At 41.6% G+C, this 122,509-nt stretch overlaps 6 protein-coding genes across 12 annotated transcripts; 2 read left to right on the top strand and 4 right to left on the bottom strand.

Annotated features, from left to right (window-relative positions):
- Window positions 1-824: 824 nt before the first annotated feature.
- d2hgdh (D-2-hydroxyglutarate dehydrogenase) lies at window positions 825-4,919 on the top strand. Of its 4 annotated transcripts, none has more exons than XM_069710632.1 (11): window positions 825-978; window positions 1,338-1,396; window positions 1,541-1,891; window positions 2,002-2,059; window positions 2,145-2,284; window positions 2,404-2,597; window positions 2,738-2,906; window positions 3,021-3,164; window positions 3,262-3,404; window positions 4,254-4,419; window positions 4,547-4,919. In XM_069710632.1, exons 3-11 carry the CDS (start codon window positions 1,555-1,557, stop codon window positions 4,819-4,821), a joined length of 1,626 nt encoding a protein of 541 aa, XP_069566733.1. In that variant the 5' UTR covers window positions 825-978; window positions 1,338-1,396; window positions 1,541-1,554; the 3' UTR covers window positions 4,822-4,919. The 4 variants fall into 4 exon arrangements, with proteins under 4 accessions (XP_069566733.1, XP_069566729.1, XP_069566731.1 ...); XM_069710628.1 differs by having other exon boundaries at window positions 1,335-1,396; XM_069710630.1 differs by having other exon boundaries at window positions 1,335-1,404.
- A 664-nt stretch (window positions 4,920-5,583) lies between these two features.
- Window positions 5,584-12,910, bottom strand: acvr1l (activin A receptor, type 1 like). Its single transcript, XM_069710627.1, has 10 exons — window positions 12,757-12,910; window positions 12,002-12,085; window positions 11,101-11,352; window positions 10,775-10,986; window positions 10,406-10,505; window positions 9,482-9,628; window positions 8,803-9,078; window positions 7,933-8,130; window positions 7,548-7,678; window positions 5,584-7,041 (listed from the first exon to the last, which is right to left on the bottom strand). Exons 2-10 carry the CDS (start codon window positions 12,072-12,074, stop codon window positions 6,910-6,912), a joined length of 1,521 nt encoding a protein of 506 aa, XP_069566728.1. The 5' UTR covers window positions 12,075-12,085; window positions 12,757-12,910; the 3' UTR covers window positions 5,584-6,909.
- A 2,570-nt stretch (window positions 12,911-15,480) lies between these two features.
- Window positions 15,481-24,651, bottom strand: LOC138627948 (RNA polymerase II elongation factor ELL-like). Its single transcript, XM_069710602.1, has 12 exons — window positions 24,392-24,651; window positions 21,857-21,901; window positions 21,603-21,724; window positions 20,812-20,972; window positions 19,491-19,795; window positions 19,071-19,195; window positions 18,300-18,777; window positions 18,121-18,208; window positions 17,970-18,036; window positions 17,656-17,827; window positions 16,665-16,706; window positions 15,481-16,454 (listed from the first exon to the last, which is right to left on the bottom strand). Exons 1-12 carry the CDS (start codon window positions 24,524-24,526, stop codon window positions 16,326-16,328), a joined length of 1,869 nt encoding a protein of 622 aa, XP_069566703.1. The 5' UTR covers window positions 24,527-24,651; the 3' UTR covers window positions 15,481-16,325.
- Window positions 24,652-27,209: 2,558 nt separating this feature from the next.
- On the top strand, window positions 27,210-31,474 carry LOC138627946 (ankyrin repeat domain-containing protein 34B-like). Its single transcript, XM_069710601.1, has 6 exons — window positions 27,210-27,290; window positions 27,823-28,046; window positions 28,519-28,701; window positions 29,285-29,501; window positions 30,703-30,881; window positions 31,136-31,474. The coding sequence occupies exons 2-6, from the start codon at window positions 27,834-27,836 to the stop codon at window positions 31,472-31,474; spliced, it is 1,131 nt and encodes a 376-aa protein (XP_069566702.1). The 5' UTR covers window positions 27,210-27,290; window positions 27,823-27,833.
- Window positions 31,475-35,338: 3,864 nt separating this feature from the next.
- LOC138627995 (single-stranded DNA-binding protein 3) lies at window positions 35,339-71,639 on the bottom strand. Of its 3 annotated transcripts, none has more exons than XM_069710702.1 (18): window positions 71,358-71,639; window positions 63,634-63,706; window positions 62,732-62,793; window positions 59,259-59,343; window positions 46,570-46,659; window positions 42,530-42,613; window positions 41,056-41,115; window positions 40,868-40,934; window positions 40,217-40,281; window positions 39,890-39,951; window positions 39,394-39,439; window positions 38,861-38,896; window positions 38,688-38,742; window positions 38,384-38,454; window positions 37,896-37,974; window positions 37,760-37,788; window positions 37,493-37,594; window positions 35,339-35,898 (listed from the first exon to the last, which is right to left on the bottom strand). In XM_069710702.1, the coding sequence occupies exons 1-18, from the start codon at window positions 71,411-71,413 to the stop codon at window positions 35,869-35,871; spliced, it is 1,152 nt and encodes a 383-aa protein (XP_069566803.1). In that variant the 5' UTR covers window positions 71,414-71,639; the 3' UTR covers window positions 35,339-35,868. The 3 variants fall into 3 exon arrangements, with proteins under 3 accessions (XP_069566803.1, XP_069566805.1, XP_069566806.1); XM_069710704.1 differs by having other exon boundaries at window positions 38,691-38,742; XM_069710705.1 differs by lacking the exon at window positions 42,530-42,613.
- A 25,046-nt stretch (window positions 71,640-96,685) lies between these two features.
- Window positions 96,686-114,295, bottom strand: keap1a (kelch-like ECH-associated protein 1a). Of its 2 annotated transcripts, XM_069710596.1 has the most exons (12): window positions 113,681-114,290; window positions 106,547-107,433; window positions 105,545-105,744; window positions 105,240-105,396; window positions 104,309-104,401; window positions 103,724-103,870; window positions 103,396-103,502; window positions 102,433-102,562; window positions 101,524-101,720; window positions 98,936-99,141; window positions 98,296-98,472; window positions 96,686-97,441 (listed from the first exon to the last, which is right to left on the bottom strand). In XM_069710596.1, the coding sequence occupies exons 2-12, from the start codon at window positions 106,757-106,759 to the stop codon at window positions 97,260-97,262; spliced, it is 1,809 nt and encodes a 602-aa protein (XP_069566697.1). In that variant the 5' UTR covers window positions 106,760-107,433; window positions 113,681-114,290; the 3' UTR covers window positions 96,686-97,259. The 2 variants fall into 2 exon arrangements, with proteins under 2 accessions (XP_069566697.1, XP_069566698.1); XM_069710597.1 differs by lacking the exons at window positions 96,686-97,441; window positions 98,296-98,472 and having other exon boundaries at window positions 99,061-101,375; window positions 113,681-114,295.
- Window positions 114,296-122,509: the final 8,214 nt, after the last annotated feature.

The raw sequence follows: 122,509 nt of genomic DNA, 5'->3' as shown, positions 1-122,509 counted from the left end.
TTATCATATTTCGGACGACATGCTATAGTATGAGTTTTTGATCACTTTTCGGACGACATGTTATAGTATGACTTTTTTATCACTTTTTGGACGACATGCTATAGTATGACTTTTTTCAGTCATTTTCCGGACGACATGGTATAGCTTGTCATCAGCATGGCAAGTCATCTAAAATGTCAAAAAAAAATTCCAAAGCACGTAGTGAAATGTTTTAAAAATATTTCTAGTTCGCATTTGTGGTCCAAAATGTCAAAATATATACAGTACACATGCTGTACTGCGTTGTCTAACATGTGTACTGTAAGTTTCTTCATGTTACGCCACATACTAATATTGATTAGCATTAGCAAACACAAGTATTAAACTCCATCTCAAATTCATTTTGCATCTTTCTTTTTTTCATCAATTAGAGGTCACTTCCACGAGAGTCTTAAAAGTGTCAATCAGTGCACTTATTAAAAATACCTCACACTTATTAAACATCATAAGTTGAATTATTATTAAGTGTGCTGGTTTTCTGACGGAAACACTTCCAGCATCGCTGCATTATATGACGGGTCACATTTTTCCGTTCACTTTAAGAATTCTGTCCCAATTTAATGAACCATATTACAAGGGAACTTTCCAGTGGAAAAAAAAAAAAAATTTCAGTCAAAATCTACAGTCTGTGGTTTAAATCGTCATTTGAGTTTCATTCATTATTCATCAGTCACCATTGGCTGTTCAAAGATCAAGAACGGCCGATAGCCATCGGGTTGATCTGCAAGCAAGACTTCTGATTGGCCCGCCGTCCTCCCCGTGAACCTTTACCCCTTGACGTCATTAGCTTCCGGCACTAGCCGACAAGCTGTGGTAAACACGGAGGAGCGTGTTAAGTGTCCGAGCTGCCCTTGAACTTCGTGACAGACGTCGCGCTGAATTATGACACGAAAAAGCACACGTGGAACAGAGACACGCGTGACTTAGTGGACGTTCACGGTGAGTTAAAAAAAAAAAAAAAAAAAAAGATATACGTCCTGCTAAAATATGATACGTGGTAAACAGGGTAGCTGGGCTCACAGAAATTGCAGCTTCATCACGTGTTGCGGATTGTTTGGCCGTAAAACGGCTTTAAAACGAGTCTGTTCTTCCTTAATTGCAAGAAGATGTCGTGAGAATAATGAGCCGTATTGTGAAGGCGAGAGATACGTAAATATTCAGCTTTTAGAAAGTGAAAGAGTGTTTCGAGGTTTGTGCTTTATTCTAATTTTCTGGCATCCTTGTAATTTTCTTTACATAACTTTTCAGTATCTAATAAAATACATTTTCTATAAACTAATATTTTTACTTTATAGCAGGACTGGCTCATTTGAGACTACAGTGGCTCACACATAAACTACAGAGCTGACGGACAAGAGTTGAGATGTTGGACGTCACCCCCCCCCCCCCCCCCCCCCCCCCCCCCCCCCCACACACACACACACACTTTCCACATACTTCACTTGCAAATCCACTACCAGAAGGCATCTGACCTTTTTATGATCCCTCTTCTCTTCTGCAGCGACCTCTGCAGTCATGGTGGGAATATTCCTGAGGACACTCGGGCTGAGGGCGGCTCCGAGACGCCCGTGGCCCCGCGGCGCCCCGTCGTCCACGTCCAGACTTTCACCCGCGGGCTCCCGGAGCCCGTTTCTCGCCCGCCGCCCGGGGCCGTCGGTCGCCTCCGCTCGTAAGCTGCGCGCTGGGGCGGACGGGCCCAGGTCGTCCCCCGCCGGAGCCCCGGAGAGGCTGCCTTTCTCCAGAGTAACCGAGGACGATTTGGCCTTTTTCAGGAAGATCCTGCCAGGCAGAGCCATCACTGACCCCGACCTGATGGAGTCCAGTAACGTGGATTGGCTCAAGTCCGTAAGAGGTGAACGCCTCACTGGTGACTTAAAACACATTTTTTTTGCTAGATGTATTTCATTGCACTTACTTAGTTTCGCTTTTATCTCAATTCTTCTGTCCGCAAACCTCCTGCAGGTTCGAGTGAACTGTTGCTGAGGCCTCAGACAACGGGGGAAGTTTCTCAAATTCTCAGGTAAACAGCAAACGGTAAATAAACGGACACAAAGTGGTTTGTCCGGCCCTGCAGCTGCTGAAGTCGTTTCATCTTCCCCCTGTAGGTACTGTAACAGTCGTAACCTGGCCGTGAACCCTCAGGGAGGCAACACCGGGCTGGTTGGCGGCAGTGTGCCAGTTTATGATGAGATCATCCTCTCCACCTCTCTTATGAACAACATCATTAACTTTGATCATATTTCTGGTAAGTTTCATCCTAAACGAGTCGTTTCATAAAATGCTGCAAGACAAATTCCTTTTTTTTATCCAAAATGTGTGTACATCTTAGCTGAATTATTCTCAAAGACCCGGTCCTCTTCTCAGGTATTCTGACGTGTCAGGCAGGTTGTGTCTTGGAGAACTTGTCCCTCTACGCGGAGGAGCGGGACTACATCATGCCACTGGATCTCGGAGCGAAAGGCAGCTGCCAAATTGGGGGTAACGTAGCAACGAATGCAGGCGGACTGCGGCTGCTGCGATATGGATCCTTGCACGGGACTGTGCTGGGTCTGGAAGTGGTGAGTGGAGTCATAAATTGACCTCGGCCATCTTCGACAAGTTAAAAAAAAACATGGGAGGGATAGCTTTGCAACTCTTATGAGAAGAGTTCAAATCACTGACTTTGATACTCGTGTTTACGCGTGTGATGGGCGTATAGGTGTTGGCAGACGGAGAGGCGCTGGACTGCTTGGCCACCCTGCGGAAAGACAATACAGGATATGACCTCAAACAGCTCTTCATAGGTTCAGAGGGGACTTTAGGGGTCATTACTGCGGTGTCCATCCTTTGTCCACGGAAACCCAGCTCTGTGAACGTGGTTTTCCTGGGTAGGATTTTCTCCCATCCTTCTCACGTCTAGGGAGTGTAGAAACGTCAGTTGACAAAGTTGTATTTACCTCTACAACCCTTAATCGTTCACTCGCGCGCGTTTCTGCTCTCAGGCTGTGAGACTTTCGAGCAGCTGCTGAAGACGTTTCAGCTCTGCAAAGGCATGCTGGGAGAAATTCTGTCGGCCTTCGAGTTCCTGGACAGTGAATGCATGAGGCTGCTGAACACGCACCTAAAACTACCCAATCCCATCTCGGGTATATGTACACACACACACACACACGCAATTACTATATGAAACAGGTAAACACACTCTCTCACACACACTTGTACCCTCCTCCCTCTCCTCCGCAGATTGTCCGTTCTACATCGTCATAGAAACATCCGGATCCGACCTGACCCACGACGCAGAGAAACTCCACAACTTTCTGGAGGAGGCGATGACATCATCACTGGTCACTGATGGAACTGTGGCAACGGAGGACTCCAAAATAAAGGTAGCTTGGCATTGTTGTGCCTTATTGTCGTATAAAATCTTTGCTGAGAAAGAAAGTGTTTGCACAAACCAGATTCTGTAAAACATCAAAAATGGATGCGCTCCTCAGTTAAAATGCGAAGCCTTGAATGACTCAACCGAGACCAGCGGTCATGTCTCACAAAATCATAGTTCAGTAGTTTTGAAGATTTATTGAGCCTTTTTTTTTATATATATATTATAAAGTAAACATTTACAAGCATTTTTTTTATGCGACCTGAGAAGAGGACCAGGTTTTATGCTACATATCTCATATCTGTTCCATGTTGCATCGACGCGAAATCTTAGAAATGCCTCGAGAGGATTTCTTTAAATTTAACACAAACATTCATCGAACTTAGTAGTTTAAGTTAGAAGCCATAACTGAAGAAGTCATAAACTACTTATTTCACACAAATGTCTAATAGGATAAAATTATGAAGTGGTGTTATTTTATATCCAAAATATCAAAGCATATATTTACAACTCGTTTTTTTTTTTTTTTTTTTTTTTTAAGATTTACATCTTTCGTGGAAACAAATATGCTGCAGACAGATTAGGGACTTTGTAAAGTTTTGAGAGAGTACCGACATTGCTGGATTGTTTGGTATGTTTGACCACATAAAAAAAAAAATATATATATATATATATAGAACGTCACCAGACTCGTTCTTTTGAAATATTTCACTTAAACTTTGTTAAGTCTAAATTACGGTTTGTTAATGAACAATTCTGCATGGGATCATTTGTAACTCTCGTGCAGGTAGAGGGGGGAAAGTTCGCGCAAACAATAATGAAGCAAATCGACCTTTCCATTCCCACACCTCCTCAGGCTCTGTGGTCGATGCGCGAGCGCGTGACCGAGGCGCTGACTCATGATGGTTTTGTCTACAAGTACGACATCTCGCTTCCGGTGGAGCGGATCTACCGGCTGGTGACGGACATGAGGGAGCGCCTGGGGAACCGGGCCAAGAGCGTGGTGGGATACGGACACGTAGGTAAGACGCGGTGCTAAAAGCATCTGTATCAGGAGACTTGATTTCATAACACACTTCTAAACATTTTTTTTTTAATCAAGTGTTAAAATATGTCCACGTCGCTCTCCTTCCCGTCTTCGCCCCGGAGGCGACGGTAACCTCCACCTCAACATCACGTCCCCCGCTGAAGACCCCGCACTCCTGGCCGCCATCGAGCCTTTCGTCTACGAATGGACAGCCGGCTGTCAGGGCAGCATCAGCGCAGAGCACGGGCTGGGCCTGAAGAAGAGGAACTACATCTACTACAGCAAACCGAGCCGGGCTGTGGCCCTGATGGGCAACATCAAGGCCATGCTGGACCCCAAAGGCATCCTCAACCCGTACAAGACTTTACCAGATGATCTGAAAAGGCTGGCGAGGTAATGGACACGGATCCCGTGCAGGGGCTGCACTTTAGCTACAGCCTTGTCGCCACATGGCTCGCCCGGCAGCTTCGCGAGTCTTTTCCTGGCGTACCGTTTTCACACATTTTGGCGCAGAGCTGCTGGTTTCGCACGAGGAACACCGTTTTCCAGGCAACACGCGAACCCCCCGTGTGACATCTGTTGTGATTCCAGAACGGTGTGCACAAAGCATTAAACAAGCTGCTTGAGGCGAAGTTCCCATTTGAATATTTTCTCTACCTCTGCTACTTGCACCGACAGAGTAGCCTTCGTCTGACGCGGTCTGTATTCTTAAGAAAATTCAACAAATTCATTATGGACACTTTGAAAAGCACAAAACACATTTTTTTCAGCGTTACTCGAGAGAAAGCAAGAGAGTGATCATGACTATCCTCCGGAGGTATTATTGTACCTCCTGGTTGCCACTAGAGGGCAGACAGGAAATAAGCAAGTTATGTCTGGATTATACTGTGAAGATTTGTGCACTGAAATATTTGTGTCAATATTTCAAGCGACAACTTGTGATTGTTGGTCAGCCCTGTTTCTGTCGGAGTCCAGATGTTCTGCATTTAAATGCAGTAGAATTGTCATTTGAATACAAACAATATTGAATTAACGTCTGGAAAAAGGTAGCTCTACACAGCTGCATTGGAAACACATTTCATCAGCATCAAATTAAACCTTCAAAATTCAATTTGTATAAAATAATTAAAATCACAACACTCGCTGGCTAATCAGTAGGCAAGAGTGCAGTAAATGTTTTATTACATATAAAAAAAAAAAAAAAGACAAAGCAAAACATGTTTTCCAAAACAAAACCAGCATTTGTGAACAAATTCCTTTGTACAACTAGCCGAGTTTTTAGTTTCAAAACTAATCTTCAGTAAAACAGTTTCCAAACAAACGTGGAGTGTTTTTGTTTTTCATTATTCAGGCAACTCGTACAGTCAGTCATGACTGGAGACGAGAAGAGCAAAACGGAGGCAACGTTGCCACAAACAAGTCCTCCTCGATTCCTCTCTGCTTGGCCAAATCTTTTCAAAAATCGGCCACGGTGAGTTTATGACATATGCCAGACAGAGAGGATCAGTTAATTTCATATTCTTATTATAAGATACAGGCTAATTCCTATTGGCAGGTACTTGGTGTGTGTCTACTCCACAAACCAGCAGTTGAAACAGTCCTTAGTGTTTTATCCTGGGTTTCTTTTCATACAACAAACAAGCTCAGCGGGAACAGTTTTCCTACCTTTTCCCAATGTTTCTCAACAAATGATTTTTTTTTTTTTTTTCCTACTAGATCCAATAATGACAATAAGAGGTACAGAAAGTCCAGTAGAGTAAATTCCTATATATGTGTACAGTCAGTTTCACGCACCATCAGTCTTGCATATCCTCAGTAGTGTGGTAGCAGTGGAGATTCAATACATAAATATCAAGGATTGAAAAGAATTTTGATTCTATTGGCTCTTTTCCTTTTGTGAGTGAACGTATTGTGTGTTTGTGGCGATAGTTGGCATGTTAGAATAAAGCTAAATGAGTGAAATATTTCTTGATTGTCTCTGAGCAGAATGCCACAACCGCATGCCAAAAACACTGGCCGGAGATCAGAAACTGAATTGCAAGAGACACTCGTGATGTAGTATTTGGTGTGTGTGTGTGTGTGTGTGTGTGTGTGGGAAGGCCAAACCCAGAGCAGTCTTGGGCATTAAAGCATTGGGAGGGGGGGCACTGCAATATGTCAGCCACTCGCACTCAGTAACAGTTCATGTCAGTGGGAACACACTGGCAGAAGGGTTTGTGTCCCGTCGCAGAGGCTGACTTATTCAGACAGGACAGGTCCAAACGTCTGTGTGGGCTTCAAGTCAAACAGAGGGAAGTCAGTGGAAGGCGACCACAGAGAAAGGAAAGAGAAGGAGGAGGCTGGATGACAAGTTCTTCGAGCCCTCTGTCCGTCCCCCTAATCGCCCTCCCCTCTCGTTTTAACAACAACAACAACAAAAAAACTGGGCTCTTGTTGAAGCCAGTCGCTTGACGTCGGGCGGCTGCTTCTGAAACGTCTCACCTTCTCACGACTCCTTGCCCTTCTCCAGAGAGCTGTGAATCTTGTCCAGGGTCTTCTTGATGCGCAGCGCTGTGAGCCTGGCAGACGGGTTCTGGTACCAACACTCCTTCATCAGCTTCACCAAAGCAGAGAGAGTCTGAGGCGGAAAGAAACAGAATATTAAAAGAGGAGTCCTGCGGTGATGCACCCGCTGAGAAAGGGAACTCGGCAATCAATGTGACTGCAAGAGCTTTCAGATGTAGAAGGCCGTTCTACAAGCGGTGTTCGGCGAGCTCACGAGCATCGGTATCGATCTCTCGCGTGTTTATTATCGCAGTTTCTGCTGCAAATAAATACAAGGCTGAACTTAAGACACTTTTTTTTTTTTTTATCGAATACCTGAATATTTCAGTTGGCATGGATTGTTCTCCAGAGCATCAACAGCTTGCTCGAAAAGGTTTCCATTCCGAATATACTATGAACATTTTTATGTCAAAATGTTTTTTTGTTTTTGTAATACCGTCCCTTTAATCACCTTGTACCCACTACGTAGTCTTAAGGATCTTTTTGGAACACAGCTGGCCATGTTTCTGTAGCACATTTTGACATCACGAAGTGAAATGACTAAACGTACTCGATGACGAAATAAAGATTATTACTCACGGGATCAGAGAACCAGCGATTAGGAATGAAAGGCCTCTGCTGCTCCACACACACCACTTTCCTCATGTCCTCGAAGCTGGGGTCGTTTGGCACCTGATCGTAAAACGGAGGCTTGTACTCTTCGACGATACCTGCGGAGTGAAATTTGGATGACCGAAATCAGCGAAAAGAACGGAAGGAACTGTGTTAACCCTGGAAAGACCGCAACACCCTAATAAACCCAGGAGCCGCCACTGATCACCACAATGCAAAAAGTCCGGCTGACTCGTTCACGTTGACGCTTAGGTGTTTATCGCAAGACTATCCGGACGCGCGATACCGTTGGTGCGGCAACCGTCACACCGTCGCGCTCCGACGGCAATCCGCTACACGCGGTGGCACTCACCGTTGCTGTATGTGCGTCTCGCTATCTCCCACAGCACCAGTCCGAAGGCCCATATGTCCACCCTCTTGTAGGCGTCGAAGCAGTCCGTCTGAATGGTTTCGTCCAGCACCTCAGGTGCCATGTAGCGTTTGGTGCCGACCTTCGGATTGTTGCCCACGTCCAGCAGGTTGTCTGCCTGAGAGTGGGTCACAGCCAGCCCTGTAACACGCAGTCACGCAGCATTACGCAACCGTCCGTTCTGAAATGCAAACCGTGTCACGTGCAACCCCGAATATGCACCGGCTCGGAGGTCTGACGGGCGGCGACGCCATCGATTTGGGAGGTGTGACGAACACTGTAATCCATTACAAACAACGCGGGTTTCAAAGCATTTAAATTGGCCTTGAATACGTTTGCGAGACCTCAACAACAACAACAACGCAGTGCATTTTGGTGCTAAACAAAGATGTGCTTGTTTACGAAGAAATTCACACAGGACACATTTAAAAAAATTAAAAAAAAAAAAAAAAGTGCTAGAGTTTGGGAAAAACGCTCTTTAAGAAATAAATGATTACTAATTAATACTTATTATTAAGTGTTATTTACTGAAACACTAAATATTACTTGACACGAGTACCGATTCAAAATAACTTTTTAAAAAAACAGGACAAATGTAAATATACATTTCCCTGATGTTGCTTTAAAGTGCACCACTGAAGTGATGTTGGTGTGAAGCAGTGGTTTGAGCAGGCAGCACCTGTCCTTCATATGTTGGCCAACGTTGGTCTGAAAACCTGCAGAAAATGTTGAACGAAAGGACCTGAGGCACAACAACCCGAGAACAACGATAAATAGTTAAAAGGGAGACAAAGCAGCAGAAAAGTGACCGACCGAGGTCCGCAATGCAGCAGCGCAGCTCCTTAGTCACGAGGATATTTTTGCTCTTCAGGTCGCGGTGTGCGATTGCCGGTTTCCCCTCCGTGCCGAAGATCTCCGTGTGCAGGTGGACCAGGCCGCACGCTACCGACGCGGCCATCGCCAGGCCCTCCGACGTCTCCACGGCAACTCGCTGCAAGTAGTCATAGAGCGAACCGTTTTCGTGGTAATGGGTGATGAGCCACAGCTGAGTGCTGGAGTTTCGAGAAGTCATGTCAGAGGCCATGAACCCTGAGAGGAAAGACGGGATGAAATCACTTCTTCAGATGCTAGTCAAGTTTCTCTTGCATGGATAGTATTTATTACCGCCCGTTTTTGTTGTACTGCATTGAAATAAACTACACAAGCTGCTTTATTGTTATATTTTCTCTCTGTCAATGCTTTCTACCATAAATATGAGAAGAACTCGGGGGACATTAAAAAAAACGAGGTTAAAATAAATTGAAGACGCATTTAGCTGTGCAAAGAAATGATTTCGCAAATTTCAAACAGTAAAACTTGTTTGATGTTCGGATAACTTCATCCATGTTGTTGTTGTTTTGTTTTTTTCTTCTCCCAAGTGAAAAAAATAAATTCATTTTCTTTTCATTCTTTTCTTTTGCGCCCACCGGCCAACAAGACCCCACAGACTCACCCAGGATATTGTCATGTCTCAGCAGCACAGTATTGTAGATCTCTGTTTCTCTGAACCAGGACTTCTCATCCCTCGAGGAGAAGATTTTCACAGCCACGTTCTCCCCCTGCCACTGGCCTCGCCACACCTCTCCATACCTTCCCTTGCCTGGGAAAAAAAAAAAAAAAAAAAGAAGAAATGAGAGAGGAGAAATGAAACGGGAAGTCAGAAAAGGGAATGTACTGATAAAATGTGTTTTAAAAAGGTAATTGCCGTCTGTATTTTGAAATTCATGGGACTACTTTTTGAGAGCAGGTTCCCCTCTACTCGGCTGGAAGAAGTCTGATGTTTGCCCCACAAAGCCCCAAACTTCCAGTTCCAAACTGCCACCGACGGCACGGTTTGATACAAAACAAAAAAAAGGATCCCAGGATGTGTGACCGACACACTTTTATTTGAACGCTCAAATTGAATAGTAGCCATGACAACAAGTAAATTCACATCACCAACGGAAGATAAGTTGCCGAGTTGTTTAACATGATCAACAAACACGCAAGACCGGGTGGAAAAAAGAACCGATGACTTTCTTCAAATAAGTCAGAAAGGATGTGACCCGCACTGTTTCACACCGCTGTAAAGATTTGTATGATAAAAAAAAAGGATTACAGCCTAGAAGGCACACTTTACAGTCATCCAAGAAGTGAACCGCAAGCTGAAACTGAGCATGACGGACTGCAGTCTGCTGTATGGATGACTCAGGCTTTCTAACACAGCATCCATTTTACTGGGAAACAGATGTCTGAATCGACTTCCTTTTCTTTTGATTATTACGACAACAATGTTCCATTTGCTCAACTAACCTGTGACGTGCTTTTGGCAACTTTTTTTTTTTATCATCGAAGTAATACGAGTCCAACCTGCGCCCGCTCTGCGTGTTCCACCTACCGACACACTCCATCAGACTAATCTGCCTGGCCACGGTACGCTGGACGAGGAAGGGAAGACCTGAACCGCTGCCCGACGTGCAAGAGTGATCCAACAGGTCCTTGGAGACAGAGACGGATGCCGTTTTAGCCGTGGACGTCGTGATCATTTAAAGGAGCAAAGTTACACACAATAAACGCAGGTGGAAGGTTATTGGAATTTTTGTTATTTTTATACAAAAATGTGTGACTGCGCGACAGAAACTTGAGACCACGATAAAGCTAAAAACACTGAAAAATGCTTGCAAGTCTCTTCAATTAAATTCTCGGGCAATCGGACCCTGAGAATATCAATTGCGATGGTTCCGTCAGCTACGTCCCTTGTTCTTACCGCTAAAGTGCTGTCTCCCACATTGGAGGTGATGAGACCGTCTATGGCTCCCTGCTCGGTGTCAAACTCCTGCAGCCGCTGCAGCCGGCCGTGATGGAGCCTCCTGCAGGCCAACACCGACACCACGGACAGCAGCGCCAGAACCACCACGGGGCCGAGGACGAAGAGCGCCAACGTCTCCACACGATACCGAACGGGCTCGCCTTCTGGCGCTTTGGGCAAAGGAAGACATGGGTGAGGAGTTATTCTACTAAAAAAAAAAAAAAAAAAAAAAAAAAAAAGAATCCCCTTGCCGTCGTGAAGCACGTTTCCGAGCTGCTATCCACCTGATGGAAGCAGAGACATCAGAGAGATCCTGGTGGTGTTGCCGTTGCACCTGTCCTGGGAGCAGCAGAGGATGGCCTGGTGGAAGGACGGCGCCGTGGAGCACTGCAGTTGCATATTCTGCTGCCCCTCCAGGCAGCCGCGCTCAAACACAACCCCGCTGCTACCAACTTTGACAGAGGAGAAACACTGGGTGCCGTGGCACTGGGCGGCCTGGCATTTCGAGCCCTCGCACAGACACTCCAGCTGTCCATCTGTGAAAGACAGGTCGTGAGCTCACCGTACACACTGTGGATATATTTAAGGCGAGCCGATAAGAGAGACTTCTCCCTCTCGCATTGAAACCGGCAAGTTGCCCCTTCTGCTGGTTTCAACTTCTCAAATGTGCAAATTTTGCTGGCATTCGTGACGGGAAACCGAATTTGTTCACGCTTCGGGCTTTTAACTCAAATAAACACGCCTTTGACAACAACAACGCACATTGTCCTGTGATGTTTTTGCGCTGATACAGAGCAAATAATCAGTTAATCAAGAACACAACTCGAAACCCGCCCGATGACGTGAACCGTTTACTGCAGCCCTACTTTAGTATACATCGGTGGCAAGTTTATCCATTTCTGTGAAATGTTTTGTCCAATCTTCAGAGCTGCGCATTGCAAGGTAACAAAATATTGTATTGTCTTGACTACATTAGGAAACCCTGCTCATCTTCATCTCTTTTACTTTAGCGGCCCTGGGCATTGGTGACAGTTTCTCACTTAAAAAAAAAAAAAAAAAATGAACAGCAATATCCACTATGGTGCTCAAGATCTTTTTTTTTTTGGCTTGAGTTTACAAGAACAGACAAAAAGGTATCCTAATCCTGACCCAAACTTTTACAACAATAGGTGAGACGACAAGTACCTGAGCCCTCAGCTGATGTCCGCAGAGCCCGCAGCAAGAGCAACAGAAGGACGTGGACACCGCAAGGACCCATGTTTCAGCGCACTGATGGGAGGAAGGACAAGCAAGAGGACAGAGTTCAAATGAGTGCTCTCCTGAAAAGTGGATAATTACATTTACCCCCACCCCCTCCACCACCACCAGATCCCGACAAGTGAATTAACACATTACAACGAGCGAACGAGGTTCTCTTGTTTGTCACAATATTATTACGGATTAAACTGCGGCCATTACGAAAGATCTGGAGATATTTCTGAATTTTCTAAAAAAAAAATATATATATAAATAATAATAATAATTTTTTTTTTTAAAAAGGGTCTACGTCTTGACATAATATAATCATAAGACTAATTACGTTACTAATTAGGCCCGCTGCACGCTCGCAAGCTAACACCTTCGATATCAAAAGTCGCAGCCTTCCGGTTTTTGACGTTAAAAATCTCCGACGTGAAACACCCCGCCGACGACCTCCCCTCCCCCCCCCCCGAGGTTTGTTTGTTTGCCGTGGCTTTAACGGTCCATTAACAGGCGGGGTTGTTTTGTTTTTTTAATTATTATTTTTTTTTTATTGGCCGTTCACAGGGCGCCTCGGAGGCGCCAAGCCAGCTAAAAAAGCTAACTGCACAGCAAAGCCGGGCAGCAGGGCGAGGACCGCCGAGAGTGAACGATTAAAAAAAAAAAACACAAAACACACACACACACACACAAAGGCTTACCTGGCGCACAGGAAACTACAGCTTCTAACTCATTGCGTGAGGGGGCTCTGTGTATCCGTAGATTGGGTTAAAAAACAACCGTGTCGGCGGCGGTTTGCGATGTACAACAACAACCAAAAAAAAAAAAGCCGAAACCCAGCAGCCCACCCACCGCTGGACGCTTCCCCCCCCCCCACACTTCCAGCTACATGTGACGTCACCAAAACACGATGATTCCGAGGTGCATTGTGGGGCGGAAGGAGTCCTTCTCTCTCTCTCCCCCCCCCACCCCCCGACAGGTTGTTAAAAAAAAACAATCACCACGAGCGGCATCAAAGTGGAAATTACGCAGGGAGTAGCGTCAAGTCACCTTTTACGTGATGATTCAACGGGAAACAAAAACGTTTGTGGTTTTTTTTTTTTTCTGGGTGTTTACTCAACGTTGTGTTTTCTTTATATTCTTTATATATATATATATATATATAATTTTTTTTTATATCCCTAAACCACATTTACAACAGGATCAAGCACTTGTATATTATATGTATATTATATATATAGATATATACTGTACTGTATGTATATATATATATATATATGTTTATTGGTTTGTTGTATATAATATAGATATTTAATGTACTGTATATATACTGTATGTACTGTGCATTTTATATTTTTTATTTTATTGCTTTTCTATTATATTATTCTATTCTATTATTATTTTATTCTATTGTTTCTATTATTGCTCCTGTATGTATGCTGCTGTGGCGAAAAAATTTCCCCTCGGGGATTAATAAAGTATATACCTACCTACCTACCTACCTACCTAATACTAATAATCAGTAGAGATGCAACGTAAGTAAATAAAGGTACTCGATTATACACTGCTCAAAACGAAATAAAGGGAACGCTTAAACGACACAACGTAACTCCAGAGTCAAATCAAAACTTCTGGGAAATCAACCTGTCCAGTTAGGAAGCGACACTTGACTGTGAATCAATTTCGCCTGCTGTTGTACAACTGGAACAGACAACAGGTGGAAATGAGGCAATTATCAAGACAACCCCTATAAAGGAACGGTTCTGCAGGTGGTGACCACAGACCATTTTCTCTGTCCTCGTCCTTTCTGGATGATTTTTGGTCACTTTTGCATTTTGCCGGTGTCCTCACCACTAGAGGTAGTAGCATGAGGCGGCGTCTACAACCCACAGAGGTTGCTCAGGTAGTGCAGCTCGTCCAGGATGGCACATCAATGCACGCTGTGGCAAGAAGGTTTGCTGTGTCTGTCGGCACGGTGTCAAGAGCACGGAGGAGATACCAGGAGACAGGCCGGTCCACCAGGAGACGTGGAGGGGGGCCGTAGGAGGACAACAACCCAGCAGCAGGACCGCTATCTGCTCCTTTGTGCGAGGAGGAACAGGAGGAGCGCTGCCAGAGCCCTACAAAATGACCTCCAGCAGGCCACTGATGTGCATGTTTCTGCTCAAACTGTCAGAAACAGACTCCATGAGGGTGGTACGAGGGCCCCACGTCCACAGCCCTCCATGTGCTGGCCAGAGGTACCCTGACTGCCATTAGGTACCGGGATGAGATCCTCAGACCCATTGTAAGACCAGATGCTGGTGCAGTAGGCCCTGGGTTCCTTCTGATGCAGGACAATGCTCAGCCTCATGTGGCTGGAGTGTGTCAGCAGTTCCTGCACGATGAAGGCATTGATGCTATGGACCGGCCTGCCCGTTCCCCAGACCTGAATCCAATCCAGAACATCTGGGACATCGTGTCTCGTTCCGTCCACCGACGCCACGTCGCACCGCAGACTGTCCAGGAGTGGACTGATGCTTTGATCCAGGTCTGGGAGGAGATCCCTCAGGAGAACATCCGTGGTCTCATCAGGAGCATGCCCAGGCGTTGTAGGGAGTGCATACAGGCACGTGGAGGCCACACACACTACTGAGCCTCATTTTGACTTGTCTTGAGGAATCTCCACAGAAGTTGGATCAGCCTGTGATCTGATTTTTCCACTTTTATTTTGAGTATGATTCTGAATCCAGACCTCCATGGGATAATGATTTTGATTTCCATTGATCATTCTTATGTTATTTTGTTCTCAACACATTCCACTATGTAATGAATAAAGATTTCCAACTGGAATATTTCATTCATTGAGATCTGGGATGTGTTGTTTAAGTGTTCCCTTTTATTTTTTTGAGCAGTGTAGTTATGCACAATTGTGAGGCACTTGTTCTTTACTTGAGTATTTTAATTTTAGGCCACTTTATACTGCAGTAGGTACAAGTAAGAAGGAAATATATATTGGCCCTTTTATGACAAATTTCGGACGGTGCCCTTATGTCCTAAAAGCATGAAAAACGTAAGGAGGGACCCTTACCTCCGAAAAACATGAAGAATGTAAAGAAAAAAAAGTTATCAGAAGAAAGCCTTTCAAAATATATTTAAAAAAAAAAGGTCATACTATACCAGCTGGTCCTAAATACGGATAAGAATGTCATCCTAAAGGGTTTCGTCAAATGAGGAATGAAAAACGTCCGAAAATAAAGTCGTATCCAAAAAAAAAAAAATCGTTCGACGTATGGAGGCAGCTCCTCCAAAATATGAAAAAAAAAAAATAAGTCTCACCAAAGCAAGTCGTCAAATGAGGCATAAAACACATAACGTGTCCAAAAAAAACTTGTGAAACTTGTAAAATGAACAGCACTGAAAATAAGGATAATCATTCCACAAAATCAGTAGAAATGATATTTATTTGAAAGTCAGACAAATTTTCTTAATTTATTCATCATGCTTTCTGTAAAGTACACAGCATGCAACAAAATCTTTTCATTATTTTACCATCTCAGCCTATAGTAACAATACCTTCGTAACTTTCTACCTCCTCCTGACAATCAGAACCCATTTTAATTAACACTTTGACTGAAGTGCACACTGTACATTCCCTGAATACAACATGAAGTTAATGTAACGCTCAACATGACGGGAAAACCCAGAAGGACACATCCGTTTCCCGGCTGCTATCAGAGGGAGCCGTCACGTGCCTTTCATACGAGTTGTACGGCGTGCAGTTTTCTCATGCTTCCAGCTTAAAACGTGGACACTGACATGGCAAACAGAACACATTGGCAAATACTACAAATATTTAAGTCACAAAAAAAAAAAAAAAAAAAAAAAGTCTGATGGGGAATCTACATGTGTTTTTAGGCTTAGCACCTTATCTCTACATCCGTTTTCAGTTTTAAGAGCTTGGTCTTGACCTTGTGAGCTTTTGCTAAGCTACAGCAGCTCTTCGCGCCCGTGGCAGCGTCTTGACGCTGCAGTCCCTTTGGTCAAACCAGTTTCACAGAAAATGTCTCGTCTTGGTAGAAAAAGTCTCATAATACAGGGCTGCGTTGTCCCTCACCCTACCAACTGCTGGCCTGCAACAAAGGACTCACAACTTTGCTGACATTCACAGCAGCTCTGAGACGCTGTTTAGCCGTAGAGACCAAAGACTGCAGCTCGGTGGCGTCCAGGTCGGCAGCGTGAACCTCCCTTACCTCAGGATATTTTGTCACTCAACTCCAAGTCGGGCTCTTCAGTTTGGAGAGGAAAGGACGACGCTGAGCTGCTGTCGGTCGTACTCCGATATGAGCTTCTTGATGTGGGCCAGTTTGTTGTGTAGATATTCACAGCGAACCTTGTCCTGGTTGTAGTTTGGGTTGGACTGTACGAACACACACACACACACACACACACACACACACACACACACACACACACACACACACACACACACACACACACACACACACACACACACACACACACACACACACACACACACAAAATTATTGATGCAACTGCAAGAGAGAGGAGTGGTGTCGTCCCCAAAGGTCTTGGAACAAATATAGGAATGTTTTAAGAAGGTTGTTACCTTTTTAATTTTGCGGTACTCTTGGAGAATTTTATTACGGACCTGCAAGAGAAAATATATATATATATATGAGATATATATATATATATATATATATATATATATATATCATATTTGAATTTTGATCAAGTTTGTGCATTGTCTAATGGGACAACAATAATGAGGTGGTAGAAAACAAAAGCAAAATGTTTCGTTTAAATCTACTTTTATCACTACTGTGTAAAGCTTGAGAATGATAAAGAGGTCCTTACAGGATTTTACAGTGTTTTTTGGGGATTGTTGAGATAAAAATGCTTCATTTTGCAGGCGATTTTCTCAAAAATTGCGATGTAGTTTGCAGAGTTTCATGTGTTTTTTTTTTTGTGGTAACAGAAATGGGCAAAACATAGAAGTAGAGGAAGAAATATTCAAAAAAAATTTTTTAAACTACTATCTAATTAAGAGTCTACTACAATTATAATCTACTTCAACACGTACTGTACGAACGAGCTGATGCAGGGAAGCGAGACGACTGGTGCCATAATTCTCATAATAAGAAACTTCCCATAAAGACAAAACCAAAAAACAAACAAATTGAATCCATGACCTTAAAAATTGCCCCAGAATTTTGATAGTTATTGAACTGCGGACTTTGTTCACTGTTCCACCCCCACTCGGTATGTTTGAGAAGAGTCACTCTTCAAAAATATCACTGGGGGTTTCTACCTCTGAGGCAGCTTCAGAGCATCATGTAGGCTGATAGCACGAGTAAAAAATTTAAAATAAAAAAATCAGTTGAACAAAGATTCAATTCACAGCAGAGAAGCTGAGAGCGCAGACTATCAGAGTTTCCGATCCCCCATAGAAACCAATTATTATTGGAATATTTTATAAGTGGCGTGAACTCAAGCTGACTTACGAGGCTACGGGACGGGACGGGACGGGGGTCTGTTTAAAAGTGCTCTGTGACTAAGCAGTATGGCTGCTGGGTGCAGCACCGCTTGAAGTCTACCTTGTATTTATGGGACTCGTGGTGAAGCTGTTTGAGCTGCGCGTCCAGGTCCATGAACTGCCGCGTCACGCCGTCGATGCGAGCGTGTAAATCTCGGTACTCGCTGTACTCGTTGTTGAAGTCCTGTTTGTAGCTCTGTCTCCGTTTGTGGCTGCAAATCTCTGTGTACTTCCTGTGCAGACAAAATAAAGAAAAACTATTGGTCAGACGCATGACTTCCTAATTCTGTTCTCACTAAAAAAACAAACAAAAAAAACGGAAGTGGATCCTCTCAGCATTCCTTCTGCAGAATACAACTATAAATGATCACTCACGATAAATAGTCTGCCGTGTCGTTGTCCAGTTGAAGCACATTAGAGTCGAACAAAATTTCGCTCGGCTCTGAAAGAGAGAACGACGTCAATCCGCTGAAAAATACAGAAAAATGCGCCGCTTCAGAATCCGTCACCACCTGTCGGCCCTCACCTGCGCAGTCCAGGGAGACTTTTTTGTTTGAATCCTCCGAGCTGTGATCTTTTCTCTTTTCTTTCCGTTCTCTCCGCCGATCCTTCTCCTTCAAAAAAACACAAGCACAAATCCAAATTACCGACGCATCGCCTGAAATGTAAGAACCGTAAACCAAATAAGGACGCCGTTTTCCTCACGTGGTCCCGGTGTTTGTGTTTGTGTTTCCTCTTCGCCCTTTTGACTGCGTGTCTGGTCCTATCTGGCACGATCACAGAGGACGGAGGGCGATCAGCGTTAGGCCGAGGATGGTCTTCGGGCTCGTCCTGAGCAGCCCAAGTCGGCTCCAGCCTTTTAGCCACCTCTGCTTCCTGCCGACAGACCGCTGACAGGGAGTCAAAAAGTTTTTGAGGGTCAAGCGAGTTCATCAGCCCGTCATCCGCTCGCGCCTCGCGCCTCTGCGACGCTTGCTCGGATGGCCTCAACCTCGACTTGTCACCGGCTGCTTTGCCCGACAAGTGGGATATCCGGGGCTTCTTGCTGGACAGGGGGTCCGTGTATTCCTCTGGCAGGGGATGTTTTGGACGGTGTGCGGGTGAGGCGTTGGGGGTGTCTCGCAACGGGCTGACCTGGGCCTCAGGGACGGTGAGGAGGTTCTGTTGTGGTTGAAACAGTCTCCTGCAAAGAAAGCGCTGCATATTACCAAAAAAAAAAGAAGGTATTTCACCAGAATCTATATATTTCTTCTCGCGTATAGTGACTGGCAGAGGAGCCCTGCACATGAACACATACGGGAACAACCTAAGTTTTCTTTTTGCTTAACACAATAATCTAATTGTTGTCATTTACTCACAAAAAGTGTCAAAATAAAGAAATCCCTTAATGGGTTTTGTCCAAACTTTGAACCGCACCAGTACACAGACATTTTCACGATATGGATACGGTGGCCGGCACATCCTCATCTGTGTTACCTGACAAGGATGCGTTTAAGGAGCTGCTGGTCCCCTGAGGTGTAGCCCGGCCAGTCCTTCTGCAGATCCTTATACAGACCGTCCTGCAGGACAAAGGTGTTGTCTCTGCTGTTCTGCTGGCCAACCTGCACACGCACACACACAGGGGAGGAAAAATTTTTTTTATCTTCAGTGTTTAGAAACCTCATTTCAGCCGTTTTATTTTCTTTGGGGTGAATAAATGTTTGATCTACAAACTATCTGACATCCGTGTGTTTTAAGCGTGTAATTCTTTAGATTTAGACAAATATGTAACTTGAAATTGAGTCAACAAAAGTGCATGTGCAAAATGGACATTTTAACAGCCTCTCATGCTTCACAATCTTCTATCCTGTGTAGGTAAAGTGTGTGTGTGTGTGTATCCGAGTAAAACAGAATTACCTCCAGCAGCACAGAGTCCAGCACGTCTTTGTCCCCTGCTGTCAGTCCGTCTCTCTGCAGCCTCAGGATCAATTCGGGCCTTTTGTACGGCCGCAGAGCCAGCAGGTGCGAGACCCTCTCCCTGAGCGGCCTCTCCTGCACGTCAACCACACTCTTCCTGCTTGACGTACAGGCACTCTTCTTCAGCCTGGACAAGCTGACCCCCCTCTTCCCGTTGCCGAGGAGGGACGGGGGCGAGGGCGAGGGTTTGGGCTTGGTCAGGCTGGCCAGCGCAGGGGCCGGCGCTCGCACCGTTACCTTCTTGCCTGTAAGGGAGCAGGAGATGTCACATGAAAGAAAGGCCTTCCAAAATAAAACACAAAAAAACGTCTTCAGTAAGAGATCTTGTGAAGTTCAGAGGGGTTTTACTGAGGTTTCTATCATCAAAGCCGTGTGCTGTCGTCCTTGTTTTTTCTAAAATGTTGCTCATTAGGAAGTGACTGGGTTGGAAATGTGTTTTTAACTGTTGCTATTTCAGGCCAGATGAGGAGTTTCTCCCTCGACTGTCTTTACCAAAAGAAATGTTGATGCAAAGAGAAAAGACCTCATTTCACCCCTTCAGAAATCCGCATGTGGGTTATAAAGAGGCACACGCACACACTGGCACACACACACAGACGCCTCAGTGAGCAAAAGCTGCAGTCTAATTTAAGAAATAACCACAAAGTTGCACAAACCTGTCCTGAGTAGGGAAGTTGTTTTTTTACGGCTTCCTCTGAATTTACAGAATCATCAAAACGTACGTGTATAAGTGTGTGCGCTCACGGAGAGAAGATGACGGTGGCTGACATATCTGTTTAGAGGGAAGTGGTTTGGTGGTTGAAAGTAGAAAAACAGCGGTGGCACCAAAAAAAAAAAACGACGCTAAATCATAGGTTTTATCCAGCGTACGTACGTTTTGGTGAGTCGATGTGGAACCCAGTCTGTGTATGTTTGTGGATTATAGAGAAACAGAATCTTTTAAAAATGCCACATTACATACAGTTCGGATGTGTTCATTAACGTGTGCTGTTAGGTGTGTGTGGATGTACAGTTCCATTTCTTAAAACACAAGAAAACCACAAATGCAGGGGGAAAACAAGACACGCCATTACTGTGCCACTGGTCGCCACGCGCGTTGCCAAGGCAACCAGTGCAATATGGCTGACTGCGTTTTCTGGATATTATCAGCACAGTGCACATTTTTGTGATCAGGCCAGTCTTCATCCCGCAGCTGGAGCTATGCGTTGTGCGACCACGCAGACCCGGTGGACATGCGAGATGAGTTTTCGACTCTCCCTACCCTGGTAGCGCCCGCCGTGTTTGATGACAATGGCCCCCCGGCTGCGCGTCTCCTCCTCGGCTTGGGTCATGCTCTGACGGGCCTTATCGTACGAGTCATCAGTGGCGTTGACCGTCATCTTCTTCTGAATCACCCCGAGACATGACAGCTCCTCGGCAGCTCTGAGAGGAGGAAGGCAGAGCAGTGGGTACAGACGGCGACCCGACAGAGCTTCCAGGACTTCTTCTACACGTCGTACATTCAAATAAAAGATTGCTTTTCAGTACGTAGTTGCTCGACTGATTGTTGCGTTTTGGTCGTGTTCAGTTCGATGTGTTCTTATGTCAGCTGGACTACTTTGCTGCCGAGTGCGTCATCGTGTTTTGGCTATGAAGATTGCTTTTGTATGACTGTCAGGACTCAACAGCAGATTTGATCAATTATTACTAAACTTTTTCACAACTCCTGACATTTATCAAATTCACTTCTCTCTATTTCATCGATCTCCTCGATGTGTGCAGTCTGGACCACTGGGTTTCCTCTGGCATTTAAAGACGGAGGTGTTACGAGCAGGGTTACTTTCAAACAGACGGAGACATTTTAAAGTATTCAAACTCCATTTAATTCTGTATATAGAATTAAATATAGAAACATGTAATCACTGCGAATAAACAACACGCTTGTGGCATGAAAACTCGGATTTTCCTTGAAATCTTTACAGCTTTCTAGAAACTTTTGTAAAAACTTCAACCTACATTTAAAAAGTGCGGGATATTTGTGTGGTATAAATGAGTTTGTTTTTGTTTTTTTACCCAGTGCTGAGCTGTTTGACGCAGTCAAAACTTCCATTTGGATTATCACGGGCAACATTAGTCACGCCAAAGGTGAAAACCCTCAGTTCATCTTTATTCTCTGAACACGGGATGGTGATTTTCTGTAACGTGAGAGAGAGGGAAAAAACAGAATTACAAAATATTTATAACATCATCTTTAAAAAAAAAAAAAAAAAAGGAAAAGATGGTTTGAATGAATTTCTGTGTCAGCAGTTATGACTCATTTTTCTTACCCCTTGATTTCCACTAAAAGAGATGGTGGGATGGGATGACCAGCCCTGGATAAAAAAACAAAAAAAAACAAAAAAAACCATTTGATTTGCATCCGTTTTGGATTCCTACAGGCGCAGGCGTTCGCACACGCAAATCTGATAACAGAGCAGCACAGACGTATGTAAAACATTCAACAAAGAGGATGTTTTGTGGTCGGTGCTCTTTGTCTCCAACTTCATTGTGGTTTTGTGACTGCTACAGGGCTTTTTCTTTTCTTTTTTTCCGTTGTTCTTCATCTCTGTGCGCAGTGCATCGCAAGAGTTCACAACATTCACTTCTCCAAGAACCCCCCCCCCCTTCCGCCCCCATAGCCCACAGATGGAGTATTACTAGTGGTTATTGTGATAATTAGGGAGCCACTACCAAGTTCTCGTCCGATACCAGTAATATCCATTCACCATTATTTATTACTCAATCTATGAATCTATTTTTGGTCTTTAAAATGTTGACCAGTGTTTCCCAAAGCCCAAGATGCAGTCTAAATGTTTAGTCCTGATCAACAGTCCACAACCAAAAGATATTCAGCTTAATAGCACGGACAATTAAAGGCACCCGAACATTTTCACATTTAAGAAGCTGTACTTAGAGAACTGTAATGTTTTGTTTTGTTTTTTCATAAAAAGATGACTCAAAAAGAGTAATTGATTATTATACAGCTGATAATCCATTTTTTTGTCAATCAACTAATTGATTACTTTGTTGCACCTCTATAGCTCATGATCTCATCTTGAGACTAGTGAGTCAGGGAAACATTACTCAGCCTAATCTCAAAGCACAAGTTGCTATATGGGTAATGAAGGCGCCAGGATTTCATGAGGATTAATATTACAGTGAATAAAAAGATTAATATCTCTGGTTCTGCTGCATTAAATTTGGATTGGAGTGCAGTGTTAAATCAGCGGAGTACTATTTTATAAGTCAAACTGACCAAAAAAAACTGTGTCCACTGTGGATTGCTCACATTGTAATCAATACTGAACCCCCTGAATAACCTCAGTTTATCCACACACAATATCAGATTGGTGCATCCAAAGTGGCGATAAATACATCAGAGCTTCTCACAAATTTATGATCCCGCTGAAGTCCATTTTCCCTCCGGAAACACGTGTAATTTATGTTTTTTTTTTTTTTTCAAATTAATTGAGCTACTCTTACGATACATCTTTCCCCGTCTCCTATGACAACTGCAGAAGTGGGGGCACTTCAGGACACACGCCATCACATGCCCTTTAAATAAATTTAGCTCGATTTTAAAGAGGGCACCGGCTAAGGTCGTTACACCCCGCTGTTCAAACACAGCCGAGGTGTAACGACGGCGGCGGCATGGTCATCTCTCGCAGGGCCGAGCGAGCCCGCGGGAAAGCACACAAGCGACAGGCCGAAGTGACACGTCCGCAGCACGGACGGGAAGTACGGCACGACCGTGATCGAGCTGACCTTTTCGTGGAGAGGGTTTGTAAAGTCCACCTGTTGACCAGTGCAGTGTGGTGAGGTGGCTGCCAGCTCGGCTAAATGTGGAGGTGTTTTCTTTTCATGTGTCCGTGATCAGTCCAAGTAGGTTCTGAATAGCCACACTTAAAGCTAAATAAAGACACTTGGATGTGTACACAGAAACACCGGGTCAGGTGTTTTCCCCTTCTTCCTGTACCTCGTCAACGCTGAATGACTGAAAGTAGACATGACAGGAACAGTGTGGTTTTCACCTTTCATCGGAAACGAGGCCGCCGTAATTTCTTCAGTGAGGAGTTTCCTATCTATTTTACAAAGAACTACTGAATTGAGGAAGTGCACATGCTTGTTCTCCGCTTAGACTTCCTGCACCCGTCTTATTCATTTGTGACTAACGGGGTCAAAATGCTTGATTTTTCATTGTCCATCTGCCTGGCGCTCTCCATCTGTCTCACGAAAACAAACCGGTTGAAAGTCGGTGTCTCGTTTAGCAAAACTGATCAGCACTCCAGTTCTTTAAATTCAATCCAAAATATCCTCCTACTACCAGCCTTACCCCCCCCCCCCCACAAGCCTTTCCTTTCTTCTCTCCTCGACTCCGACACTGATTAGCATTCATAATACTTGCCAGCAGCTTGTAACGACTTGGCCAGGCAGCTTGTTCATCACACAGGGAAGCGTTTCCGCGTTGTTATTATGCAACATGTATTTCCATTTCACAGCTTTAAAAAAAAAAAAAAAAAAAAAAAAAAAAAAAAAAAAAAAAGGGGGGGGGGGGGGGCGTTGGAGACAACAGCCGGGGGAAGGTACTGGTGAACTTCGGCCAAAAAAAAAAAAAAAAAAAAAAGCAAAGCACAAACCCCTAAACCCTTCCAGTAGGCTTGTTTTTATCACTTCGTTTGTAAAGTAAAGCCCCCTTCCCTCTCCCCCCCCCCCTTATCAAAGTGGTACAACAAATTTGACTCTCAGTGTACGTATTTGGTAAATATTTCAGGAGAAATTACTGGAAAAAAAAAATAATAATAAAAAAAAAAAAAATGACCCACCTTGCCGTTTTGGAAGGTACCAATGGCTCTTGCCGCGCTGTCAGTGAGTTTGACATGAAAAACGGAGATGTTACCGCCGCGGCTCAGTTTACCGCCGGACAGTCCGTAACACTGGTTCTCCTTCAGCGCCGACATCCCGCCCAAAATTCGCCCCCCGCCAGCCTTATCGCGGACCAAACAAAACCGGACATAAATAAACAAAACATTTGGCGACACGACCCGGAGAAAGAGCTTCGGCGGTTCCGTGTGGCTGCTCCTCCGCCGCGCGCTATTCTGGAGTAGATCGCATTACGTCATCACGGCTGAACTCAGAGCAGATTTTTTATTGGCCCAGAGACATAAATAAACCCCTACGTAGGGGTTTACGTAACCACTTCCACTTTTTTCTTGTCTCCCCTCTCACTATGCTAATTTCCTTTCTCGTAGCAGGGGAATCACACTTTGGTGCGAGTGAACAGGTCCTCCAGTTTCCTCAGTGATTTCTCGGTGACTGAATGGAGGTCGTCTGAGGAACACTAATCCAACTTTTTGAACTAGATTTCTCCATGGAGAAATATTTTTTCATCCAGGGCCGTAGCCAGGATTTAGAACTCGACTCGAGTGCCCCCAATCAATCTCTAAAACAAAAAAAGTCTCGTTTTTTTTTAGTTTTTTTTTTTAGTTTATCTCGATTTTTCAAATATTAAATACCAAGAATGAAAAAAAAACACGAATAAAAAAAGCCTAGTCAATGTGGTTTGATTAAATCTAGACAGTCTGAACAAGATGTGAAGAAGTAGAAAAGAGTTTACCCAACATTTTTTTGTGAGGTGGAACCAGTCCAGGTTCACATGTTTTCTTAACCTGTAATGGATTGAGGACAATTCAGGGTGTGGTCAAAAAGGAAGTAAGACACATTGTTTTTAATGATACTATAATTCTAGCATTAATACCTGCTATTATACTCTGCTGCAACAATAACTGAACATTTTATTGCCACACACTAAAGCGTGGAAAAATCCAACGCCATTCAAATTAAACTAATTATGAAAAAATAATAAATGTATGCACATGTATGCGGTGGTGGAATAAGTTCTTAAATAAATTGATTTAATTTTTTCAGATCTCAACAGAGCACAAAAGACCTCTGAGGTTTGCTCAGGTTAAGCACGATACATTGCTCAGGTTGGTGTTTAAAAACAAAGTGTTTTGTTAACTTTAAAAGTCAGGCATTTAAAAAGTTACCTGAGTAAAAGCAGAAAAGTAAAAGCCTTAAAATATACTTAAAGTACCAAAAGTAAAAGTACTCATCATACCGAATAGGCCATTTCATATAAACGTACACCATTGAATTCTAATTATAGAAGTTTAATGTACATATCACTTTAATATTGGAGCTTGTAAAGTTGAAGCTAATTTAACTACTATAATACTGCTCGGTAGTTTAATCTACATATATGGACAAAAATGTATTGGTGGCAAATTAAAATTAAAATGTTCAGTATACGTCTTTAACAAACACACTGGTTAATGGACACTGTAAATAGTTTACTCATGATCTCTCTACTGTGTCTGATTCTAATTTGCAGGCTGTGCCCCCGATAGCTTTATTACGTTGCTTTTTTTTAATTTGGTTAATTTGAGTTGGGGTTTGGGGAAGGTCCTTTGGCATCCTATGAGACAGCTTAGTTTGGTCAGGTCTGGTTAGTCTATGCACATATTTATTAGATTCATTCCTGCTTTTGCCTCTTTGCTTGGAGACAGATATAATATGGTCCTAAAAATTCAGATCTTCATTTTGGATGTTAATGATTCATGAAAATATTACTAATTCTGCTTATTGTAGATCTGTACTTTTTGTTATGCTGTGTAAGATAGAAAATATATCACCTGCATTTTGCTTGAAAGGCTCTGTTGTGTTTTTTTTCTCATTTAATGTTGCTACCTGTTGGTCTGTCCATCTCATATCAATGTAATAAAAGCTCTTCAAAGTGTGACCCCTGGGTTAAATATTGTTAGAAATGACTGGAAATGAGTAACATGACTAGGTTACTAGAATATCATACTTTACTCCCCCTCATTCCTTTGCTGTTGTGGATGTAGAAATTATTTTTTGCTTGTTGCTAATGCCCATTACTAATTTTATAAATTCCAGTAACCTAATTGTAGGTCAGGTATTTTGGGTCTGTTGAAACATTTTTCTGATCTCAGACAGAGATTCTGAGTCTCTCTTACTCTCTCTCTCTCTCTCTTTTTCACTTTGAAATCATTGCAGTCAAATGTATTTACGTAACAGGACACCTGCTGAAGGCTTTGCAGAGAACAAAACACATAAAACTAGAAAAATACAAGAGACAGAACAATTGCATTTGAAATTTTCAAATACAAATGAGCTGCTGTGAGCAAATGTTTGTACATTTAAATTTCAGTGTGTCTCATCTGCCTCTCCGTGCCAGTGTTTGAACACAGATGGTGGTCACAAGGCAGATGAGAACTGTTCAAAGCTGACTCATATCAAAGGGCCTCTGGCTCTTTGTAGTCCAGTGTTTGCAACAGGTGACATTTTGGGCTCAAAATCGCTTAGAACTTTGAACGTTCACCGTGGGCCGAACCTTCCCTCGACTCAGCAGGTAAGTAGGGGACAGATCAGGGCAGACGAGGTGGAGAGGGAGACAGACAGGGAGAGTAGATGAAAGTTCAAACAGCTTCACTTTATGTTCTGCAGCTTGCTGCAGGCCAGCAACATGAGGATGCTTCATCAAAAAAACAAAGCTAAATGGTTTTAAGGATTCGGATAAATTCTGTGGCAAAAATTACGTTTTTTTTTCTTTGCAAGTCTGATTAAATTCAAGATGAGGGCTTTGTTCCTCTTTTTGTAGAAGAGGAATAGGTGGACAACCACTGCAAAGGGAACATCAAGGTGAGTTTTACGGTGTACTGTGGCCGGGTATCCGTTCCTAAATGACTTAATGGCTATTATATATAATGTTTATGTCTATTTCTAACAATTTTGAATGACATTAGCAGTCTGTCAAATGTATATGTAATTTAAATCAACTTGAATGTACAATGAGTGACAAAAGCTGAAATCTCTCCAATTTTGTCTTATTTTTTTATGAAATAAACATTTTAGTGAAAGTTTGAAAAGACATAAAATTTCAAATTTAGTTTCCAGTTTATTTGAGCATCTGAGGCTTCATTTAACCGAATGTATTTTAGTTGGTAGAATTTTGATCAACTTTATGAGCAATAATTACGAAAGGGAAAGTGCTTATTTAAAGGTATGACCATAAGCATAGAAAAAAGACTTTTATTAGGAGAATATCATTAATATCAGAAAGATACCAGCTAAAAGATGTTGAGAACAGGAAGTAAAGGTGTTCTGCTGATTAAACTGAAATATTGTAGCATAGTTGATGACTATAAGTGTAAATAAATGTGACTTTACTTAGCTCTCCAGGTGATGGGCGACCCTCTGTCAGACTGCAGCCCCCTCATCAGCGCAGTATCCTCGGGGAAGCTGCGTCTGGTCCGTCTGCTGGTGGAAGGTGGAGCTCAGGTGAACGGGCGCAACCCCAGAGGAGAGACGGCTCTCCTGGCTGCCTGCAAGGCCCTGAGAGGGGAGCCATCTGGGCCTGAAATGGTTAAACTCCTCACATACCTGCTGCATAACAAGGTCAGTCTGCAGTGACAAATACTTCCCATTGCAAATTGAGAATACATAAACTTGAAAGTAATCTTCTGCATACAAGTTTGCATGGAAGTTCATCTGTTTATTGATTTGAGGTGTACTTCTAATGCATATAAAAAAAATCTGTACTTGCTCTAACTTTTAATGCATAGTAAACAGGTTTCTGATGTATCCAGTGCTCCAATCCACCTATGAAAGTTTTCTGCAATTTGGCCCTGCGGAAGACAACATGGTGTACTCTAAGGGATTGGGTGTTTGAAGCGTGTCCTCACTTGAGAGCAACAACTTAAAAGAACAGTGCCACATTTTACGTAGAGAACATTAAGCAAATTACATGTTTGGCTCTTAATTTGCACACACTGAGCTCTCTGACTGACTCCGAAATTTACCCCGGACCCATCTTGAATTGTCATTTTCTGTCTGAATCTATATCAACATCACCTTTTGTACCAATCAGGCAGATCCTAATGCACAAGACCGGGCTGGCCGTACAGCTCTGATGTACGCCTGTATGGAGCGAGCTGGAGCTCAGGTGGCATCCACCCTCCTGGCTGCAGGAGGTGACCCCGGCATGGAGGACTACTCAGGAGCCTCAGCTTTGGTCTACGCCATCAACGCACAGAACCAGCCCACACTGAAGGTCAGTCAGGGGAAAAGAAAAGAATGAGCCAAGAAAGTCTAATACATTTGGTTATTATGGTGTATAATGATACGCAAGGCAAAAAATATTCCACTACAAATTAAGGATCTGCGTTTAAAACTTGACTTGAGTAATGTATTCCATTTAACATAAGGAGGTTTATCATTGTTTCTGTGTCATATCAGGGTGGAGCTCATTTCAATTGATTTACATACTTTTATTTACTTCATAAAAGTTACTCATTGGTTTAGTATGTAAAATATTAATTTGAAAGGAAATAGTCACTGTAGCTGTCAAATAACTGTACAGTGCTAAAGTAAAAATATCCCTCTGCAATAATACAGAGTAAAAGTATAAAGAAGTACAAAATGTAAATGAAAGCAGAAGTTTGTCAACGTTTAGTGAAAGGTTCTAAAAGCTCGTGATGTTTCAGATTTTCAACCAACATAGCAAAAACACTTTTTGTTTTTTTTATATGATCATTATGACAGTCAAAATGTAAATGTACTGAAAATAAGTATGAAGCACCTTTTAAGATCTCCAGAAAACTAGTATATACCTCACCAGCATTTGGGTACCTCAGGTGCTGATGGATGCCTGCCAGGCCGGTGGTCGTGACATCATCATCATCGCCACGGAGATGGGTGTGAATGGAGGCCCGGTGACCAGGCGTTACTTGAATGTTCCTCCATCCCCGGACACCTCGCCAGTGTCCTGCATGTCGCCATCTGACATCGTCCTTAAGACGGACCCACCAAACTCACCCGAGGGAGAAAACTTCTTCAACTTCAGAGGAACGAGTGAGTAAAGATGATTGTTTTGACTGACAGGAAGAGAAAAATAATCCCGTTTGGCTTAGTTTAGTTGTGTTAAGGAGGGCTTTACGCCAGCAGTATAAAAACTCAAGATATAAACACCTTGATGTCGTGATCATCACCATCAGCAGTCTTTTTTTTTTTTGCGGACACTGTGCTCCTCATGCATATGGCAGAGCAGTGTGTTTAACAAAGGCAAGTCTAGACGGATGAAAATAAATGCCTGGTGGCTGAAATCATTAGCTGCCTTCTCTTTCCTGAGGAGAGAAGATGAAAATGTGTTGCCAAGGTGAAGTCAAGCTCACTCTCGAGGTAGAAAGAAAGAAGCTATATTTCTTGCACAGGAACGGACACTTAATTGATACCATGGAAACAAAGCAAATTAAGTAAGATAGCTGTTGAACGACAGGGTTGATAACAGACTGGGATACACCTGGCTGTTCATTGTTCCATGGGATCATTTTAGAATTTAAATCACAGGTTATCTACAACAAATATAAATGTGTAGCCTTGTAAGGAAGGCTTTGTTGATCAACTTCAGACTGAAATATGTCAGCGCCTACTGGACAGATGGCCATGAAATTTGGTACAGATGTGATCCCCAGAGGATGAACCCTAAAAATTTGGGGGATCCTGATTTTTCCTCTATATCAGCAAGCTAAAATTGTACTAATTTTGGTGATTCATTACCCAATCAAACTGCGAACTTAGAGTCTGCCAAATAAACGTATAAAACAGATGACAATAAAATGTTGAAGAGTATTTTTAATAGTTCGGGTTTTTGTTTTTTTAATGTTTTGTCATTTTTTTTACCCTCTGAAGTTCCTGTCCTTTTTCTTTAAAAACTGTATTGTGGGAAAATCACATATAAATGGATTTCATGGTAAGGCTGTTTTAATAATACTTTCTTGGGAAGTTTCCTCACCACATACTAACAACCTGTTTCATCTTTTTTTTTTTTTTTTTTTTTATTAAGTATGGAACTGTCTTGTTGTGACATATGACAACTATGTAAGAGTCCAGTCAGTTGTGTACATAAGGGCCGAATCGCAAATAAATGGGAACAAATTTTAGGAAACATTGTAAAAAGCAACAGGGGTGGGATTCAACTCACCTCGGATGTAAAAAGCAATAGTATTTTCATAGGTAATTTTATCTCATGAACTGTCTAATTCACTTGCATCAGGCAAACGAGGGAGCAACAGCTGCAGGAAACATCCCTCCTCTGAACTGCGCCCACTGAGTCAGTGCAGCACTCCACCTCCCAGACAGAGAATATCATCTGAACCCCGGCACGCCATTCACGACCTGGCCTGTCTGAACAGGGCTTACGAGGAGGGCATGAGGGAGGGAAGCCTGCGGGAGGTGGGAGACGGACAGGATTTAAGGAGGGAGAGAGGACGGAGAGAGGACGAGGAAGGAGAGGATGAAGACGAGGCGTCGCATTTTCATCCACCGAGGATGGAAAAGAGGAGGGAAAGCTTGGTTCAAAGGGGGGAGAACAGATGTGGAGGAGAGAATTGCTGCCATGAGGGTTTCTCATTGAGAGCTTCTCAGTCAGTCCTGTCACTCATCGAGATGAACTCATCGCATGCACAGTCAAGCAGTATTGCCCTCAGGAGGTGTCCGACTCCTGGAGGGTCAACCTCGGACTTGAAGCTCCCTCCCTGCACGTCCCCACGCTCTCAGCTCCGCAGGAATACCCTCCCCTCTGTCACGGTGGTCCCGCCTCTGCTTCACCTCCCACCATTAGCGATCCAATCCGACTCTCACCTCCAAGTTGCAGCGCAGGTTTCACCTTCCAAAAGACGGACCGCGGTGTTTCTGCCTCACCCACCCAGCTCTTTTCCTCGTCCTACCTTCTCCGAGGCACCAGCGAGACCAGCAGTACTCCCTCCACTGCCCCTCGCCTCCTCCGTCACCTCCCCGGTTGCTCCTTCTGCCTCCTGCTACGGTGAGAGAGGCAGGAGGCCTCAGCGTCGTCACTCTGTGCAGCTTGAACAGATCAGAGGAGAGCACAGATGAACCATTTAGACTCGTGAGACTTTATTCTACTTAAAGCACAATCGTCCCACCGTAATGTGTTTTTCTTTTTTAAAATGAGAATTCTGCATCAAGTTCAAGCAGGCGCCTGATTCCAGGTCCACAGTAGGGTTTGTTATCTTATTTGGGATGACATCTGGTCAAATCCTTCAACATAGACAAGCTATACATCATTTCAAAACTGTAAAACATTTTAAAATTGCAACTCCTCCGTGAAAACAGAAACGTTGCTTGTTTGTAACAGGAATACAAAGCAAAACGGTAAAATACAAAGAATAAAATGAGGAAATTTTTTTAAATGTTTTGCCATATTTGGGCCTTTATAAATTTGGTTCAAAATCACTTCGACCAATTCTGACCTCTTGTAAACTCCAGTTACCTTCAGAAAAGATCAATTTTGAGAATTGAAAAAGAGTCAAAAGTTCACCAGTTCCTGGTTTTCTTGTCTTCTGTGATTATGAACTGATGGACTTTGTGTTTTATGCTGACCTAAAAAAAGAAATGCAATTAAGAGATGTTATCTCAAACACACGTTCAATTATCAACTCATTATACAGCAAACAATCAAATAAAAAATTAAATGTAAAAACGTATTTTTCAGACTTCTAGATTCACATTCTGCTCTTTTTAAAACGCGTGTGAGCTGTTAAAGCAAATAAGAGTTATATATTAATACAAAAAAATGCAAATATCAAAACATGGAAAAAAAAAAAAATCCTTCTTCCCCAACTTGATAATCATATTTGGACCCGTCAAAATTGTCATGTGACCTTCGACATGGACCCAAACACCATGCTGGAACCCACCAGATTCTCAGGATATGGACCAATAAATTCTGGAAGCCATTTTCAAAAACTCTGTACAGAGCATTTTGTACATGAATCAACATTTTGCGCAATGTCACAAGGAATCGATTTCAGCGCAATCATCATCAGTGAAGTCTCACAAAACCAAAATATATTTGACGTTGTTTTGAAGCTCATCACAATCCTTCAGCTCCAGAGAAACAAGTGCATGTTCATGGCAAAAGGAGTGAAGTCATTTTATTTGTTTTTAATATGTATCTACAACAAGGGGGACACAGGCAAAAAACGACTGACAACTTGATGAAAATTAAAACAAAACAAAACAAAAAAAATACATTAATTATCAATGCAGATTTCCCACCTTTTTTCCAATAAGCAACATTTTTTTGTCTAAAGAAACTTTACAATATAAAGAAACATACGAAGGAACCTCTTATTTTACTACACGAGACATTTAGGATCTGAAACTACCCTAACATGAGATACAAAGCAACTCCCCAAGGACAGACTGCCTCATATTCAATACTGCTTTGTCATCAAGAGGAAAAATGAGGAACTGAACAGAAAAATCTTTACTCCCACCCCCCAGAAGTCCTCTCTTAACCCTCCCTACCCCTGAATGTTACAGTATTATACATCAGCACAATAGAAATACAGAAATGATCAACGTCGTGACGGCTTTACTTACAGGACAGAAAGATAGAGAGAAGTTGGACTGCATTTTATACAACAGTATTTCATAGTACAGGGGAGGAACCACCTGTTCCTGCACTCTCTCTACCTCTTCTCAGCAACAAAATCTGTCCATGGGTTTCTTTTCTTTTTACTTTCCCAAACATTTCTCCTGCCCCGTTTTAAATAGATAAAAAAAAAAAAAAAAAAAAAAAATCCTTCATAGTAAAGTATGTACTCTGGTCCCTGGTGCGTTGGATTGAGAGCCAGTGTCCCGTGTGCCCTGCTTTGTGTTTCACTTGGGTCAAGAGGGTAGAAGCTGAAATGCAGTGTGTCGGAGACGGACACAGAGGGGCAATTTTATTACTAAAAAAAAAAACCACACAAAAAAAACCAACGTCCTCTTTCACTCTGGTCTTGCAAATTCCCCGTCAATTCCAGAGTTTCCAAGAACAGAACCTAGAATGGTGTTTCATTTTAAGATGAGTTTTCCGGGAGATGTGTGTGACAGTGAGTTACCGTGTTCACACACACACACACACACACACACACACACACACACACACACACACACACACACACACACGCGCTGGATTACATACAATTTCCTCCCTTGTCCTGCTGGACTGCTCGACGCAGCAGCTCTGACGCACAGTAAAGCTCCACGTTTTTGTCTGTGATGAGGTGAAATAGTATAATAGTCTATAGCAGCTCCAGTTTCTGTTTCTTGCCATTCATATTATTTCTGAGTAAAACACACGCCATCTCTGAACAAATACACACAGTTGCCCGATTCAGCATGTTTCTGATCAACTGTTAAGTTGTGATTTGAAATATCAAAACATGTCAATGATATCAAAATGCATTTTACAGTATTTACAAAAAAAAAAAATCAAAATCAAAAGATGGAGAGTTGTACAAAAAAACCAGAGAGAGGGATGGTGTGTGTGTGTGTGTGTGTGTGTGTGTGTGTGTGTGTGCGCGCGCGTGTGTGTCAATGCTGGCCTGTTGGAAAGGTGAGAAAGGGGTAAAAGGACAGAGGTGAGCCGAGGGAGGGAGGCCACTCATTACAGTCAACAGAGCAGTGCCTTGCTGCTTCCTCACCTGCTGCTCCCCAACTTAAAAACACCAAAGATCCGATCAGCAGATAGCCAGAAGTCCTTTCACCACAAAGCAACCGTAAAGAGGAAGCACTGCGTGTGTGACGACAAAAATGTCTGGTGTGTGAAAGCAAGCGAGCAGACATACATCACAGTGTGTTGAGAACTTATCAGCAAACAAAAACAATCCAAGTGTTCACTACAGGTCAGCAGACAGACGGTAACGCACCTTATGTACACGATGGAGTGAACAGTGACCTATAAATGTGTGTGTGTGTGGGGGGGGGGGGCATTTTGTGGAAGCAGCATGAGTGGGGGTCAAAATGGCCGACACTTGTGATGACTTCAGCACCTTTAGGGGCTCGGATAGACGGGTCTAATGATGTCAGACGGAGATGAGGAGACGCTGCTGAGTGGATCTGCATATTTACACAGTTGCTACTAGTTCTGCAGTTGACAAAAAAAAAAAAAAAAAAAAAAAAAAAGATAACACTTAAAAAAAAAAAAAAGTAACAATGATTCATAAGACAAATTAAAAGTACATAAATAAATAGAGCTGTGCATTTCACTGCAGGGAAGCTACTAAAAGCAGGAGACGCTTCTTCTGGTGTGGGTTATTGAGCAAGAAGTCAACATTTTTTTGATCTTTTAAAAGGAAGTCGCTAACCTCCGAGAAAGTTAAAAAAAAAAAAAAAATCAAAAAAAAAATCAAAAAAGGACCAATCAGTACCGTGATGGATAAAATCTTGCCTGCAGGGGGCAGTGTGCTCACACAGAGCCACATGTTACACAGCAAACTATTTCTGATGTGCATGCACATATGCTGTCTTCTTCATAATAATGTGCCCTTAAAAACAACAGAAATTAGAACCTAATCTTAAAATGATCATACCAATATCATTAATAACAATAATACAATAATAAAAATAGCAATGATATAATACATACACAAAAAAAGTGGAGAAAAAAAACAAAAAAACATGTTCACTGATCATCACAACACCTCTGTTACAAATGTACACACACACAGAGAACAATGGTGGGGGGAGGGAGGGGGCAGAGGGAGTCATTTCCTCTGACCCCTCTACTGAATCCGTCAGGAACAGCAACAAAAAAAAAAGAAGATGATTTTAAAAAAAGAAGAAAAGTCCAAAGTCGTGGTTGAGAAGCTTCCAGGCAGCTGCTAAGAGACACTCACTGCGTCCATAGGGGAGGGCTGTGTTATCCAGTCTCCTCTCCCCCTCTCTCTGTTTGTCCTCCTTCCCTAGCTCATTGTCTAGACCCTGACAGGAAGCCAGGGAGGCCGGGGCCTGAGTCAGAGAGGAGGCTCTTCCTGTTGCTCTGTGACGGCTTCCTATTCACACCGGCAGCCATTTTGCATGCTCCGGGAGGGCCCGTCTTAATTAGAGTCCCAGCATGCTCCAGGGCTGTCCCAGAAGGCTGTGTGGCCGAAGAGTTCCCCAGTGAGAAGAGGAAAAAGGGGGGCGGGGGAGGTGGCCGGGTTGGGGTGGTGGCGGATCCCGTTTAGGGTGGGAGGGAGATGGGGGGGGAGGAGGGGGGCACAGGGTGTGTGTGTGTGTGTGTGAAGAGGGGAGGTGGTCCAATCCGAGGTGAAGTAAGGATTGAATTGAAGGGAGAAAAAAAAAAAAAAAAAAAAATCAGGTGCAGGGTTATAAAAATAGAGGGGGAAAATAAACAAAAAAATACAAAAAAAAAAAGGAAAAAATAAAATCACACACTCATCGTCATGTTGGGTGAATACTGAAAAGAGAGAGAGGGAAGGGGGAGGTGGGCACAGATGAGTGGATATGTCACCGACAACATTTAAACACCAGAGGGCGCTCAAATCCAGCCCTGCAAAGCTAGAGGAAGCACAGACTTTGGTTCCAGCCAGGCTCTAATACACCAGACTCAAGCAATCAGGACCATAATAATTCAGATACATTTCGAACGTTTAATATTTGGATAAGGACTGAAATTTGTCTGTCGAAAAAGCACTGAAAAGTGGCATGACACACTCGGATTTACAGACATAGGGTAGGTTTCTTGTTCATGTACAATTTTAACCAGATATTTTGTGATTTAAAAGATAATTTTGCTCATATGAGTTTTATCCGCATGGATACCCAGCCCTGCTGCTGATTAGTTGAATCTAGTTATTTAGGGCTCGGCGACAATTCCAGCCTGCGCGACCCGTGGCTCTCCAGGCCGAGGGTAGGAGACCGTCAGTTTTACACAACACAAAGAACAGTACCTCCCTTCACCTGCTGTAATCCTTACACAACAGATATTGTCCCACGTGTTTACTTTAGCGAGTGTTTAAAATATAAAAATCACAAATTATCTCGTTCGATATAACAATTAAAGTACAGTGGGCATTTATCTCAATTGACAGTAATCACATCACTGATACAGAGGGTATAGAATGAACTGCTAAGTGATTAGCAAGCGGCTACAATGCAAGCAGAATACAAGCTGTTGGTCCATTGTGGAAAATATGTTTTTTGCTCTTCAAATTTACAGTGCTGTGTCCCAAGTTAACGTGTATTTAATGATGTAATATTCAACTTTATGAAGACTTTGTGTTTAAGCAAGAGCGCTGCACTTAAGACTGGTGGTTTTCACAGGTCTGCTTGGTTCTTTGTAACCAACACCTGATCTGGAAATCGAGTTGGGAAATGATGTGTTGCAACGAGCCTCCTGTTCTGTGTGTGTATAATACCCGAGTGCATCTTGGCAGGTTTGCTCTAAGTGATGCATCATAACTGTCACAGCTATGAAGGTATAAAATGTGTTTTTTGTTGCAATTCCTGGTATATTTTACAAAATTTCCCCACTGTGGGATTAATAAAGTCAAATTTAATCCAATATCACACTTCTTGTCATATTACTGATCTCTCCTCCATTAGGTCCATTTATAACCACATTTTGGATTGGGTCTCCTTATCCGTCTTGTTGGACTTGGGTAGGTTTGCCAAAAGTTATTAGTGGATCGGACCCGTGAAAACTTCCACTTCAAACTGCTATTTAACGATTGCTCTTATAAACATCTCTTTAATTCCTGGAAAACAAAGTAGGACCTTCAAAGTGAAGGTATCAGTTGAAAAGCAACACTACTACCTCTATATTCAAATAGTGTGATGTGTTTTACTATAACTAATACAGCAAAAATAAATAAATACAAAATATTTAAAATAGGGACAAAACACAAATTGTACCAGAACGTTCTCAATTATTTCAGTTCAATATTGAAAAACTAGGCCAACCCTCTGCTTGCATTCTCCCACTGGTTTATGTCGGGACGTCAAGGATAACTGTTAAGGGTTGTGAGATGTCATTCACGCACTCTACTTACACTTTCGCTTTGGAATGGGTTCAAGAAGTTGCCGCCCATTTCGCCGTCATCTCTCGGCGTTCCAGGAGGGTTGTTCATGCCCCCCATGTTATTAGGAGAGCTCTGCAGGGAGAGAGAGAGAGAGAGACAGGAAAATAAACAAACTATTAAACCTATCCTTCTTAGTCACAGCATCACTGAAGTGCAGACGGTTATAAATAAAATGTTTTCGTTTCCAAAAAACACTGAGCAAACGAGAGGTTTATAGAAAATCTGAAATTTCCTCACCTTTGGCAACCCATCCATATCTCCAGACCCTGAGGAAGTAAAAGGAAAGGTGAGCTTTATCCAAAATAATGCCTTGTTTATTAGTACTCATATCAGCCATCAATGATTTGCAGAGCCGCACTGTGTTTGAACGCACCTAGTGATCCATTCATGTGGTGTGGTTCCATGGCTCCCATAGCTCCCATCGGCCCGTCAGGACCAGGTCCCATAGGGAACTGGTGAAAAGATGTGGAACAAGTTTTATGAGCAATGGTAACATTCATCTCGACCTCTTTGATATAACTCATCTTTTCAGCTCGGGGTAAGGCTGAAATTATTTCATTTCTTCTCCGTGCTTCATTTCCAGTCAATTCCTATTGAGTTCAGTGTGGCAGCATTATGCTCCTCTAATGCCGAGTTGCACTGGTTGCCCAGTGATGTGGTTATAAGCCCTATTTGAGCTGGGTTATATTTTGTGGGCAAGACTGTGTAATTTTAATCATTACAACCACATCCATTATTTTAACCTAGAATCAATCTGCAGCGTCCGAAACTGGAAAAAGCCTGGAAAGGAAAACTTTTTATAAAACAACACAGAGCTTCTGGTTGAATAACGAAGTGAAGTCAAATCGTTCTGATACTCACATTGGGTCTGTTGCCTCCTGGTCCGATAGGATTCATCATTGTATAGATGTTTTCACTGGAGTTAGTTGAGTCTAAAGACAGGACAAAACAAAAACTTTAATAACACGATGTCAGAGAGATGATGTAAAACTCAATCATAAAGATATTATCAAGCAGTGAATTAAATACGACAATAAAAGGTGAACAATGAGAACACTTGGTTGGTGAGGGGACACATTCATGCTTGTTTAGTGAGGAAAAATGGGACAGACATCTATATCAGAGACACAAGTGTTAGTGCTGGGGACATAGTCAGGTGACGCACCACCTGGGCTGGGCATGATGGGAGTTCCAGGTGGACCTCCTCCGCCCGGAGGACCCTGCCGAACAATCGATGACAAAGATTTAAAACGGAACTCATCAGAACATAAACTGAGCATATAAAAACTATAACCGCATCTGGGAAGGTAGCCTTGCATCCGATAGATCTGAACTCACCACGTAGTTTCCTGGAGATGAGGAGGAGTAGGCTATCTGCAGGGGCGACGAGGAAACAAATGTTCAGCTATACAAGGTGGAATTCAATCAAAGGCATGCAGTCTAATAAAACCCAATGCAGCAGGCCATTTGCGAAGCTTATAAATGTCAAGTTTCTGTTGAGCCTGAGCCAGGGAGTTGTAGTTTAAAGTGCATAGAACGGTTTTAATTCACTGTCGAGCAAAAGACCTTCGAAACATCTATAATAGAAACGGACCTAGTCGCAAGAACCATTCGCCAAAACTGACTGCTGGAAAACAACGAATTACAACATCTCTCTGACATCTCTCTTTTAACCAAAACTGGACGTCCTAACTGCTGTGAAGATCTTTGTAAAGCTATTGAGTACCATAGGAATGAAGTTGTTATTATTATAATACACTTAAATTATAAAACATAAAGCTGGCATGACACAGATCGAGTGTTTCTTTTACTTTGCCCACCACCTACAGTGTATGTGTTCAGTGTGCACATAAAAAGGGCTTCTGACTCACAGAGTTAGCGTTAGGTCCTGGCCAAGGCCCTCTTCCTCCGGGACCCCTGAGGGAAAGACAAAGAGATAGAGCGTGAGAGTGACACACCAATGAAGGGAAACAGGAAAATATGGGAAGGTGACAACAGTGTGGAGATGGCACATAAATAACTTCAAGAAGATACAGCAAAAGATAAGAGATAAAGCTGCTTTGAGACAATGATAAAGTCCTTGCAAAGGTGGAAGCCGGGGGGGGGATAGATTTTACATTCAAACCTATTTCTTAATACCTCTAAACGCTTAATAATGGATGGTTCTGTAGTTTGTCAAACAAACAAAAATCTAAATAAACAAAAACAACTTCAGCAGCTGGAACTTGAGATAAGAAGCAAAGCAGTGGAGACGACGGAACAACATTTTTGACTGAGGAGGAGAAGTGTCGATGCCGGCTGCTGAAGCTACCTGTAAGCTAATGCCGGGACGCTAATGCTACGGATGAAGCAATTCACGGGACTTACATGTTCATTCCTGGCATGGGACCGCCCATTGAGTTGGGAGGAGGCCTCATGCCGCCATAATTCTGAAAAACAATACATTAAAGACCCGCTGTCAGAATATGCCAAGCGAAAGTTACTGATTCTCAAAAAGAGAACGGTTTGTCTGGATTTTTGTGACTGCAAAAGAAGAAGTCGCAAGCATGACACGCACATCATTGAACTGGAACAAAAAAAAAAAAAATCTATCTTTATTCTAATATATCTACAAGATGTGTGTGTGTGTGTGTGTGTGTGTGTGTGTGTGTGTGTGTGTGTGTGTGTGTGTGTGTTTTGTTAATTTCATCGTACCTGTGGGCCCATGGCCATTCCTCGAGGAGGGTTCATTCTCATTGGTCCACCCATGTTAGGATGTCCTGCAAGAACAGACCCCGGGAGTCACACACGGACTGCGACGCACCTCACACTCATACCCGTGTAAATCCCCGTCTCGTCTCTTAAAGTCAGGAATTAAGACGGGCCACAGACAATGCTTCATCCTAATCCCATTAGTTGTAACCTTCTGGCCCCTGAAGCTGTAATCTGCTGCTAAACTCACCAAAGACCCCTCGTGAGCCACGCACGTATCCAGTGGACACCAGGGAAAGGAAATAATCACAGCAACAAAACTTTGTTGGTAGAGTTTAGTTTTTTGCATTACTCATTAATTTATTTACCAAAAAAAAGGTCAATAAATGGTTAATATTTTTAGGTTCTGGATTCCCCAATATGAGGGTGTGTTACTTTTTTAAAACCTCTTATCACTACAGAATATATTCCTTCGGTGTTTTGTTTTTTTATGTCAAACTTACAGACTGACAAAATCATTGTTTAGCTGAAACTCTACTGAAAGATTCAGCAATCGCGAAAATAATAGTTACAGAATGAATGAGCAAAATGAGCATATTTTATACCAAGTCACCCGACTCGGGCCTCTGACTATGACCGTCACTCCAACCTTACCTTGCGGTCTTGTTGGGTCCAAACTGTTTGGCAGGAGAGGCTGAGATCCTGGTATTCCTCCAGGAGGCTGACAAGAAAACAAACATGGAGAGTGATCAAAATACTGGCGTACCATGGCAACATGGACTCTCAAGAGTTGTCAAAATTAACATAAAACTGAATAAACACTGAAAAATCAATATCGGTACCTGGTTTGGCATTCGGAGTGCGGGGCGCGGTCCACCTGGATACCGCGGTGACATGAAAGGCTGCAGAGAGAGAAATGGGGGAAGGAGGAAGAGAAGGAGGAATCGAGGGTGGCGGGAAAAATGGGGGAAAGAGGGACGCAGAGAAAACGACATTTCCATTATTGATGAGTCCAAAAGCACCCAAACACGGCCAGCGCTGAGGACACACAGATGGACACAGTGGGGTTGGAGAATGGAGGATGGCGCTGAAAAACTGCAAATTCAGCAACATATCAGCTCGAAACCCCAAAAAATACACAAGCACAAGAGTCTGTGCATTATGATTTTTCACAGTATACCAACAATATGCACTCAAAGCATGGATTTGTGCGTGTGTGTGTGTGTGTGTGTGCGCGCGCGCACGCGCACGTTCTTCTGTGTGTAAAGGCAGTGCTCACACAGCTCCCTGCACGGCCTGCCTGCTCTCGCTGTGGTGTAAGCTGATTCGGCCTGTGGTCGGCCTGGCGTAGTTAGAAACACCTCAGGCCAACAACACCGTTCAAAACCGTACCGGAAGCATGTCCACACTCTCTCGCACACAAGACGGAAACCAGAAACCACAAGAATGAAGAGCTGAGCTGCCGCAGTTAATGGGCGAGGGTTAGCTTTACCTCCACAGTGGCATCTGTAGCTACCGTTCTGGATAAGTGCTGAAACACACAACGGACTGAGGACGAAAGTTTTACGGGCTGGATAGATGTGAACACGCCTCGTCGGCAATTTCAGCAACCCAAACCTCTGACTGTCATAAATGTGTGGAAAGTGTCACTACATGGACGTACCCATGTGCTCTGTACGTATACGTGACGTGTTTATAGTACCTATCCCGTTTTATTTATAAGGTTCTCGAACAAGTAAGCAGGGGGGGGGGGAAGAGAGAGAGAGACAGAGAGTGAAGTGTGTGTGTGTGTGTGTGTTAAGAGTGGAGGAGAAGATAAGTGTGCAACCCCCCACAAGCTGCTCCGGGGGAGGGGCAAGGAGTGAATTATTCATCCCGCACAGGGACAGATGATTCTGGGCCTTGAAGAGGAGCGGGCCCTGCTGCCTCTGGATGCTCGGCTTTCATAAAAAAATTTTTTTTTAAAAAAGGAGCTGGCAACTGGAGGGGCCGACATCTACGGGGAGTTAGCCAGAACAAAACTAGAGCTCGCAGGGCTCAAGGGCAGGAGAGGAAGAAGAAGAAGATGGTGTTGCAAGTGGTGAATGGAAAGAACAAGCTTGTGTGTGGGTGAGGGGTCGGGTGTGTGTGTGTGTGTGTGTGTGTGTGTGTGTGTGTGTGTGTGTGTGTGTGTGTGTGTGTGTGTGTGTGTGTGTGTGTGTGTGTGTGTGTGTGTGTGTGTGTGTGTGTGTGTGTAGGGGGAGACGTGGGGAGGGGGGGATTTAGAAGGGAATGGAAGAGGAGAGGGGTGTTTGAGAGAAAGTGTTTGTATCTTACCTGGCCATGGGGTCCCATCATGGGGTTGCTGGGGTTGTGTGGGGGGGGCTGTGCGTGAGGGGACTGCTGAGAGCCGGGTGGTCCCTTTAAGAAAGAAGAGCGATATCAGAGGGGAGGGGGGGCAAAATGGGGGTTTACACCTGGAGGAATTACCCAATTAAAATTATAAGAACGAGGAAGACGATGGGGGGGGGGGGGCAGTGACGAGTCTTTAGTTCGAGGAGGAAGAAGAGAAGCAGGAAAGTGGAAAAACGCTGGACATTTTGGGCAAATCCTCTCAAATCTGTGGTTAAGTAAGGGACTCCTGAACAAAAAACACAATTAAAAGTCCTTGAGTCCAACCGAGCTGCTAGAAATCATTGCTATCTTGCTGGACAGCCTTCATCATGTGTGGCTACACCAGGAGAGGTGATCCTGACACTTTAGTCAGTGGATTAGATGTTTTCCTCTGAACCACATGGGGGCAGTGTTACCAAAGGCTCGCTGCAACAGAAGTGGCCGCAGCAGGACAGACACTAGAGGCAACTTCAAACCAGAGAGATGACAAAAACAAGTAAAGGTTGGAAGTTTTTCCTGCTCATTGTAAGCCGACTTCAACATAAAACCATGTTCCTGTGAGCAAACTCTCCGCTTCTCTGACACACTGCTGCCTTATTGCCGACTTTTCACCCCAGGACAAGAGGTTAACGACCTCTAATAAATAAGTTATTATGCAACAGTCTCTTTTCTGCTCTATCACCGGCCGCTGCCTTCATTGCTTTACATATTTCCTTTTCCAGTTGTCCGAAGAAAACAAAAGCTGGCTGATTTACAAATGGACAATGGAATTTTCCATGCATCCCTCTTAGGCATCCGGACACACACAAAGACTACACACATTGATTAGTGAGTCTGGGAGCATATGTACTTACAGTTAGCCAGTGAAAGCATGCGTGTGGTTCTGACAGCATAAACTATATTGACATTTGTCGGAAAAGGCCTTAATAATTAACACCATTGTTGTGGCAGCCAGGTAGAATCTGAGCAGCCACATCTTTAATATTCAGCAATAATACTAAATATAAACACTTAATGTGTGAGTAGGGATGGCTATTGAATCTCAATACTTTTCTGGTAATGTGGTAATGTGTGTGGTAAGATTAGTCAATTAACCAATTAGCTGACCAAGAGAATATGAATGAGCTGCTGAAAAAGTGATCGCAACGATTACTCTTGTTGTCCAGAGTCACTCGTTCCACCAGAGTTTAGGCTGGTCGGACAACCAATTTTCTGATATTATGTAGATCTAATAATTGATAGACAAACTAAACGACAGATTAAACAGCAATCAAACGTATTGAAAGTATTGACAAGTTAACTGTCAAGTATCAAAAGCCCACATCAAATATCTATCTGGTTTGTAATAGGGATTCACCTAATATTTTCTTATGTCAACAGAGTGTATGTGCCGATTATATGCCAAAAATGGATGAAACCTTTAGCAATAGCTATCGGCCTATAGTCACACTGCTGTAGGCTTGGGTTGTTACTTTTTTTTTAATATTGTCATTTTTAATAAGGCTTCTCTCATGCTTCCTTGCTGCGTGTTCATTTATGACTGTAAAGTGTTTTAGGATCATGTCACATGGTGATTTTACAAATAAAATTGAATTGAATTCTAATCGGACTGATGTCAGTTCTCTCTTTTAACCACATGTAAAGTGTGCAGACTTTCTGTCCTGCTAAAAGTTGAGTCAGTTAAATTAATGACACTCTATGATGACAGAATTGAGGAAGAAACAGTTTTCAATGCTACTTGACTAACATAATAAGGTCAGTATCACAAAAGAAAACTCACCAAGAAAATATTAAATCAACAACTATTTTGAGTATCAAAAAATTCAGCTTTTTTTTGGGCCAAACCTTTGTTGATTCCAACGCCTTAACTGTGAGGACTTGCTGCCTCTTCTGAGGTATGATTAGAAATTGTAATATCTTTTGATTTTGAGCTGCTGGTCAGACAAAACAGGATATGTCCTCTGCATAACTGTCATGACGATTTGTCATTATTTTCTGACATTTTAAAGACAAAGCCACTCATTTGAATACAAACAAAACAAACAAAAAATAGAAAACAGATTTATTGGTAACAAAACAAATCTTTGCAGTGGCAGCTCTGATCTTGTTTTTTCATTCTTTGATCAGACAAGACGCTTGTGTTTCAATGGCACCTAACATTTGCGCATGTGGCCTCTGTTAAATGATAAAGAGTTTGTAAAAACAAAAACAAAAAAAACACAAAAAAACATACATTTTTCAGAGTGGAGCAACAGAAGAGGTATTGTTTAGGTGTCAGGTCTGACATTCACAACAGCATTGCGAGCAAAAATAATTCAAACAACACTGCCTTAAAGATGAGCACGAGCCATATTTGCAGCAAACAACCAAAGCTTTGTGTTACAATAAGGTCCCTTGAACACAACATGCACACAAACACACACACAAACCATCGCCCAATCTCACTCCCCCACCAATGTTAAAAATAGCATTTCCATGTGTCTCTCGTCACTCCCCCCTCCCACCCCCCATCCCCTTGCTTATTCATAGTCGTATTCTCACTAGTCCCCCCCACACCACCACTACCGTCCTCGCTCTCAGCCAGCAAACAATGGGGTGGTAGGTAGCCGCAGACACAAACACTGGGCCACAATCCTGGTGGTACTGATCTTTCTCATTTCCCTCTCTTCTTCTTCCTCCTCCTCTTCCTCCACTCACCCCTCTTCCTCCCTCTCTCTTATAGTGTCACTCGCTTTTTTTGCCGCTACTCTTCTCCACTACCTTATCGTGCCGCCTGCCAAATGCCAGTGCTGTCCATCACACCACTGCCTCACGGAGCAGATGTGTGTGTGTGTGTGTGTGTGTGTGTGTGTGTGTGTGTGTGTGTGTGTGTGTGTGTGTGTGTGTGTGTGTGTGTGTGTGTGTGTGTGTGTGTGTGTGTGTGTGTGTGTGTGTGTGTTTGTTTGTTTGTGTACGTGTACACACATGCTTGTATGTGTATTTGTGTGCGTTTGTGTGTCTCATTCTCTTCATTCTCTTCAGACAGCCATCTCCCACACTAAAACCTTTCCCTTCACAGAGCCGGGACAGGTCAGAGACAGACGGAGATGGTGATGGAGGAGTGGAGAGAGGATGAATACGGGACGGCTGAATCACAAATGGGTTGAACAGCAGCTCGGCGAGAGCAGAGCCACAGATGAATGAACAGTGTGAGCTTCAGAAGCGCTGGTGGGTGTAAATATCAAGAGTGGTATAAACAGCGTTTGGGAAAATGTGGGGGAAAAAAGGGAAGAGAAGTGGCAGGGTCGGAGACCCAAACTGTAACTGTGGAATCATCTGATCAAACTCCATTATTGATTTTACAGTTAAAGACTTAATTAGTAGAGACCCAACTGATACTGGATTGTCTTATAACAATATATTAGCAAATATTATGGGTTGCTTTTCATTAATATGATAAAAAAATGTGTGATCAGTTGAACAATAAACTATTTTATCAGATCATAGCAATCATATAATAGCACTGTGGTCCAGTGAGAGCCACATATCTCAAAATTCAGAAAACCTTCAGTTCTAGAAAAATTCTCTCTTCTCAAATTAAATAAATCATTTAAAACACAGGATTATTTAAAACATGCAAAGTCACTGAGGAAACAAAGCTGGTTTTCTTTGGTCGTTTCCACAGAATATCAGTAAAGTGTGGTTCGAAAAAGATCATAATTACAGTAATAACAATAAACATGAATGAAAAAGTATAAAGAAGAATCTGAATAATTACTCTAATTCTAGTGATTTTCATCTTAAAACCGAAGAACTAAGTGTTTATCTGTAGGAGGATGAATTCTCCACCATCTATTACTGCTGGAAATCGAATTGAAAGAATATTCAAAACTTTGGATTATTTGTTTTTTGGGAGTCGGACATGGACGGATGAGAGACAGAGGCAAGGTAAGACATAAAGAGAAGTGGGTTTGGAGGTGAAGGACAGAGAGGGTGGGTCATACCTGGAAGAAGCCCGGGGGCATGGGACCGCCTGGCATGGCGTCGTTGGGGGGCATGTTGCCCATCACTGGGCTGGGCGCTGCCGCAGCGCTCTGAAACACACAGATAAAACAGTTAAAATATGGTGTTTTATGTGCGAATGCCAGTGTGTGCGTGTCGTACTGCTCTACAGTCATATTCATGTATAATGCACTGACCACCAGATTACTACAGGGGGCAGTGTCTGCACCGGCAATCATTGCAAACTAACCCCCTCTCACCCCACTCCATTTAAAGTTTAAATTGTTAATTCAAAGGAAGTATCTTCTATTGCAACCTTTAAACTGTTAACTCCACTCTCTTCTCCTCTCTCTATGCTACAGAGATGTGTTAGCCACCTCCTCTCTTTCTGTAGACAACGAAAGAGGTGAACAAGTGTTCAGGGAAAATACCACCAGAATGTTACTCACATACTCGGCAGAAGAAAAGTTTCAGTGTGAAGGGAGCAGACTGCATCGGTCCTGTGATCTATGCTATGATATAAATTACTGTGTATTGAGGAGTATTAGGGGTGTATTAGGGAGGCTGCAGCTCAGTTGGTGGAGTGGGTTGCACACTAATCGGAAGGTTGGTCGTTCGATCCCAGCTCCTCCTGTCCACACGCCTAAGTGTCCTTGAGCAAGACACTGAACACTTAAAAAAAAAAAAAAAAATTGCTCCCGATGGTGTACCATCAGTGTGTTGTAAGTCCCTTTGGATAAAAGCGTCAGCGAAATGAAATGTAATGTCCTGACCAACATTGTACATTGATATGATGACTGATAGGATTATATTCAGTTTGCATTTTTTCATTATTGCCCATCTCCTACAAAAAAACTGTTATTTTTTCCATTTTATTGGTTATATAATGAACAACGGAAGTTTAACCTCTGAGATGTTATGTTTCCACCAAACTCTGGGATTGGTTACTTGTAAAAATATCGGATTAATATTGACAAGACACCTTCCATGGACCTTGATAATATGGTAATGTATGGTTGATGACTCAGGAACACTACATACATTGGGAGTTTCCAGTTTGGTAGCATAGACTGTATGAAAAGGTGGACGACGTGCCTCCACTTCTACCCACCGTACAAAAGTAAAGCCAAAATATCCCAAACACTGGCGCAGCCACTCTGTGAGGGTGACATAATGTTTAACCGAAGTCTGCGCAGTAGTGATCGAGGGGTAACACCAGTGTATCGAGTTCCAGCTCTTACCAAACCCGAGACCAAACTTGTCAGAAAAATTAACACTTCAACAAACATCAATGTGATAAGAACTACCTAAAATTACAGAAACTATCTTGAGGAAAAATGTATTTGAGGTGTACTTTTTTGGGACAGAGTTTTTGGTACAGAGTTTTTGGTTTGGCATGTCCCACTTATGAGGGGGCGGGGCTTATGACCTATACTACAATCAGCCACCAGGGGGTGATCAAAATGTTGTGTTTGTTTGTTACAGCTCAGCAATCATGGCAAAACACATCCAAAAATCTAAATTGTTGAAAATATTTTTCTTACTTGGTGTACATAAACATAAACAGGGATATATAATGCGTTGCGTAGCACTGGCTATATCAGAAAAAAAAACAAATCTGATTAGTAAATGCAGGCTACCATTCAACATCGAAATATGATTTACATCGAGTTATTTAGAAAATAATCAGTTAAACTGCTCAAGAAACTCATCTATTAGAATTAAGTTGTCTAATAAGTATTAAATGTTTAAATATAGCAACAAGCCATCTGCAAATAAGTAGAGTTTGTACTGTTTCGTACCCATTAAATGCTGCTTTAAGAAAGAGGGACAGCAAAGATATTTCAAATTTGGCTAGCATAGAGCTGATGCTTCTTTTGTTTTGCAAAGTAATGTCTAACCTATTACTGTGTAATTAAAGACATCAAAATGTTTTATATTATCAATTAAAAATGACTAATTATTTACCATTACAGATCATTCACACAAAAAAAACCCCAATATATTTAGCTCTGAGTTCATAATGTCGAACAGTACGACATCAATTAATAGGTTTTCATTAAGTATCTGCTAATTTTATAATTAAGGAGATCAAAGGCAGAATTGTTTTAAAGCAACAAACATCTGTAAAAGTTGAACCTGATGAGAGCAGCTGCTTAATTAATGTTAATCCTACTACCACGTGCAACACCAGCACCGTCTCCAGCCTTCTGTATGTCAGTCAAACAGTATGGAAGAACAAAACTAGAATCTAGGATAGAAAAGGGGGGGCGAATGATTCAGCCCGGGAGTTAAATATGATATAACTGTATTCTTGTCAACACACATAGAAGGAGACGCATGTTCAGAGTGCTTACATAAGCAAGCCGGAACAAACACACGCATGCACGCAACCGCATGGACGCGCTGTCTCGCACACGCAGACACACAAAGAGTTGCATCACAGACTCATAAAGTGCAGCCCTTCAGTACAGAACGGCAGACAGGGGAGAACCGCAGGCTACAGGACAGAACAGGGAGGGGGTTTAAGACCCAGAGGAGGGAGTCGCTCTCACAAACACACACACACACACACACACACACACACACACACACACACACACACACACACACACACACACACACACACACACACACTCTTGCACATCCACCTATCCACCAGCACGCACACCTAACGAACACACTGCATCCATGTGACACATACTGTATGCTTGGACAACAACGACCAATTACACGCGTGTATACAAATACCCTCGCTGCCCTTCGTCTCCTATCTGAAACCAACATACATAAAAACTGGGGTGGGGGGGGAATCACACACCTCCCCCCATCTTTATGCTAATTCTGCTAGTGAACATGAGCAGGCCACCGAGTCCCTGGGGAAGAAGCAGGGTCGGCTGCCTCTTTTTCTCCTTCTCCATCCTCCCTCCCTTCTTCTGCACACTTTTCTCTCCATCTTCTCTTCTATCCGTGACCCTCCACGTTCATTTTCTTGGCACTGGCACACGCACAATCACGCGCACGCAGACAGACACACACACAGAAAAACACACACACACACACACACACACACACACACACACACACACACACACACACACACACACACACACACACACACACACACACACACCTTCCCTGTGCCCCAACCCTTGTACTATTCCTCCCCAACACAACCTCTCCTCCCCTCAGTCCCCCCAGTAGGGTGTCAGCAGCTTGCAGAAGCTGTTGCTATGGAGACAGGTCCTATCTGCACTCTGTCCCCCTGGCATCCCCCGCTCCAGGAACGCAGAGAGAGAGAGAGAGAGAGAGAGAGAGAGAGAGAGAGAGAGAGAGAGAGAGAGAACAAGATGTAAGAGAGAGTGAGATCCAGAGAGTGAGTTAGAAGATACAAGAGTGAGACAGAAGAGAAACAAATTTAACAGAGAGATTTTTCTGTTTACAATTAATCACTCCGTTACATTATTGTTATGGACTATTAATGGATAATTTATCTGCTCCCATGTTCTTCAATTTGCTGATAGAAAATGAACGCAAGCTGAAGGCATGCAGACTGAGCAGTTGCCACCAGCAAAGAGGAAGGTAGATTTAGTATGCAGTTGGACTTTATTAAAACCAACTTGCCTGGGGAAATACAAAAAGATCCAACAGTGCTTTTTATTTTTTTATTTTTTTTTGTAGTGGCACACACAGCACTGTCTATATCTACCTTTCCATTTCAACTCCTGCCTCAGAAGTGTCGGAAAATCTTGCAAAATAAGAGTAACGTGATTGAAAAAAGTAAATCTACGGGATTTTTTTTTTCTTTCTTCTTTGTGCAGGTAAACAATGACTGCTAATGCAGAAAGAACATGCAGGTATGTAAAGACACAAGTCCGAGAAGACAGAAGACTCCACGGCAGACACACATGCTGCACTAATTAGTGGATGTTTTAGTTCAGTTTCAGGCATGATGTATGGAAAAGTCTGTAAATAAGGGAGTGCGTAAAAGAAGCACTGGGTGGCAGCACAAATTGAAAGCGCTTTAGTGCCTGACATGCAGCAGAAAGGAGAAGAATATGTTTCTTTCATTGAAGCTGGCTGAAAGTTCAACAAAACCCACGGGACACATTTTCAAATGCCTGGGAATATTTACACTGTTTAAACTGTAAACTATATTTTAATGGCCTTCCTCGGCAGCGCAGCACAAACACTGTGCCAAAGCGTCCTGGAGCCACGTCTGCACAGAAAAAATATGAGGTACGTTTTTAATGTTACCTGGCTATCAATAAAAACAGTATCTGGACCACAGACCTGAACTGTAAGTCATCATTGTGGCTGCCGTAAGTTTGGATAGAGAACTGCTAACTTTAGCATATTTTACAGCATCATATAACCGCCAGCCTCTTTGAATCACATTTAAAGATCTAATGACTGACTCAGTTTATGAAGAAAAACTACACAATAAACAGGTATAAAAAATAATCAATTACTCAAATTCAACCGCCTAACCATCCATGAATTATGATTTTCTTTGCCCACACAAAAATTGCAGCAAGACAGTTCAGTGAATTCATTAGTTCAACCTGTACAGGCAGAGATTGGAGTTTACAGTCAAGAAATCCACAACAATAATACTAATATACTATATAAATACAAAATATATGTAATTCTAGCAAATTAGAATGAAAATGTCTGACTGTGGGCTCCTCTGATGAGTACATGCACGGTTTATGGATATTTTGACAAGACAGCATCCACTGGTTTCCCATTCTGTAACGACACCTCAGACCAACACATTGATTGGGCGCCTTGGTGGTCAGAGAGCTTTGTGGTGCTCTCCCACCGTCTGTCCTCATGCTTCCACCTTCCTACTGCACATCTACTCGTTATTAGGCATCCTGGTGGTTTTAATGTAAATGCAGCCTCCCTGTTTTGATGGTCCTTTGTTGCAAGTCTTTCTCTCTCCTGTGCTTCCTGTCACCTAATAATAATAACAATAACAATAATAATGTCACTGATCCCGTCTTCTAATCTATGAACATATTATGTACCAAGCGCCACCTGAAGATGCTATCTACGGCTCTGCAGTTTTCAGTGATTTCTAACATTTTGTAGACCAAGTAATTGAGCAAGGGAGAGAAAGCAGATTCATTGATGAAAATCCTGATAGGACACAGAAGCAGGTTTCAGTTGGCTGGTGGTAGCAAGCTCGGCTGATAATTTTACTGACGCTACTTTGTCTGGGTCGGTCCGAGTGGCGTTATCTGCTTTCGTCTGTGGTTTAGATCTCACTTTGGGCAGAAAACTACAATCTTTGATTCCTATGATAAACATTAGCAACATGGCGTCTTTGTGGCAAAACATTTCAAACTCTGATGTCTTAATCCAGAGTTTGGATCCCCAAGAGGACACCATGTCGTGCTTGCTTTGCATCCTCAGTACAAACCCACATTGTTGATGAATAATCCATCAGAGAACAAAAGACTAATGATCTGATTGGCTGCTATAGTACAGTATGTAGATGGCCTATACAGAATAGCATTGATCCCTCCCTCTCCATTTCCCTCGCCCATAGGACCTACTGGACAGATCAATAGTGCTCAACACATTATTGACCTCTGCCTGATACCTTTCACAGGGATAAAGACAGAGACATAAACACTGGACGGAGAGAGGGGAACGGTAGGAAGAGACGGTGTATGTATCTGCACGCGTGCGTGTGTATATGCGTGTATGCGCGCACGTGTGTGTGTGTGTGTGTGCGAGTGTGCGTGTGTCTGTATTTATGCGTGTCCCTGCCCGGAGAGGTACTAATCTACATTCTGGTTCACACTGATATGTACCTCATCACTGTCTCCTTGACCTGCTGTCCTTAGTGCACAGAGAGAGGTAGAGGAAAGAGATGGAAGTGGGGGTGGGGGGGTGAAGGAGTGAGGACGGTGTGGATGTGAAGGAAAAATAGCTGACTGTGGTGATCTGGCTAATTTATCAGCCCAGTCAAAACAGTGTGTTTTGCTCTAGAGCAACAGGATATGGCTGCTACTCTCACCGTCACATCTGACAAACAAATACACACACACACACACACACACACACACACACACACACACACACACACACACTGGAATTGCAGCTGGTCCTCAAAACTGGCACAAACACACACTACCCAAAAAGCTGATGCCAAGGTAGCAGTACTGAACCAGACAGGCAGACTTGCACGCACGCACGCACACACACACACACACACACACACACACACACACACACACACACACACACACACACACACACACACACACACACACACACACACACCGGATGACAGCACTAATACACGCTGCAGACACAACATCCACTTAGCCGACGCTCCAGAGAGAAGGCAGAGGGATCAAAAGACAAGAAGCATGAGGATGAAAACAACTGTGGACCCAGATATAGCCTGAAATCAAGGAGAGAGGAATTTATCAAACATGATTATGGATGTTTCTGGTTTATTTTCTGAATACAAAAATCCAGTGCCCCTTAGCTGATTTGAAATCAGTGTGCCATTTATTTCCATTGGACAGCTATTGGTGGAAAAAGAGCACATATTTTTTTTTCTTCCAGGGACTCTGTCTTTTACATAGAAATGCAGCTACACAACTAATGTTTTACCGTGTTGGTTTATATTTAGGTCCTAACTTGGGTCACTCAATTGTCAAACACACTTCTCTTGTTAGAAGGGATGTACATTCATTTTCTCTAACTTCTATAAAGTTTGAGGAGTTATGAGGTACAGATTTTCTAAATTTAGTCCCCAAAAAAAAGTTTCAAATTGCATTCACTTTCACAATAGATTAAGCTGTTGAATGTTTTATCTTGCATTTTGTTTTTAAAATGTCAGAAATGCCGATACAAAATTCAGAAGTTTTCAGTTTGTTTGTTTTATCTGATTAATAGAACCCAAAGATAGTCAGGTTGCTGATAATGCTGCAAGAAGAAGAGGCAAACCAGAAGCTAACGAGGAACGCGTTTTGCAGAACAGACGTTATTTGGAATCTAGTTTGCAGTTGAGAGGACTTCGACTTAAACTGATGAGACTAAAACACATCCCAGGTTGTTTAAAATGCTGGATGTGAGCTGGTTTGAATGGCTTTCTAAAGATAAAATGTAATTTTCTTAAAATAGCCAGCCTCAGAATTTCACATAAAGTGGTTTATAGTGTTGTGGTTTTAGATTTACATGGTGTAAAATTTTTTAAATAAACTACAGGCCCATCTTCCATTCCCCCTCAATCTCCATCCAGATTGACATTTGCACACCGAGCTCCATTTTCAAATACCTCAACTGTCTCTTGGTTGTGTCTTTATGCCGTCTACACTGCCCTCTCCTCCTCAGCGCTACTAGGCATTGTGGGTAAACAGCTAGATTAGCCAATCAATCTTCTCTCGGGAACACGGTACTAGTGGTGGTGAGGGAGGAGGGGGTCAAGGAGGAGATATGGAAAGAGAGACGAAAAGAGGAGGGGAGTTGGAGAGAGGGAGTGAGCGATAAGCCGAGTGAGACGAGAAGGGGGCGGACTGGTGTGTTGGGTGAAGGAGAGAGTGAGAGATATAGAAAAGAAGAATGGGAGGGGGAAAAAAAGAGGTGTGGGGACAATGGGGATGGAGAAGAAGGGGAGGGAGGGGGAAAAAAAAGATGCAGATGTGGGGGTGTCGCAGAAAAACCTCAAGCTGCAAGAAAACATGATGCAAATAGGCGGAAGTTGCACAGACAGAAGGAGAGCAGAGAAGGAGTGTGAGAAAAGTAACAGATGTAGGTAGATGTGTAAAGAAAGAGTGCAAAGAAAAATGGAGGAAGATCTTCCAGAGGGACTCAATAAGTAAATTGGAAACAACATACCTGCAGATTGACGCAGAGCATTTACTGTCGGCAGCACTGATTTGTACTTCCACACAGACTTTAAAAAAAAAAAAAAATTATATTGCTTCCATTTTATCCAGCCCTGGCACGTCACTGCTTTTTGTCATGCGATTGTTTATAGCCAAGCACTCGTGACCTCTCCTCCCAGATCGAATTCACCCATAACCCTGTTCACACCTCGCATCAAGATGCATCTTGGATGATCCGATCAGAAGTGGACAGCTTAAAGTACGTCAGTTCACACCTGGTATGAGAACGCGTCTCCAGTGACCACTTGCGATCACACTTCTCCGCTCTATATGCAAACGAAAACTTATATATGACTTAAATGAATAAGTAAATAAACAGTTATGTGGAGAGGAGTGTCGAAGCAACAGGAATAATAATAATAATAAAAAAAAAGATAAATCCTCACTTATCCGTGCCTCATTTTTAACGTGTCGTCAATTAGCCTACTTATGATGTATTTCACCTTTCCAAGTTATTACTGTCAATTATTCTACCAAATTGTTGTCATAAATTTAAAGAGCCCTTAAAGAAGTACAGTAAATCCTCCCACATCCTGACTGCGCTTCTTTTACTTATTTCTACTATTTAAAAGGTTTTATTTGACGTTACAATGACGTTGCCTGACCTGATCTATTACATAGGACAAATGCTCTCTACTGAGTGAATAGTTGCACATTATTACACCGGCATGGTTGCAGCAAATGCATGTCGCACCGCAAATAATCTGATGAGAGTGAATTTGGCCCAGATTGTTTGCCTTTTTTAATTTGGTGCTCAAACAAAGTTAAAAACCATTCTTAAACTTTTGAAGGCCTGAACACTAGAGTTTGTAAATCTCAACCCGAACCTCGTCAGGCTCGAACAGATCACATTGGCTCAGGCTTATATTCATTATTCCAGCGAGGTTGAGAAGGTCTGGCTCTGCGCTGCAGTGGAAATCCAGCCAACTGCTAAAAGAATGTGACCGTACGAGTCCCAGAACATCTTCAAATGTGGCCTGAGTGGATCCGATCTCAATATATCCTCAATGCGCCTTGCGTGGTTTCACACCTGTACTTAGTTCTGTCCACTTGAGATCGGCTCATCTGGAATGTATATCAATGGCTGGTGTGAACAGAGCCTGTGGCCTCTGAGCAGTTCAACAAAGAGTGATGCTCCCACATCAGAAAGTGAAGGAAACTCATCTCAAATAAAAAAATTGCCTCCATAAAAGCCAGAAAAAAAATGATTGCCACTTTTAGCAGAAATGTTAATTTACACTGCAACATATTTAAGAAGTGAGTCAACCATTTACACCATCTTCTACTAACTGATTGGATCCAGCATCTGGCTGGCAGCACTGACTTCTACCGCTAACTAAGTTCCTGGGGAAACCCTGTAAACTTTCTCGAATTTCACAACAAACAGCTGAAAATAGGACATGACAATTCACCGATCAAAATGTAAGAATTTCCAAAGCCTATTTCCAAAGTGCTTTGACACTTTTACTTCTAATCAAACCAGCACATTAATTAATGTACAACATGATGTTTGAATAATGTAATGCATTGTATAATTAAAGCAGGAGATAACATGCATGCCAGTTGGAATTAATAAAGCATAAAAGAAGGCATCCAAGTAATACATCACAACTAAAACAGACAAAAGTAACACTACTCTTTGTCTAATTGACATGTTTTTATCAATGGATGTAATTCATACCGTTCCCACGTGTCAATATTACAGACGAATCACAATTGAATGCTAAGACTCTGTGTTTAAGAAACTCTGCATTTAAGATATATTAAGCCATTTAATCCTTAATTAAAAGCCTGTAAAAAGAGATCAATGAAAAACACATTAAAATAATGATATGAATCTCTACATGAGGGACAAGTTGCCTCAATCTATTCTCCAAATGCAAAGCCCAGTAAACCTGCCTCTTTGGTGAATCAGATATTGAAAAGAACTGGATATTTATAAGTATTGATAACACCAAAAACTTTCTTACAAAAACTAACAACCTATCAACAGTATCAACACCCCTACCAGGGTTTTCTATTCAGTGTCCGCACGTGTGCAAACGTTTCCTGGACAGTAACCAAAAACCTCTGCTGTGTCTCGGCATCCAGTGGAGAGAACTGTGATAATGTTTCTGAAATGCTGCCTTGCAATCTAGAAATCCTCAAAAGACTAAGAAACTCTTTTGAGGTAAGGTGAAATTTCTTTTTTGTTTCCGATGCCTCTAACCGGCTCATTCTTTTGAAAGCAGTAGAGAGGACCTGTGCTCAGAGACTAGCCTCAGGGGGCTGGAGCCAAAATTAAACCGGTCCCGTCTCCTCCGCTTTATCACTGTTAGGAGCAGACAGCAAGCAAGCATGCAGCACGCCCATCTACATTTATATACAGGGTTAACTAGAAGGAGGGTGTGAGCCCATCCACCCTCCTTCTATGGGCTGGTTGCCAAAGATGCCCCCCATCCGAACACACACACACACACACACACACACACACACACACACACACACACACACACACACACACACACACACACACACACACACACACACACACACACACACACACACACACACACAAATCCCTGGCTTAGCCTCGGCCCAGTGCTGGGATTACCGGATTAGAACTCTATTCCATTATCTCCCCACACTATACAGTGCGCGCGCGGACACACACACACACACACACACACACACACACACACACACACACACACACACACACACACACACACACACACACACACACACACACACACACACACACACACACACATTGTCTTGACCAGAGAGGACAGGCTGAAGACAGACACACAGTGTCAATCACATCACAACAGATGACTTTTACACACAAGAGGCTACAGTTGCAGGTTTTTGTTTGTTTGTTTTTTAATCTCACGGGGGAAAAAAACAACCCAACCTCTTTATATTATTGTTCAACAGAATGCTGGAAATGTTATTAACGCAGCAAAAGATGTAAACCTGTGAACCTGTGACAACAAGCAGACGCCCCTTTAAGCACAACACTGAATCCTTACAAATTCTGGAAAGGCACCTGACAATGACCTTTGACCTTCATGCGCAGAAAGACACAAGCAGAGCTGAATTTCTTGTTTACCTCTCAAAGGGATCGCCTTGAGACTGCATACGATGTAAACACAATTTAGAGCTGCAAGATTCAGAATTGAAAAAAAATCCCAATAGCCATAATTTTCGCAATTCACATCAGGCCACTTTCATTTTATGTAGAGAAAAAAAATCTTTTACAAATTTTAAAATTCAATAGTCTCTCAAGATTCCTAGAGAAACAGTTGAGTTATGAAGTGGGAGGAGTGTTTTTGGGTCTCCCTGGTTCTGGAAGTCCCATTCATTTTCTCACTTGACTATTGTAGAGGCAGTACTTCCAAGGCTTTGATGGAAACGCTCCCAGCTGAATCATCAGTACAAAAGATGAAAAACTGTATTATAAAATGCTTGGTTCTTTGATAACAAGTGAAATAATTAAAATTGTGGGGCACTGCATAAACCTAAATAATCATTAAATTCCCAGTGGAGTCCTATGATTCTGTGTTAAGTAATATTAAATATATCATTAAAATAATTTAAAAAAAAAATAGAAATACAGAATGGTGGAAAACACTTCCAGAACTGGCGTCCTCCCACTGCACAGCTCAATCTTATTGTGTGCAGTAAGCTGGTCATTTTCATGAAATCGACAGCTTCAACATTTTTTCCTCTGATGACGCTTCAGGTGGTTGAAAAACGTAGTGCTGAACATCATAACAAAAGAGAAACACTGATTGCAATGTAGCCACATTGGGTCCTCTTCAGTGTCATCAGTGTCTTTGAATCAGCAAAACATAATAATAATAAGAAGAAGAATTTTGGTTTTTTTGTCGTTTCTCAAGCATTTCCCTTTTCTACTCTTCTGGAAGCTCTTCCAAGGAAGGTTTGGTTTGATACAGCACTTTGTCCTGCGTTAAGCTGAACTGATGACTGATTTGAAGTCCTAAAACGCTTCACTCACCCTTTATCAGTTTAAGACATGTACAGAACAGTCGACCATATGCGATATGGGAACTTAAAAAAAAACCCACTGCAGATGTACTGAGAATGGACTTAGAGTAAAGCAGGTGAATCCTGTGTTCAACATTTTACATTTTTGATGAAATTTCATGCACATTTTTGAATTTTTCAACAAGCTAATTAAAAGATGTTATTCTTTTAAGGTTTTTGTTAGTCATTTTACCTGTATTCAATAGCATCGGTGGAGTAGGCAGAGCAATTTCATGTCTTGAAACATGTAGAGCTGGTGATTTTTAGTCTAAAAAAAAGTGACTTTTTTTTTGTTTGTCAGAATAAAATTTCAGGGCAACTGACTAATCAAAAAAATAATCCATTGATTGATAATTGAATAGTCCTTATTTAGAGCACTACACGCTGCGAACACAAATATGGACGATTTGTGAAAACAGAGTGAAATACAATTTAATAAAATATATAAACGATTATTTGTGCATTCAAAATAGCTTCTGATCAGCTGGTATCTTAAGTTGTTAGAGGAACAATCCCAATCACAAAAAATTATTATATTCCCTGTTCAGACGTCTTTGAACAAGACGCTTTTGTCTACCTGTCGCCGTGGTTTCCACTTCAAGATTCTTTTGAACACTTGACTTCACTATTAAAAAAAAAACATACAGTATTTACCCGTGTCTCGGCAGACAAATAAAAGATCAAATGCCTCCACAGTGTGCAAAGACAGTGATTGCTGCTGTGTTGGTAGCCCGTCTGTTACTTACATAGTCATGGAAGGCCTTTGCCTCACTGGAGTGTTCACATGTCTCCCTTCGGTCTGGTGCTGCACAATACAAATCCCAGAATACACTGAAATGGAAGGGGGGGAGAGAGAGAAGAGGTCAGAGGTTACCAAACAGAGCAATACAAGCGAATGTGTAACAGCTATTCATAACCCATTCACACACTCTCACTATCTCCCTAGCGCTCTTAAACTACCTCTCACACACTTGAGCATCATTGTAAGAGGGACACAATGGCAGTGTTGGCCCCTCAATCAACCTCTCACTCACTCAAAATACGCACACACTTACATTACTATACTTACATGGACCTTTCATTACTTGCATCTATTTCTTGACCCTGCACTTTAAATGTCCCATATTGTATAAACTCAGATTTCCATTTCTTATGTGATTATATAGCAGGTTTAAGTGCTTTAGAAATACAGCGAAAGCGTCAAAATGCGCAGCCCACCGAGAATTGCTCACCGGTCGTATTCAGCAACTGCACCATTTGGATTTCAATAAGTTTGTGATGCCACAAACTCAAGTCATATAGCCGCACTTAACACAGTCCACCGTCCAACCTTTCATTAGGAAGACATTCTATCGCAGAGATAGCAAGCTACAAGCCTGGACGCGTGTCATTCAGAATGGAGTCCACCAATCAGAAGAGAGCGTAATTGATATCAATACGCTTCAAAGACAGACATAAAACAGCCTGGTCTTGAAGGAACTCTGGAGAGAAGCTCAAGAGAGGAAATGCGAAACTATACTAGTTTTTGATATTTAAAAACACAAAAACACAATCTTATGGATGCCCGATGGTGTAATTGTGAAGAAACTTGCTCATCATTTGATACTGATCGGTACGTGCAAAAACAGTCTTTCAAACAAATTTCTTTTAGGAGCCTATTTGGGCACCATAATCATACACAAACACACAGATAACAAGCACGCTAACTGTCTGTGTGTTACCCGTCTGAGAGGTCCTGACTGAATCATTCATTGTGCATTGATTTCATGCGCGTGCTATAAACCCAGCGAAACAGCAACACAGCTAACGAGAGCACTAATCAAACAACCACTTCACATGTCCTGGTAGACACGCTGAATCCCAAAGGTCTGGATGCTTTGACACACTCCTGTGCTTCTTAAGATAAAGTTAGAATTGTTGGCTTCGGACGGTTCAATGTTGAAATCACAAGGTCATCTTGAGCTTCAGTATTTGATCAGAATGAAGTCGATTATGTTGATCCCATCTCTAATTTAACATCATTTCATGAGAAAGTCTGAGTGAGTGTGTGAGTTACAGAGATGTACATGATAAGAATGTCGGTGTGTTGCTGAAGGACACATCAACTGGGGAATGTTTTAAAGCCATACATTTTTTTTGCTTCTGTCAATAAAAGCTGAAATAAGGAGAAGAACAACAAAAAGGACAAACTATGCTTCCAAAAATCCTGACTAGTTTACCCACAGTTAAATACTGAAGTGTGTATTCAAAGAATAAAATTCACTTTGCTTCTTGTCTACATAATTCTATACTTGCAGTTATTATTAAAAAAAAAAAAAAAAAAAAAAAAAAAAACCTCTAGATTTAAGTTAAGTTCCTATTTGAAAAAAAAAAAAAAAAAAAAAATTATTTAGATTTATTGTGCTTTTATGCTTTCAAATTATTATTCTGTTCCTTCATTTTCTTATTAAAACATGTCCTTGGTCACATATTGGCCTGATGTTCCTTCTTCTGACTCAGTAGAGCCAGTGTGTTGTCATTAAGGTGAACAGGGACAGTGAACTTAATTTTAACTGAGGCCCACATTCACCAACCTGCTGCTGTAATAACTCAGTCGTGGACCAAATCCAACGCTCAATAGCCTCATCAAATTCACCATTTAGGTTAGGTTAGGTTAGGTTAGGTAGTTACTTTATTAATCCCCGAGGGGAATTTTTTTTAAATTTAATACTGTTTGAACAACATTTGATTGAACTTTTCAATACAAACGGCTGACTTTAAGGATGTATGTCTTCAGTAAGAACTAATGTCACAGAAAACGATGGGGTAGAAAAACCTGAGGGACAGACTAATTCATTGTGGGTTCTGGTCTTTTCATGAGATTGGTTGACAATGAGAAAAATAAAGAATATTTCCATGCAAATAACTGTTAAACTGCTGAGAAAAAGCTGTCTAAGTCTGGTTAAAAAACGGCACCTGTTTGGTTTGAGTAAAGCCTTTCAGTAGCTCCCTTTTCTGCTTAGATTATCTTCTGACCTGGCTCAGACTTTTGCTCCCTCTCCAGCTCTGTAAGCTTAAGAATTGTTTCAGGGAAGTCCAAAAAGGATTGATTTACATCTCAGTAGTCTAAGACATGGAGTGGACCCTACTCATTTTAACCTTTATGATTTTACAATCTGCTAAAGGTAAAAAGGATTTAACACCATTACATTGGAACCATAAAATGTTCCTCAGCATTTACATCTATTGGGTCTGCAGAAAGCACGCATATCAATAACACATCTAGGATATGTCAGTCTGTGTTTAAAATCGTGTAGTAAGTAGAGGAGAAATCTGATTCATCTACATGTAAACTTGGGTTTTACAGTGATACATATTGTAGTGCCTGTAAATGTGAACCACCGGTGACAGAAACATCCAGAAACAAGTGAAACTGCTGATCAGTACTTAAGAGGTTGACCCTAAAGGTCAAACCTTAGCCAGGGGCAAAAATGACGGGGGAGGGGGGACGGACAGTGGAAGGAGAGGTGACACAAAGGAAGCTGGAATGCAACGGGTTAATCTGCTAAGAATCCCTCTCCCACGTGAACAAAGGGGGGAAAAAGTGGGAGGTGGGAGGGGACACACAAAGGGTGAGGAGGGGGTGGGGAGAGTGTGTATGTGTGCTTGAAGGAGGGGGTCCATTCCCTAACCATCTGGATCTATTGTTTCAAGATACTGGGGTGAAGGTTGGAGAGCTGGAGGAGGGGAGAGGGGAGAAGACAGGGAGGGAGGGGTCACGCCCTCGGTGAGTCTGGTCAACCCCAGGGCTGTGACTCTGGGACCTCTCACCTACGGAAGTCATTTTGAATCACGAACCACGAGGAGCACCTTCGATTACATTAACATATGAGATTTTTCAAGCAGGCAAATGTCTGAATGTTTATGAGTGTTTTTAATTGAATACATTTAAAAACGGGATTAAGGCTCTTTCAGGCAAAGACAGCTCAAATGAAGCTACTGTTTGTGCGCATATTACAGTAATGAATTATGTAGGGTCAAGATAGACACTGGAGCCATATCAAGTGTGTGTGTGTGTATATATATGCAGGGAGGGGGGGGATACACAGCTTAAGACATGTACTGTAAAATGTGTTTACACAGCCAAGCAAATAAAATGGACACGCTTATCAAAACAAACATGGCTAAAAAGAGAGAAGTAGCTGCTCATACTGGGGAAAAAAGGGAAAGCAACACTTACCACCACCATGAATGGAGGAATCCGGGGGGCTCTCCTAATGTAATATTCTTCTCCCATCGAATCTGAAGAGAAGAGAAGAGAAGAGAAGAGAAGAGAAGAGAAGAGAAGAGAAGAGAAGAGAAGAGAAGAGAAGAGAAGAGAAGAGAAGAGAAGAGAAGAGAAGAGAAGAGAAGAGAAGAGAAGAGAAGAGAAGTCACTTGTGGCCTGTAGAGAGGATTATGTTTGCAGGTCCAGGGGTTAAGAACATATAATCAGTCAGTCTCAAACTGTCAATGGCCTCAGACGTGAAGATAGGCATCTTTCTAGCTCTGTCGATCTCCATCTTGCAAACTCTCTTCCTTCTATTACTCCCATTACTTTCCCTGTCATGTTCGCCCCCTTTTTTTTTTTTTTTTTTCTAAATGTGAAGTACATTTATGAATCCTCGGTGGAACTTCACCGTTTTGCTTTGCTTGCCTCCCAAACGCTGTTGGTAGGCATGGCGATTTCACAACCACACAAGGCTTACAAATGTCTTCAGTGTCCACAATGACATCAATTGGTTACCACCACTTCACTAAGATTCACCATGGTGGACAGTGAGCACGATCTGGTGTAACTTTATAGGATTTCCTCATGAAAAATGTATGTAACACCTTGCACTCTAATCATGTTTAGCATGTTTGCACTGACGATGTATGTGTGAGCGGGTTGCTGTAAGCATGAAGTACAGCAGGCATATATTATGTAAAGGTTAGAAATAAAGAAAGTTGTTTTACATTCATAAGTACTTAAGCCCGTTTCAGATAGCGTGTATTTCAACAAGAGCTGGTAGAAGTTGATCTGAACAGGATAATGAAGACGGTCTTTCAGTTTGAGCTCATTATTTTCTAGACTTGTTTGAGTCCTGGATGCCATCTTACCTCAGACAGGAAGGTCTGTGCTGACTTCTGTGCTCCCACATGTAGCAGGTACTCGTACACATATAACGCTAACCTGAAATCAAAAAGGAAAAAAAAAAAAAACATTTTAGAGACCAAATTCAGTATTTGTCAAGACAAATGTAATTTCAGACTCGTCCGTATTCCTTTTGCATCTTTGCCGCATCACACAAGGACCATGAAGATCAGATATTAACACACCAGCGATGGATGGAAAAGGGGCATCATCGTTCGAACTTATAAACAACAACAGAGTCACACAGTTTTTCTTAAACGTACCATAGTGTGCTACGATGTTGGAGTGAATGCAACTTGCAGAAGACGGGACGGGGACCAAGTACCAAAAGGCAAAATGTCCGTCTCCAAAGTCAGGAGGGTGAATCTATGTTCTTATGCACATGACCCACTGAAATGAATGAGTTGCCTTCGGTTCTTCATGCTTGTTCACTTGTTTACTCAGTCAATAGAAAAGTTTGCTACATAACTGTCATCTAAACATTTGTGACATTTCAAAACATTTTCATCCCTCTTCTTAATATTCATACTGGTAACTGCTGCTTGCTTGCAGACTGAATGAAGGCTTAGAGAAGTTGTTGCAGTATAAATGTTTGTGTTTAACCAGTAAGCAGCATCAGCTAAATTTCCACCGCTGGAACCAGGGCCCAAATTAGGTCCCAGGGACAGTATTTTACTCCTGAAATGTCCCTGTAGTGGGGCAGAACTTTCAAAAGGTTCAGGAATTTTTGGGGTGTGACTTGGATCACCGAACACTGTGGAATAATTAAATATGCCAATATTTTCTGGAGCACTTTAAAGCCATCATTTTAAAAAAGTTAATTTAGCTAATATTAGTTATGCTTTGAGACAAAAACATCAAGCAACGAAAGACTGAATCAACAGTGAGGTCCAGTGGGAATCTGACGAGCACAACGATGAGAAGAACCACATTAAGATTTTGTAAAAAAAAAAGAAAAAAGAAGACAAAGTTAAAACGCTTTTAGAATCATCAGTTGACCAACTTGCTCAATCTTTGAGAGGCTTTGCATTGCAGGGAAAACGCTGCTAACAAGAGGGCTGAAGGAACCTTTAGTTCCTTGGAAAATTAGTGTACATTAGTTCCTGGAGCTAAAAGTTCCGGAGACTTTTGGGGGGAAAGGCGACTATTCAGCACCGTTACCTTCACTTTGATAGAACTACCTCAAGAACAGGAGCTTTTTTTTAGGAGGCAGAAACTATTAAAACAAAAACTACAATTGGATCAATATTTCTGTGACTGAAATGCAGGTGAAGCCTCAGAGTATCTCGGTTTGAATAGACCAAAAAAAAAAAAAAAACACTTAAAGGGTCTAGGTTCCAGGTGGCCTGGAAAGTTTTTCCACCACTACTTCTGTACATCTTATCAAGCCTAATCCTCCAATGTGCTCTGACTAAAGGCACCACATACAAACAGAAATAGCTGCATTAGACAGGCATTCCCACCAATTCCAACAATATTTGAAAAGCTCTCATCAGACCTTTTTAAATCGCTGCTATTATAACAGGCCAGCAACACTTGAAAATGGCAATCCACCAGGGTCTATTAACAGACAGAAGAACCATGCTGTGGAGTGGGAAACCCCCATTGGCCCAACATTGTACTCCTAACTCCTTCACTTAGTCATGTTTAATAGGCTGTTAATGGACCATCAATCGACCGGCAGCGTGGATATGACAGTGCCCCGTGTGCCCAGAGCAGACAGTCCTCTGACAGGCCAATAAGGTCCTAATGAGAAGGACAGTAGCTCAGTGTCATAGTCCCCATCATTAGTCAATGAACTGATCAATGAAAGATGGTTTTGAGATAATCAGACTGTTGTGCAGTTTGTTTTTAAAAACACTGACCGCTCTTTTGCTTTTCCAATGTTGACTTGCTTTGAACGGAGAGATGGAATTAATGTCCGTTTAAACACTTGTGCACTTAAGCCTCGTGAGATGATACACAACTGGACAAGACAAAAAAAAAAAAAAAATGGACAGGAAGTTAATAAGCTTCATCAACATGGTTTAAAAATTTTGGAAAATTAGGACGCAGTTTAATAATGACACTAAAGTTGCAAATGCTGAATTCATCATTAAATATCAGCGTCACTGTGTTACCAAAGATCTCAGTGATGAGGTGCAACCTTCTACAACCACACTATTCTCTATTAAATGTTTAAAGTGGACTTTTCTGGCAAATATGCCAAACCTGTAATGAATCCAGGTCAAAGTGAGACTTTGCTGCATCTCTTGGCCATGCAATATACCAAACTGAATATTTGCTCACACTAATCAAGACACTTCATTGTGTCACCCTTTTCTTTGGGATATTGGGATGACTAATTGATTGATCAATGAATATGACGAGCAGATTAATTGTTAATAAAAAACAATTATTAGCTGCGGAACTACTTGGCAAGATAGTGGAAATCTTTAGCAAGCTCACGATTTGATTTGAATCCAATTCTCGTTGTCACAATTTCATTCAGAAGCAGAGTGCTCCATTGTGTTTCTGTTAATGTTTTGTCTCCAGCAGAGGAGAACAGCTTCTGTGCTGCAACGCTAGCAGAGGAAAGTCATTAAATCCAAAATCTGCCTGAACGCTTGCCTTGCTTTTGAAGATGAGCTACAAGATAACGCCGGTGTGTGCATGTTTTACGCTATCCAGGTGCTGCCTCTGTATTTGACTTCAGTTCATCAATATAAAGTTATTGCCAGAAATTTAAAAAAAAAATAAAATAAAAATAAGTTTACATTTGTGAGTGAATTCAGAATCTTGAAGCAAAAGGGAAGTGCAATTCCTTTGTGAATCAATTCTTTTCATCTTTCAAGACTCTGAAGCAACCCTACTTTTATTTTGATGTGCACATGTTTTTTAAAAATTTTTTTAGGAATGCCATTTTAGGAACAAGTTTTGCAAATCAACTAAGGCTATAAATGCCATACTTACTCTCCTGATGGGAAATAAATAAATGTGCAAAATGTAAATGTCCACACGGAGGTTTGTAAAGCAATGCATACTTTTCTGAGGATCAAGGCTAAAATGCATTCATGTTTAGCCACTATTTCTGCTGGGGGGGGGGGGGGGGAATGACAACAACTGCCGTAGTGTGTTACGATAGAGATATGATCGGTGCCTGGCTTGTTCTTACTACTAATGGTATGCAAATGTTTAAAATATCCATTGTTGGTATGCAAATGTAGTCTGTAAAAGATATGAATAGGCAAATAGACAGTAACCGTAGTACGGAGCCGACGGTCCCTACATGATCTTACCCTGTCCTTCACACAGAAACACACATTTTCAAAGCCAGTCGGAACATCTTAATGCATGTTTCTTTTAGGATGGCACGTGATCAACGTGTTTTTAATGTGAAATCAGAAGGAAACTAAGCTGTCATTTAGGTGTCCGACATGATCAGTGTGCAAATCACAGTCCTTAAAGTGGAACGTGGCACAATCTGACCTCCTCATATTACTGAATGCGCACTAATATAATGTAGTATTTCATACGTGTTACAAGAAAACACGACAACGCTAATAATTCAGACGCAGCTGAAGGCGAACACGATTGCATCCAATTTACCAGCATCGGACGTTCCGCCACCCGAAAGCTTTCAAGACCGTTCACAACATCGGATGCACCACAGGCACTGAACGAGCCACCCGGACTCCGTCCGGCCCGTAACTGTTGCCGCGCCTCTCGTGTCCATGTTCAGTTTACATCCCGAGACTGGAACGGAGCGTTTAACGCGTCGACACTAGGCACCGAAACCTGCCCTCCCCCCGACCCAAACTGAACAGTGTTTTAATGTTATGCGCAGAATATTTTAATTAAAGCTATTGACTTTTAAAATCATTAAATGACTCGCCAACTTGTCAAAAGAAGTTGGGAGTGCGACAACGAGGGCCGAGCACGCAGAGAAAACGGAAACTTTGCTTGGTGTTGTGTAATTTTGCGCGGTTCTACAGTTTATCTGGAAGCCCAGTTGCAGACACGAGTCTCGGTGGACGATAATGACCACACGTTAACATGCAACATCAAACTTTTTGATGTGAATCCTGGTCGAACATGCATTTAGCAGATCTGCCCTTCTTGTATAAAAAGGGGTAATAGTTTCAATCTGTGATTCTTGCGTCTCTACATGTACAGCAGGCCGTCCTGCTCGGAAAGGTAACAAACAGCGGAGGGTGTTTCCGTCTTGCGGGTAGTCACCGAGATAAGAAAACGTAGATGAACAAGCAGATGTGCCGACGAAACAAACAAACAGAGCAGCTTCCTGGAGTGATGTACGCCGATTAGCAATATTTAACTGTAAATAAGTCCATCAATAACATATCCAACAGCAAGAATTCCTCCTGGCCGGATCCATTTAATTAATCCAACACAAGACAGTGGGACAGATTGAGTGTTGTACAAATGAGCGATACTCTTAAGAGGCTAAAAGTCTGCACTTCTGCTGAGACGCACATACGCTTGACCACTTTTAGCCAGGGGAATCTGACCACTTTCTGAGGCTCCTGGCAATTTGTAGGTCACAAAGCTCTCTGTGACCGCTGGTGTAGAGTGTAAGTCACTGCCACTTGCGGGTCAGTCAAGTATTGGGCCACACACACACACACACACACACACACACACACACACACACACACACACACACACCTACCTACCTACCTACCGACGAAGCGCGCGCACGCACGCGCAGCTTTTTCCTCCTGCACTTTGTCGTTTACTGATCGCACCTGAACGCCTATAGATTCCTCGGGTCTGAACTGATTATTAAGAATTTTGAAACGACTGGTGACGGTTCACAGGAAGCTTTAGGATACAGCGAGTGCTTGAAATATTGATACGGTTTGCACCTCCCTGTACACGGCACGCTTGCGGGCTCGCTCGGCACATGTGCGCGTCCTTATGTGGGAGTTTTGACCAGCGGTAAGAAATAGTTACGGACTTGGGTCTTATGTCTGGGGATAGGAGGATCACACTGCAGATGCCCCCCCCACCCCCCAAGAGGCCTTCAATGACATTTGTGTGCGTATGTGTGGGTTCCAAAAGGGGCGGCTTTGTGCGCGCACCTGGCCTACTGCATTATTAAAGCTCAGAGGCTAGCTCATAGAAAAGGAAGCGAAGTTTCAGGAGTGGAGCCACGATTGGATGGTGGCGCGCGGGGGGGAGGGGTGGGGGGGGTTCGCTTTGACTGGAACGTAAGCAGGGGCATACCCCAATTTTCCAAAGCGGAAGAAACAGTAGGGTGGTGCAAGGGGATCGGAGGAGCAGTCAAGTTATGACTGGAGAGGTAAAGGGGGCGGCGGTGGTCGGTCTTGACGGACAGAAAGCTCAATTATATTCACCAGGAAAGGTAAGAAAAGACAAAAAGAAAGGTTGAAAGATAGTTCCGGCAACCTTTTACTCCCCAGTTCTTAAGGTCGTGTGGCCCGGTGACACCTAACTTTGCACACGGTATTGCTGAAACCGCACTCTGCTTGCTTAGGATTTCGGCACGTTCCCCCATTCTCTTTTGTGCTCAAACAAAATCCTCCGTCACGCCACGCGAGGTGACCCCCGACCTCCCTACCCTCCGTCCCCTTAAACGTTCCGAGTTGGGACATCAAGTGCGTGCACACACTTAACTTTTTTTAGACCGAGAAATGTCCCTGATGTACACCGTCGGCACACCTGACATCCTGCCTGAGGCTCCCGACAAAACCCCCTCTTTAAACATGGATGAGTCGGCCCACCAAATCTCCCCTCTCTTCTGTCTCTCCTGTCTCTCCTGTCGCTCTCCGCTCTGACGCAAAGCCGAGAGCAGCTGCTTCAGTCTGTCTCAATAATTCAACACCGAAGTGAGGGATGAGGACTTTGAAGATGGGAAGCGAGAGTTGGGAGGCAGATGAAGAAAGACATTAGAAGAGCCGCGCATAAAGACAGACCAAAGACTATGGGGGGGGGGGTTCCAAGCAGAAGCGAAAGGAGGTGCGAGGTCATGCGGTGCCTGCTGAGCTACTCACACTCACATCAGTGCGAACAATACTGTCCCACTTCAAGTCCCCTAACAGGAGGACATGGTCCCGCAAGTCAGAGCTGGAGGGAATAAAGCCATGAGCATTCATTCACCTGTGCGGGCGGCTCTTACCGCTCCTTTTACCTCTTTAAGTTATGGGAACAGAAACTATTGTAAACACGGCACAGCACTGTAAAACAGTTCAAATCCTACGAAGTTTTAATGAAAGCCTATATCGGTCTGAGAAGGCTTTGTTTTAACTCTTTTGACTATCGGCGAAGGAAGTCGACTGAAGATAGCGGCTTTCCATTTCGAAACGAAATGCACCAGAGGCTCGTGAAATGAATACGTGAGGTTGATTTGAACGCTTCTTGGCTTGTTAAAAAGTGGAGGTATCCGCGCGGCACGTATCTCCTGAGCGAACAACAGGCAGCGAGACAGAGGCGTGCAGACAAAGGGACTGTGGAGGGCTACGGCTCCCCCCCCCCCCCCCAAGCTAACACCATCGAAGTTTCCGGACAAATCCAACCACTGAAAAGCGTGTCTTTTTTTGGGGGGGGGGGGGGGGGGGGCGCCCTCCGGGAGCGAGCGGTTGGGAGCAGTCTGCCCCCCTCCCTCCCCCCCAAAACCTCACACACCCCCAACGATGGTTCGCACAGCTCGGGGGTGACTGGGGGGTGGGGAGGGGGGTGGGGAAATCTGTACGGGCCACAAAAAGTTACGAGGCGCAAGCTCTCCTCGCTTCGCGCAAGACGCGCGCACCGCGCGAGCTGCTTCTCAAAAGCTGACCGAACGCGGATACAAATGTAGCGAGCGCGTTCGAGGTCCGGTCTGTATCCGTGCGGAACGTGGAACAATTCCGGAACGCGTTCACGGGCGCTATTTTGTAACAAAAGCCCCCCCCCCCCTTCAAACAGCTGTATTCTATTTTTACCTGCTGCTGCCGCTTTAGCGGGGCGACGCGCACACACACACACACACGCACAAAAATAAAGCCAGCTAAGCTACAACGCACGGCGTCGCTCCGAATGCATTGTTCCTCACACCGGAGGGGCGAGATACCGAGCTGAAAGTGGGGGATCCCCCCCCACCACCACCCACCACCCCAATCATCATCAATGCTCCTCGCAGACAAAACGCAGCCACGAGTACACATTTTACGCATTATTGCTGGAAAACACGTGCAAGAAAACGGTCCGCGCAAAGCGGGGCGCAACTTTCAGTCGCCGTCGCCCCCCTCCACTTCCCCCCCCCCCAAAAAAAACACCAAAAAAACCTCCCACTCGCTTTTTCTTTTCGCGTTAGAAAAGAAACGAGAAAGAGTGAAACTGGCGGCGCGGCTAGCCGCTCGGGCTAACTTAGCAGCCATGCCTGTAGTTGGAAAGGGGGGCTGGGGGGGGGGGATGCAGGACAAGAAGAAGAAAGGTAGAGAGAGGCAAAGCAGTAACACACAAAAGTGAGAGAACGCAACGGATAAAACTATCGCCGCATCACTTTTTTGCAAGCTCGTATGGTTAAAAAAACCCCAAAACAACAAAAACAAACGAAGAGCTCGGTTAACGTGCGTGACTCTGCTGAAGTGACTGAACTGCTTCACATCAGTTAGCAAGTTTAGCCACCTAGCCCCCCCCCCCCTCCACTCTTTGCTGGATTTCTGTTGTGACAGTGCAATAATGTACTTACTTTTCTCTTGCTTGGCTATCGGAGGGGACCACAGCTCCTTTACCCTTGCCGTACATCTTGGAGGCTGTTCTTGATACTTTATTTTTTTTTATCCCACTCGACACCTGTCAAAGAAAGCGACCAGGAAAACCTACTATCTCCATAGCTACCCAGTTAGTGTTGTCTCCCTATCTCTCCCTTGCGCTCTCTTTGCTCCGGTTTCCTTTTTTTTTTTTTTTTTTTTTTTTTTTTTTTTTTTTTTTTTTTCTACATCCCCAACATTGCCCACAAATCAGGCAGGGTTTCAGCCGGGGGGGGGGAACTTGAAACAGTCCACTGGTGGAGCGTTTTTTTTTTTTTTTTTTTTTTTTTTTTTTTTCAATCGCTGTTCCTGGATTCAGCTCACGCCCCCCCTGTTGTGAGACGGTGGGGGCTTCTTAAAGCCACAGTGTCTCCGTTTTTTGTCGACTTCGGCTCAAGTTCGAGTTCTCTTTTCGGAGGCCTTCAAGTTCAGACCTGACATTACATTTATGTTATGTACGGGATCAAAATATTAAAACTACCAGCCGAGACTATTAAAAAAAAAAAAAAAAAAAAAAAAAATTCTAAATATGGTTGTGCATCCTACTGGTATAATTTAATGGTTCAGTTTTGCCCTAATGTCACTTGAAAGTCCCCCTTGTTGTCGTGTGTACCTCCAAAGTTACCTTGTGTTCAGTTCAAGTACTGGACCTGCAGTGGCACCTCGTAGGGCAACCATGCATCCCAATCCTGACTGCACTCACAGAAAAGGGTGTCCCTTGTTATTTTGAACCGCTGACACCTTAGACACTCTGTGCACGCCACTGACCGATGCTATTATTTTATCTGATGATGTTACCTGATTACACACCTGTAAATAGGAGGCCGGTACGTAATTTCATTTCTTTTTTTTCCATGTAATACTAGGACATTGGTTCCCAAACTGGGGTTGAGGGACCACAAGGGTCTTAACGAGGGTGTAGGAGGCCCACAACTAACTAAAGAAAAGTCTAATTTTGCTATCATTTAATTGCTTTATTTTATGCTGTTTGTATACTTAGTAAGCACAGCTGCTTAAAGCAAATATTTCACTCTTTGTGTATCTAAATTAGGTCTGAGATGTTTTGGAAGACAGAGATGTTTCAGGATCTCCAGCAGACAAACACAGATAAAATTAGCATGCAAACAAAAAGATTACACCACTTGCAGATTTAGAGCAGCATTTCTTTAGGTGGACTTACCAAATTTAAACATATCATAAATACTGGTCACTTACATCACAGTATCTTTATGGTCTCGGGCATAGCATCCTTAAAATGTAGTAAAGCACTCATTTCAACTAAATTGTAAGCATACCATTTGATAAGCAGAATGATGAGAGAATAATGCATTCTGTAAAATTTTGGAAATATTAACAGTTGACATTATTTTCCAGTTTTTTTCGTAATAAACTCTGAGTTGCACAAACTCACTCACAAGAGCATTAAATGTTCCTGTTTTGTTGCCTCTGTTAAAAACAGAATGATTTAATTTTTTATGTGTCAGCCTCTCCCAAACAATTCTTGACTCTTCGCTCTCGTTCACCCTTCAAATAGTTTACTGGTCTTATAATCACGGACACATTACCTTTTATAATATTTGTATGATAATAAAGGACAATACAGCTCTCGCTCATGTACGTATTTCATTTCCAGGTATGGAGCTGGCACTTGATAGCGATGGATAAGTTAGTGTCATGTCCCTTTAAGAGTGTGTAGAGGGCCGTTGCAGAGAGTTTGTGTGTGCACATGTGTGTGTATATGTGTGTGTAAATGTGTGTGTAAATGTGTGTATATGTGTGTGTATATGTGTGTAAGGCAGGGACAGGCAGTGTGTTCTGTTTTCGTGCTACTTGCTGTGGGAAGGGCACAGCTGACTGTCTGTGTGCGTGTATGTTTGTGCGCACGCCGGTGTGTGTGTGTGTGTGTGTGTGTGTGTGTGTGTGTGTGCAGACGAGCGCATGTATTTCTGTGTGCGTGAGAGAGTGATGACAGAGAGGCAAGAGGGGAATAGAGAGAGAGAGAGAGAGAGAGAGAGAGAGAGAGAGAGAGAGAAGAGAGAGAGAGAAAAATACATTTCTGTATGTGTGGTAAGTACTGTTGTTTTTTTTTTACATGTGAATAAAAACACCTCATGATGAACAGACGTATTATAAAAGAAAAGCAGAACCAGAGTCAGGAAAAAAGACAAAGAACGGGAGTGAGGACCATTATTTCTATGACAGACCAAAATTTTCTTTGGTGAACCAGTGTGTGTAACATACAGTAAAGCAACACAGGATCACTATATGGTGCAGTCGACATAAACGTATTGGGATTTTAAAAGCGATACATTGTATACATGAACAATATACATCAACTAATTTGTTCCTAAACTCAGTTGAGACAAAAATGCTACGGAATTTCCTCTCCCTTCTGCAACTGTTTATGTTTCAGTGATAGCTTTTGTATTTGGATTTACTTGCAGGATTACACATGCACACACAATAAATAACCATCCTGGTCTGGTTGTGCATTGTTATTTCTTTCATCTTTAATCTTAATCTTTTTATATTCGAATGTCTTTCCAACTACATCCACACTACATTTCAAAACGCTGTTGGCATGTGAAAACAACATGTGACCACGCCAGCATTTTCAGGGTTGTTTAAGTAATTAACTCCATCTACACTAAAATGCCAAAACAAGTCGAAAATAGTTAAATTTCCTCTTCTTTGCCCGAACTAAATGGTGAAGTAGTCGCACCAGGTAAACCTCTGCTGCCTCCATCATCACATCTACATTTAATGCAACTGATGATTTAGTTGGTCTCGTTTTTGTCTGTTTTGGAAAACAGCATTGATCAAATAAAAGATTGGCCTTTTCAGATTTTTCCATTCTGGAAAGCACCTTAGAGAAACAACACATCCTCGTACCAAAACAATACATAAGCTTATGTCCAATAACTCCCAAAACAACGTATGAGTTTTTGAAACGCCCTTTGTAGGATCAACATGTCCTCACACCTAATGGAAGAATAGAGCGGAAGCAATAATGCACCAGACCTTCGTCGTCATGGAAACAATAATGAACACGTGGTTAACTTTATGACACAGTCGCAGTTTGGTTGAGTTTAGGAAACAAAACCACTTGATTAGGTTTAGGAGAAAATCATGGCTTCGGATTAAATACATTCGGATTAAATAAATTACTTACCTACTTACTAAAGTTGCGTACCTCACGTGAAGTTGCGTATGTTAAACACATTACGTAAGTAAAAATATGTCGAGGTTGACTTTTCACATGGTACACAAACAGTGACCTCTGGTGAAATTCGCATGTTTGATAAATTCTACTACTTTGTTACTTATTCTACTCAATAACCTTACTTAATGCGTTGGACCAGTTGTAAGTGCTACAACCACTAGAGTTACCAATATGCGTAAATATAGACCTTTGTTTGACAATCTCCAACAGCTGACTACTGTTGTCGTATTCGGTGTGAGGACGCATTCTAAAAGAAGCTTGAACAGTGTTGACAAAGAGCCAAAACATTACCAACATGATGCATTTTCAAATTTAGCCCGCTCAGACTGCACATACTCCCAGAGAGACAGAAAATGAGAGAAAATGATGGTGCAGGTATCTTTTAAGCTCGAGACCACAAACTCTATCACTGTCTCATCATAGCACAAGTATTGATCTAAGAACCCAATGATCCCCGGGAACACTGGCTCTTCCTCTTTTGCACGGAATAAACACAACCAGCATTGTGGTGGACTCTCCCACATTGTCGTCCTCTCCTCTGACTCACTTTAATGCCTTCTCGCCACTATCTCCCTCTATTCCTCCTCATGCACCCACATCCTCCATCTCTAGCTCTGTCCCTCTATCTCTCTCGCTTTCTCCTCCCCCCCTTCCTGTTCTTCCTCCGTTTCACTTCTCCTCCGTTCATGCTTCTCCACCCTCCTTGACATCTCCAATGTCTGTTCCTTCTACTGCTTCTTCTCTCCTCCAAGTCTTCCTCTCCTCTTCACCTTCACTCTCCCCCAAGCATCTCCATCCCTACATTCTTATGCAGCCTCGGAATATTCTCAGCTTCGCTACTTCTTCTGCATTTTTGTTCTTCATCACTCCTACTCTTTTCTCTTCTCTCTCATCCTCCAACTTCTCCCTTTTCCCTCGCCCTTCTGCCCTTCTCCCTCATCTTTCCACCTTGTCTTTTACTCCTGCTACCCCCCCCCCCCACACACACATACACACACACACACCTCTTCCTCCTCCTCCCTTCTCCTCTTTTCTCCTTCCACCATGAGTCATTTCGAGCTCTCTCTGCTCCCCTCACTATAAGCCACAGAGCCATTCAGGACAGACATTCATCAGCGGCCTGAGATGATAGATGCTGTTCACCACAGCCCCAGCAGCCAGTTAGCCCTGGGTGATGCCTTATGCATACAGATATCACCTGGCTAGCTGTAGTCTACCACCTCAACCATGATTGAATACACACAAACGCGCTCAAGTTTATACACACACACACACACACACACACACACACACACACACACACACACACACACACACGCACGCACACACACACACACACACACACACACACACACACACACACACACACACACACACACACACACACACACACACACACACACTGCGCTGCCGGGTGTCTCTGCTGAATGGAAAAGTTTGGTGCATGGAAGAATTCATTATATTAGTATATTTGCACTTTAATAAAGTGTATACAAGTGTGCACGCAATAATGTTGTATTGGATTTTGTCTGTGTGTTCACATGTGTGTGTGTACTGGAGATTGTTAGGTATGTAAATTCCTGGGGAGTTAGGTTAATTGGGTCTGAAAAAGAGGTGGGTGTGTCTCTCTCCTCTATGACAAGCTTATTTACATAGCAAAGCTGTAATTACCCTAACGAAGCCCCTATCCTATCGGGGAGAGCGCATGCACACATGTACTCACGCACACTGGCACGCACGCACGCACGCACGCACACGCACACACACACACACACACACACACACACACACACACACACACACACACACACACACACACACACATACACACACACGTGCAAGCCCCAAACAGGTTTGAGCTCAATCATACCAAACCTGTATTTTTCATCACTCCAGATCCCTCTCTGAAGCATTCCATTCACATGTTCATTTCTAATTGAATAGCATCCTTTGCAGTGCCAATCAGTCGATTTGTTAAAATTTCTCTATCAGAGCTCATTGGCTTCTAAGAGAGATGTGGGACTCCTTCCAGCACTTAGCAATCACTTCCTTCCTTCTCCCCCTCTGTATTCTTTTGTAAAAAAAAAAAAAAACACACAAAAAAAAAACACGCTTTCCCTTTGTGAGCTCAGATTAATACAGCAAAGAATATTTTCTTTGTGTAATATCAATTTAAATCACAATTCCAAACCATTGTTACAGAAAATGAGAAGATGTAAGAACAGCTTTGACATTCAGGGGATCATTATCCATCAAACCAGCTGAAAGTAAATTAAAACATATATTGCGCTTGTGGTGAGACATGTTCAGACAGTTTGTTGACAGAACAATTCAACCACAAACCTTTGACAGTTTTTTTTTATTATCAGTGTGCTATGTCAACCTGTTCTCATCCCAGGGCCTAAAATATGGCGATTTTGTCACAGCAGAGATGCCACAGTGGTTAGGGTTGGGAAAGATCATGGTTTGACAACACTGGTGTCCCTAGTGAAAGTCCTGTGTTTGTTTCATCCAACCACCCCTAACCTCCTCTCTATGGGGACTTTTTCACTCTTTCTGCTCCATCACATGACCTCTCTCTTCAGCCTAAGTCGACATGATGCCAACACCAAAGAGCAACTTGTGTGACACCAATGGCTTTGACAAAACATCGGTATCTGACGCTTCTGGAATAAACACTGGCTGGTTATTTCTGAATGATGTCTTAGCAGATGAAAGATATTTCAGTGGTTCTCGTCCAGGAAGTCAGGACCCCACAAAACTAAATAAAACTGAGGGGCTGTGAGAAGATATAGCCTGATTTTTTTTCTCACAAATTACTGTTAAAATGTAAGAAAAAAATGCAATCCGTACAACAATCTGTCGACATAAGCAACTTGTGACAAGCTAAAGAGGGTTTGGAGCCACTGTGTCAACCCTGAGATAATGTGCATGAACTTTTGGAGATCAGTGCATGTGAGGAGATCAGCAGTAACAAAATAAGAGCAAAAACACAAGTTTTTCTTGTGAAGATACCAAAACCTTAACATGTTGCAGCATTATACGATAATCTTCTACTGAAAGCCAATGTCAGTGTAAAAAACAGCATCTCTGTATGACGTCTTTCTTTATGAATGTTAAATATTGGTGCAAAAACATTGATCATAGAGATGCAGTTGCCTTTTGTTTTGGAAAAAAAACAAAAAACACCAGATGTTTATCCTTTACTAATTTAGGTAGTTAAAGTGTTGGTTTACTCAAATAACAACAACAACAAAAAAACTTTTCTAACTTTATTGGTATTTAACCAAAGAGATAGCTTCATTAATGAAGCAATGTTTTTTTATGAGATGAGACTTTAAATGAACTGTCATTGCGAAACATGAGGGGACATGAATGAATACAAATTCACCCTGTATGGTGAAAGTTGAGACTTGTCATGTGGGCTCCACCCCCTGTTTTATGACTCCACCTCTGAAGTACAGTAGAGAGACACAAAGAAAAAGTAGAGAGACTGGGAAAAGAAATATCAGAAAGAATCAAAACCAATCCTGGTGAATCTGAGCAGACACACAAACTCACACAGTCACTCTACAGGTGAATTATCGGCTGATTACAGCAAGCATCTATACTGTCTGTTCAATAACTGTTTGGGGCAAGTCAACACGGGCAGGCTAAATTTAGTGAATTTCACAGGGAAAACAAATCATGACATGTTCATTCTGCATTTCTGAAACCACAAAGGACATAGATGCAATTATATTTGTGGGCTGCAAAGATTAACAAATTAAATATTAAAAAAAAGCCATGTAACTCCATTTTATTGGAGGCATTAGATGCATATATCTGAAAATTTCAATTCCTACCAGTCTGCATGGATGAATACCACCAGCTGCAAATGAAGAAACACATTTTTTTCAGTATTTGTTGTAATTTTAATTTAAGGTGATCGTTCTGCTTCCGGTGTGCTAGAGTAGCTGTGCTGGGAATCACATCAAGGCATTTGCCGAGCTGTTAACTGATACCCATGCATCCAACGTCGTTAGCGGTACGAGCAATTTATTGCGGATTTTTCCTTGATATGATGTACACCAGAGCCAAAACCAGTACCTTCACCCAGTAGTCCCATTGCCTCCCTCAGTATCTGCCCTTCCCTCTCTCGCTCTGCACTTCCTATTCCAAAAGGAATTTAATCTCTCAAGCCATCGTTGTTTTTCCTCTCCCCTATTTTTACTGCTGCTGCTGCTGCTGCTTGGAAGACCACAGACTGCCTCTGTATGCTGATGCCCCCCCCCAACCACCGCCCCCACCCCCTCCTTCTCTTAGCCTGTCTTTCTCTTTCTTTCTGTATCTCTATTTGTCTAACTCTCATGCTCATGTCTTTCTCTCTCTTTCTGTCTCTCTTCCTCTGCTCTCTGTCCTCATCTCTCCCCTTTCTCTTCCTCCTCCTCCACCTCCTCACTTGTTCTCTTCTCTACTTCTTTTCTCCTTCTCACCCTCCTGCTCCCCCCACCACACACACACACACACACACACACACACACACACACACACACACACACACACACACACACACACACACACACACACACACACACACACACACACACACACACACACACACACACACAGATTTTTTTTCTTCTCTTTTCTCCCTCCTGTCTGTCTATCTGCTGTTTCGTAGCTCTGTTGTACGTGCCACAGATTCAGATGGCAGTCAAATGGTAGACGGAGACAAACACGGAGACACATGCATGCAATTACATGCTCACAGACACACACACACACACACACACGCACACACGCAAATGCATACACCCACTGGTAACTTGCACGCATGGACAGAGACTCTCACACACATCTGTGTCTTTGACACACACCTGCATGCACACACTAACATGCACACGTTTACAAAACCATAATGTGGTGTCATATAATTTCAAGAATTTCAGTCACCTTTCTCCCTCAGTTTAGTGAAAGAATATTACTCTTGGAGCACAAAGCTATCAAAAACAGAATGCAGGAAATATTAATGAGAACGGAGACTTTTGTGAGAGATTAAAAATGAAGAAAGAGCAGAAGTTGGAATATGCTGCAGTGAAAAGAAATCAGTATGAAAAGTAGACTGCTCAGGTGTCAGTGTGCATATCGTCATAAAAATATATGATCCCATTTTTACATTGACTATTCTAATGTTTAGGTGAGAGGGAGACGGCAACACTAAGAGAAATAGAAAAGAACGGGGGTTGGGGGTGGCGGGTGGGGGTGGCAGAGAGGGAGAAATCGAGAGGAAGGAGGTCAGTCTAAGCTTATGAAACATTTGCTAACCTAACCCGGCCTATTTCTGACAAGGCAGGACTGTGGACTTACAGTCAGACACAAGTTCCCATGGTTGACAGCAACATGCCTTCAGGGATCGACACATAAAAGATTCACATTGTAACCGGGAATGTATGAGTTAACAACCTTACACCTTATTCAGATGTAGGTGCCTTTTTCTGATACTCTCATCCGAGTTTGGAAAACAAAGGAAGTGCTCCAACGGCTTCTGTTTGTTTATCCCTGAGATTTTTGCAATGTGTGCTAAGTGCCATATTGCAACATTTAACTTTGTCTTTAGGAGAACAATAACTGAGCTTAAGTCTCTGTTCCAAATATGGAGCTGAAGCCACGGTGGGGGTGACCAGCTTAGTTTAACTTATTTTAGTTTAGCTTAGTTTAGCTTAGCTTCATGTAGAGTAGCAGGTAGAAACAGCTAACCTACTGTCCAAAGTGCTAAGAGCTACCAGTTCCTCTCAAAATAGCAATTTATAAATTTTCTTGAAATCTCTATGCAAAACGATTTTAGGTTTCTTCTTACATGATGCATCTAAAAGCAAATGAAAGCTATAAGTATGTTTCAAACTGACAAAAAGGAAATTGCTTGGAAATGAAACTTTTTTGGGGGATATAAAAGCTTTAAAAATGATTTAAAAAGTTCACTGTTACTTTTGTTTTGCCTGCAAATTCATACTTTTCTCTTTTTTAAATGGTCACGTACAGCCACTGTGGCAAACAAGGGAAAGAGGCAAAGCAACAACTAGATTCTGAACAGACTCTGATATCCGCTTTACTTAAGTTTGGTGTAGGAATAAAATATTTGTCAGTGCAGTTTGTTAGGAGGGTAAAAGCTGCTACAAAGTAAACTAACATTTTAGTGCTTTATAGTGCTGAATCATACCCAACACAAATTACCTCATGGTCTAACATGTCACTGTTACCACAAACAGTTACCGCGTTTACTGCCAAATACATTCCAGTTGCTGTCTTTTATTTGTCAGCCCCTTCAATGAATAATAAATTCACAGTTCAGTCTACTAGCCTTCAGACTGTATTTCTAATTTAGCTGGTCATCAGAGTGAACAAAGGCATGTGTGTGAAAATGATGTAGATTGTAAGTGCAACATATTCACATGCTGATGGACTCAATAACTGCCTGTTGCCACGGCTTGAGTTGTCACTGAGACACTGCCAAGAGTTCCTTCTCTGTAGCTAGTCACTCATCAGTTTACAACTCCTGACAGCAACATTTTAGTCCAAAACTGCTATGGATTTAGATGCCTCATCAAAATCAGTATTCAGCACGATTATACTGCAATAATGATTTTATGTTTATTACATAAGGAATTGATAGGCAATGTTCCAGTAGTTCTAGCACAACAGAATTTAATGCATTAGTGTCCTGTAATTCCCATTTGTAATTGCAGAGGCCACTTTTTCTGTGGCTCAGAAGATGTTAGGTTCACTTGGACTTATATTTATAGAAAAATATAATTTGTTTCCGATATCTAGTATTTGCTTACTATTTGTCTATTTGTTGCATGAAAACCTCAATACCAATCTTACTTCCATGCTTCAATTATGGAGTTGGAGTATAGGGACTGAACATTTAAAGGTTCAGTGTGTTGGATTTAGGGGGATCTATGGCTTTCTGAATAGGCCAACCAGGCACTGGCTCAGGAGCCCAAGAGGTTAGGGGACACAAAATGACCACTTTGGGGAATCATGATGGAATATGCATGGTCATGGTTTGATGAGATGTTTTATCTATCTGTCCAGTACTTTGGTACAGAGCATCTCCAGCACTGTTTGAATGGAAACCTCTTTGTGGCAGCAAAACTATGAGAACCCATGCTGTGTTGACAAGAAGTAGCTACAGTTTACAGGTACTCTTAAAACAAAAAAGGAAAGAGGAAGTGTTGATCATGTGCCAATAACTCATATTGTCTTTTAGATTTTTCTTTCTCATGTTTAATTTCATTGATGTGAAAAACTGTTCCTTCCTGTGCTGTCAGCAGTGTCCAACTCATGCAAGAGCAAAAACCAAAAACGAAAGGACTGGAATGTTTGCAAACCAAAATAGAGTGTAATCAGATGATGCTGATTTTAACTGATAATTCGATGGTACGGTGGCTCTAACTGACTGATGTGTTGGATGATGTTTAAGTTAGTACCTGCTACTATGTGAAAACAATGTGGTGTTTGTATCTGACAGTACCTGTAATTCAGTGTGAAACCTGTCAAATAATACAGCAGGAAGTCTAAAAAAAAAATCTACTCTCTAGTTACCAAATGGAAAAGAACATCTAAGTTTTCACCTACACAGGAGGGCAACACTTCATTCAACACCCCACAAAGGTATAAGTCGTACATTTGGAATGAATTCAGCAATATGGCAATTTTTTTTTCTTTTTCTTTTGTGTGAAGAATTCACAACATGAAGTGCTCACAGTCTTTTATTTACATTTGACCCGAAAGCTCGCGACAGAAACATATGTTGACTTGGATGTCAAATTGGATCCAGATTGTGTGTCCTCTCAAAAACGTTTGAACAGTTACAAGACCTTTTTTCCCCCCTTTTATCAGACTCAAAAATGAGTGTGTGGTGGTATAATTGGCTGCACAGACAGTCTACAGATGTTATTTTCTTTCAACTAGTAGAGTAATTTCAGATGCTGTTTTTCTGTCACCTTCTGAGATTGAGAATGGCTGCTCTGCGCTTGTTTCCGATGTGACCGTGGCGATGTCGCCCTTCACAGGCTTTTAACAGCTTTTAATAGATTAACAACTGCTACTGTAGCAGCGTTTTGATGATGAGATTTTCTTTTCTGAGCGTTTTGTGATTGTCATACCATGTATTCACCTGATAAACGAGAAAAAGTCACAAACTGGGAAGGGCCGCTGATAGCATGTTCCCCACTGTACTTCTCATTGAAATGGTTTCTTTTTGTAAAATCTTCACATGTCCAGATCACAGGACATGTTCTGGATAATCTGCATTTATGTTTCAGTCAACAGCTCTAATGATCGCTTTTGTTTGGTATGCTAGATAGCTCTAAATACTACAACGCCCATGAGCCTCATCTGCTGTTGCTATGGAGATGAAGCAAATCAGAGGCACAAAACTGTAGAGAATTCATAATACTTCATTGTTGGAGATTGATACACCTAGTCACTGAATTCATTTGAAATGGACTCAGATTTGCAAAAGTAACCACATTTTAACTGCTAAATATGTTATCAAGTTTCCAAAAAGTGTCATCTTTAGCTTCTGCTCAATGTTAGTAAATATTTCTTTCAGTTCACCTGACCTCAGTGGTTTTTATTACACAGGGAAAACCACAACACCACCCAGGATAACGACTCCCCCTTTGCAAATTGACAAAACTAAACCTGCACGAGTCCATATTTTTATACAAAAAATGGCTCAGATCACTACATGTAAGGTGAAAGGAGTTGCTCATACGGACAACCCCACAGTGAATACTCATCCCTTTTCCTCAGCTCTAAGGCATGTTTTAGGATCTTTTACCTCGTTGTTTTGATTTAAAGGTTTCGGTCCACATCCCGGCTGGACCAGGTTCCTTTTTTCAGCAAAGGAGTTCTAATAATCCCACAGCACACTTCCTGCTCAGTGCCAGATATACAAAGTTTGCAATTAGCTTGTGAACAAAGTGGAGACTGAGCAGCTATAGAACTATTCTTATTTCATAAAAAAATAAAAGAGGTGAATATTGGACTTAATTTAGTGTGGTGGCCAGTTACATTTCTCCAAATGAATTGTTTAAATAGGCAGTTGTTTGCTAAGCTATGAACATTATATGGTCATGTTATCTATCTATCTATCTATCTATCTATCTATCTATCTATCTATCTATCTATCTATCTATCTATCTATCTATCTATCTATCTATCTATCTATCTATCTATCTATCTATCTATCTATCTATCTATCTATCTATCTATCTATCTATCTATCTATCTATCTATCTATCTATCTATCTATCTATCTATCTATCTATCTATCTACGTGAAACATGTTCAGCTTTAAATCTAAAACTTAAATCTTTAAACTAAAACTCACCAATTTTAGACATGAAAGTCTGTTTGCAGTTCTCGGGGAGTATGACTGTTTATGCCTAAAAAAGGGTTAGAGAGCCTTTTGTGGCAGGGAGCTGCACAAAATCAGATAAATTGCCTCAAGTGACATCATTTGAGTCAGCGTCAGTAAGGGCCAATTCAGACCAAAGATTCACAACGAAATGATTTAAAACTTGCAACTACTCTCAACTCACTAATCTGTGATATTATAAACTTGCAACTTTACACCAAATAAAGTAGGCGAGATGGAGTAACATCTCCACAGCAACGACTTTCTGTACCTACATTTTAACTGCTGGCGACATCAGCAGCTGACGGGACAGTTCACACTGCTGCAACCTTTCCAGCAACATTCTTGGACAGTTTTGTGTCATTAACAATCTTTGGTCGGAACTGGGCCCAAAGGGTCTAAAGAATACAACTTTGAAAGTGAAAAAAAATCAGAGTTAGACAGAAACTTACCAGCCTACTGTAGTGTACTTCTGGTGTCTGCTTGAGCCGTTGCATTGTGGGTAATGTAGGCACCTTGAAAAGAAAGAAACAGAGGAAGACAGACAAATGCGTGCAATGAAATCATACAATAATTCTTATTCGTTTCAAACCATCCATTGCAAGTCTGACAATGTTATGTTAGTCTAACTCTAAATTGATGAAGTAAAACTTTTTTTTTTTTTTAACAGGGACTATAGTCTATAATAAAAAAAATTGTTGAAGCCTACCAATGAAAAACTGAAGTGGCCTTAGACTTTTTGGTTGCCCACAGCAGTGTTTCTGGTCGAGGGGGCAGGCCTGCTTGATCGCTACTTAGAAATAATTTTCCCGGCTATCTACACTGTTTTGAACATTGATTTTTATTTTGGGAGCATCAAAATTGCTCCAGGATGTGTGGAAGTCATTGATCAAACCGCTGATCATTCACAGTGTATTCAGATCCCCATTACAATGGTGGCACTGATGCTTCGAGGGGTCAACAGTAAACATCCACATTATCAGGAATGGACAGAAATGATGAAGCTGTGTTGATTACAGACATGCAGAGCGGCTTTATGAGCATCATCGTTCTTGCTCTCTGCTATTGTCCTCGATGAAGAGGTTTGTGTGAAGGTTTGGATACATGTGTTGTTGACTGTCTTGCCCCTTGGCCAAAACTACAGGGCCTCCTCTCCCCCCTGCGCAGGGCCCCTCAACCTCTCCCCCTTTCTCTCTTTCTCTTATTCTCAGCCATTCACTCTATCCTCCCTGTCGATCTTCTACCTTCTCTCCCTCTCCACTGGCTTTCCTTCTCTTTCTCTGCTCAGCCACACACACACACACACACACACACACACACACACACACACACACACACACACACACACACACACACACACACACACACACACACACACACACACACACACACACACCCATTCCATCCTTTTGCCTTTGCTCACTGCCCATATCTTTCTCTTTTCTCTCTTAGCCCCCCTTCACATTCCCTCCCCTCCCCCTTAGCGTTCCTTCCCCCCACCATCCCCCATCCTTCTGAAACAGAGTGTGTGTTCTGACACTCTCTCTCTCTCTCTCTCTCACACACACACACACACACACACACACACACACACACACACACACACACACACACACACACACACACACACACACACACACACACACACACACACACACACACACACACACACACAGAAACTGGTGCTTTACCTCCCCTAGGAGTTGTTCTTAACTCGCTGACTGAGGCAGGCTCTGTGTGCGTATGTGTGTGTGTGCGTATGTGTGTGTGTGTGTGTGCGTGTGTGTGCGTGTGTGTGTGTGTGTTTGCGTGCACATGCGTGTTAATGCGGAACGTGCATGGGGGGGTGGGGGTTAGCATGTTTTTGTGTGTCTGCGCTGCTGACTCCACACATGATCTCCATTAAAGGCTGGCGGGAGTAGACACAAACACACACACACACACACACACACACACACACACACACACACACACACACACACACACACACACACACACACACACACACACACACACACACACACTTTCATCTGCACCCGCACACTCAAATTCATGCACATACATACACACACACACGCACTCTCATGCACACGTGTACATATAAGTACATGTGCATCTACCAAATACACACACACACACACCGTGGGGTTCAGTGGGGCCTGATCCTGTTTCACCCCTGAGGCTTTTCCACCGACAAGGGGCCAATGTTGGAATCGGTTTCTGATCTATTGTTTTTAGCATTTTCATTGTAAAAAAAAAAAAAAGAAAAAGCACGTTCTCTAACATTAAAATTGACCTTGTTCTGGCCACTTAAACCTGCTTTTCTGGAGCCACAGCAACACTGAGGATTGGGGGAGTAGGGGGGGTGGGGTGATGTCATCATGTAAAACCTAACATCATTCCTAGGCAACCACAAGTGTCCAAGGAAACCAGATGTGTCGTGAGCAGGAAGGAGAGTTTTGAGGCTTGGTTTAGTAAATATGATAGAATGAATAGTAAAAGTGTCATTCATCAGCCCACTGATGAATGACACTGACAAGGTCGACGCTTTAGTGGCAACATAATTCTGATGGAATCCCAAAGACTGAAAGGTTTGCAAAGACAAGCTCAAAATGCTAAGAAAAAAAAAATGTCTGGACAATTCCAGGTTCTGCAGAACAATGGAAATGCAATGGAATACATCACTCACAAGTGACTCCAAAAAAGACAAGTGACCACAGACAAAAACAGCTGAGTGAATTTCTGTTTGCTCAATTCTGTGGTCAGACATAAACTAACAGACAAAACGTCTGTGGAATTGGTTGTAGCAACTACAATATTTGAGACAATGTTGCTACCTACTACCTGAGATGAATCGTACACATTGTTGCTAAAAGTTATGATATAACAACAATAACAATTCTACTTGAATGGTTGATGTGTGACAATGGCTGCAAAGAGAAATTAATCATTAATGTGATTTTTAGGGTCAGGTTTAGGGTCTGTCCAATCAGAGCCATTTGAGGGCGTCACAATGTAACGACTTTGCTTTGGAAAGGAACTATGCCTTATCAGATTGTAAGTAGGGGGAAAATTGGCCATGATTGCTGCAATTATGATTATATTCTATACATACACTATGTTGTAAAATGACTGAAAACTGTGCATACTCCAGAGAGATTTATCTACCTCTGTCCATCAGCAACAACTGGAGATATGCCAAGAGTTGGCAACAGAAACATAACCTTGTAACTTTCGATCCCAATCTGAAGAGAGCATAGACCTCACTCAACCTGTTCAACATTGAACTTGTCATAACTCATGTTGAAGTTGTTTTTTTGTACAGAAATCGGCTCTACTAGATTCGTTATGGTAGAAATATTTTAATTGTTTTCATTATTTTGAATCTGTGTGGTGAAACGATAAGAACACCAGCACAAAATGTAACTGTCCACAGCAGTACACTAGTAATCTGTTGGCTCATTTTAGGAGAGAACTGCTGGCAAAAGAGCATGAATGATGGCGGCATTGCATTAGGGCTAAGTTAACATGTGTTTTTGATTGGATGTGCAGCAAGCTAACACTGCAAGACATTAGGAGACTTGTTTCAGGCTGTGTAATTGAGAAGGGATACCAACACAAGTGAAATCACAGTCTTAATAATCGGCCATCCTGATAATGCACTTCGATCTTGTCCTGTTCGAAGCCAGTAATAACTCGACAGTATGTCGTAACTTATGTTCTAAGCTTGTGTTTGCTTGGAACTTTTCTTATTGAGTGAAGTCGTCTCATTAATATTTAAAGTTATAAACCTTAAAATTTTCATGAAATCAAACCCAGTTTTTTTTTTTTTTATTGCATTAAAAGTCAGCATATACTGTATATACAGTGTCCCCCTGTATAGATATACAGTTTAAAGTAAAGACTAAAACATATTTGGATACTAAATACTGACTTCACTTGATCACAGTACAGTGTTTTAGGGTGTTTTGGTAGTTTTTAATTATTTAGTTTGCAGAACTGCTTGACAATATCTGGGCATGGAATCAACCAGTTTCTGTAGTAGCTGTGATGAAGGTTTCTGCCATGTTTCATCCAGATGACACTTTTTTTCACCATGGTACATCATCAGTGCTGTAGGGGATATATTTAGGTCAGGGCTTTAGGAAGACCATTCCAAGACTGATTTTCTCCAGGTCAAAATATTCTTCCAACGGGAAGCTGGTATGCTTTGGATCATCTGCTGAAAGATCCACTTCTGTCACCTGAATACATTTTTGGCTGATTTCCTTAAGACTGCATCTAAAATTCCTCGGCACACTTCAGAGGTCATGATTCCATCAATAAGTACAAGTTCACCAACACCCTTGTAAGGAGAATAGCCTCAGACTTTGACATTCTCACCTCCATTCGTTATCATACCATAAGTGCAATCTAGTTGGACTTCTTTTCTTGGCTTTCTCTAAACAAACTTTCTACCATCACATTCATGTTGACTGAATTTGGAGTCATCTGAAAATAAAACACATCCCCAAAACCTCTGTCTGTGAATATTCTTTGCAAATTCATTCCCAGCTGTTTTATTCTTTGAGCTTCTGAATGGTTTCCACTATATCACTTTTGCTCGGTAGACATACTTATTGATTCTATTTTGAATGCTGCTTTATTTGCCTGTTTTTCCAATCTGCCGCTGGTCTTTCCGGGTCTGACAGTTCTCTTTCCTTCTTTCATTATGTTATAAGCCACAAGTCCTCCATTTTTTAATTTTTTTTTAAAATTTATTTATTTATTTTTTAAACAAGAGATAACATTGGCGTTACAGCCACATCAGGGGGCCGGTTGACTGTCAAAAAAAGGGGTTTTACACGACCTGTCTGTCTCTTTACTGGTCTTCTCTGTGCGCCTGTCATTCAGGGTGCACATGACAGCATGCTGTAGGCAGTCCAGACCCAGCGAATATTTTCAAGGCTAAATTTCTTTTTCAGCCAACCTTTGTAAAATGTTACTGACTTTAATGTTTGCCAAGTGTTCTATTTGTAAGTACATGGTTGAGACCAGTTATAACAGCTGTATGTGACTATCTTAAGTAGCTTGTGTCATCTAGATATCTCAAACAGGGGTAATTTTATGTAGCTAAGAAACTAGGTGTGCTATCCTTGTTTGGACAATTCTAAACAGATCTATAGGGCAGCTAATGACAACACAAACTATACTGAAACCATTCCAAATAGCATTGCTATGCTATTGCTGAAGCCAAAAACTGTAGCTGTAGCTAAAAACAGAGCTTAGAAATGTATTCATTTTATATTTGCGTATTGTGTGCTAAATGCATTTTCCTGTGGATTAAAATACCAGTTTATCTAACATTTTTAGAAATTAATGTCATGAAAGTTTGCTTATATTTTAACAGTCCTATTTGGGGACACTGTAATTTTTAGTAGAAGTAGCAATACCATAGTAGTATAACATTCCTGTGCAGGATTTAAATTTGTTTTACATGCACAGGGAGAGAAAGCGATGCAGCATGTAATACAATGTTACCGTTTGTAATTGTATCTCCTTGATATCACCCTCACTGTATACTGTTCACTCTCCTAATGCTTTGTCAGAGCTGCATTCAGTTACTATACAGCAACCCACATTTCCAGCTGCGGCTGCTTTACAATAAAAGCGTTCAATCGGTTAAACATGGTAACAGGAAATGCAACGTATTTGTCACTGAGGTTTGCACTGATTGTAAACACCAATTTACATTCTCTGTTGTATTTCTGACAAAGCAGCTGTTCAAGGAGTGTTCGCTGAAGTAATAAACGCCACCACTGACAACTAGTTTCACTAAATCAACCAGGATTTAAATCTTAAGGATTAGAACTTTAGGGATGACTAATTAGTGACAAAGATTACTTTTCCTGGAACAAGTTGCCCATGACAATGCTGATTCATGCAGTACTCTTCCAACCCTGAAACAACATCTTGTTAATTGGCAAACTAGTTGAAGTATGGGACAATTTGTAAAGGAGTTTCATTGGTTCTGGTCCAGCACCGCCACCAGTGTCACCCCAAGTTGGTGAAAAATTCCACCTCAAGGATGACTTGATTGGAGAGCTATATTTGCTGTCTTTTCTTCTTTTTAATGAAAACAATAATAAGCAAAGACATATTCTATCAAATAAAATAAAAACTGCTTGTACTGGATTGGTAAGACATAACCATGCAAACTTCTAGCAGCAAATATTATATATAAGTGCTTTCTTATCGTGCACAATAACATTTGAACTCAATTCATACACGCTCATATACCTTCAGGGCTAAAACTTCATCCTGTGTGTTACACACACTGTCAAATAAAATCACTATACAGTATATGTACACTGTAGTGTGCAGATTCCAAATTATTTAGGTCTCAACAAAAGTAGAACAAAGAATACAGAGTTGGCAGGTAAGTAGAGCACATCGCCTGCTGTGTGCCAAAGATATTGTTATCTTGTTGGCTGTGAGCACCGCTGTTTAAGTGTCATTACTTCATAAACATTAATTTTATGGCATTTCTGCATCACTGGGTCGGATACAGTGGATAGCGACAAGGGAGGAGGAAGGACAGATGTGATCTCAGAAGCCAGATCCACACCTAAAGCGTTACAATTACAGAGTAAATAACTTCATTTTTATACTGTCATTGTCATTACTTTTTTGCTTACTTAATAAAACAATAGCCATCCCTTTGTCCTAACGTGGGGAAGTAAAAAAAAAATAAATAAATAAAAAAGCTGGATCATTTCATATTGTTCATTGGTTCCACGGCTTATAAGTCTAAAGAAGATTAAATAGGATATGAAGATCATGAAGTCATAATAAAGAAAGCAACCACTGAATTCATAACAATGAGTCGCTTAACACAAACATCAGAGAAGATGTTTTCCAATATGTGACATATAACTATTTGGAAAAGGTACTCCTATTGAAATAAATTTGGGCGTTTTGTTATGGTATGCCAAACCATATACAGTACTCAAATATTAAATAATAAACCCACATACATGTTTGACAAAAATAATGATTAAAACTTATTTTCATAAGACATTAAGCAGCTCCAGACAAACACGCTGCTTAACACACAGTTCAATCAGAAATGGAATCAGTATCCGAATCAGAGTTGCAACAACTAGAGCACAGAAATATTGACCTGGTTAATTGGTGCTGACACATTGCAAGAAGTATGGGAGTGACACTCGAGGTCCCGGGCATACCATAACAGTAGCTCATATATTATAGCGTAGATAAGACAGGCTACATGACGGCAGACTAAACATAAACAATCGGCAGGTATACATTCAGAGCTGATGACTCTTTCCACTGCGGCAGCAAATTTGGTAACAGCTGATGTTCGGCATAAGACTCAACACATATGGGAAAAATACAACCACACTGATTTGCAGACTGAATGGCTAATACCTGCTTCACTGCTAACATGTACAGTATGCAAATTTCCATAGACTGTACAATATTACCCATATACGCAACAGTAGCTGCAAAAACAAAGGCAGCATGAGAGATAATCAGTCTTAAGTCCTCATCTAAACTACACCCAGTCTGTCCAATGCCTGCCGGCCCTGGGGATTGTGCTGGAGTTTTAATCCACTTAAAAGCAGAGGACCTCTGCTGCTGTTTCCAAGGGGCTTGACCCACGTTCAATGTGCACGCACACAGACACACATGCACAAAAACAATCAGCAGTACACGTATGCAGCTCTGTGCACACATTCAGCCACTCCTCATAAACAAACACAATGCTTTTTCTTTTTTTTCCCACACATACAGTATTAAGGTGAACGCACAAATGGAAGAATGCAATCCACACATTAATCTATGTACAAATTTAAAAAGCCCTCTGGGGGTCTGAAATGTATTAATCATATTTACAATAACCATAATAAGGAGCCAAGTCTGGACAGATCTTTGAATTGTCTACGTCCACAACAAGGGCCAGAGTGAGAACTCAAATTTAAACCTGTATAGAAGGCTGATGGATTGTCAAAGCCCAGCCTTACGTTGACCGGATTTATTGAAGAGAGGTCAACAGTCATTCCAGCACTGTTCAATTCCACTTTCTACTGTAGCTCTGTTACAGTGTGTGTGTGTGTGTGTGTGTGTGTGTGTGTGTGTGTGTGTTTGTGCGTGTGCGAGTTCACATCACAAGAATGTTAAAAAAGATACATGTTCTCTCCCTTGTACTAATACAACTGCAAAAATATAAACAACACACACACACACACACACACACACACACACACACACACACACACACACACACACACACACACACACACACACACACACAACCTTGTTCATATTAATGTGCTGAAAATCAACTGTGCAAAAAACTGTTTTTGTTTGGCAATAAAAAATATTTTTGCTTAAGTTGATATGGTTTATTCTGTGCAGCGGACACATTGTCATACTTTTTCTCTTCTTGCACCAACGTTTGTCGTTATCTAATTTGAAATGTACTAATTCCTTATTCTTGCGGAGGGAGGATGAACCACTGACTTGAACAGCTGCTTCATGACCCAAAAAACTGTCAGTCTTTCCCTGGAATAAATTGTGGAATATACCATCTTTGGGTACAGGGGGGAGTTGGAAACGTGCATTTTCAGGGAAGCAGACGTCACCAGCGAGTGCGTGCGTTTGGGCGCGATCACAAATTGCATCACAAGAATATAAACTTCAATTCGTTAAAAGTGGCCTGTTTAAAGTGTCGAAAGAGGTAAAAATAAAGAATAGCTTGGAGTTAAGCTCCCCTGTGTTTCAGAGCGGTGTTTCTAGAGGACCCATAGTAGAATCAATTCAGCGAGAGGGGAGCTTGAAACTGCCCACTCATGCTTTCCTCTGAGTCTGAGAGAAACACAGTTGAAGGGAACACACAGACCAGTCGGCCGCACTACATGCTCACAACAGGCAGGCTCCCATCACTAACGGAAAAACAACAGCAGTCTCTCTGCATATAATTACAATAATACTCTAAACACTATGCAAAGCAAAGATCTCAGAAATACTACATTCAACTCCTGGGATGATATGGAGGAATTTCATAGTGATACTACATTATCTTTAAAGTCACCATGGACTCACTGTAGAGTGCCTGTGTAAACACCCAAAGGAATATATTCAAATACCATTTTAAAATTGCATTACGTGTTTGATCTGTCAACAAACAAACAAACGTGAAATTTAGTTTGTATGCAAAGCTTCTGCTGATTTCAGTTTTAGGGATTGTTATTGGTCGACTCCACGTCCTGCAGATGCTATGAATGCAGATGATACCCTAACCTTCATCAGGTGAAGCGACTGTTAATGTGATGCCTCAGATGTGGGTGGGGAGCCACAATAGTTCTGTGGGTGTGCATGCGTAAAGGCGCGCATGTGCGTGCAAGCGTAAAGGCTCGCAGGTACGTGTATGCGTCCGGGTATTTGCCTCTGCCAGGGCCATAAAGGTAACAAAACAACATTTTCTCAAACTCAGTCTGTAAGTATACAAATTAAAACAGGAAATTAAATTAGATACATAAACGATAGGGGTCTGAGCGTCAAATATTGAAGATTAATTTCAGCTAATGCCACTCAAGAACTGTTTCTTCTCTGGTATTAAATGGAGTGTGTAACTGCTTGACAAACGTATGCAATTGTGTATTGGCTCAGTACATAACGCATATATGCTCAGCTTCCCACTCATTCTGCTCACAAGCAAACCTAACAGCTTTGCCAGTCTGTCTTCTGTTGGTTGCTCTTCACTCATCTGCATCAGCTGGATGTGCCTAGCTCAAGGGCATCTGTTGACAGAGAAGAAGGCAAGGATGCACATACTATAAGAAGATGCTGTCACAAATGGTGGTGTCATAGCTAAAGTTACCCAGTTTATCTAAGGCAGCAACTGCTGTGAACTTTCGAGGACTCTTGAGGTGTTGGGTGCTTCCCAAATATGTCAAACTATTCTACATGAATAGGAAAAGGTTGTTGAGTCAGAACATTTCCCCGACAAATAAATAAAGGTAAATACAAATGTGCAAAATTTCATGTGTTGGCCTCAGATTGTAAAATCTGCAACATTTGGGGTCAGATTAGAGAAAGCAGTCTGACCTTTTAACCACCATCGTGCTGAAACACCTGCTGCAGGCATCTGGGTCAACAGCTGATGTAAACCAAAAGGTTTTACATCACAACTTTCATGCAGTTGCAGCCGGTTCAGTAAAAATGTTCACACGAATCTGTGTCCACGTCAAATGACTCACATTATTTGCATTCATGTACAGTACTCACATACATTTGTGCGCTTGCAATTCTCATTTGAATGTGTTTGCGTGTGCCTTGTCGAGGGGTGTGTTTCCATGCCACCAGCCCACTCACCAATGTCACCTTCATGGGTGGCTCCATCGTAGGAGCATCCTTCAGAATGCAACAGATTAGCTTTGCAGGCAGGGATGTTGATGAGGTCATCACTTCCCAAGGTCACACCTACCTACATCTAGCTATAGACCCACTGGCGTTAAAGCCCCCCCACCTCTTCAGATCCTATAGAGCCTTGATTCTACCTCCTGCCTGCGTGTAGATCTGAATAAGGCAGAATAAGCTATATCCAACAGGATAAGCCTTATTGTAATACTCAGTGATGGAACAGGCTGCTTCGGCCCCTTCAGGCTTCCTTCACCCACAAGTCTTGAAACAGGCTTCAACAGCTATGTGTTACAACATACTGTACGTTACTCACAGCATCTCTAAGCTCCTATAGCCTTTTTAATCTCCACATGCACATTTCAGCAGGCTGTGTTGTTGTAAGCCCTGTTACGCAATGACTGATGATCAGATCAGCTCTTTGAGATTCTGTCACTTCCCCATGACCACACATCTGAATATAGATGGGCATAACATATGCATTCTCAACAAGTGTTTTTTAGCCTCCTTTTTGTTCTTTTCTGTCAGTTTGTGCAACTGTGCAACACTATGCACTATAGTAATGACTTATTTGACATTATAAAGTCCCTGTTTGACAATCTGTTTTGTTTTGGTTTTTTTGGTTGGTTTTTTTTTTTGGGGGGGGGGGGGGGGGGTTTGTGGACCAAATAATTAATATAGCAAAATTGTTTTTACAGTTCTCATAAATGGCAGCAGCCTTTTTTTCAGTCCCTGCGTCTCTTCTGCTCTGTCAGAGGAGGATTCTCTCCTGCAGCAGTTCCCCTTGGGGTTGTGCAACTGTTCAGCGTTAGTGCAGTGAGCATGCAAAAGATGGACTTGTACAACGGCTACATCTGTGTGTGTGTACTAATTTTCCTCCACTGATTCTCTGTGGAAGGCAAATTTCCCTGCTGTACAGTGCTACATCTCTTTCTTTATTCCCCTCCCCTTGTGAGACAATGAACACATTGAGGCAAATCTGTTTCCACAGCCTGTGAATAAGAGACAGACAGCTTTGTTTTGCACAAGTGTGCGCGCGCACGCACACACGCACACGCACACACACACACACACGCACACGCACACACACACACACACACACACACACACACATATATGCGAGCATGTTTTCCATGTGACAGATAAAGAACAAATGTGTTTGTGTATGGACACACGTATACTCGTGTATCCATGTGCAAACGTGTATGAGAAGCCTGCGTCATGCATTCGCCATGTGAGTCACTTGCTCTTGTGCAGGGCTCTAAGTAGTGAGTAAGAGCCCTCTACTACCGTCGCCTGTCTCCACTCACACTCTCTGGGGCCCAAACACACACACAAAAAAAAACAGAACTCTGCCATTTCCTCCTTTCTGCTCATCGCCCAACAGGTTGCTGTGTCAATAATGAATGCAATGAATGCTCATTAGTTTGAAATCTGAGACACATTCAAAGGCAAAGACAAACAGGAGACCATAATCACCTGCCAGCCTATTATTCCAAAAAAGCAAAAAAAACAAAAACAAAACAAAACAAAACATGAAATCTTTTCCTCCTCCATGTTGGTTTCGCTTTCCCCGTCAGAAATCTCATCAGAAGACGTGATGAGATGACTGAGGCACTATTTGAATAATAGCTCTGTCCAGGACTGTCTTCTGTGGAGGCCTGCTGGGATAATTGCAGGTGAGACATGGAGGAGAAACAGAACAGCAGTGCAGACAGGGAGGTTGGTAAACACACAAGTGACGTGTGCAGTTGATGACTAACACCGTAGTGACTCCAGTACCCTCTATGTTTCTCGTGTACTGCTGGACTATAAGCTTCTGCGAGGGCTCGTCTGGTTAACTCCAACTATTCTGAGCCACAAAACATGGAGAAATATTCCTTATCCAAACAGGATATCACTGTATGTTATATCATTTTGGGAACTGAGATGTGAAAAGATTTAGAGCCCTTATTATTTTGCTTTATTATTTTTAAGCTGTCAGAGTGACAGGCGTTTTTTTTACACAGTGAACCAAAAAACACAGGCAAAATATTTTTTTGTTGCAGTGTGCAGATGTTTTTGGACTTCTTCCACCATCTAGTGGTCGTGCATATGCTGTTACATACTCGACATTGAGGATGCGTCCCAATAACTGAGATCACAAGAGGTCAGTAAAACACATCTGCATATGAGAGCATGTTGAATTGCAATGCTGAACAAACGCTGCAGATAAAATGTTTATAATTTACATATTTTATTCAATTTATTTTCAGACACAAAATATAATGATTGCACACAAAAAAAAGATCAATACAATTTATAAAATGGCAGCTTTGGGTGAAACTATATTGGCACAAAATGAGGAGGACACATGAGAAAAGTGCTCAAACAGATGTGTAGATACAGATGTAATCCAGAGAGACGAACTGGAAATTAGGACACTAAAGTTCACTTTGTAAATAAAACTGAACACTAAATTTTGGACTTTATTAATCCCACGGTGGGGAAATTTAGAAAAACATTTCATTAAATAATCCTATTATTTGAGATTACATCTGTAGCACCTTGTTCATTGTGAGGTCACACTCATGCTTCCAATTGTTCACTTGATCCCGGAGCAAATGTAGAAATACATTTCTTCCTCTTCAAAGTTCCCATACAGACAAAATCTGTAGTTCTCCACGATGCGATACGAACGAGATCCATGAGGGCAAGAAGTTCTTATTTTGGAATGTTTTTATTTCATGCACTCTTTAGAAAAACAGCACCGCTTTGTGTGTTCAACCAGTTTGGTCCTCACCCCTATGTGGCTCCATCCTCGTCCTCTTCCTCTTGCTCTGGCAGGCTGCCGGGACAGGGCTCCATGGTAACAGCTACGCCCATGCCACTGCGTCCGATGGGCATGTCGGTGACACACGTCCATTCATTTCTGTCTGGACAGTAACACTCAACGCTGGACAGGAAGCCATGCTGGTTAAAACCTCCTGAATACACACACACACACACACACACACACACACACACACACACACACACACACACACACACACACACACACACACACACACACACACACACACACACACACACACACACACACACACACACACAGTAAAGTTAATGAAGCTGTTAAACAAATTAGGGAGCTGGTCAACAGATGTTTCAATGATTAATGGAATTCAAGTAATCCGTTAGTAAGCAATTATTTCTCAGTTTATCAATAGATTAGTAAAATTATTTTATAAAAATTCTAATTTTACTTTTTGATTTGCAGTTGATTTAATTTACTAATGTGGTTTGTTACTTCTACCTCTGCATATCCGTTTACTCTAAACATTTGAACCATATTTACTCTATTAAATTATACAACACTGAGTTATTGAGCCACATTATAAATAGAGCGCAGTCCAAACTGTAGTAACAGACAATCACATATACCAACTTGTCTACTAGTCAATCATAATTATTTAATCATCTAATAAATCTGTATTATTATTCTTCGACATGTCTGCAATAGAACTGCAAGTGTCATGGCATTTACAAAAAATCTTAAAGGTTTTTCTAGTATAAATATCTGACCTAACAGATGTGAATAACATTTTTCCCTCAGACTCGTGAAAAGGTAGAATGGGTTTAAATATATGGAACAGTTCATGTGCTGATTCAGAACATACCAGGATTGACTACAGACAATCAATGGTCATCAACATAAGTGTCCTCAAAAATAGTACACAAAACACTACCACAAACTCTTATGGTTTATTTTCTGACTACATGTCCAGCTCCCATTGACTACTCAAGCTCTCATAATATTATTGTGATGAGTAATGTAACTGACCGAGGACAAAGATGCGTCCCTGATGGACTGCGACTCCATGTGCACTGCGACAGTGCTGCATGGAGGCCCTGGGCTCCCAAATGTTCCTGGCTGCATTGTAGCGTTCCACAGAGCACAGCTGGCTCCGCCCATCATAGCCTCCGACAGCATACAGGTAAGAGTTCACACACACCAATCCTGCGGAAACGAAGCGAGAGGGAAATAGTATGAGAGGGATGCAATATATTAATTTGTTAAATCTGTGTAAAAAGTGTAAAAAAAATGGTAACTCCGAAAATTACATGTTAAATGGTGAACTTCAGCGGTATTGATAGGTCAGATTTTACTTTGTTGGGACAACACAAGACTAGCTGTTTCCACCTGTTTCCAGTTTTATGCTAAGCACACAAGAAGCACAAAAAAACCCTGCATACACTCAATTTAAAACCATTATTTTAATTGAACTAAACAAAGCACTAAAATGTCCACATTTAGTTCTGCTAAGTCCTTAACAGGCTCTCATAAAGAGAGAGGCTCGCACGCACGCACGCACGCACGCACGCACGCGCGCACGCGCGCACGCACGCACGCACGCACACACACACACACACACACACACACACACACACACACACACACACACACACACACACACACTCACCCAGTCCGCTGCGTATAGTGTTCATGGGAGCCAGCTGGTGCCAGGTGTTCGTGTCCGGCTGGTATTTCTCTGCAGTGTTCCAGCGATTCTGTCCATCATACCCCCCCACCACATACAGAGCCCCCCCACACGCTGCCACGCCGGCTCCCAGGCGAGCCACCGACATCGGACAAACAAAGGACCATCGATTAGATTCTGGATCCCACCTGCAAACCAGATAGCAGTTGTGCAGTGCAAGGACAGTAGTCAGAACACTGGTAATCTGTTGACACATCCTAATGAATACATGTTAGTCAATTAAAATAATCAAATTAATGTGTAAGTGCTGCAAACTTTAAACAGAGCCAGAGGAGAGCGGATATGTGCAGTAACCTTCTCAATCTACACCAGCCAGTCAATTTTAAGTGGATTAGGTTAAGCTGGCAACCGTGCTTGGTAACTATCGACAAGCTTTATTTGAAGCCAAAGATATTGTCACACCAGTGACAGCAGACGGAGATAAGAAAGTCCACATGTAGTCCAGCAGACATCTCAAAAGACATCAAGTTTTCACTGTGAACATGGTGTCTTTGGGGAAAAAAAAAAAACTGGGCTTTAAGAACTAGTTTGGCATAAAGACCGGAGGCAGGAGGAGACAGCTAGCCTGACTCGGCCAAAGATTAAAAAAAAAATTAAAAAAAAAAATCTTCCGAGCAGGACATCTTCAGTTTACAAATCAACACATAATCTTTTTATTTAATTGTAGAAAAATTCTGTGTAAAAAGAAGCAGTGGATTTACAGAAAAACAACCCTCTTGTAAATCCACAATGTGTAGCTTTTACACTTGTTTTTTTTTGGACAGAAAGTATAACATGTTCATTTTACCATTAGACTGAGAAATACTGACTTCTCCTCTGTTATCAAGTGTTTATCCTTAGCCTTCCAGCCTGGTCTTACCAGAACTAAATTGAACTCATGAATACACAGGTCTATCCATGCTCCATTGGAGCTTGTTTCCATTCATTGCATCCTAATGAGCGTAGACCTCTGGTTAATTTTAAAACTACTGGAGCAGCCTCTAACCAATCTGCATTGACAACATGCGTCATCAGTGTTGTGCACCAGAACTCATCAAGCTTTAAACAACAGAGACCCTCACCCAGTGTGAACAGGGTTCAACACCATATTTGTAGTGGCCATTGCAGACGTCGTAAAGTAAATTTGAGAATACCAGAAGCATTGTTCTCACTCTGGCTTCAATTCATTAATATTTGCTTGTGTTGGTATAACTTTTCGCATTGCTTCATGTAGTTCTAACTCCACTGCAATTGTTGGAACTACATTTTTAAACGCTTCACTTCATCATCCTCATCATCATCACACTTTGCAACCCCACTGTACACTGATTGGTCCACCCTTCAGAGTGGCTGAGCAAACCTTAATGCGAGCAAATACGTGTATTTCCTGAAACAATGACTTGGTATTGGTATGACAAGGTATGACAATGACAACAAGGAGTTGGATCATGATGAGGCAGGTTGGACTGAATGTACTCTGACTCGTTAATGATTAAAAGGATGTTGGCTAAGTTGTTAGCACAGTGTATTTCAGCTCTAAACTGCTGATAGGAGACTGACTGATATTACATCACCTGCCCTCCAATGATGGCGAAGTGCCCTCCAGAAAAGCAGAAAAATTAAAGTCCTGGGTCATCGTGCTGACAATAACCCTGCGCTCTGAACACTGAAATTATTACATATGCATCTGCAGCAAAGGCAGTCAGTCAGTCAGTCAGTCAGTCAGTAACAAATTATAAAGCCCAATCTCTATTTAGCAGGAAGGTACAACTCCCCGCTGACTCTCCTGCACGTTGCTGGGATTCATTTGGGAAGCACCCTAAGGAGAAGAGCCTTTTCTGCCAACTATTATTACTATAAATGCTCTAATCTCCTTTGATGGGTTTCATGTTGAATTTTCATTTTAATCGTTTTATTGGCTTTTATTATATTTAGCAGCTTCTCGTGAGAAGACTTTCAGATAGCCTGTGATGAGTTCTAATAATTCTCTTGTGACTCGCATCTTTTAGAAATCTATACCTTTTAATTTCAATAGGGATCGAGGTTGCATTTGAAGCACAGTTCTTTAGATATAGAAAAGAAAGCTAATAATATCAAAACAAACTGTCATTCTCAGGACTTCTCTTTTTTGTTAATTCACTGATTAAATCTGATTTATAACAGCATTGAAACTATTTCTGTCAGCAGCGAGATGCAAAACATTCCCTACAAAATTGACATTCCTTGGAAGTTTGTCTCAACATGTTTTTAAAGAGCTCATGTTTCTGTCTAATTAGGCAAATGCCTGCAAACTTCTTGACTGCTCCTTGGGCTGAATGGCAGCTATTCACTTCAGCTCTCTCGTGCCATTATCCATACTCACACTGAGGTAACTGCACTTAACCTAACAAAGTGTGTACAGGAGAGAAAATATGGGCTCATTACCTTCATCCTCGGAAATAAAATGTCATTAAAATCAAATTATTTCTTGAGTACCTACTTAAATAAGTAGATCCTCACACATATCCGTTGAACACCTCAAAATGCCTCACCTCTCCACCGTGTTGTGATGTATCGAGCCCTGGGAACCTCCGACTGCGTAGATGCAGCCGTCCACCACGTCCACGCCGACTCTGTTCCTGGGGATGTTGAGGGAGGCTCGCTGGCTCCACTGGTTGGTCATGGGGTTGTAGCAGCACAGGGCGTTGGACTCCGTGTTGTTTTGAAGCGACAGGTTCCTGCCTCCAACCTTGGTTAATAAAAAAAAAAAAAATTACCAACAGTGACATCAACCATTTGTTTCTGAACTACCATTATGGAGTTTGGATGAGGTCGGATTTCGTCCGCTGCTATCTTGCCAGTTCGGAGTGGTTTGGAGCCAGAAGTGACCATATTTGGACGAGCTGGGGGAGTGAGCGGCAGATCTGACTCAATCTGATTGGAAAACCAACAATACTATGTCCCGCCCACCGATAGCGGAAACCTGGCTGCACCACAGGCCTGTCAATCAAACAGACACGCCACCAAAAACACATCTTTTTGAGGTCTTTTTTCTAATTAATGACGAGATTATTTTCAGATGGACCGCCAGAAAACTACTAAGAAGAAGGGACTTTAGCTAACATCACCAAAATAACTTTTATCAAAATTTATTGACTTTGTATTTCATGAAAGAAGTTGAATGGGAGTCTATGGAGACGGAGGCTTTTTGGAGCCAACCCTTAGTGGCCCTCGGTGGTATTGCAGTTTATGGCACTTCGACATTGGCCTAATTTTTCAGACCCGGAAGCTACGTCCACTTTTATATACAGTCAATAAACTAAACTACTATTTCCCCCTTTTGTATATCTCATATATTATATAACTGTATTGGAGTTTATTGCATTGTGCCCTGTATTTGAGTATTACTCAGAGATTACAATTTATTTCAATGGTGGTGTGACAGAACGAATGCAACCTACAGTGTAGAGCAGTCCAAACAGAGCACAGGCTCCAAGACCACTGCACGGAATTCCCATGTCAGCCAGTTTCAGCCAGACATTCCTCCTGGGATCATAAGCCTCCATGAAGGCCAGTGAATGCTGCCGGTATCTGAGCATAGGAAAGGAAACAGTGAGCGGGTCGTTAACCAGAAGAATGCCCAGTGAGAATGAAGAGATTTTACAATGAAAAACTTTGCTTTATTTTTCTTTAAAAATAATATAAACCCTTTCAGATAGAGGGCGAAGGGGATAGTGACATTATATGCTGATTCATGAATGGACACAAACTTTGCTTCAGAAAGTAATTCAGGTGAAAATAAAAAATCTTCTCCTCCATGTCAACCAAAACCACACTGAACACCCTGTTTGTTTCTGCGCTTTTACAACAGTATCATCCTATAAAACAGGTCTATAAAACAGAACATGACCGCTAATTACGTAAAGACAGTTTAAGGGACAAAGTTTGAGTTAAAAAACATTTTACCGCTAGTTTTAATATCACCACATTAGTTACAAAAACCTAAAGATGTGGTGAAAACTTTGTCACGTCCATTTAGATTTCTCAGATTTGCTCTTCTTTGTATCTTTAAAACTTTAACACAAAACTGTGAGCATACTTTTTTGCTTTTGAGAAAAATAAGTCAACATACAGTTTGAAAAGCTTTAAAGAATAGGAGGATCCAGAAATTAGGGCACCTCTGTAAGACAGAGTGTGTAACCTGCTAAAAGCCACTGGATGGCAGACTGCATCACTTTCTGGATTCATGATGTGCATTCAACATGATAAAATGCAGTCTGAGCTCATCACCACGACAAAGTGTTGTCTTGTAATTACTTTGTGACTATTAATACCAGGGATAGCTCTCAAAATATTTTCTGTAGCCTGCAGAGTATCTGAGAATTAGCATGCAGCATTGTTTGTTGAGGACATATGATAACTACCCGCCGGCCACATAGATGAGTTGGGTTCCTCGGTTTGGTGCAGGTGGAAGCTTCCTCAGTGTCATTTCCTGGAAGATTTTAGACAGGAAGTCTTTACAGGAGTTTGCCTGGAGTTAAAAGAAAGGCCAAAAAATTTAAACCTTCAAAAAGTAGGTAACGGAGTAGATAATTATTAAGGGAAGCAAAAAATGTTTTCGTATATCACTTACATTTTTGGACACTACCAGGATGAAATACCAACAGCGAATGTTCGCTTTCTTTTGCGAGTACAAATCTGACTGACATTTACGTAACAAGACAACAAACATCCTCTGAGGCTGCAGTTTACCTTACTGAGGATGGGGCAGGACAGGAGCTGGTTCTTCAGGAACTTGGGAGGCAGCGCATAAATATGAACAGCATTCAGGAGGGCATGGAGGTACTGGGCTCTGCCCTCCATATCCCAGCGGACCCAGTCTGTACAGGCCTTATACACCTGCATAAGGATTATATTGAAACATATCAATATGCGATTTGTTAATCTACAGGCAGTCTTGTCAGATCAGGAATCATTTGAGCACATTCATTTAGGTGTATTTTTCTCTTATAGCTTGAGATAATAACAGATCATTTATGATGACAGAAAATCTAAACTTTACAGCTCAAATTCACTATTTGGGCACATTTCTGTGACTTGTTATGTTACTGTAATGGTTTGACACTTACAAACGCCTACAATTGAAACATCACAGTGCAAAATACACATTACGCTTATATTTTACCAAACAGTACAATCACCTATTGAAAAAAATTCTAAAAACAAAACATGTATTGAAAGTATGCGATGATACGAATTCAAACATACTGTGATTGAAATATTTTTTGTTAAAGGGATGCCAAGCAAGTTTTAGCTAGTAATTTGAATGCCACACACCTCAGACTCACAGAGCACCTTGAGACTGTCCTGACTGATGAGCTCCAGCAGCTGGCAGTGAGACAGGCTGAAGAACTCGTCCTCTTTGGTCACCTAGGACAGACAGACATTTCAGACTTTTCAAATCAAAGCATCACTTCCATTAATCCGAGTCGACAGGTATGTATTAAGATTAAAAAAAAATTATAGATGAGACACAAACTCAGAGATTCACACACTTAAAAAAGGTAGTGATTCCATGATGTTCATGACAAAAAGTGACGTGGAAATACTGCTATCACAAATATGTGCAATATCGGTAAAACACAAGTATGAAGTAGTCGCACTGATCAAGTGCGAAGTTTGTCCAAGACAGATCAGCGGTCTTGGAAAACCAGTAAACTTTTCCCAGTTATCATAACATATGAGTACAGCATGTAATGTGACATAATTCTGTTTGAAAAGTTGTGACTAATTAACTATGCATTAAAAAACATAAAAACTGCAATGTTCTGGAGCTTCTTTGGTGATTTATTTAAATAAAATGGCCATTTTATTCTGAATAGATCAAAGTTGCAATTGATTGCAATTGATATTTTGCTTAATGAGACCGAACAATCCAGCTGCCAGCCATAAGGCCACAACTATTACCCGGTGCGAGTCAAGATGATAAACAAAAGACATTTGTGCAGCAGAAACTCCGCAGTGCAGAGTTGCCACATGTACGTTTCATGCCACATTTTCACAGATGGACCCAATGTGGCCATCTCTCTGGCTTGACAGGAAATATGGGGCCCTTAGAAGTAGAAACCGCACGGGTCAAACATCAGCACTAACATCAACAATGCTTACAACACGTCCACAGGTATGTGTGTGAACATGCATTACTTCGAGTATGAATACTCGTGGTCTCTCGCACGTTGTTGTAGTGCACACGTGTCATGGGCCTTACCTCACTGAAGTGTGTATTGATGTACTCTCGGCTCCGCTGGTGTAGTTCTGTGCAGCAGATCTCTTCTGCGAAGCGGGCGATGCCGATAACGTTAGCCGGCTCCAGGTGCTTAGTGAGGAAATCACAACATGCTTTGGCCACGTCCTCCATCTGATACCTTGTAGAATATAACATACAAGAAGGGAAAATTCTTACTGCCCTTTATATTCTCAATCTAAAAGTATAACTGAACTGTTATTTAAGGCATTTCACTCTCCAAACATATGTTTTCAATGTGTTTTCACTGTGCTGCTGTTTATGTTTACCTCATGGCAGCCAAAAGAACGTGCAGCACACACTTCTCTCCCACTATAATGTGGGCGGTGTAGGCAAAGTCAATAAGTCTTCCCACCACCTGGGGGCAGACATCTCGCAAGGTGACCTCAGAGGCGAAGCACTCTTTAAAGCTGCTGGTGAACATGGCTCTAAAGTAGGGGCTGCAGGAGGCCAGAACCACTTTGTGCACCTGGAAAAAAAAAAAGGTGTGTTTAGTGACAATGGACAATGACTGACTGACAAACAGATGTCTGCTTTGGGGCCCCGGAACTGACAGATTGTAGTAAATAGATTATTTTTCACGACGAAAGCACAGGTTAAACTAAATAATTAAAATGAAGTTAAAAAAAACAACATAAAGCTTTATATTTTCCTTTCACAAAATCATGAATATTATGTTCCATTTCTACCAAAATAATCCCCCTAAATTCGACACATGGAAACTTGAAAGTTCCTTTTGTCTTCAAGATAGTATATTCATCTTCAAATGGAAATAAATCCTGTGACTACAAGGAGTGTGTGTCAGAGTGTGCATGTGTAAAGGCAAAGTACTCTTTTAATTAGACTTAACAATAATGACCGAATCTGGTATTTTTTTCTCAGTCTCGGGCCTTGGTACTGTTCTGCTAGTTTGTAAGTTTAATACATGCAAATTTACAAACTCACAAAATTTTGAATATTTAAAGAAATAATGGGGAAAAAAAAGTCTGAGACGCTGGTGTGAGAGGATCTTGCTGCTGTTTGTTCACTTCTTTTTTCATTAGCTTTTAATGGACTTTTGTTGTATTTACTGCAGCTTGATGTCAGTCTCCTTTTAACCCACTCAACTAAAGTTTACTTGCTCACAGTTCTTATTTTTCATTATTGCAATTTTTCACTTGTTTTCTGTACAGAAAATGTCCTTGGGTTATACAATGCTCAAAATTAAATTCATTCTGATCATTCTTGACACAAACTGCATTACGATTTTAATAGTTCAGACTACCGGTTACCTTGAAGTCCACTGTCCTCTCCTTGTAAGTGACATGTAGCACCAGGTCACACAACAATTCCTGCCGTCTGAACTCGTCCATGACCTGCAGGGATCTGGAAGCGTGGCTCTCCACGGTGTAGTCCAGATACCCAGACCCATGCATGGAGGGAACCACGATAGCTGAGAAATCTGAGTCACGTGTGGGACGTTTCTTCCTCATGGGGCAATGCATTCTGGGATAACTATATGGGTCACTCCAACTTCAGTTTTTCATTGACGAGGGATTGTTCCCTGTTCAGTCATACAGTCCTCTACAGTTCAGGGTTTGTAGTTCTTATCCCACTGGGGTTAAACTTCCAACAGAGGAAATTCTTTTGGTCTTCAACTCATCAATATAAAAGCGACACTGAGCAGATGTCCTCAGTTGCTCCATTATTGCCGACAGTTTAACACAAAAATCCTTTTAGTATGTCGACATTTCCCAAGAAATTAGGGACGTGAACCACTTGATAGAACCATCCATCAGTGATCACACCCAGCAGGGAGAACGTACAATCCACAGAAAAAGACAGTTGCTGCAACAAATATGCTTAGATCATGCATTTCTCTGCACATGTACAGGGGAGAAACAAACTCACGGCCACATAATACTCGCTCATCCTCATATCCAGGCTGCGACATGACTGACAGCACTTGTGTCAAGATCAGACAGCTCCCGAAGCACGAGTCAAACTATAATCATTACATTGCTGTTGGTCCAGACTTTACGTTTTGGGTTTTTGAAAGTAATCCATGCTGACATTTCAGAGAGTCCTCTGCCATTTAGTGCTCCACAGGAGAAAGGGAAGCTGTTGACGAATGCGTGTAACAGGGATTTCCTTGACTCTGTCTGTTGGGATGTTTATTCTGAAAAGAAGACAAAACAGAGAAAGTTTAATAAAACTCTTAATTTTTAGAGGCTACAAAAGAAGTTAATAGCATCAAAATCTCACATGACTATGCTGTTATTCCCTTGTGTAAGTAATTTGTATGCGGGTGTGTGAGTCACACACTTCAAGTTTCACTTCCTTGCTACTAAAGAGTAAAGATGTACGCTGTTGAAGTGTATCATGCCACAGCTTTCACCGAAGGAAACGGTCACTTTATTTTCAGTTTGACTTCTTAGGGGAAGTGATTTTCTTCAACAACCTGTACAAGCAAGAGATTGTCATGTCCAGTCTCCAAACAGATAATTTATAATGAAGGTTGTAAAATCTTTAGGTTACTTAAATTCTCCTGAGCAGCTTAATTGACTCCCTTTGACTTCAACCTGAGGCATGATAAAGGAGTTTATCTTTATAAACTGAATTCTGGAAAAAGGGGTACTTCTTCGGAAAAATGTTGTTTGAAATCCCTTTTTGACACTTATTTAGACAGAGTAGATAAATGCCATTTTTCAAATTAGGCCAAAAACTATGGCTTTAAATAACTATTTAATATTTCTATTATCAATGAATCTGCTGATTAATGTCTTGATTAATGAAGCAGCTGAAACCAGAGGATATGAGCAAAACAATGAATTGATTATCAAAGTATCTAATAATCCATTAATTAAATAATCATTGCAGTTCTACCTCAATCAGTCATTTCTCCCTTTGATAAGTTCTCGAGTTTAAACTCTTTTATTTTCCTCTCTGCTCACTTTAAAAGGCTCAGCCAAACTTCAGACCGTTACAGTCAGTGCGTGAGTCACAGAGAAGTGACTGAGATTCTGCAGACAGCAGCCAGCTGATAAACATACACAGAACACACATTCACACTATTTAAAGCAACAGAGGGTATGAATGAATTCCTGCCAGACACCAGAAGCTGCCACTCACCAAACACCCGACTGTTTTTTTTCTGAATCACATTCACTTCTATGTTCCCACTTACTCAATGGGAGCATCTGTCATGATACATGTCGCTGAATGTCACTTGACAGGTTAGTGTTGGTAGTGAAAATGAGATGTACTAGCTCTGAAAATAAGGTGAAATAGCCACACTCTGTTAGCCGAGCCTACCTAGTTAGCTGGCTGTGTTACATGTTAAAAATGCGTACAAATGTAGTGTGTAAATAATGTTGAGCTCCATTTCCTTCCTGAAGACGCTGTTTCTTCCTTCTCCATATTCTGACTGCACAAATTGAGCAGATTTTCAGGGGGCAGGCATGTTGCCTGTTTGTTGTCCTCACGGGAACGTTCTCAAATAGGAAGTAGGATGTTCCCAAATGGAAAATTTCCCAATTCTCAGCTGCCTGAATGCACAGTCAGCACTGTATGTCAGTTTAAAATAATTATACGGGTTATAAACGATGCACCTGTCTCTAATAAAGCTAAATTAAGAGTCTTGTTATATTATACAGTTAATATGCCCCTCAGGTAGAAGTATTTATCACGGAGGCAAATATCTGATTCACGACTACAACCTGACCATCAATCAACCATCAATTTGAGGAAATTCAACAACAACAACAACAACAACAAAAAATCAGATAACGCTACATCTATCACTTAATATCTGTTTTCTTAAAGCAATTTGTCGATATGGGGAACATGCATAAATCTTTCTTACCAAGTGTTAGGTGAGAGGATCGACACCATTTTCATATCTGATAAATATGAAGCCACAACCAGTAAGCAACATATAATAAAACCCATTACTAAAACGATAAGTCGTGTTTTCCGGGCACTCTGTAGGACCATATGTCCTAAGGTAGGCATTGTCTTCCCATTTTAACGCTCGACATGAAAGCGAAAAGACATTTTTGCCATTTATCTGTAATGTAATGTAGTAAGTCAGGCTCCATTAAAGAAAGAAAAGGTAAACTGTTAGCGTTCAAATGTTAGTCTGAGAGGCACTACATCTTTGACCACGTTGCCAGAAGGAATAGAAACGGTGGATGACTGCTCAGTAAGGTCCAACAGTCACAATGGACTATGTGTGTAATAATGTTGGACTTCTTTATCTCCCTATTCTGATTTTCATTACTAACCTCAGAGTAGCTGCTGATACAAAGTGCTAAAAGTCATTGAGAGCATTTGTATGCAAGATGACAGAAAACCAGGGATTACTGTGGCCCTAAAAAGAGTGGGCAGTTCGCAGGGACCAATAGTGTGAACACAGGTTTTCAAAAATAAATTGTGGTTTATTTGAATCAGTTACATTTGGCTAATAACCAATGTGCGCACCTAGTTTTAAGAAAAATATGCAGTACATTTCTGTAACAAGTGTCTGAAAATGATCAAGATAAAACTCCCAAACATTATTCTATTCACTTGCACTCTTGTACCAATCTCTTATTCAATTCAAAGGTATTTGCAATTATTTCACATTTGCAAGGCTGTAGAATTCCCTAGAAATAGAAGGATATCGACGTGTATTGTGCCTCTTTATACTAAACAGCAAACTTAGACCAACTGATTGTCCAGCAAACATTAAATCTCTGCATTCCACAGTGTCACTCGCTGCCGCAGCTTGAAGCAGAACAAATCAGCTTTCGAGTTAGAGAGCAAGAAAAGACTTCTGTTATGCTGCCTGTTAGCTACAGTGCCTTTATCTGAGTAAGAAAGGACCTTAGACTCAATAGACATCTAAGTAGTAGATCCATTTCTAGCATGAAAGAGACAAACCTTGATCCTGCTATGACAAAACAATGCAGACCCTTTGATATCTATTCACAGAACATCACAGTTTGGTGCTTTTCTGTCTGAATAAAATTTTAAAAAAAATGCACCCACATTTTGGGGGTGTTCTACTGATCAAAAGCAAAAGGGTAGTTTTGGAGTAAAAGAGTGCAGCTTTGCAGAGTTGCACAATCAAATCCACTCAGCCTGGTGCTGCCTCGTATCTCACCCTGCAGCCAGCCAGCCAGCTTGTTTGCTGGTCATATGACCAAAAGTGTCAGACAGAGAAGGAGAGAGAGCAGCACAAAGAAATTTTCAGGGGAACATGGAGTGAGTAAGAGAAAGAAAAACAAAGTGGGAGAGGAGAGATGATGGGAGTAGAATGGCTGCATTCAGATGAAGAAAGATATAGGACGGAAAGAGATCAGTTTGAGGAATCTTTAATTCCGTGGAGCTACGTAGTTTTCCATAAAGGGGCATTGTTCTTGAATACTCCAGCCCTGCCTTGTCTGTTGATCAGACTTTACGGGGGTTAACAGTGAATTACTGTGTAAACAGTGCGTGAAGCTTGATTACTATATAAAGCATTGCTTAAGGCCACATTAAAACTGCTAGAACAATGGCACTACAGCTGACCAGTTTATTGATTTCACACAGATTTTGAAAGGGTAGTTTGACCAAGGTCCTGACCACTAAACTCACAGGTGGTAGTACTGTTTGGTTTAGTCGCATTTATTTCTCAAATGGCTGCCTGAAAGGAAGAAGTATGCAGATTACTGGAAAAAAAAAATAGCTTCAGTGATTTAAAAAAGGCGATCTACGGTGTTTATCTACTAAAATGTTTTTACTTTTAACATCGAAAACAAAGACAGAATCATTGGAACATTGATTTTAGCATTGGAGTCGTTTTTCATAAATCGGAGGCCTGGCTTTGTGCCGAATATGTAAAGACGAAACAAGCGAGGCAGAGAAAAGGAGTTAACCATTAACAGGCTGTTCCTGTTGGCCAGTTGCATACAGGACAGCACAGTAATCAGCTGACTCCAGCTTGTGCAGTCAGCTTTTGACCCGCACATACGACATGTTATGTAGCACGTTGTATAAGGAGTGAAGCTTCTCTCGTTTAACCTTTAAAAGCAAGATGTCTAAAAGTGCTAAGCTGTAATGGCCACGCGTCTTTTGAAAGGTTTTGTAACAGCTGTGACACAAAGTCTTCTGGCATGTCATCCTTCATACCATCTTAGCCGATTTGGGTCAAAGGTTGCTGATGACAAAAGCTCTTTTCTATTGCTCTGAAAAAGCTCCATTAGAGGAGGGATGAAGTGACATAGAAGCACTAAGTTAAAGATTTAAAGATACACACATTTAAAAAATAATAGCTGATCACCTTGAGGTGTTGATATTTAGGAAATAAACAGTGTCCCCTGAAGACACTTAATAAACAGATACTACTGCCAAGTGTTGCTTAGTACACAGCTTAAAACAACATTTGAGAATTTGGAGCTACAGTTATTCAATAAAACCTCCTGACTGAAGGCATGCCATATCAGAATCAATAAATACACAGTGCTCCAAATAAACAAAGACAATACCTCCTCATCTTAAAAAGTGTGTGCACAAACACATTTGGGAACACACTGCACTGATGACTGACTGATGATATGCTGATAAATGCAAGACAACCTCAAAAAAGGTTCTACTATTCTTAGTGTTCTTCAGCAGCTTGATCTGGATTCTTTCCAGGCCTTTAAGCAATCACTATTTTTAATCTTGAATAATGTGCCACTTATTTTCTCAAACTCAAATCATAAACTATTTTGTCTATAACATGTCAGAAAATTGTTAAAAAACAAGAGAAAACTAAAGTATAATAGGACATAAAGTTAAACTATAATAAAAAATTAAAAAAAAATTAATAGTCACGTCATTTTTCAAGCAAAAAAACCCTCAAATTTGATGGTTGCAGCTAATCAAATCGAATACTTTTCTCTTAGTTTCTATTTTATATGATTGTAAAAGTAGCTGTGGGATGGTTTTGATACATGTTTGACACTTGGATTTTTAAGGCAATGACCTGGAGATTCAAGTTTGACACAGTTGGACAACTAAGCAATCTGAATGTTTTACTTGGTTTCAAGAAGTTATGATGGTTCCAATCATGAGTAACTTGAGATATGCAGATGACACAGTCAACCGAAGAAGACCTACAAGCACTTCTCAACCGTGTTGCAAAAATCTCTGCCGAGTTTGGATTGTTGATAAATGTCAAAAGTTATGGTGGCAAGGAAAACTGCAGTATAAGCTTAAGTCTACATCAATCAAGTATATTTTTTCACATAGCTTGGTGCAGAACTAAATGACAAAAATAAATGCTTTGGGAAATAAGGCCACCAAGATACGCAGCCTCAAGAGATTCGTCTGGCCAGCAGCATTGCATGGCTGAAAGACATAAACCCTTAAAGTAACTGATGAAAAGAAGCTGACAGCATTTGAGATGTAGACAAATGGATTCTTAGGATACTATAGCCTGATAGGAAATCCAACAATTTCATAAAAAAAAAAAAAAAAGATTGGGACAAAACCAATACTTCAGGAAACAGTTATCAAAAAGGAAATTTTGCTATTTTGGGCACATCTTAAGAACTGATGACACACTGGAACACCTTGTGCTTGAAGGAAATGTAGAAGGAAGTCATTCAACCTGGATTGACAACATCAAGTAATGGACCCGACAAGCAAGAAGTCTGACAGTCATAAGATTTCAAGGAAGAAAGTGGTTGCTGAGGCACATGATAATAAGTTTTCTTTATATCTACATTTTTTTTCTTATTTAACTAAGTAATCAAGAAAATATTCAACAGATGAATGGAGATTAATGACAAATTTATTTAATTTTTTTGACAAAAAAAGCAATTTTTGTTTTTTGTTGACAGCCTAAAGAGACGTTCTTAAAAGGTTTGCTTGCTTGCCACAAACACTCAAAAACCACCAATTCATTAAACAATAACATACAGAAGCCCAAACCAGAAAATGGTCACACTGGAGCAGCTGGGTGTGAAGAATGTTTGGCATTTTTACTTGAAAACCGTTTATTGATTGAAGTCTTTCAGGACTTTATATACTTCATTCTTGAATTCACGAGGAGGTTTCTAAAACACAACAAATGAGAGCAGCTTAAACTGTGGCAAAAAAACAAAACAACAACACCACACAGTAGCTCCATTTGGCACTCAGCCCTCAGTTACAGAATACGTATACACAAAACAGAAAACCAGTTTCAATTCCGTTAGGAGTCTGCGCACTGGGGAGGAAATAAACTAATGGTCAACGACAAACTCACAAACTACGAGAGGCTTTTGTGCAAGAATGTTGTTCCCATAGTGTCACAAGTGCTGCTGTAAGACTACAAACGCACGAGAACCGTCTTGGATCAGAAATTTTTCTCAAAAGGGCGCGTCCACCCAGCGTGTGAAACTGTTTTAAATCCGAACAGCTGCAGATTCACTCACCTGAACGACAGCTGTTCAAACTCCGAACCACACGAGTACACGGAGCAGAAACCACCTCGGGGGAGTTTTACGCAAGAGTCGTCCAACCGTAGGATGTGTTTCTCCGCTCTCTGTCTTCTCCGGAAACCAGCAAATCTGTCGTCCCCCACGTCAAAGCGAGAAATGTGCCGAGTTGTTGTGAATGTCGTCGGAGCTCTGCGTCGCTGCGGGCAGACGTCCAAAGGCTGCTGTGATGGTGGCGTTGAGGAATTTCTGCACCAACATGACTCTGCAACTCTTTACACTGCAAACACCGTGCGCGTAATACGCATGTACAGAGACCTACATGGCAACAAGTCAGGAGCAGCATTCCTCAAACTGAAACTGAACCTCGGCCGGTCGCGGGACAGGACAGCTCCGGGATTTACGTAATAGTTCCACAGCTGAGAAGAAGAATCCATTCATCCACCCAGAACACACATTCACACTCTCAGAAGAGCTACAGAGGAAATCCACGACAGTCCCTGCGAAGTTTGATGGATGAGTCATTGAAAAAAAAAAGAAAGACAGATTCTGGATCTGCCCTTTTCATTTCCGTATTCTGTCCTGATGAATCATCGTGGCTCGTGGCGTTTCTTGTCTTTCATAAAAATGAAATCCAACAATAACACAAAGCATTCAGAGGATCATGTAAAATACATTATATCAGCTTCCAGCAATAGCTACATGCCATGAGAATGTTATGAGATTAAACAGACCTGCCAAAACCTTCAATTTAAATAAGAAAAAAAGTTTTCTTTGGAATAAAATTAAACTGAAGTGATTGGAACCCACTATCCTTTATCCCATATGTAATATAACAGACACATTGCTTTTGATTTTGGATGTCACTTATTTCAAATAAAAAAAAAAAAAAATGGACCTTAAACATAAAATGTTGCCCCCTTTTGAGACAATCACTGTTGTGTTTCACCTAATAAGACTTCATCTCAGCTGATGGTTTCTTCTTGAACAAACTGCTCCGGCTCTCAGGTTTGATGGATGCCTTCAGCAAGATTTGACTCTTTTGATCAGTTGCATTAAGATCAGAGTGGTCCAGTGTTGCCTTCTCATTGTTGGTTTTTAGATGCATGATTAAGATTAGTGTGCTATTGGAGCAGCTGATGTTGTGACATACAGAAAACATTCTTCCTTTTATCCATGCAAAGGACATTTTATGACAGGTCAACATGCATCTAAACAGATTGTAGTCAGGCTTTTTAATGTTTCTCTTTCAAACGTGGAGTCTTCCTGCATTTATCTTGGACATCTTGTACCTGCTTTGAAGTTCTCCTTGGGACTGATGAGTCAATCTAGCCCTCTGTTTAATCTTATGTATTATATGACTGTGGTCACACAGCTTGATGTTCCATCAAGCTGCTTGGAGTCTTTACCTTGGCAAGTATTTTCTTCCTTATCTCGTCAGGCAACTCCTTGTTTTTTCCTCTGATCCATGTTCAGTGTGATTCACACAACGACACCAAACACCTCATTTATGTCTTTTAAAAGGGCTGAGTGAAATAGTATACGATTTAGACACCTGTGGCACTGATTGAACACGATAGTCTGCTTGAAATACTACTTCAATCGCTACTTATAAGGTGTCAATTATTTTGTCCAGCCCATTTTAGAAGCTCTTTGCAGAATTAGCAGGAATTCAGCTCTTTTCACAGCTTCCTCATTTCATTCAAAGGTGTGCATGTATGCATGAAGAAAGGGCTTCCAGTTTCAACACTTTTCAAGAAGAATAAAGCATTGTTTTATGGAGGTGTAAGGCAACATGCAGGAAGACACATGTCATCACATGTTATTCAGGAGTCCTATTCACTGTAAATTAAATGCATGCCACCCGCCATCTGCTGCTGCTGTCTCTATGCTGACACAATGGGTCTTATCAGTTGAGGAGACCCCTGACATGTCACTGATGACCCCTGACTCACTCATGACTGATGCACGACTGACACTTGGGCCTGATAATTACACAAAACCAATACTCCTACTGACTGAGCATAAAAGTTTATATTTGAGTATACAGATATATGTGAGTATTGAACAAAATCGACCACAGTGGCAAAACCACCTCCATTTGCAACCCTTAAGGGCTCTAATCTCATTTTTTTTTTAGGTTTGAGCAAGGACAAGCAAACTGTTTGACAAAGAAAATCCAAACCATTGTTCACTTACTTTTTCTGGAGCTCTCGACAGCATTTGCTGTCTTCATCAGAATTCGCTCAGTTGTGATGGAGTTTGATGCTGAATCGAGATAATTCTCCCACTTCTGTAGCTAAAAACCTATCTGGAATATCTGAAAAATGCATTGTCACAAAGCTGAAAATGGAGTGTTTTTTATCAGCTCATAAAAAGTTGATGTTTCTGACATATGCGATTTGTTCTTCAGTTCCACGGTCCACTGCAAACACTAAAGCACTCCAGATGATCCTCTCACTATTGACTCATCATATTAAGTAAACGAGTTGGTCCAACAGTCTTATAGTCAACGTACATACAGAACTGCCTTAAGACCAAAGAATTTAATAAGATTATCCAGAATAAAGAGAAGCTTAAAGGTTTATTTCTATGGTGCTCCCTTGCATGATCTTTTTGTCCCTAAGGTACACAAAGCCTTCCACTTGGAGTAACTTCCTTCTCTTCCCTCCACTGGGACCTTTTTCTGTCTGGGACCTCAATCTTAGATATGTCATTGTTCATCCTGACCACATCAAACACAACCAGGCCTTATCGGTGCCTTGATATCCCTTTCATCAATATCTCAGGCAACACCAGAGGTGAGAAGCCGCACCCTTGGCAGGTGGCCACATTGGCCGTGTTTGACTTAATTCCAAGAAACGAAGTGCTCCATATGGACATAAGGTTTAATTAATGACTTGCAAAAGCAATCAAGGAACTCCCTTGTAAAAAAGATAGTGAGTGTAACACAAACTTCTTGCAAACCATGCAGACCTGTTCAGCAACTTACCATGACTCTTGGATTATCTGCGATAAGAGAAGACAAGTTAATTATAGCTGCCCTTTATTCTCTGTCTTCCATAATCAAGTTTATAATGATGATAGAAATTAAACTACAAACATTGTAATTGAAGTGCGGGTCGAATCCTGAATATGTAGAGATGTGTATCTTACTGTCGGCTCTTGTATGATTGTTTAGTATAGACTAAGTACATGATTGCTTTCAAACTTCATTACAATTTTCTCATCTGACTGGCGGTTACAGATGGGTGTGTTTTTCTATGGCTGCATATTTCTGACAGTGTCAACAGAGGTGACATCCAGGAAGTCTGCATGTTCTTATGGTGACATTAGTATCCACGCTTGGTAGCACCGCACCTAGCAATGCCAAGCACACAAAAACAAAAATTATTTACAGATAGGATGCCTGGATGGGATCACATTATGACAGCCCGCCAGGTGGCCGGCAGTCAGCCGGTTGCTTCACTAGAATAGTGCGCAGAAAAGTTTCTGTTTCTCATTAAAGACATAACAAATCATCCATAGTGATGTGAAAGAGTTTGGTAGTCATACCAACAACTGCTAAACAGCTCTTTTTAATTGTGATACATTTAATATTGACAGCTCAATTCACTCATATCTATTAGTACAGGCTTGAATCAGTCTTCTTGTACTTTGAGTTTTTTTTTTACCTTTATCTTCCTGACTCATGAAGATTTTTTACGCATACAACAAGGAATTTGTTTTGTCATGAATTCTTAATCCTTATCTCATTTTTCGTAAAGTTGTTAAAGTTGGAAATGCTCTTCCCTAAGCTTAAACTAAATGTATTCCCAGTGCAATAAAGGTCTTCTCTTAACCCTAGTTATGGAGAACAGACATAATAGTAAATCTCATTCAAAGGAAGATGCCTTTCCTGCCTATAAACACATTATGGAAAATGATTCACATCTGATGACTACTTTTGTGACACAGAATAAGCAATTAAAGGTGTGGTAAGTACATTTACCGGAATCCCTGCATGTGCACGTGTACCTATAAATATTTTACATTTACACTTTTTTAGCTGTTAAATTCTCCACTATGTTCACCAGCTATAGTTGCTAACTTTTTCAATTAAATTTAAAGTTACAATGTTTGATTGTTGTAGATTAGTAGTAGAAAGTATATTTTAAATCAGCTTTGTAAGGTTAAAGGGAAAAATAAATGTTTAGGTTAGGGGATCTTTGTTATCATGCATAGATAAACTTAAAGTAAAGGTTATAAAACATGTCATGGTTAAAAGAACGTTGACTGTTGCTTTGAAATGTGAAACAAGACGTTGTCTCCTGTATTTAACCATTTTGCTCCCGGCATATTTAAAATGACCACTGGAGGGCGTTGACATTTGTATGTAAACATATTGCACGTAGTATTATGATTAAGGTTGCATGACTGTCAGAAATCACTTAAAAGGAAATGAAAGCCCGGGTCGTAATAAATAGCATGCACAAACAACCTCAGGTAATTTTCTATGGGAGGACAGTCTTGTCATGGTCATATGTTTTCTTTATAAAATGGTCATTTGTAGTTAACCATAAGTAATTGGAATGAAATAATAAAATGTAAACTTTCAAGCAAACTCATTCAAATATATGTGCATAGTATTAAGTAATACATGCTCTACGTGACCATGCTTTGAACTCAAGTCTATTTTACAACTACAAAAAAGTAATAAAATAAAGTACAACAGCATGGTGACACAGCACAAAGTTAGTCACGTTTCACTTACTCTGGCAGTAAGCTCACTTCTCTTCTTTCTTCTTTCCTCTTTCGTTTCAGCTTCTGTCTCCTCTCTCTCGACATAAATCAAATACATGTCTAACTCACTGGTTATGACCTCAGTTTGACAGTAGTGACAGGGAGGGGTGGGGGTGGGGGGGACTTGACCTCATGCACTGTGAATGTGCTGCCCTCTGCTGTTTCAGCACAGAGACACAAGCCGTCAACAGTGTTAAATTTAGTTGACTTTAGATAATGACCAGTAGAAAAAAAGTAATTACATTGACTCAAGCACTGTAATTAAGCATAGCGTGTCAGTGTAATACTTAACTTTAATATGTTGATTTTACATTTTACGCACATTTTTACATGACTAAATTCCAGATGGAAATGTCATACTATAGCAAAGCACTACTTTGCAGAAGATTTACTGAAGTTACTGTTTCAAACAAGTATTTTTTGATCTGATTAAAAACCAGTAGTAAGGAAAGGTTTGATACTCATCCTCACTTACAGTATTATTCAACTCCAAAAAAAGGTTTATTCAGTCATTTATGGTACATAAGGAGAAGTTTATATGAGAAACCATTTAAACCAAACACACAACGCATTTAGGACTGCTGTTTTAGTGATAGTCAGAGCGTCAAAGCTAACGGAAGAGAAGTTCGTAAAAAATATGGAGGTATCAAAGGGGAGGTCAAAAACATATTTGGAAGTTTATATGCTGAAATATCTTTGTCACACACACACACACACACACACACACACACACACACACACACACACACACACACACACACACACACACACACACACACACACACACACACACACACACACACACACACACACACACACACACACACACACACACACAAAAACAAGCTATATGATTATTTTACCACCCTATGAATCTAAAAGATCTGAAGAGGAATAAATAATCTCTTCTTAATCAAATCATCAAACCAAAGAAAGAAAATGGCCTGAGGTTTACCTCAGATTAAAAAGACAGTTACATTGACTGTAATTTGAAAATACACTGTACGACACAACAAGCAATGATATAAATTTAGACAATCACAAAATGGGAAAACTTCTGCTGAATGAATCCATTGAGTTGCTACACTTTTTTTTTTAAAGTGTTTTCATGTGAATCGTTAAGCTCATGGTACAGGTGGCTTTGCCTCTCACTGTGCATGCTCTGTACAGGTAAACTAACTGAAAGAAAGGTTGCAGCCCATGCCCACACCATGACAGCTCTAAGAAATATTCACCACCTCTGGAGACAGTATTTAGCCTCCAGAAGCGGAGGACTCCTCAAACAAGATGGTAATCCTCTCTTTCTTATTCTAACAGCGGTTTATGCCTTGACGTGTGATGCCCATCACCAACAACACATTGAGTCCAGATGGGAGGAGGGAAAGGAGAAAGAAGGAGAGAGAAGGAGAAACAGAGACAGAGAGAGAGCACAGTTGATGTACATCTGTCATGCATTATTGCGGCGAATGGCAGCGCTGCTATCCTGGCTTTAGAAACTATGTGAGGAGGGGGCTGATGGGTCCTCCTTAAATCACAATCTGATTCCTCCTCCTCCTCCTCCTCTACGTCACTCCTTTTTAGTGACTGGATCAACGCACAAGCACACACGGGCAATCACATTTTCTGCCTTTCCCGAACACACACACACACACACACACAGACAGACAGAGAGAGAGGGGGAGAGAGAGAGAGAGAGACACACACACACACACACACACACACACACACACACACACACACACACACACACACACACACACACACACACACACACACACACACACACACACACACACACACACACACACACACACACACACACAAATCAGTAGGCTTCTCAACCATCAGTGCTTTCTTTCTGTCTGATACACACACACACACACACACACACACACACACACACACACACACACACACACACACACACACACACACACACACACACACACACACACACACACACACACACACACACACACACACACACACACACACACACACACACACACACACACACACACACACACACACACGCGAGCATGCACGCACACACAAACACCACTCGCTATCCCCCTATGAATTCCTAAGGAAGGAGTCAGCCTTCTTCATTCCTCTGGACACAACTTTTCCTTAACAAGGTACTGATGGTCTTGACCTCCTCTTCAAACAAACCCTTCCCTCCAATCAGCGAGGATTGTGGAGCTGGGGCTCAGCCGAGGCCTGTGGGTATTACAGAGGAAATGTCCTGATTCTCCTTGATTACTCCCTCCCTCTCCATCTGTCTGTCTCTCTCTCTCTCTTTATTCCCCCTCTTTCTGCCCCCCCCCTCTTTAAATATCTCTGTCTCAGTGGCTGCTGGCACTCCTGTTGTCTCCGACTCAATCTCCAACAGTTCTCTCCTGTCTCTGTCTGTCTGCTCACTGGAACTTCTGTCTGCTCTCCACTGCATCCATCCATGGGATTGTTAGTTTTACAGTTTCTTGGTCTGTTTCATCTATGGGACTGTCTGGACACTGCATTGTTTGCGCTTTAAGTGGGTTAAAGATATACAAATTGCCCCCACTGACATGTCTGATGGGGGTAAATGAACAGATATAATTCATTACAAAATCTGCTTAACTGTTATTTCAGGATGTAATCATCTGGGGCTATAATTCTCTAAACTTTGGTGATACGGACCACTTACTATAAAAGTATTTAAAATTCAGTATTGTAAGGCACATGCAAGTAATGATATCTAAATGCCAATACTTTAAGATATTGTATGTGGCAGGGATGTCACGTAACATAATAAATAGTTAAAAAACAAAAATAATCTGTACTCCTAATCCCATAATGACTGTCAAGCAAATTGAAATCAAAATCTGAGAAGGAATGACATGCTATTTGTTTGATCACTCTTTTATTTATTTTTTACTGTATTATGTTTTTCTCTTGTTTTCAAAAACTATTGAAAATTATTTGTTTAAATACAAATTCTAAAAGGTTATTTTTTCTTACTTGAAAACAATTTAAGTAAAGGAAACTGTTTTAATTTATCCATTTCCACATCAACTGCAACCCAAAAAAACCCAACTCTGATATCTTTCCTATCTAAAAAAGGGGTAAGGCTGGAATAAATGTCATCAAAGACATTCTCTAGACTTAGAAAATAACTCATAATTTTAAAACTGCCTTCTCAAAAGTTACAGTTAATTTAAAATCACATTAACTCAGTTCAATTCTTTTAAAAATCCAGAAATTATGAGTATTTATAAAATTATTTTATAACTTTAGCCTCTGGACATAAGACATTACCTATTTCACTGCAATGCTCATTTACAATATGTGTCCACATCACACTTGTTTGAACTGTATATTGCACCATGATGGGGCTCCAAACTAGTCGTACATGTAAATAAACACCTCAAACCCAGATTTAAGGTGAGCTCAAACGTTTTGCAGATATATGTGAACCAGGTCTTCCCAGCACCAGATTCATCATCATTCTGACGTGCATCTCAAACATCCAAGTGAGGTAAAAAAAATATATATATACATTTTTTGGGGGGAGATCAGAGGGCACTTAAAAAAAAAAAAAAGCCCTGAAGAGTATTTGAGCTTGTGTGTCTCATCCTTTCTCCTCTGAGAACCATCCCACTAGACATGTGCAAAAAGTTTACACCTGAGCCTGAATCTCAATGTTGTGGTTCCAGCAAAAGAAATTTAAAGCCCGCTGCCCTCGCACGACTGGCATCATTACAGAGCGAGTTTCATCGTGCAACAGCAGTCCTGCCTCAGCCGCTCTCTTGATTTCTCTGACTCTCACCGTTTTCCTCTCTATCACCACGTTTCACTGGCTCTCGATACTCTTGTCCTCTGCTCTGTGGTGTTTTGGATTAAAGGACTGCCTGGTTGAAAGATGTGGCTTTTACATGGCTCTCTGGGTGTGTGTGTGTTTGCCTTTCTGTGCATGTATGAGGAGGATTTGGGGTCCATTTATGCAAACACAAAAGAGAAGAAAGAGAGCTTATGAGCATGCATGTAAATGTGAGAGATGTGTGT

This window comes from Brachyistius frenatus, unplaced genomic scaffold (genome assembly GCF_029030835.1).
Source record: "Brachyistius frenatus isolate BFR_SWC_R1_liver_20210118 unplaced genomic scaffold, ASM2903083v1 Contig_93, whole genome shotgun sequence".
In the NCBI taxonomy this organism is placed as follows: Eukaryota; Metazoa; Chordata; class Actinopteri; family Embiotocidae; genus Brachyistius; species Brachyistius frenatus.
Note: the sequence above shows the minus strand (reverse complement) of the source record. Positions and strands in the feature narration are given on the sequence as shown.

Bases quoted from the DNA above. Each gene is read 5' to 3' on its own strand.
- d2hgdh (XM_069710631.1), top strand. From the start codon at position 1,555: ATGGTGGGAATATTCCTGAGGACACTCGGGCTGAGGGCGGCTCCGAGA. The intron at 1,892-2,001 runs GTGAACGCCTCA...AACCTCCTGCAG, and splicing joins TTGGCTCAAGTCCGTAAGAG to GTTCGAGTGAACTGTTGCTG. The intron at 3,405-4,253 runs GTAGCTTGGCAT...ACACCTCCTCAG, and splicing joins CGGAGGACTCCAAAATAAAG to GCTCTGTGGTCGATGCGCGA.
- acvr1l (XM_069710627.1), bottom strand. From the start codon at position 12,074: ATGGGTCCTTGCGGTGTCCACGTCCTTCTGTTGCTCTTGCTGCGGGCT. The intron at 10,987-11,100 runs GTGGATAGCAGC...CTTTGCCCAAAG, and splicing joins GATGTCTCTGCTTCCATCAG to CGCCAGAAGGCGAGCCCGTT. The intron at 9,079-9,481 runs GTGAGTCTGTGG...CTTTCCTCTCAG, and splicing joins GAGACATGACAATATCCTGG to GGTTCATGGCCTCTGACATG.
- LOC138627948 (XM_069710602.1), bottom strand. From the start codon at position 24,526: ATGTCGGCGCTGAAGGAGAACCAGTGTTACGGACTGTCCGGCGGTAAA. The intron at 18,209-18,299 runs GTGAGGAAAACG...GTTTTTTTGAAG, and splicing joins AACACAAACACCGGGACCAC to GAGAAGGATCGGCGGAGAGA. The intron at 16,707-17,655 runs GTAGACTTCAAG...TTTCTCTTGCAG, and splicing joins ACGAGTCCCATAAATACAAG to GTCCGTAATAAAATTCTCCA.
- LOC138627946 (XM_069710601.1), top strand. From the start codon at position 27,834: ATGGGCGACCCTCTGTCAGACTGCAGCCCCCTCATCAGCGCAGTATCC. The intron at 29,502-30,702 runs GTGAGTAAAGAT...CACTTGCATCAG, and splicing joins CTTCAACTTCAGAGGAACGA to GCAAACGAGGGAGCAACAGC. The intron at 30,882-31,135 runs GTGGGAGACGGA...TATTGCCCTCAG, and splicing joins GGGAGGGAAGCCTGCGGGAG to GAGGTGTCCGACTCCTGGAG.
- LOC138627995 (XM_069710702.1), bottom strand. From the start codon at position 71,413: ATGTACGGCAAGGGTAAAGGAGCTGTGGTCCCCTCCGATAGCCAAGCA. The intron at 59,344-62,731 runs GTAAGTGTTGCT...CTTCCATTTCAG, and splicing joins TTCCTCCATTCATGGTGGTG to TGTATTCTGGGATTTGTATT. The intron at 35,899-37,492 runs GTAAGTAGAGTG...CTCTCTTTTCAG, and splicing joins ACCCATTCCAAAGCGAAAGT to TATTCACCCAACATGACGAT.
- keap1a (XM_069710596.1), bottom strand. From the start codon at position 106,759: ATGCATTGCCCCATGAGGAAGAAACGTCCCACACGTGACTCAGATTTC. The intron at 98,473-98,935 runs GTGAGTGTGTGT...TCGTTTCCGCAG, and splicing joins CACTATACGCAGCGGACTGG to GATTGGTGTGTGTGAACTCT. The intron at 97,442-98,295 runs GTCAGTTACATT...GTGTGTATTCAG, and splicing joins GGGACGCATCTTTGTCCTCG to GAGGTTTTAACCAGCATGGC.